This window comes from Hyperolius riggenbachi, chromosome 9 (genome assembly GCF_040937935.1).
Source record: "Hyperolius riggenbachi isolate aHypRig1 chromosome 9, aHypRig1.pri, whole genome shotgun sequence".
NCBI lineage: Eukaryota > Metazoa > Chordata > Amphibia > Anura > Hyperoliidae > Hyperolius > Hyperolius riggenbachi.
The window spans coordinates 58,707,543-58,844,899 of record NC_090654.1 but is presented as its reverse complement, the minus strand read 5'-3'; the positions used below and the strand labels follow the sequence as shown (position 1 = coordinate 58,844,899).

General features: G+C 47.5%; 2 protein-coding genes and 1 long non-coding RNA gene across 4 annotated transcripts; 1 reads left to right on the top strand and 2 right to left on the bottom strand.

Moving 5' to 3' along the window:
* Positions 1 to 20,764: 20,764 nt before the first annotated feature.
* Positions 20,765 to 70,552, bottom strand: LOC137531600 (galectin-1-like). Its single transcript, XM_068251543.1, has 4 exons — positions 70,500 to 70,552; positions 32,104 to 32,183; positions 23,794 to 23,965; positions 20,765 to 21,136 (listed from the first exon to the last, which is right to left on the bottom strand). Exons 1-4 carry the CDS (start codon positions 70,509 to 70,511, stop codon positions 20,993 to 20,995), a joined length of 408 nt encoding a protein of 135 aa, XP_068107644.1. The 5' UTR covers positions 70,512 to 70,552; the 3' UTR covers positions 20,765 to 20,992.
* Positions 70,553 to 89,978: 19,426 nt separating this feature from the next.
* On the bottom strand, positions 89,979 to 126,008 carry LOC137531601 (galectin-1-like). 2 transcript variants are annotated; one of them, XM_068251544.1, is made up of 4 exons: positions 125,935 to 126,008; positions 113,596 to 113,684; positions 93,631 to 93,802; positions 89,979 to 90,981 (listed from the first exon to the last, which is right to left on the bottom strand). In XM_068251544.1, exons 1-4 carry the CDS (start codon positions 125,956 to 125,958, stop codon positions 90,817 to 90,819), a joined length of 450 nt encoding a protein of 149 aa, XP_068107645.1. In that variant the 5' UTR covers positions 125,959 to 126,008; the 3' UTR covers positions 89,979 to 90,816. The 2 variants fall into 2 exon arrangements, with proteins under 2 accessions (XP_068107645.1, XP_068107646.1); XM_068251545.1 differs by having other exon boundaries at positions 93,631 to 93,721.
* LOC137531603 (uncharacterized) lies at positions 115,266 to 116,057 on the top strand. Its single transcript, XR_011023681.1, has 2 exons — positions 115,266 to 115,481; positions 115,963 to 116,057. It is a non-coding gene; the product is annotated as an uncharacterized lncRNA (long non-coding RNA).
* Positions 126,009 to 137,357: the final 11,349 nt, after the last annotated feature.

Sequence of the window (137,357 nt, the reverse complement as noted above, 5' to 3'; positions counted from 1 at the left end):
AAAGTCAGCGGGCAGATATTTTCCAAAGGGCAGCAAAACAGGGCCTAAAACGATAAATATCGTTCAGACAGGCCAAAAAAAAAGTTGTAAAACGATAAATTTCGTTCAAAAGGTCGGCGCCATTTTTTAACCTTTTAAAACGATAAATATCATTTGATAATGTAAGTGAATGGGGCGCCATTTTTATCCATCGGTGCTGAACGCCATTTTTCACTGACCCGGCTGTAAACAGCTATTTCCCACAATGCAACAAGGTTCACAGACAGGAAACTGCCAAAAGTTCGAACTTTTCTTGTGGGAGGAGTTTCTTGTGGAAGGGGTTTCAGCACAATATCAGTCATACAGCGCCCCCTGATGGTCTCTTTGTGAAAAGGATTAGATTTCTCATGTAAAAGGGGGTATCAGCTACTGATTAAGATAAAGTTCAATGTTTGATCGGAGTTTCTCTTTAAGTGGTGTACATATTACCCAGTCATCCTTCAGTTCCGTGCAGGGTGAGCCAAAAGACGGCTAACCCCGCTGAAACTCGGGGATAATGTTAAAAACAATTCTCCGAGTTTTAGCATCTCGGTGGAGACACGTAACTATTGTCGACACCCGGAGTACCGGGATTTCTTGAGCAATCCCCCTGCACTGCCACAGCCATAATAACTTTATGGTTTAAGGTGAAGCCAAACTAAGGCCCAGTGTGGCATAGATTATGTGCCGAGATGACATGATCCATGTTTAGTGGCCATCCATGACTGCTTGCTACACAACAAACAAAAAACACTGAGAATTGTTCACTATAATTCCCCCAACCAGGAGATGGCGTTTGTCCATTTGCTATTTTACACCCCTACTTTCTTTCTCCATAGGAAAGGCACATACTGCTTGCCTGTAGCCAGAAAAATGTGTCTCTACAGCTATGGCTGTATTTTAATAATGGTACCGGGAAACGGTGCCAAGGGTGGTGCCTGGGGTGTGGTGACCTGGCTGCTGTTTTTTTATTTAATTTTTTCTGACTGCGGCTGGGAAGTGGTGGGGGGGAGGGGGGGATTGGTTATGTTGCGCTGCCGTGGTGCTGCTGTTTAAATTTGACATTAAAGCTCTGCCCCCCAGCAATACTCAACTACTTGGTTTAACCTCTTCAAAGTAATTGTCTTCAAAGTAATTGTCTGAGGAGCGACTTGCTTGCAGAGAGAATCTTGGCTGTCTGCCGTTGCAGACACAGTAAGGGCCCGTTTCCACTAGGAGCGGTGCGATGCGGCTACATAGCCGCATCGCACCGCGGGTGTCCTGAAACACATGCACGGCAATGGAACAGTTTCCACTGTGTGCATGTTGTGCGTAGCGGTGCAAAGCGATCCGAGAATCTGCAGCATGCTGCAGATTCTCGCACGGCCACATCCGCGTCCCATCTCCTCCAATACACTTCCGCATCGGGAGATGCGGGAGTGATGCGGCCGGCAGTGGAAGTGATGCGGCTAGGTAGCCGCTTTCTCATCACTTAGTAGTGGAAACGGGACCTTAGGCCCCGTTTGCACTTAATCAGTTGGTTAAAAAAAAATTTCTTCTGCATAGCAGTGCATTACGAAAAATCTTTCAGTTAAAACGCATAGGGCTTGATTCACAAAGCAGTGCTAACTGTTAGCACACTTGTGAAAAGCCCCCTTTCATGCATAAACTCAGTTTAGGGGCTTGATTCACAAAGCGGTGCTAACCTACTTAGCACGTCTAAAGTCTTTAGACGCGCTAACCAGGGTGCTAAGTAGGTTAGCACCAAATTTCTCAATCAGATCGCGCTCTAACTTTGCGCGCGCAAAGTTTTATGCGCGCTAAGTCCCATAGGCTTTAATGGGCACTTCGCGCGGAGCGCTCTGTGCAGTACGCGCGTAAAGTTTTACGCGCATAAAGTTTTGCGCGCGTAAAGTTTTATGCGCGAAAAGCTTGTTTAGACGTGCTAAGGGGGTTTTCACAGGCGTGCTAACAGTTAGCACCGCTTTGTGAATCAAGCCCTAGGCGTGATAAAATCAACTTGCACGCAAAGTCCCACGCGCAAAACTTTGCGCACTTTATTGTCGCATCCAATGCACCTACAAGGTCAAATACAGTGTGACTTTAATGTCGCACCCCATGCGACCTTATAGACGCGCGGGACTTTGCGTGCGATCTTTTTGTCAAAACGGTGCTAACCTACTTAGCACCCTGCTTATCAGGTTAGCACGATAGTGTAACGATCGGTGGGCGCAGAGAGTATCTGATTTACCGGTGATCTGCAGTATCGCCGGAAATACAGATATATACCAGATTATAAGTGATCTGCAGTCTCACCGATAATCCGATATACAAACTAACCTCTGTTCGCCTGAGTAGAGTGTAGTGTTTTGGTGTAACAGTAACACTAGGAGGCCTAGGCCTCAGTGCAGCAAGGAGAACTGCACGTATTCCTTCTGCAGACCTGAGCTCTCCAAGACGGGAGGAGTCAGACTGACAGTAGGAAGGAAAGTCCGAGAGTGACACTCAGGAAGAAGTGTCACTAACAGGACTGGGAACCGCCTCCAATCGTGAGGTCGGTTCTCGAGGTCAGACAAGCCAGGTCGTACACACACGGACAGATAAAGTACAAATACAGTAGGCAAAGGCGGAGTCAAAGTACAGGCAGGGTTCGGCAACGGGGTATCAGATATATCGGGGTACAAAATCAGGAGGCAGAAACAGAGTCTTGGAACGAGCCGAGGTTCGGCAACAGAGTATCAGAAATATCGAGGTACAAGGTCAGAGTTCAGGAGGATAGTCGAGGCAGGCAAAAGTCATAACATATAATCACAATCAAACTAGTACTTTAGCTATCAAATATCTAGCTAAGTGTAGGATTACAGCTCCAGCTGGTCCCGGCACACTTCAGGATCTGACTACGGATCTGGGTGCTCCCACGTATGTGATCGCACGCCAGACAAAGAGCAAGTGAACAACCAGCAGTATATATACTCTAGGACCTTTCCAGGACCTCCCTAATTGCTGGTCCAATGAGAGCAGTGGAATTTGTCAGCTGACCCAGCTGGTCAGCCGACACCCTTCTAACTGTTATTTAAACTCTGCCTTTCTGCTCGCGCGCGTGTAAGTCTGAATCTTGGTGGACTATCAGTCCCAGCCACACCAGTACTGTCATGCAATGTATCTAGTGCGGGGGCCGCCTCTGATGCGGATTCCGCCGCACTGCCTATGCGGCATGCAGCGTTTTTTCCGCGTTGTGACGCCATGCTGGACGCGGAAACAGCCGCCTCACCTTGAGAGACGGCGGCATTTCCGCGTTTCCTTACAGTACCCCCCCCCCGAGGAGTGGACTCCGGACAACTCCTACCAGGTTTCTCGGGATGTAAGGCATGAAACTCCCTTCTTAACTCGTCTGCATGCATGCGTGAACCCGGTACCCATTGTCTCTCCTCAATGCCGTACCCTTTCCAATGTACGAGGTACTGAACCGAGTTTTGAACCGTGCGGGAATCTAAAATCTTTTCCACTTCATATTCAGGTTGGGCATCTACTAACACAGGAGGAGGAGGAGTGGGACCCACCTGGACTGCGGGTTTAAGAAGTGATACGTGGAAGGACCTCACTCCCCGCATGCTGGTGGGAAGATCAACGGTATATGTGACCTCGTTGATCTTCCTAGCAACCGGGAATGGACCCACGAACCTGGGCCCAAGTTTGTCAGAAGGTTGTCTCAGGGTCAAGTGACGTGTAGATACCCAGACCAAGTCCCCTGGTCTGAACCTCCACTCCACTGAGCGTTTTTTGTCAGCTTGACCCTTCTGACTCAAAAACGCCTTTTGTAAACTATCTCTCACCGTGCGCCAAATGTCTTTAAAAGACCTCTGCCAGGCCTCCAGAGCTGGAAACGGGGTGGAGGCCACTGGAAATGGTGAGAACTTGGGCAATTTTCCAGACACAACCTGGAACGGAGAGAATCCGGTGGAAGAGCTTTTCAAATTATTTTGTGCGAACTCCGCGAAGGGCAGAAATTTAACCCAGTCGCTCTGCGTCTCCGCAACGTAGCACCTCAAAAATTGCTCCAATGACTGGTTGATTCTCTCCGTTTGCCCATTGGTCTGTGGGTGGTAGCCCGATGAAAATGACAGCTTCATGCCCATCTGTTGGCAGAATGCCCTCCAGAATCTAGAAACGAACTGGACTCCCCGATCCGACACTATGTTCTCCGGAATGCCGTGCAGCCGGAAGACATGTGTAATAAACAAGTCGGCCAATTCCTGGGCTGAGGGGAGTCCTTTCAAGGGCACGAAATGGGCCATTTTACTGAAGCGGTCGACTACCACCCAAATGACCGACATACCTTCTGACTTGGGAAGTTCGCCCACAAAATCCATGGACAAATGAGTCCATGGCTCACTCGGGGTGGGTAAAGGCTGCAAGGTACCCACAGGTGCCAGCCGGGAGGGTTTACTCTTAGCGCAAACTGCACACTCCCTAACGAACTCCTTGCAGTCTGCTGCTAAAGAAGGCCACCAGGCACACCTGGATACTAGATCCTGAGTTCTAGATGCCCCAGGGTGTCCCGCATTCTTGTGAGAATGAAACATCTGCAAAGTGCGGAGACGAAAGGGTAGGGGTACAAACATCACCCCTTCAGGTTTCCCTTCGGGGACATCCTGCTGAAAAGGCCTCAGGGTCTCTGTCCAGTCCTCCCAAGTCTCAGCTGCCGCTAACACTAGCCTCTGTGGGATAATGGACTCTGGGGCAGGAGGCTCGGCTGTCTCTGGCTCAAAGCATCTGGACAGAGCATCTGCCTTAACGTTCTTGCTGCCCGGGGTGTATGTAATCAGGAACCTGAACCTCGAAAAAAATAACGACCATCGAGCCTGACGGGGACTTAACCTCTTAGCCCCCTCGATGTATTCCAGGTTTTTGTGATCGGTGTATACCGTAATCATATGCTCTGCTCCTTCCAGCCAATGACGCCACTCCTCAAAGGCAAGTTTAATGGCAAGGAGCTCTCTGTTGCCTATATCGTAGTTTCTCTCTGCCGGAGAGAACCTACGAGAGAAATAGGCACAGGGATGTAATCTTCCCTGCAACCCTGATCGCTGAGACAGCACAGCCCCTACCCCGACCTCTGAGGCGTCCACCTCAACAATAAAGGGGTAAGAAGTGTCAACGTGCCTCAGAATGGGTGCTGAGCAAAACAAGTCTTTCAGAGTGGAGAATGCTCGTAGAGCTTCTGGAGTCCAGTGGTTAGTATCTGCCCCTTTTTTTGTAAGACTGGTAAGGGGTGAAATGACCGTGGAATACCCCTTTATGAACCTTCTGTAATAGTTCGCAAAGCCTAAGAACCGCTGTAAAGATTTTAACCCCACGGGTTGGGGCCACTCTAACACAGCAGAGACTTTGGCGGGATCCATACACAGGCCCGTGGTGGAAATAATGTAACCCAGAAAGGCGACAGATGTTACTTCGAAAATACATTTCTCAAGTTTAGCGTATAACGAGTTTTGTCTTAGTTTGCTGAGTACAAATTTCACATGCGTTCTGTGCTCAGAGAGGTTGTTGGAGAAAACAAGTATATCGTCTAGATAGACCAGCACGAATCTCCCCAACACCTCTCTGAAGACCTCGTTGATGAGTTCCTGGAAAACGGCCGGGGCATTACATAACCCAAAGGGCATCACTAGGTACTCGTAATGCCCGTCTGGCGTGTTAAAGGCCGTTTTCCACTCATCACCCTTTCTTATGCGTACCAGGTTGTACGCGCCCCGTAAATCCAGTTTTGAGAAGATCTTGGCGTCTGTGACCTGCGTAAATAAATCGTCTATCAGGGGTAACGGATATCGGTTCTTTACCGTGATTTTATTCAGTCCCCGGTAATCGATACAGGGCCGCAGGCCCCCGTCTTTCTTTTTAACGAAAAAGAAACCTGCTCCAGCAGGCGATCGGGACGGACGAATGAAACCCTTGGCTAAATTCTCACGGATATATTCTTGCATGGCCAACTTTTCTGGCCCAGATAAATTGTACAGATGACCCCGAGGAGGCATACAACCAGAACGGATATCTATGGGGCAATCAAAAGAGCGATGTGGGGGTAATTTGTCTGCTGCCTTGGGACAGAACACATCAGAATATTCTAAATATTGCTCAGGTACCCCTTGTACATGAACCCTGGTTTGGCCCAGTGTCACCTTCCCTAAACATTGCTGAAAGCAGCGTGCTGACCAAGAAACCAGTTGGCCGGTGGCCCAATCGATGTGCGGAGAATGAAGGTGCAACCATGGCATGCCGAGTATAATGGTGGAAGTAGACATATGCAACACCAAGAATTGTAATTTTTCCCAGTGCAAAACCCCTATGGTGACTCCCACCTCTGGTGTCTGAGACAGTGGGTGACTCCCTTGCAGAGGAGAGTCATCCACTGCCGTAACCTGGATGGGTGGTTGTACAGGTGTGAGTGGGATACCCAATTTCTTAGCAAACTCAAAATCCATAAAATTTGCCGCGGAGCCTGAATCGATAAAGGCTTCCGTGACCTCGGTTTTATCTTCCCACGTAATGGTGCAGGGAAGAAGCAACCGTTTTTCTTCTAAGGGTAAAAGTCGGACGCCCAGGGTGTTACCCCCTACCACTCCCAGGCGGTAGCGTTTTCCCGGCTTATTAGGGCAGTTTCGTACTATATGCCCCCCTTCAGCGCAAAACAGACACAGCTGTTCGATCATTCTCCGTCTTCGCTCCACCTGGGTCAATTTTGACCGACCAATCTGTATTGGCTCGGATGGAAGCAAGACCGGAGAAGACGAAACAGTAGGAGGTGGAATCACTGGGGCTGTGGCATAAGACACCCCTCTGACACGGGAACTACCCCTGGTCTGCCTTTGGTAGCCCAGCCTGCGGTCGATCCGGATGGCCGCTGAGATGGCCTCATCGACTGTTCTGGGTTCGGGCTGACTTAACATCATGTCAGAGACCTCATCGGACAGCCCTGACAAGAAACAATCTAACAGGGCATGAGTGTCCCACCTGGCCGTAACTGACCACCTCCTAAACTCGGCCGCGTAATCTTCGACCGGACCTTCGCCTTGACGCAATAGCTTGAGCTTCCGCTCAGAAGTCGAGGCAAGGTCTGGATCGTCGTAAATTACCGCCATAGCCTTAAAGAATTCCTCTACAGAGGTAAGCGCTTTGTCTCCGGTGGGCAGGCTATATGCCCATGACTGGGAGTCGCCGGACAACAAAGTTTTAATAAACGTGACCCTCTGGGTCTCAGTACCCGAAGATTGGGGTCTCAACTCAAAATAGGAAAATACTCTACTCCTAAAATTCCGGAAGTCAGATCTGTGGCCGGAAAAGCTTTCAGGGACAGGCATACGTATGTCAGAGCTAGGAGAGGATCGCACATGATTCACTGATGTCTGGAGGGTTTGTACAGACCCTGATAGGGCATCAATAAGAGTTATGTGGGTGCCCAGTACTTGATTGATGTTGTCCACCGAAGCGGCAAGTACACCCAGACAATCAGTGTTTGCGTCCATTTTGTATTTTGGTCTGGCGTTCTGTAACGATCGGTGGGCGCAGAGAGTATCTGATTTACCGGTGATCTGCAGTATCGCCGGAAATACAGATATATACCAGATTATAAGTGATCTGCAGTCTCACCGATAATCCGATATACAAACTAACCTCTGTTCGCCTGAGTAGAGTGTAGTGTTTTGGTGTAACAGTAACACTAGGAGGCCTAGGCCTCAGTGCAGCAAGGAGAACTGCACGTATTCCTTCTGCAGACCTGAGCTCTCCAAGACGGGAGGAGTCAGACTGACAGTAGGAAGGAAAGTCCGAGAGTGACACTCAGGAAGAAGTGTCACTAACAGGACTGGGAACCGCCTCCAATCGTGAGGTCGGTTCTCGAGGTCAGACAAGCCAGGTCGTACACACACGGACAGATAAAGTACAAATACAGTAGGCAAAGGCGGAGTCAAAGTACAGGCAGGGTTCGGCAACGGGGTATCAGATATATCGGGGTACAAAATCAGGAGGCAGAAACAGAGTCTTGGAACGAGCCGAGGTTCGGCAACAGAGTATCAGAAATATCGAGGTACAAGGTCAGAGTTCAGGAGGATAGTCGAGGCAGGCAAAAGTCATAACATATAATCACAATCAAACTAGTACTTTAGCTATCAAATATCTAGCTAAGTGTAGGATTACAGCTCCAGCTGGTCCCGGCACACTTCAGGATCTGACTACGGATCTGGGTGCTCCCACGTATGTGATCGCACGCCAGACAAAGAGCAAGTGAACAACCAGCAGTATATATACTCTAGGACCTTTCCAGGACCTCCCTAATTGCTGGTCCAATGAGAGCAGTGGAATTTGTCAGCTGACCCAGCTGGTCAGCCGACACCCTTCTAACTGTTATTTAAACTCTGCCTTTCTGCTCGCGCGCGTGTAAGTCTGAATCTTGGTGGACTATCAGTCCCAGCCACACCAGTACTGTCATGCAATGTATCTAGTGCGGGGGCCGCCTCTGATGCGGATTCCGCCGCACTGCCTATGCGGCATGCAGCGTTTTTTCCGCGTTGTGACGCCATGCTGGACGCGGAAACAGCCGCCTCACCTTGAGAGACGGCGGCATTTCCGCGTTTCCTTACAGATGGTAGGTTAGCACGGCTTTGTGAATCAAGACCATAATGGGCCTGATTCACAAAGCGGTGCTAACAGTTAGCACCCTGGTGAAAAGCCCTTTATCATGCCTAAACTCAGTTTAGGCATGATGGGCTCGATTCACAAAGCGGTGCTAACCCAGTTAGAGACTTTAGGCGTGATAACCATTGCACCACGCTGGTGAAAAGCCAGTTTAGGCGTGATAAGTTTAGGTGTGATAAGTTTAGGTGTGATAAGTTTAGGCATGCTAAGTTTAGATAAGTGTCATGGGCGTCCGCACATATGGCAAAACCGGGCATCTGCCCGAGCCTGGCCGCCCGCTGCCCCCCCCTGGCCGCGTGCCCGTGCAGCCAGCAGGAGGGGAACACGCAGAGAAGAGAGAGAGCGCTATGGGCACAGTGGGGAAGGGCGGACGTCTCCCCCCCCTTCCCTCACCTTAGGGGTCTCTCTCTCCCTCGCTGTCCCCTCCGGAATGAAGTGTGCAGCGGCTGGCAGCGGTGGGCGGAACTTACCTCCTCTCGCTCCTGCGCCGGAAGTTCTGGTGCCGCACTCTGGTCTGGATCAGGCCAGAGTAGCGGCTAATCCATCCGGCGCGTGCGACGAGAGGAGGTAAGTTCCGCCCACCGCTGCCAGCCGCTGCACACTTCATTCCGGACTCCGGAGGGGAGAGCGAGAGAGGGAGGGAGAGCCCCCTAAGGTGAGTGCCCATAGCTCTCCCTCTTCTCTCCGCTGCTCCCCTCCTCCTGCACACATGGCCACTTTTTCTGGGGACATATCCCCCTGGCTACATATACCGGGACATATACCCCTGCCTACATATACTGGGACATATACCCCTGCCTACATATACTGTCTGGGACATATACCCCTGCCTACATATACTGTCTGGGACATATACCCCTGCCTACATATACTGTCTGGGACATATACCCCTGCCTACATATACTGGGACATATACCCCTGCCTACATATACCCCTGCCTACATATACTGTCTGGGACATATACCCCTGCCTACATATACTGTCTGGGACATATACCCCTGCCTACATATACTGGGACATATACCCCTGCCTACATATACTGTCTGGGACATATACCCCTGCCTACATATACTGTCTGGGACATATACCCCTGCCTACATATACTGTCTGGGACATATACCCCTGCCTACATATACTGTCTGGGACATATACCCCTGCCTACATATACTGTCTGGGACATATACCCCTGCCTACATATACCCCTGCCTACATATACTGTCTGGGACATATACCCCTGCCTACATATACTGGGACATATACCCCCTGCCTACATATACTGGGACATATACCCGTGCCTACATATACTGGGCACATATACCCCTGGCTACCTGTTCTGGGGACATCTCTACCCCTGGCTACCAGTTCTGGGGACATCTATACCGCTGGCCACCTATTCTGGGGACACCTATAGACCTGGGGCTACCTATTTTTGGGGAACCACTGCTGTCAGATTGAGTGTATTTTGGGGAACTGCTGCCAGGTGAGAGGTGTCTACATATTAAGGGGGCATTCTGCCTATTTATGTGAAAAGCTGTCTATTTATGTGCCTCATGACTGCTGAATTTGTCTTGTTGCGGGCCTCATGGTTACTGACTTTGTCTTGTTGGGGGCCTCATGATTTGTTGGGGGCCTCAAGATTGCTGAATTTGTCTTGTTGGGGGCCTCATGATTGCTGAATTTGTCTTGTTGGGGGCCTCATGATTGCTGAATTTGTCTTGTTGGGGGCCTCATGATTGCTGAGTTGGTCATGTTGGGGGCCTCATGATTGCTGAATTTGTCTTGATGGGGGGGGCCTCATGATTGCTGAATTTGTCTTGTTGGGGGTCACATGATTGCTAACTGCGAGACTATGGAAAAAGCTGAATCATCATCATATGAGACAATAGCATTAAACCTACTTTTTCTGCTTTTTAAAACAGAAAATGAAACTGGGAGGTTCTAAAAAAAATGAATAATTTTTTTCAGGAGTACGATGGATGAAATTGTTTATCTTCACAGTTTATTTTCAACTTAATTTTCCATAATGTTCATGTATGAGTTAAAACGTTTGTATTTAGTTTAAATTGCTGTTGGCACTTTGTGATAGTAAAGTGACTTTGCAGTTTGGACACTCGACCTCCAAAAGGTTCGCCACCATTGTCCTAATCTAATGTCCCACCATTGCTTAGTTCATGTAAACTTGTCTCCACCCACGACCACACCCACATTCTGGTTCATGACCACACCCATTTTTCGGCGCGGCGCGCTACGCGCGCCGCATGACGTAGCTCCATTTTTTGGCGCGCTACGCGCGCCACACAACACCAGCCCAAATTTTTAACTCCCCACTTTTTGCCCCCCCCTGGAAAATTTTCTGCGGACGCCCATGATAAGTGTAGATAGCGTGCAAAGTCCCGCACGTAAAGCAGCGCCATTAAACTCTATGCAAAGTGCACCAGACTTTGCTAGCGCAAAACTTTTGATCAGCTGTGCACTGCGGTGCTAACGCAGTTGGCGCTTAAACTTAGCATGCCTAAACTTATCACACCTAAACTTATCACACCTAAACTTATCATGCCTAAACTGAGTTTAGGCATGATAAAGGGCTTTTCACCAGGTTGCTAACTGTTAGCACCGCTTTGTGAATCAGGCCCATCATGCCTAAACTGAGTTTAGGCATGATAAAGGGCTTTTCACCAGGGTGCTAACTGTTAGCACCGCTTTGTGAATCAGGCCCGATAAGTTTAGGGGCTCGATTCACAAAGCGGTGCTAACCCAGTTAGAGACTTTAGGCATGATAACCATTGCACCACTCTGGTGAAAAGCCAGTTTAGGGGCTTGATTCACAAAGCGGTGCTAACAGTTAGCACGCTGGTGAAAAGCCCTTTATCATGCCTAAACTCAGTTTAGGCATGATAAGTTTAGGTGTGATAAGTTTAGGTGTGATAAGTTTAGGCATGATAAGTTTAGGTGTGATAAGTTTAGGCATGCTAAGTTTAAGCGCCAACTGCGTTAGCACCGCAGTGCACAGCTGATCAAAAGTTTTACGCTAGCAAAGACTGGTGCACTTTGTATAAAGTTTAATGGCGCTGCTTTGCGTGCGGGACTTTGCAAGCGATCTAAACTTATCTAAACTTAGCATGCCTAAACTTATCACACCTAAACTTATCACACCTAAACTTATCACGCCTAAACTGGCTTTTCACCAGCATGGTGCAATGGTTATCATGCCTAAAGTCTTTTAGGCATGCTAACTGGGTTAGCACCGCTTTGTGAATCGAGCCCCAGGTGTGATAAGTTTAGGCATGATAAGTTTAGGTGTGATAAGTTTAGGCATGATAAGTTTAGATAAGTTTAGATCGCTTGCAAAGTCCCGCACGCAAAGCAGCGCCATTAAACTTTATACGAAGTGCACCAGTCTTTGCTAGCGCAAAACTTTTGATCAGCTGTGCACTGCGGTGCTAACGCAGTTGGCGCTTAAACTTATCATGCCTAAACTTATCACACCTAACCTTATCATGCCTAAACTTATCACACCTAGGGCCTGATTCACAAAGCGGTGCTAACAGTTAGCACGCTGGTGAAAAGCCCTTTATCATGCCTAAACTCAGTTTAGGCATGATAAGTTTAGGTGTGATAAGTTTAGGTGTGATAAGTTTAGGCATGATAAGTTTAGGTGTGATAAGTTTAGGCATGATAAGTTTAAGCGGCAACTGCGTTAGCACCGCAGTGCACAGCTGATCAAAAGCTTTACGCTAGCAAAGACTGGTGCACTTTGTATAAAGTTTAATGGCGCTGCTTTGCGTGCGGGACTTTGCAAGCGATCTAAACTTATCTAAACTTAGCATGCCTAAACTTATCACACCTAAACTTATCACGCCTAAACTTATCACGCCTAAACTGGCTTTTCACCAGCATGGTGCAATGGTTATCATGCCTAAAGTCTTTTAGGCATGCTAACTGGGTTAGCACCGCTTTGTGAATCGAGCCCCTAAACTTATGGGGCCTGATTCACAAAGCGGTGCTAACAGTTAGCACCCTGGTGAAAAGCTCTTTATCATGCCTAAACTCAGTTTAGGCATGATAAGTTTAGGTGTGAGAAGTTTAGGTGTGATAAGTTTAGGCATGATAAGGTTAGGTGTGATAAGTTTAGGCATGATAAGTTTAAGCGCCAACTGCGTTAGCACCGCAGTGCACAGCTGATCAAAAGTTTTGCGCTAGCAAAGACTGGTGCACTTCGTATAAAGTTTAATGGCGCTGCTTTGCGTGCGGGACTTTGCAAGCGATCTAAACTTATCTAAACTTATCATGCCTAAACTTATCACACCTAAACTTATCATGCCTAAACTTATCACACCTAGGGCTCGATTCACAAAGCGGTGCTAACCCAGTTAGCATGCCTAAAAGACTTTAGGCATGATAACCATTGCACCATGCTGGTGAAAAGCCAGTTTAGGCGTGATAAGTTTAGGTGTGATAAGTTTAGGTGTGATAAGTTTAGGCATGATAAGTTCAGATAAGTTTAGATCGCTTGCAAAGTCCCGCACGCAAAGCAGCGCCATTAAACTTTATACGAAGTGCATCAGACTTTGCTAGCGTAAAACTTTTGATCAGCTGTGCACTGCAGTGCTAACGCAGTTGGCGCTTAAACTTATCATGCCTAAACTTATCACACCTAAACTTATCATGCCTAAACTTATCACACCTAAACTTATCACACCTAAACTTATCATGCCTAAACTGAGTTTAGGCATGATAAAGGGCTTTTCACCAGGGTGCTAACTGTTAGCACCGCTTTGTGAATCAGGCCCCTAAACTGGCTTTTCACCAGAGTGGTGCAATGGTTATCATGCCTAAAGTCTCTAACTGGGTTAGCACCGCTTTGTGAATCGAGCCCTAGGGGCTTGATTCACAAAGCGGTGCTAACAGTTAGCACGCTGGTGAAAAGCCCTTTATCATGCCTAAACTCAGTTTAGGCATGATAAGTTTAGGGGCTTGATTCACAAAGCGGTGCTAACAGTTAGCACGCTGGTGAAAAGCCCTTTATCATGCCTAAACTCAGTTTAGGCATGATAAGTTTAGGTGAGATAAGTTTAGGTGTGATAAGTTTAGGCATGATAAGTTTAAGCGGCAACTGCGTTAGCACCGCAGTGCACAGCTGATCAAAAGCTTTACGCTAGCAAAGACTGGTGCACTTTGTATAAAGTTTAATGGCGCTGCTTTGCGTGCGGGACTTTGCAAGCGATCTAAACTTATCTAAACTTATCATGCCTAAACTTATCACACCTGGGGCTCGATTCACCAAGCGGTGCTAACCCAGTTATCACGCCTAAAGGACTTTAGGCGTGATGACCTCTTCACCACTGAGTTAGCACCGTTTTTGGCTGCACTTCGCGCGAAGTTATCGCGCGCAAAGTTTTGCGCGCGCACCCGCACAGGCGCGCGCGCAAAGTCCCATAGGGTTTAATGGGCGCATCGCGCGAAGTGAGGGGCGCTTCGCGCGCACGCACGCGGGAGCGCGCGCAAAACTTTACGCGCGGAAACTTCGCGCGAAGCCCTTCTTATCATGCCTAAAGTGACTTTAGGCGTGAAGAGGGCCTTTTCACCACGGTGCTAACACTTTGCACCGCTTGGTAAATCGAGCCCTTAAACTGGCTTTTCACCAGCATGGTGCAATGGTTATCATGCCTAAAGTCTTTTAGGCATGCTAACTGGGTTAGCACCGCTTTGTGAATCGAGCCCTAGGTGTGATAAGTCTAGGGGCTCGATTCACAAAGCGGTGCTAACCCAGTTAGCATGCCTAAAAGACTTTAGGCATGATAACCATTGCACCATGCTGGTGAAAAGCCAGTTTAGGCGTGATAAGTTTAGGGGCTTGATTCACAAAGCGGTGCTAACCTACTTAGCACGTCTAAAGCCTTTAGACGTGCTAACCAGGGTGCTAAGTAGGTTAGCACAGGATTTCTCAATCAGATCGCGCGCCAACTTTGACAAAGTTTTATGCGCGCTAAGTCCCATAGGCTTTAATGGGCACTTCGCACGGAGCGCCCTGCGCTCTGTGCAGTGCGCGCGTAAAGTTTTGCGCGCGTAAAGTTTTATGCGCATAAAGTTTTATGCGCGAAAAGTTTGTTTAGACGTGCTAAGGGGGTTTTCACAGGCGTGCTAACAGTTAGCACCGCTTTGTGAATCAAGCCCTAGGTGTGATAAGTTTAGGTGTGATAAGTTTAGGCATGCTAAGTTTAGATAAGTTTAGATCGCTTGCAAAGTCCCGCACGCAAAGCAGCGCCATTAAACTTTATACAAAGTGCACCAGTCTTTGCTAGCGTAAAACTTTTGATCAGCTGTGCACTGCGGTGCTAACGCAGTTGGCGCTTAAACTTAGCATGCCTAAACTTATCACACCTAAACTTATCATGCCTAAACTTATCACACCTAAACTTATCACACCTAAACTTATCACGCTTAAACTGAGTTTAGGCGTGATAAAGGGCTTTTCACCAGGGTGCTAACTGTTAGCACCGCTTTGTGAATCAGGCCCGATAAGTTTAGGGGCTCGATTCACAAAGCGGTGCAAAGTGTTTGCACGCTGGTGAAAAGGCCCTTATCACGCCTAAACTCACTTTAGGCATGATAAGAAGAAACTCGCGCGAAGTTACCGCGCGAAGCTCCCATTAAGCCCTATGGGACTTTGCGCGCGCGCTCACGCGCGTACGCGCGGTAACTTCGCGCGAAGAGCAGGAAAAAGCGGTGATAACTCAGTGGTGAAAAGGTTATCACGCCTAAAGGCCTCGATTCACAAAGCGGTGATAACCCAGTTATCACGCCTAAAAGACTTTAGGCGTGATGAACTTTTCACCACTGAGTTATCACCGATTTTTCCTGCTCTTCGCGCGAAGTTACCGCGCGTAAGCGCGTTCGCGCGTACGCGCGTAAGAGCGCGTGCAAAGTCCCATAGGGTTTAATGGGAGCTTCGCGCGAAGCGGCGGGTGTTGCGCCAAAAGTTGGGGGGTCGGCTTGTATGCGAGTCTTCCCTGGTGGTCTAGTGGTGGGTGGTCGGGTGGTCCGCGCCCCGCTCCCCCCCCTCCCCGCTCCCCCCGCGGCCGCCGCTGCTATTTTACCTTCTTAGACAGCGGCCGCTTCCTAATCCGCGTTCCTCTTATTTCTCAGAGTGTCAGTGTATCACAGCAGCGCGCCCGGCGCTGCTGCTGTGACGATGCAGGGAGCGGCTCAATTGATAAGACACATCGCCCCGTGTAGATGGGGCTTTAGTTAGTCGCCCGCATTTGCATATAGTGTGTACCTGAATCCTATATCAGCAAGTCCTGACAATTGGGGCATTTAGCACACATGATTAGATATACCAGATTGGTGGATTCACAGGAAAATGTGCCTTGTACTCTGTACTCCTGTTGTGAATCTGGTATCGTTAACCTGTCAGTGGAGTAAATGTGTCTGCAGGTCCCACACCTTTTTTGTCAGCAGGGTGATTTTCCGTTTTGTTGTGGCCTATTCAAAGCACTCCTGACAATCATCTGTTTTAGATTGTGTGGTTGCTATGTTCTCCTATGGCACCTTTCACACTTGGGGCTCGATTCACCAAGCGGTGCAAAGTGTTAGCACCGTGGTGAAAAGGCCCTTATCACGCCTAAACTCAGTTTAGGCATGATAAGAAGGGCTTCGCGCGAAGTTACCGCGCGTACGCGCGTTCGCGCGTAGGCGCGTAAGTGCGCGCGCAGCACCCGACGCTTCGCGCGAAGCTCCCATTAAACCCTATGGGACTTTGCGCGCGCTCTCACGCGCGTACGCGCGAACGCGCGTTCGCGCGGTAACTTCGCGCGAAGAGCAGGAAAAAGCGGTGATAACTCAGTGGTGAAAAGGTCATCACGCCTAAAGTCCTTTAGGCGTGATAACTGAGTTATCACCGCTTGGTGAATCGAGGCCTTGGAGTGGATCCGAGATGAAAAACTAACTATAACAAGTAACTTGTCTATATATATTATCTAAAGTTTACTTTAGATAGTTTACACAGCATATCTAGCTGCAAACAGCTTCAATAAAATATGATTATTTCTTCCTGTGATACAATGACAGCAGCCATGTTGTTTGTAAACATCTTCAGCACTCAGCCTGTAAAAAAACAAAACTAATCCCCCCTTCTCCTCCCTCCTCCCCTCTTTCTGAAATCTCTGGATAGTAATACCTCCCCTCCTCCTGCCCAGACTGAGCTCCCATGAGCCCTTGCCACAGTGCCAAGGCTCTCTGAAAACCTGTGGGCGAGGCTTGTTTCGTTTATAGGGAATTAGAGTATTAAAACAAAAACAAAAAAGTATTTGGCTTGAGGAATGCCCTATAAACAAATGGAAAGGAACACAATTATGCTATGAGTAAAAGTTCATCTCGGATCCACTTTAACGCATTTTAACTGAAATCTTTTTCACAATGCACTTCTATGGAACAAACGTGTACTAATGCACACTAACGCACACCAACTGATTAAGTGTAAATGGGCCCTTAACCTTTCTGAACCTGCCCCATAGGAATAGCATTCCCTGTATTGCAATGATATTGCCCGTTGCATGTGTAAGGGCCTCTACAGTTCCCTTTTTAAGCAAAGAGTCCCTCTAAACTTTTTTGATTCTCAACAGACAAATAAGTTTCTGTGGATGAGTAAATTCCATTTTGGGCTTTCGAGAAGAAGGTCCCCACATGCCCAGCTAAGTGAAGCCCAGTATCTTGTGCACAGCTCTTTTCTGTGCATGAGATGCTGAGCTGGGATCCATTGGGTGGACCTCACTTGTACATGGTCGGTCAGGATGCACAGGATGCATCCTTGGTTGCTTGTGCACAGCCTGGAGCTGTTAGAAGAAATTTATTTGACTGGCGCAAGTCAAATTAATTTAGCGTGACCCTTTACAGGAGCTATGGAGTGCAAGAGGATCTAGGTACAGTTGGTCAGAAATGCCGATTTCTGATTCTGCCGATTTCCAATCTTCTGATTTAGGTTTTTTCCAAGGAGTCTTTTTTTTTGTCATTTTTTGCAAGTGTATTGGACCAATCAGAGAATGCAGATTTTTTTCGTAATCGGAATACCACAGAAATTTTAGGCCAATGACAAGACTCAGGAAAACTTGGTAGCATCCAAGTTTTGTGAGTGGTCTAAAATTACCGCAGCAGTACAATTTTCGTGGGAAAAAAGTCTACATTCTCTGATTGGTCCAATGTTTCTGAGTTCTGTGATTGAGCTAAAATTACCGAGTTGCGGTATATCGGATTTCCGTGGGAAGCCTCTGGAATATCCAGAGCAACCTTTCTCAACCTTTTAACCTTAGCGGGACCCTGCCAGGGCCGGATTACCGACCAGGCAACAGAAGCAGTTGCTTGGGGCCCCATTCAGAGTCAAAGGGGCCCCACCAGCACATAATCCAGCTCTCGCCATCCTGTCGAAAGACGCCACCCGCTGCTGTCTTCAGAGACAAGCTCTTCTCCTGGGTCCCCCTCTTGCTACTGTGCGCTCCTCCCTCCTCTCCCACAGAGAGCCACAGCTGCAGCGGGCAAGAATGATAGCAGCAGATGACAAACGCCCACTCACCTATCCGTGATCCAAGCGATATAGGTCCCGTCATCCAAAACCCATCTGTCTCTGTTACAGTGTCCCCTCTGGCTCTGAACTTCCTGATTCTCAGATCAGACAGGAAGTAGGAAGTAGTAATAGTAGTAGTAACAGAGCGGCGGCACTCTAGAGGAGACAGATGGTCTCCGAATGACGGGACCTCTATTGCTTGGATCGCAATAGGTGAATGTGAGTCATCTGGTGCAGTCATTCTCCCCCGCTGCGGCTGCCCATCTCTGCAGGACTATCATATTCACGGGGGGGGGGGGGGGGGGACCCTGGTTGAGAAAGCCTGATCCAGAGGCTCTACACTACCAAAGAAAGTACTGTATCTAACTTTAAAAAAAACAAACTCTTCAGGTGTTGACCTCCCTGGCGGTAACCCCGAGCTGAGCTAGGAGTAGGAAAACATTGCCCAGAGTGGTAATCCTGTGCTCAGCTTGGGACAGTGAAATGCCTGTGTTTGCTGCAGTTTAGAAGTCCCACGGGCGATCGGTGCTGCGCAGCGGGACTCCAGCCTCCCTCCCCGGCATCAAGCTTTATTCTTCGGACGCCGGGATCCCCATATTCCTGCTCTTCTTCCGAGGTCCCAACGGCCAATCAGATTAGGAGAGTAGCTGTGGTGCGGTGTGACGTAGGGTCCGTGTGATGTCGGAGGGGGTGGTGCGGGAAATTTACAAATCCTTAAAGGTTATTGGACCATTTTTTGCATGTATTGTATACAAATGTGTCAAATACATTTGAACCCAATGCATAGTAGCCATTTGGTTCCCTGCTGCTTCTGAACAAGTGCTGTGATCTGTGTGATCTGCCTTATTCTTTGGATTATTATCTGTTACCGATTTTTGCATGGATTTTGACCACTCTCTGCCTGCTGCCTGTACCGACCTCTGTCTCGATTTCAACTATTCTGTTTGCCTGCTGCCTGTACTGACCTCTGCCTGGATTTTGACTATTCTCTTTGCCTGTGGCCTGTACCGACCTGTGCCTGGATTTGACTATTCTCTGCCTGTCACCTGCCCGTCACCTGCTATGGTGTCAGCCTCAAGCCGTCTCACACCAGGAGCACTGATGGAGTTTGAGGACAGCGATCCTGATCTGCAGTCGCTGGCGGACTCGAGTGACAGCGAAGCACCTGGAGATCTGTCATCTAACTCGGGTAGCAAGAGCGACAGTGACTTCATCACCACCGACACCAATATTAGTGATGTATGGGTTTGGTGCCCAATTGACACTAATCATGCTCCGCCACCGCCCCAACGTTTCTCTTTTACTGGGGAGCCTGGCCTGAAGATAGAGTGCGAGCACAACACCCTGGCCTACTTGCAGCTCTTTTTCAATGATGCTGTCATTGAGAAAATAGTAGTGGAGGCAAACCTCTGCGCCACACAAAAACTGCCTGCTCCACAAGGGCGCTTTTCAAGGAGCCAGATCTAGAAGCTGGTCACCAAGGAGGACTAGCGACTTTTCCTCGGACTGATTATTATGCAGTGGGTGGTGGGGAAGCCCCTGCAGAAATGCTATTGGTCTACAAATAAGATCATTGCTACCCCTTTCTGTGGCACGGTAATGTCTGAATACCGTTTCGGACTTATAATGAAATGTTTTGCATTTTGCAGACAATGACACCTTTGATGAGTCCACCCACCCTGCGCCAAAGCTCAAAAAAATTGGGGAGGTTTATCAGCTGGTAGTTGACAACATCCGTACCTCAGAGGGACATAAGTGTTGATGAAAGCCTGATGACCTACAAAGGGAGACGGAGTTGGATTCAGTAGGCGAGAAATGCTAACAACTTTCGCCAAACAAAAACTCAAAACTGGGGACATTGTTGCTTGGCAGAAGGGAAAAATGTTTGCTGTCCGCTGTCGTGACAAGAAAGATGTCTTTCTCCTTCGCACAGTACATGACACTTCGACTGTCACCACCAGAACAAGAGGTAATTCTTCGGCAAGCCTCAAGATGTGCTGGATTACAACAACACCATGGGTGGTGTGGACAGAGCCGACCAGGCGATGACTTTCTACTCCGCAGTCCACAAACAGAAGAATTATTACAAAAACATATTTTGGCATCTCCTGGAACAAAGTCTGTGGAATGCGTACATCCTGTACAAACAGTGCAGTGACAGGCCAGTAACTCATGCAGATTTTATCTGGAAGATTTGTGAATGTATCTGCATTAAGTATCAGACCTCAACAGATGCCAGAGTTGAGCGCCGTGCCTCCTACATACATATGTACTGCTCTGATTGTAATGTTGCCCTGTGTGCCATTCCCTCCCTGTTTTAAGATATACCACACGCGGGAGGTGTATTAGGTATATACTGTACTGTATGTACATAGTGTATTATAATCGAGTGCCTTATTTGTACAGTTTTGCTATTTTTTCAATTTACTGATAAATGTAATTATTTCAACAATTTTGTGTTCCAGTCTTTTATTTATATGCAGAATGTCTACCAGGCTTTTATTCTGACATATTTTGGTGAGTTATGACTTAAGAATTGGACGCCTAATATTCTTGAAAAAAAAATGTACCGCTTTTAAACTCATAAATCCAGACGGAAATGCACCGCCAGGGAGGTTAATGTTTTTGCTTTCACAGGTCTTCATAGCCATTTTTCAGCAGCATTCTCCAGTTAGAGGCTGCCACATGGGTGAGAAAGAGGTCTACAGATGGAAAGAAGACCTGTCTATGCTGCTGGGTTCTTATTTATTCTATTGAGAAGCTTGTGAGCTGGAGACCCATCAGGGACACATATGAGATCTCTTCCAATGGGAAGCGTAATGGAAATGCGAATTGTTCTCCTGATGATAAACATACAACAATGCCGTCCTCCAGGTACCTAAAGAAGACCTGAAGACAAAGGAGACACAGATTTAGTAACTACGGTTCTTCACTGGACAGCACAAGCATAGGAGAATGTAAATGTTCCAGCAAACCTGGACTTTTCAGGAACACGGTAGGAGTTGCTGAAACCGTAGTTAATTAACCTTACTTACCATTTGAAGAATTGCAGTCACACAGGCATGCTTCTATGGCAAGATTTTTTTTTAAATAAATACAGGGGAAACAGGGATTTTTTGTGTACGGGCTCTTTTTGTCTTTTGGCTCCCCAATAGACCACAATGCTAATTTGCGGTTATGGGGGCAGTAGATGCTTAAATTTGTTGCAGGCAATCAGCAATAGCGTGGCCTCTTAATGCCATGATATAGGTGAGTGCACAAAGAGGCAGGGACAGCAGAAACAATCGGTAATGAGTTTGGGTATACGATAGCCAAACTCTTATATCAGTGGGTCAAGTAAATGCATCAGTAATGAGTTTGGCCATGGCCGGCGCTACCATAGAGGCAAAGGAGGCAGCTGTCCCAGGGCCCCAGAGCTTGTAGGGGCCCCCAGTGGCTACAAGAGGAAAAAAAATTCAAATCGACCTTATAGTTTTTGAGAAAATCGATTTTAAAGTATCAAAGGAAATAAAATACACATTTAAAAACCAGCCGACTTTAATGGTTAATAGCAAATCCACCTTAAATTCTAGAAACCCTATTTGCAGGATATGTTAAGGAGATCATTGGGAATAAGAGGAAAAAACAATTTTTCAAAAAGACCTTATAGTTTTTGAGAAAATCGATTTTAAAGTTTCGAAGGAAAAAAGTATACTTCTAAATGCGGTAAATGTCACTTTTAGTACCTAACGGTAGTGTAATTTTACATGTATCAAAAGAAAGAGCAATAAATTTCCTGACGGGGTTTCCAGGGGGTCCATACGCAGCCGCAGCGCTTTGGCCAGGGATTGCTATACAGCCGCAATATGGCTGTATGAAGATCCCTGGCATTTTTTTCCTATTTTCCCAATTTTTTTTTTTATGTTTATAGTGTGGGAATTTCCCAGCCTGAGCCCCCATCTACCACCCTCCCAGCCAGAGCCCCCATTTATCACCCTCGCAGCCAGAGCCCCCATCTACCACTCTCACAGACAGAGCCCCCATCTACCACCCTCGTGGCCAGAGCCCACATCTACCACTCTCCCAGCAATAGTCCCCATCTACCACTCTCCCAGGCAGAGCACACATCTACCACTCTCCCAGCCAGAACCCTCATCTACCACTCTCCCAGCCAGAGCACACATCTACCACTCCCACAGCCAGAGCCCACATCTATCACTCTCCCAGCCAGAGCACACATCTACCACTCTCCCAGCCAGAGCCCTCATCTACCACTCTCCCAGTCAGAGCCCTCATCTACCACCCTCACAGCCAGGGCTCCTATCTACCACTCTCCCAGCCAGAGCCCTCATCTACCACTCTCCCAGTCAGAGCCCTCATCTACCACCCTCACAGCCAGGGCTCCTATCTACCACTCTCCCAGCCAGAGCCCTCATCTACCACTCTCCCAGCCAGAGCCTCCATCTACCACTCTCCTAGTCAGAGCCCTCATCTACCACCCTCACAGCCAGAGCCCACATCTACCACTCTCCCAGCCAGAGCCCTCATCTACCACTCTCCCAGTCAGAGCCCTCATCTACCACCCTCACAGCCAGGGCTCCTATGCACCACTCTTTCAGCCAGAGCCCTCATCTACCACTCTCCCAGTCAGAGCCCTCATCTACCACCCTCACAGCCAGGGCTCCTATCTACCACTCTCCCAGCCAGAGCCCTCATCTACCACTCTCCCAGCCAGAGCTCCCATCTACCACTCTCCCAGCCAGGGCCCTCATCTATTACTCTCCCAGCCAGAGCTCCCATCTACCACTCTCCCAGCCAGAGCCCTCATCTACCACCCTCACAGCCAGAGCTCCCATCTACCACTCTCCCAGCCAGAGCCCTCATCTACCACTCTCCCAGCCAGAGCTCCCATCTACCACTCTCACAGCCAGAGCACCCACCTACCACTCTTACAGCCAGAGCCCCCATTTACTACCCTCATAGCCAGAGCCCCCATCTACCACTCTCACAGCCAGAGCCTCCATCTACCACTCTCCCAGCCAGAGCCCCCATCTACCCTTCTCCCAGCCAGGGCTCCTATCTACCACTCCCACAGCCAGAGCCTCCATCTACCACTCCCACAGCCAGAGCCCACATCTACCACTCTCCCAGCCAGAGCCCACATCTACCACTCTCCCAGCCAGAGCCCCCATCTACCACTCTCCCAGCCAGAGCCCCCATCTACCCTTCTCCCAGCCAGGGCTCCTATCTACCACTCCCACAGCCAGAGCCTCCATCTTCCACTCCCACAGCCAGAGCCCACATCTACCACTCTCCCAGCCAGAGCCCACATCTACCACTCTACCAGCCAGAGCCTCCATCTACCACTCTACCAGCCAGAGCCCACATCTACCACTCTCACAGCCAGAGCCTCTATCTACCACTCTCACAGCCAGAGCCATGTCTCATGTGATCGTAAATATGTCTAGCAACATTATTGAGATTCTTTCGTGGAACGTCCTGGCTATATTATAAAAAAAAAAGTCCTCACTCCCCTCATCCTGTATTTCTCCAGTGTGTAAACTTACCCAAGTCTCTGCCCCCTGCTGGAATGGGAAGGCATCTTTCTTCATTACTGCGCCCCAAACATTGCCCTCTTTTGAATTGAGGATTAATTTTTTGATGTCTCCGTGTTGGTCGAATCGAGGATTGCAGTGTACGGCATAGTTGTCAGCATCTTTTCCCACATTTATAGAAAAACTAAAAAAATAAAGAATGAGAGTCAATCGTGCCCATACCTCACATCCTCCATTATGTGAAACATAAAAGCAGCTCCTCCTCAGACATGATACTGATCGGACATCAAATAAAACTAAACAATAACATAGCCAATGTATCATCAATTAAATCATACATGACAACTATGTGCTGTGCAGTGACACCTCCCTCTGGGAAGCACAAGAACACCTCATGTTACTGCCCTCCCTCATCCTTGCATGTAACAGTTCTCTACTGTAGAACCTAGGCCCTCAACACGTGTACCCCAGGGGGTGCTTTAGTTGGGCTCAGGGGGTACTTGAAATCGTCATGGTCAATTATATATTGTTTTAAGATTAAAATATATATATATATATATATATATATATATATATATATATATATATATACAGTGGGTTGCAAAAGTATTCGGCCCCCTTGAAGTTTTCCACATTTTGTCACATTACTGCCACAAACATGCATCAATTTTATTGGAATTCCACGTGAAAGACCAATACAAAGTGGTGTACGTGTGAGAAGTGGATCGAAAATCATACATGACTCCAAACATTTTTTACAAATCAATAACTGCAAAGTGGGGTGTGCGTAATTATTCGGCCCCCTGAGTCAATACTTTGTGGAACCACCTTTTGCTGCAATTACAGCTGCCAGTCTTTTAGGGTGTGTCTCTACTAGTGTTGGGCGAACAGTGTTCGCCACTGTTCGGGTTCTGCAGAACATCACCCTGTTCGGGTGATGTTCGAGTTCGGCCGAACACCTGACGGTGCTCGGCCAAACCGTTCGGCCACATGGCCGAACTAAGAGCGCATGGCCGAACGTTCCCCGAACGTTCGGCTAGCGCTGTGATTGGCCGAACGGGTCACGTGGTTCGGACCCGAACGCGCTCTGATTGGCCGAACGGTCACGTGGTTCGGGTAAATAAATACCCGAACCACGTCATATCTCCGCCATTTGTCTGTGGGTTTAGCTTTGGGTAGGCAGGCAGGGTAGTTCGCGCTCCAGCCACGCTAGCCAGGGTCCCCCCTGTCATTGTGTCACTGCTGGGAACAGTAGTACACCGCTTGCTCAGCCACACTATATAGCATTCTGTTTACTGCCACTCTGTGTACCTCGCTCAGCCACACTATATAGCATTCTGTTTACTGCCACTCTGTGTCTGCTGGGAATAGTAGTACACCGCTTGCTCAGCCACACTATATAGCATTCTGTTTACTGCCACTCTGTGTACCTCGCTCAGCCACACTATATAGCATTCTGTTTACTGCCACTCTGTGTCTGCTGGGAATAGTGGTACACCGCTCGCTCAGCCACACTATATAGCATTCTGTTCACTGTTCTGTGTCTGTTTGGAATAGTGGTACACCGCTCGCTCAGCCACACTATATAGCATTCTGTTTACTGTTCTGTGTCTGCTGGGAATAGTGGTACACCGCTCGCTCAGCCACACTATATAGCATTCTGTTTACTGTTCTGTGTCTGCTGGGAATAGTGGTACACCGCTCGCTCAGCCACACTATATAGCATTCTGTTTACTGTTCTGTGTCTGCTGGGAACAGTAGTACACCGCTCGCTCAGCCAGAGTATATAGCATTGTGTTTACTGCCACTCTGTGTACACCGCTCAGCCAGACTATATACCATTGTTTACTGACACTCTGTGTACACCGCTCAGCCAGACTATATACCATTGTTTACTGACACTCTGTGTACACCGCTCAGCCAGACTATATACCATTGTTTACTGCCACTCTGATTCTGCTGGGAACAGTAGTACACCGCTCGCTCAGCCAGACTATATAGCATTGTGTTTACTGCCACTCTGTGTACACCGCTCAGCCAGACTATTTACCATTGTTTACTGACACTCTGTGTACACCGCTCAGCCAGACTATATACCATTGTTTACTGAAACTCTGTGTACACCGCTCAGCCAGACTATATACCATTGTTTACTGCCACTCTGATTCTGCTGGGAACAGTAGTACACCGCTCGCTCAGCCAGACTATATACCATTGTTTACTGACACTATATAGCAGACTATATAGCATTGTGTGTACACCGCTCAGCCAGACTATATACCATTGTTTACTGACACTCTGTGTACACCGCTCAGCCAGACTATATACCATTGTTTACTGCCACTCTGATTCTGCTGGGAACAGTAGTACACCGCTCGCTCAGCCAGACTATATACCATTGTTTACTGACACTCTGTGTACACCGCTCAGCCAGACTATATACCATTGTTTACTGCCACTCTGATTCTGCTGGGAACAGTAGTACACCGCTCGCTCAGCCAGACTATATACCATTGTTTACTGCCACTCTGATTCTGCTGGGAACAGTAGTACACCGCTCGCTCAGCCAGACTATATACCATTGTTTACTGACACTCTGTGTACACCGCTCAGCCAGACTATATACCATTGTTTACTGCCACTCTGATTCTGCTGGGAACAGTAGTACACCGCTCGCTCAGCCAGACTATATAGCATTGTGTTTACTGCCACTCTGTGTACACCGCTCAGCCACACTATATAGCATTGCGTACTCTGCCAGTCAGTGTGTATATTGCTGGGATCAGTAATACTCCACTCACCGTCAACCACTATATGAGCTCAACATGAGTTCCCCAGAGACCTCCGCTGTGAGCAGCACTCCCAACAACAGCAACAGCCAACGCCCCACGCAAGCTATAACATCCACCCCAGCAGCCAGTGGTCAGCAGCAGCCCTCCCCGGAGGAGAACGTTGTGTCCATCAGTCCGTCGCCAGAGCGATTAATGAGGGCTGCCATTGAGGAGATGATGGGGCCTGATGTGGAGGAGGAGGTCTGGCTCAGGCCAGCATCCCAAGTTAATGTTGAGGACGATGAGGGGTCTGTGTCTGGGGATGTTGGGGTGGCAGAGGTGGTGGGTGGGTCAGACTCAGGAGAAGAGTTGTATGATGAGGATGATGATCGGGACCATCTGTATGTGCCTCAGAGTCCGACCCCGGAAAACATGTTGTATCGTGTGTTTAGGTACTAAAATCTGCGTTCCCTCCCAGTAGTGTTGGGCGAACAGTGTTTGCCACTGTTTGGGTTCTGCAGAACATCACCCTGTTCGGGGTGACTATATAGCAGACTATATAGCATTGTGTTTAATGCCACTCTGTGTACACGGCTCAGCCACACTATATAGCATTGTGTTTACTTCCACTCTGTGTCTGCTGGGAACAGTAGTACACCGCTCACCCGCCACTGTATAGCATTGTGCTCTGTGTCACTGCTGACAATAGTGGTACACCGCTCACCCACCACTGTATAGCATTTCTGTACTGCCACTGTACTGCTGCCAGTCAGCGTGTACTTTAAGGATAAGTGAAATGAGGAAGAAATCCGGTGAAAGAGGGAGGGGCAAGGGAAGAGGTGTTTCCCCTGACGGTTCACGTACAGGCCACAGGGGAGCACCCAAGAAAACCCACTCAATACTGCCCATGTTGTCCAGGACAACAACCCTCACAGATCCAAAAGAACAGGACCAGATAATTACTTGGATGACCTCTCAAGCGTCCAGCAGTGGGTTAAGCAGCACCAGCACATCACGCACGAGGTCCGAGTCCTCAGCCAGTTAAAGTCTGGGCTTTCTTTGAAGACTGCACTGAGGATGTTACCATGGCGATTTGCAAGGTGTGCAAGACCCGCCTGAGCAGGGGGAAAAGTATTAACAACCTCTCCACCACCAGCATGAGCCGCCACATTCTATCCAAACATCCCACTCTGTGGGCAAACGCGGCAGGACAGGGTACCACCAGCAACACTGCCTCCCTTGGGTTCACCAGACTCACCACCAGACCCGCCTCAGCAGCAGCAGTAGCCCAGCCATTGCGTGGTTCACAACATTCACAAACATCAGACGATGCTGACACTGTCACTTTCCGGACTAGTGCTCTTGAGGTCTCCCAGTGTTCATCAAACACAACAACCAACAGCCCTTCGGTGTGCAGCGCTACGGTTGAGTTGTCTGTCTCTGAGATGTTTGAGCACAAGAGGAAATTGCCAGCAAATGACCCCCGGGCCGTGGCAGTAACAGCCAGCCAGCATAGCCAAGCTTCTGGCCTGCGAAATGCTGCCATATCGAGTGGTGGAGACAAACAGCTTCAAGGGCATGATGTCAGTGGCCATCCCACGTTACGTGGTTCCCAGCCGCTACCACTTTGCGCGCTCTGCAGTGCCTGAGTTGCATGAGCACGTGGTCAGCTAAATAACCCGAAGCTTGAAGAATGCCGTTGCCTGCAAGGTTCACCTCACCACTGACACCTGGACGAGTGCGTTCGGCCAGGGTCGATACATCTCCCTTACCGCGCACTGGGTGAACCTTGTGGAGCCTGGCAGCGATTCCTCACCTGCTACGGCGCGGGTGTTGCCCACGCCGCAAACAGCTGGATAACAACAGCAGCACCTACCTCTCTGACTCCTTCTCCTCCAACGCATCTCAAAGCTGTACCTCATCCGGAAATGCTAACCCAGCACCAGCAGCAGTAGGATCGTGGAAGCAGTGCAGCACAGCTGTTGGCATGCGTCAGCAAGCGTTGCTGAAGCTGATCTGCCTTGGGGATAAGCAGCACACAGGGGAGGAAATTTGGAGGGGAATAAAGGAACAGACGGATTTGTGGCTGGCACCGCTGGACCTGAAACCGGGCATGAAGCTAGACACCTGGCACGAACTGGCAATGTACGCAATAGAGGTGCTGGCTTGCCCGGCAGCCAGCGTTATGTCGGAACGCTGTTTCAGTGCTGCCGGAGGCATCATCACAGATCGGCGTATCCGCCTCTCCACAGAAAATGCAGACCGTCTGACTCAAATTAAAATGAATCAATCCTGGATTGGAAACGACTACGCAACACTCCTGGACCCCAACCAAGTAACATGACCGATGAACATCTGGGATGGTTTAGCGTTTCCGGTCCCTGTTTATTGAACCTCTCATCTGTATTACATTTATGACTGCATGGCGGCAAAAAGCATTGCTGCTATATCCGCACGCTTTTTGTCCTCATGCAAGGCCTGGGTTGTTGTGTCTCACAAAGCGTGGCCTTCTCCTCCTGCGCCTCCTCCTGTTCCATCACGTGTGCTGCTGCTGCTGCTGCTGGGTTACCGTTGCCGGTCCCTGTTTATGGAACCTCTTATCTTTATTACATTTATGACTACATGGCGGTACAAAGCATGCTATCCGCACGCTTTTTGTCCTCATGCAAGGCCTGGGTTGTTGTGTCTCACAAAGCGTGGCCTTCTCCTCCTGCGCCTCCTCCTGTTCCATCACGTGTGCTGCTGCTGCTGCTGCTGCTGCTGGGTTACCGTTGCCGGTCCCTGTTTATGGAACCTCTTATCTTTATTACATTTATGACTACATGGCGGTACAAAGCATGCTATCCGCACGCTTTTTGTCCTCATGCAAGGCCTGGGTTGTTGTGTCTCACAAAGCGTGGCCTTCTCCTCCTGCGCCTCCTCCTGTTCCATCACGTGTGCTGCTGCTGCTGCTGCTGCTGCTGGGTTACCGTTGCCGGTCCCTGTTTATGGAACCTCTTATCTTTATTACATTTATGACTACATGGCGGTACAAAGCATGCTATCCGCACGCTTTTTGTCCTCATGCAAGGCCTGGGTTGTTGTGTCTCACAAAGCGTGGCCTTCTCCTCCTGCGCCTCCTCCTGTTCCATCACGTGTGCTGCTGCTGCTGCTGCTGCTGGGTTAGCGTTGCCGCGTGGTCCCTGTTTATTGAACCTCTTATCTTTATTACATTTATGACTACATGGCGGTACAAAGCATGCTATCCGCACGCTTTTTGTCCTCATGCAAGGCCTGGGTTGTTGTGTCTCACAAAGCGTGGCCTTCTCCTCCTGCGCCTCCTCCTGTTCCATCACGTGTGCTGCTGCTGGGTTAGCGTTGCCGCGTGGTCCCTGTTTATTGAACCACTTATCTTTATTACATTTATGACTGCATGGTGGTACAAAGCATGCTATCCGCACGCTTCTTGTCCTCATGCAAGGCCTGGGTTGTTGTGTCTCAAAGCGTGGCCTTCTCCTCCTGCGCCACCCTCCTCCTGTTCCATCACGTGTGCTGCTGCTGGGTTAGCATTACCGGTCCCTTTTCCTGGAACCTCTTATATGTATTACATTTATGACTGCATGCCGACAAAAAGCATGTTACCTGTGCAAAGAAAACAGACATTTCCCGCATTTAAAAGACAGTTTTCCCTTTGAAACTTTAAAATCGATTTTCTCAAAAACTATAAGCTCTTTTTGCTAAATTTTTTTTCCTCTTGTACCCACTCCCAAGGTGCACATACCCTGTAAATTTGGGGTATGTAGCATGTAAGGAGGCTTTACAAACCACAAAAGTTCGGGTCCCCATTGACTTCCATTATGTTCGGAGTTCGGGTCGAACACCCGAACATCGCGGCCATGTTCGGCCTGTTCGGCCCGAACCCGAACATCTAGATGTTCGCCCAACACTAGTCTCTACCAGCTTTGCACATTTAGAGACTGAAATCCTTGCCCATTCTTCTTTGCAAAACAGCTCCAGCTCAGTCAGATTAGATGGACAGCATTTGTGAACAGCAGTTTTCAGATCTTGCCACAGATTCTCGATTCGATTTAGATCTGGACTTTGACTGGCCCATTCTAACACATAGATATGATTTGTTTTAAACCATTCTATTGTTGCCCTGGCTTTATTGTTTAGGGTCATTGTCCTGCTGGAAGGTGAACCTCTGCCCCAGTCTCAAGTCTTTTGCAGTCTCCAAGAGGTTTTCTTCCAAGTTTGCCCTGTATTTTGCTCCATCCATCTTCCCATCAACTCTGACCAGCTTTACTGTCCCTGCTAAAGAGAAGCACCCCCCGAGCATGATGCTGCCACCACCATATTTGACAGTGGGGATGGTGTGTTCAGAGTGATGGGCAGTGTTAGTTTTCTGCCACACATAGCGTTTTGCATTTTGGCCAAAAAGTTCAATTTTTGTCTCATCTGACCAGAGCACCTTCTTCCACATGGTTGCTGTGTCCCCCACATGGTTTGTGGCAAACTGCAAACAGGACTTCTTATGCTTTTCTGTTAACAATGCCTTTCTTCTTGCCACTCTTCCATAAAGACCAACTTTGTACAGTGCATGACTACGGTAATAGTTGTCCTATGGACAGAGTCTCCCACCTGAGCTGTAGATCTCTGCAGCTCGTCCAGAGTCACCATGGGCCTCTTGACTGCATTTTTGATCAGCGCTCTCCTTGTTCGGCCTGTGAGTTTAGGTGGATGGCCTTGTCTTGGTAGGTTTACAGTTGTGCCATACTCCTTCCATTTCTGAATGATCGCTTGAACAGTGCTTCGTGGAATGTTCAAGGCTTTGGAAATCTTTTTGTAGCCTAAGCCTGCTTTAAACTTCTCAATAACTTGATCCCTGACCTGTCTTGTGTGTTCTTTGGACTTCATGGTGTTGTTGCTCCCAATATTCTCTTAGACAAACTCCGAGGCCCTCACAGAGCAGCTGTATTTGTACTGACATTAGATTACACACAGGTGCACTCTGTTTAGTCATTAGCACTCATCAGGCAATGTCTATAGGCAACTGACTGCACTCAGATCAAAGGGGGCTGAATAATTATGCACACACCACTTTGCAGTTATTTATTTGTAAAAAAATGTTTGGAATCATGTATGATTTTTGTTCCACTTCTCATGTATACACCACTTTGTGTTGGTCTTTCATGTGGAATTCCAATAAAATTGATTCATGTTTGTGGCAGTAATATGACAAAATGTGGAAAACTTCAAGGGGGCCGAATACTTTTGCAACCCACTGTATATATATATATATATATATATATATATATATATATATATATATATATATATATATATATATATACACCATTCAATTTTCATAAAAATTGCACAGAAAAATCAGCCACTGATTATTGTATTGTGAGTGCTACCTAAACAATGAATTGGAGTACTTCATGCTCACAGTGTTGTGAAAAGAGTCAATGATATATAATACAGTAAAAAGCTGAGAGAGTGCTGTTTACTACAAAACAAAAAAAATTCAGATTTCTGTAACCTGTATAAAAGTATATGGCAAACGTACACTTTACAGTCCTCAGCAATGTATCCCTTCACTCTCACACCCTGGCTGGGTTTCAGGTGGAGATTGGTCACGACTGCACCCTGTTGAAGATAGATGTTGAGAATAATTATGCTTGTATGTTGTTAATATAATATAGCACAACAGTGAAGCATGAGCAACTGGAAAAGGTATTGACTATTTGTGTTCTCTAACAAATCCATTCCAAATCCAGATTCTGAACAGAGAAGGAGCTATCTTTTGTGCATGTTGGGTGGCCAAGGTGTTATGCAGTGGCGCCACTACTTTACTTACCAACTTTTTGAGATGTGAAAGAGGGATGCCATTAAAGAGGAACTTGTAGTTCCTTATAGTAAAATACAGAAAATTATTCAGGGCCGGATTATCGAACAGGCAACAAAAGCAGTTTGTTCGGAGTCTGAGGGGCCCATCAGCACTGCAGAACCGGCCTTTGGGCCGTGAACAGGAGAGCTCACAGCGCAGGAATGGGGAGCAGCGGGCACAGAGGGGCAGGGAGGGGCAGCCTGGCAGCCTCCCTCACCTAGGACTCCCCTTCCGCGCTTCCCCCTACAGAATTTAGTGCAGGAGAAGCAAGCGGGGAAGCGGGGAACCACTTACCTCTTCCCCAAAGATTTGCATGGTGCTGGTCTGGTCTTCTCAGTTGTCCAATGCCGCTCTCACTGTTCTTCCTGATTCGTGCAAGTACACTGAGAGCGGCATTGGATGACCGCACCATCAGCACACAGAGCTCTGGCACCTGGCTGGAACCAAGAAGAAGTCATTTGTTTCCAGCTCGCTGACGCTGCACTAAATTTTGGAGGGGGAGCGCGGAAGGGGAGCCCCAGGTGAGTGAGGGTGGAGGCTGCCCCCCTCCCACCGCTCTGTGCCTGCTGCTCCCCTTCTAGGCTACCTATACTGGGGGCACCTATAGACCTGGCTACCTATACTGGAGACACCTATAAACCTGGCTACCTACAGGATCTTCTCAAAAAATTAGCATATTGTGATAAAGTTCATTATTTTCTGTAATGTACTGATAAACATTAGACTTTCATATATTTTAGATTCAAATACACACAACTGAAGTAGTTCAAGCCTTTTATTGTTTTAATATTGATGATTTTGGCATACAGCTCATGAAAACCCAAATTTCCTATCTAAAAAAATTAGCATATTTCATCCGACCAATAAAAGAAAAGTGTTTTTAAAACAAAAAAAGTCAACCTTCAAATAATTATGTTCAGTTATGCACTCAATACTTGGTCAGGAATCCTTTTGCAGAAATGACTGCTTCAATGCGGTGTGGCATGGAGGCAATCAGCCTGTGGCACTGCTCAGGTGTTATGGAGGCCCAGGATGCTTCGATAGCGGCCTTAAGCTCATCCAGAGTGTTGGGTCTTGCGTCTCTCAACTTTCTCTTCACAATATCCCACAGATTCTCAGGAGAGTTGGCAGGCCAATTGAGCACAGTAATACCATGGTCAGTAAACCATTTACCAGTGGTTTTGGTACTGTGAGCAAAAGGCTTGAACTACTCCAGTTGTGTGTATTTGAATCTAAAATATATGAAAGTCTAATGTTTATCAGTACATTACATAAAATAATGAACTTTATCACAATATGCAATTTTTTTGAAAAGATCCTGTATACTGGGGAGACCTTTAGTCCTGGCTACCTATACTGGGCGCACCTATAACTTGCTACCTATAATAGGGGCACATAGCTGGCTACCTAAATTGGGGGCACCTATAACTTGCTATCTGTACTGGAGCACTTATACTTTGCTATACTGGGGACACCTATAGCTGGCTACCTATACTGGGGCACTCATAGCTTGCTACCAATCCTTGGGGCAACTATAGCTGGCTACCTATGGGGGCACCTATAACTTGCTACCTATACTGAGGGCATCTATAGCTGGCTACCTATACTGCGGGCACCTATAATTTGCTACCTATACTGGGGGCACCTATAGCTGGCTACCTATACTGGGGGCACCTATAACTGGCTACCTATGCTGGGGGCACCTATGCCTGGCTACCTATACTGGGGGCAACCATACTTGGCTATTGGGGGGGGGACAAATCTTCTACTTTGCTTAGGGCCCCATCTGGCCTTAATCCTGCACTGTATCACTCTTATGATAATTTTCCTGGCATCAACAGCACTTGTTACATCTATATATTGCTGCAAACTGGTATGTAACCCCGCCCTCCCAGTCATGCCTAGGCTGATTAGCTATGCAGAATTCTACCCCAGGGCACTCTGGGAGACCAGGTATACTTTGTAATTGCTTTGGAACTCTCAGTAAGGAACATTCCGCTGAGCCTCACCTGACAGAACTAAAGATGTCACCACCTGTGATACATTTCAGTATGTAAGTCAGAGTGAATAAAGATTTTACAATGGGCAAACACTGAATATATAATCTATGAATGAATGAATATTGTAAAAAATATAAGAAATTTGAGCCATTACTTTATTTTCAGTACAGTTCCCCTTTATGACGCCCCTGCCACCCTTCCAATCACAACCACAACACAATGGGCCTGATTCACAAAGCGGTGCAAACTTTTTCGCGGACTTTTGCGCGCGCAATTTGCCGCGATTTGCGCGATCGCGGGTGTTTGCGCGCGCAATTTGCCGCAAATTGCGCGCGCAAAAGTCCGCGATCGCGCGAATCGCGGCAAATTGCGTGTGCAAAAGTCCGCGAAAAAGTTTGCACCGCTTTGTGAATTAAGCCCCATGTAGTCATACGCAGCGGCGCCACAAATACCTCATGAACACAACCCCAATACTTTTTCTTTGTATGGACATTTTAAAGTAATCAACAAATCGATTTAGGGCCTGGGAATAAAGTTTTGAGTCTCATAAATATGTTTTTTGTAGAAAAATATATACACTGTATTACACAGAGCAGTACATCAATCCTGAAAGATGGACTAATGAGCAAAGAGGAGGGATGGAGTGATGTGATTTTGTTCCAAAAGAGGGGCTGTTGGGCGCTATGATGTCTCATGGGGCTTTATTCACAAATAGCATGCCTTATCAGAGTTAACACACCTTATCAGAGCCAACACACCTTATCGGAGTTACCACACCTTATCAGAGTTACCACACCTTATCAGAGTAGCATATCGAGTGCTACAAACGTATGCCTGCTAATAGGCTGCCTGTCAAGTTTCCTGTCAAGTGACAGGCAGCCTATTGGGCCAATGAAAGTGCGTGGATAATGTCTTTTAAAGTGATTGGACCTGGAGGGGCTCAGGGCAGGATGAGTGGAGCTCTCGTCATTGCCAATTAGCAGGCATAAGTTCGTAGCGCTCGCTATGCTACACTGATAATGTGTGTTAACTCTGATAAGGCGTGTTAACTCTGATAAGGCATGCTATTTGTCTTACTGATTCAAGCCCTGTGTGAGGATGGGAGAGGATATTTCTGTGTGAAAAGAAATGGTATTTCTGTGCAAAGGGGCTAAACACTCTCAGCAAGAATATACCCCTCTACTATCTAAACCCACCAATATGATACCCTCTACCATTTAAATCCTGCAATATTATACGCACACCTTGCTATATTAATCCACCACTAAGGATGGCACTGCCTAGGAGAACTCATGGAGAAGCATGTAATCAATTTGATCAGCTGATAGATTTGTAAGGTTCTGATTTCCTGTTATGACTTCCTAAATTAAAACATGATTATGACCAGCAAATCAAACCCTTACAAATCTATCAGCTGATCAAATGCTTCTCCGTGAGTTCTCCTAGGCAGTGCCATCCCTATGACCTCCACTACCCACACCCAGCAACATTACACCCCCCACTACTCATACTGAACAACATTATACCCACACCTTGCTATATCAGTATGTCTACCATTACCCACACAAATGATATTCTTATACTACCCACATCCAGCAACATTACACTCTCCACTGCTCACAATCAGCAAAGTTATACTGTCCACTACCCAAAGCTGCCAACACTATACTCGCTGCTACCAATGCAACATCCAAAAATTTTAAAACTTGCACTACTCACAGCTAACCTTGCTACACTACACCAAGCACTATTTACACCCATCAACATTATACCCAACACTTGACACACTCAGAAACATTATACCCCTCACAAAACACACCCAGAAGCATTATACCCATGATACACACCCAGCAATGTTATGCCCACCTCAACTCACTTTCAGCAACATTATACCCACCACTACCCACTAGAGATGGCCCGAACCTCCGATTTTCAGTTCATGAACCGCGTTTGCGAACCTCCGCAAACGTTTGCAAACATGCGAACGTTCGCGAACCGCAATAGACTTCAATGGGGAGGCGAACTTTGAAAACTAGAAACATTTATGCTGCCCCCAAAAGTGATGGAAAAGATGTTTCAAAGGGTCTAACATCTGAGTTTTTGCATGGGGGAGCGGGATACATGCCAAAAGTCCTGGGGAAAAACCTGGATTTGACGCAAAGCAGCGTTTTAAGGGCAGAAATCATAGTGCCGGCGATAGCGGTTTTCAAGCCCATATGGTCGCCAGGCTGAGGTAGCTCAATGACAGAACAACAGTGACTGTCCAGCTGATCGAATTTGGTCTGTCCACAATGAAGCAATGACCTTATTATCTTTGGTGTGCGCCCCTGCCCCCCACCCCCCTCCCCCCGAGACACTCATATAGCCATCGGTCATTGCTTCATTGTGATACGCAAGCCCCTTCACCACGGCAAGATAACGATCACGAAGGGGAATTGGCACATGTACATGCCTTTTGTTTTGTTGTTGCAGCTGCAGTGCAGCCAGAAAAATTCGGCAGGCATGTACACGCACCAGAAAAATTATTATAGTGGCCGCTGCTAGCAGCTGCCTTAAAAATTCAGGAATCCGCCTGGAGTCCTGGACCCTGTTGGTGGTGGCGGAGAAGGAAGTCAAGCGGCCTACAGGCAGAGATGCTGTGTGGGGAGCGACTTAGTCATGGGGCAGGCAGTCACACTGCGTGCAGGCAGAGATGCTGTGTGCGGGGACTGACTAGTGACTTAGTCTTCGGGTGGGCAGTAGCCCTCCGGGATCCATGCCTCATTTATTTTGATAAAGGTGAGGTACTGAACACTTTTTTGACTTAGGCGACTTCTCTTCTCAGTGGCAATGCCTTCAGCTGTGCTGAAGGTCCTTTCTGACAGGACGCTTGAGGCAGGGCAAGAAAGAAGTTGGATGGCAAATTGTGACAGCTCTGGCTACAGGTCAAGCCTGCGCACCCAGTAGTCCAGGGGTTCATCGCTGCTCAGAGTTTCTATATCCGCACTTAAGGCCAGGTAGTCGGCTACCTGCCAGTCCAGGCGTTGGTGGAGGGTGGATGCGGAAGCACTAAGGTGAGGCGTAGGACTAAAGAATGTCCACATGTCCGACATCACCATGAGATCGCTGGAGCGTCCTGTCCTTGCCTGCATGGACATGGGAGAAGGATTACTGGCAGTGGTACCTTTATTCCCTTGTGCTGTGACATCACCCTTAAATGCATTGTAAAGCATAGTTGCCAGCTTGTTTTGCAAGTGCTGCATCCTTTCTGCCTTCTGGTGATTTGGAAACATTTCCACCACTTTGTGCCTATACCGACTTCTGCTGAGAATTGATCCCACAACCCTTCCTCCTGCTCCTGGTCACGCTCCTCCACAGCTTGATCCACCACTCTACGCACGGCACGCTCCAGGAAGAAGGCATAAAGGATCAAGTCGCAGATGGCGCCTTCACTGCGACTCACCAGGTTTGTCACCTCCTCAAACGCCCGCATGAGCCTGCAGGCATTTCACATCAGTGTCCAGTACTTCGGCCAAAACATCCCCATCTCCCCAGACTGTGTCCATTGACTGTAGTTTTAGAGATACAGTTTCACGGCTTTCTCCTGTTGTAGCAGGCGGTCAAACATCAGGAGGGTCGAATTCCAGTGAGTCGGGCTATCGCAAATCAAGGGTCTTAGCGGCAAGTTGTTTCTCCGCTGAATATTAGCAAAGCGTGCCATGGCCGTGTAAGACCGCCTGAAATGCCCACACACCTTCCTGGACTGCTTTAGGACGTCCTGTAAGCCTGGGTACTTAGATACAAATCTCTGAATTACGAGATTGAGCACATGTGCCATGCAGGGTACATGTGTCAACTTTCCCAAATTCAAAGCGGAAATGAGATTGCTGCCGTTGTCACACACCACTTTGCTGATCTCCAGTTGGTGCGGGGTCAGCCACTGATCCACCTGTTTGTTCAGAGCAGCCAGGAGAGCTGCTCCAGTGTGACTCTCCGCTTTGAGGCAAGACATGTCAAAGATGGTGTGACACCGTCGTACCTGGCATGCAGCATAGGCCCTGGGGAGCTGGGGCTGTGTAGCTGAAAAGGAGATCGCAGCACCAGTAGAGTTGAACTGCCACTCAGCCAAGGAGGAGGAGAAGGACGACAGCGAAGAAGATGTAGCAGGAGGAGAGGAGGTGGCAGCAGGCCTGCCTGCAAGCCGTGGAGGTGTCACTAGGTCCGCTGCACAGCCACGTACTCCATGCTTGCCAGCGGCCACCCGGTTGACCCAATGGGCTGTGTAAGTAATGTACCTGCCCTGACTGTGCTTGGCAGACCAGGCATCCGTGGTCAGATGGACCCTTGACCCAACGCTGTGTGCCAGAGATGACACCACTTGCCTCTCGACTTCATAGTACAGTTTGGGTATCGCCTTCTTGGAGAAATAATTGCGGCCTGGTATCTTCCACTGCGGTGTCCCAATGGACACAAATTTTCGGAAGGCCTCAGAGTCCACCAGCTGGTATGGTAAGAACTGGCGGGTTAACAGTTCCGCCAAGCCAGCTGTGAGATGCCAGGCAAGAGGCTGACTGGCAGACATTGGCTCAAAGATTGCCCTCACAGACACCTGGCTGCTGCGGTGGGCAGAGGAACAGGAACCACTCAAGGTGAGAGGCGGAGTGGAGGAAGGCTGTGATTGTGAAGGTGTGTAACGATTGTGGAATTATTCCCGTGGTCAGTGCACAGGATGCGCGCTGACACTGCGGAAATCCTCCACAAGCGTATAATCTGAGGGAACCCAGCAAGGGTGCTATGCACCTGTAGAGGGGAATTCCCGCCGGCAGATGGAGGCGTGGAGTGCCGAGGAACAGATCCTCTGCACAGCCACAGATGCCAGATAGGAATTGTACGATGGGAAGCAAGGCAGGGCAAGATAGCCCTTAAAGAGACAGAGAGCACAGAGATAGACCGAATGCGTGTTCCCCAATCTAGTCGCCACCCGGCGACGGTGAACACACATCCGCAGAAACAAAGCGAGAACGCAATCGCAAGAATGGCGATTGCCAAATAGTGACAGAAGGCCGAGCAGGACAGAACACGAGAGTAGCAAAGGCACAGCAAACAACAATGATTAGAACATCATGAAAAATAACAAACGCTAGCTAAACGCGAACACCGTACTCATTCGCAACAGCAAACGCGTTTACAGCGCGGTCTCCGCACGTTAAGCGCAACAGAGACAAGCACGCCACCCTGACTAACGACTCAACACAAATGAACAAATAACAGGAACGCTTGCTAAACGGCTGCCTTACCGCAGACAACCGCAAGCGTTTGCTCCAGACAGACAAACGAACGGGAAACAGGAATAGGTCAGATAAGATCCACCGCTCTTCCGCCAGAGCGAGTGCGATCCGGGTTCAGGGATAGGACAGGAAGGATCCACTGCTCTTTCCGCCAGAGCGAGTGTGATCCAAGTACAGAAACAGAGTTAGCAGGATCAACTGCTCTTTCCGCCAGAGCAAGTGCGATCCAAGTACAGAAACAGAGTTAGCAGGATCAACTGCTCTTTCCGCCAGAGCAAGTGTGATCCGAGTACAGGAATAGGCCTAGCAGGATCCACTGTTCTTTCCGCCAGAGCGAGTGCGATCCACACGGCAAGACAGACAGAAGGAGTAACCAGTAGCACCCGCAGCTACGGTAAAACTCCAAGACATAGGTTAGAGAGATCCACTGCCACTACCGCTAGGGCAAGTGCGATCCAGGCACTGGACCAAACGATTCACTATCGCCTTCCGCTGGCGACAGTGCAATCGCAAGGACAGGACAAACAGGCAATACAGATAATACAACCTGACTGCACTAGAAGGATTGCCTAGTACAGTCCCCAGGAATTACTCTAAAATAATCTCTAGCAACAATAGCAAGGCTGACACTCCAGGAGTGTATTAACAAACCATCATGACTAGCAAAGGATTGTGGGAGAACATGGCTTTTATACTGCCAGCATTCAAAGGAGGCAGGTAGGCGGTCTGCCTGTGCAGCCAGCTGAGCGGATCATTACAAGGTGCAAGGGAGAAAGCGGCTAAAGATGATGCACCTGAAGGAGGAACAGGAGAAGGAGGGTGGCTTAGCTTTTGTGTGCTGCTTTTCCTCAGGTGGTCTTCCCATTGCAGTTTGTGCCTTTTCTGCATGTGCCCTCATAAGGCAGTTGTCCCTTACGTGGGTGTTGGCCTTTTCACGGCTCAATTTTTGGTGGCAGAGAGTACAGATGGCATTGCTCTCATCTTTGCCATACACACTAAAAAATGTCCACACCGCTGAGCCACCCTGGAGTGTGGGCACTATGGTGGCATCAGCAGCTGACGTTGAAGGGCATGTTGGCTGGCTGTCCATAGGTGGCGATACATGGCGCCGGACACTGCCACCAGCTGTTCCTGACGATGAGCTCCCCCTGCTTCTTTCAGCAACTCGTCTCCTCCTACTCCTCTCTGACTCCCCCTCTGAACTGTCCTCTTGGTCATCGTGTCTTTTAGGATGCCATGTGGTGTCCATGGCAGTATCATCATCATAATCATCCTCTAAAGCTTCACTTGTATCAGACACCTCCAAAACTGCACCAACAGCAGGTACTTCATCATCCTCCTCCTCACACCTTATATCCATAGTGTCGCCTAACTCAGACATATGAGGTGGTGTAACTTGCTTAGCGCCTTCATCTTGTTGTAACAATAATGGCTGTGAATCAGTGATTTCCCCACCAAATAACTCCTGCGAAGTGTCAAATGTAGCGGATGTGGTACTTGGAGTAGTGCTGGTGGATGCGGAAGATCAGGTGTTCTGTGCTAAATAGTCAACCACGTCCTGACAATCTTGGAAGTTGATGGGACGTGCCTTCTTCTGAGCACTGTACTTTGGAACAGGGCCGCACGAAATCACGTCAGCACGACCTCGAACAGACCTGCCGGATGGCCTGCCTCTGGGTCTACCTCTGCCTGTTGTTTTGTCCATATTGGGGGGATGAAGTGAAAGGTATGCACTGACTTGACTAATACAATGTGCAGTCACACAGGTGCAGTGAAAGGTAGCAGTGACTGGTATTACAATACAATGTGCAGCTGTCACACAGGTGCAGTTAACAGGCATGCACGGACTGGTATACTAAACAGCGTGCGGTCACACAGGTGCAGTGAAAGGTAGCAGAGACTGGTATTACAATACAATGTGCAGCTGTCACACAGGTGCAGTTAACAGGCATGCATGGACTGGTATACTAAACAGCGTGCGGTCACACAGGTGCAGTGAAAGGTAGCAGTGACTGGTATTACAATACAATGTACAGCTGTCAACCAGGTGCAGTTAACAGGCATGCATGGACTGGTATAGTAAACAGTGTGCGGTCACACAGGTGTAGTGAAAGGTAGCAGTGACTGGTATTACAATACAATGTGCAGCTGTCACACAGGTGCAGTTAACAGGTATGCACGGACTGGTATACTAAACAGCGTGCGGGCACACAGGTGCAGTGAACAGGTAGCAGTGACTGGTAATACAATACAATGTGCAGCTGTCACATAGGTGCAGTTAACAGGTATGCAGGGATTGGTATTACGAATGTGCAGCTGTCACACACAGGTACTGTGAACAGGTGCAATGACTGGTGGTATATTACACTGCTTGCGCTCATGTAGGCGCATTGAACAGATTACAGGTATGCACTGCAGTGATTGGAATTACAAATGTGCACCTGTCACACACAGGCACCGTGAACAGTTGCAATGATTGGTGGTATATTACACTGCTTGCGCTTACGTAGGTGCACTGAACAGGTTACAGGTATGCACTGCAGTGATTGGAATTAGAAATGTGCACCTGTCACACACAGGTACCGTGAACAGTTGCAATGACTGGTGGTATATTACAATGCATGCGCTCACATAGGTAGGTAGGTAGGTAGGTGCACTGAATAGTGAACAGGTGCAGTGATTGGAATTACAAATGTGCACATGTCACACACAGGTACCGTGAACAGGTGCAATGACTGGTGGTATATTACACTGCTTGCGCTCATATAGGCGCATTGAACAGATTACAGGTATGCACTGCAGTGATTGGAATTAAAAATGTGCACCTGTCACACACAGGCACCGTGAACAGTTGCAATGACTGGTGGTATATTGCACTGCTTGCGCTTACGTAGGTGCACTGAACAGGTTACAGGTATGCACTGCAGTGATTGGAATTACAAATGTGCAACTGTCACACAGTGGTGCTCAGCAGAGCTCGAATATTCGAGTAGCTCGAATATTCGAGCTCTTTTTCAGCTATTCGAGCTCGGTATTCGAGCTCCGAATAGCTGCAGCTATTCGAATGGGCTATTCGAGTAAACGCGAATAGCCCATTCACTATTCGAGCTATTCGAGCAAACGGCGCTATTCGAGCTCGAATACCGAGCTCGAATAGCGTCATAGCCCAGATTGATGTCCTTAGAGCCAATCAGAGGGCTCCCAGGCCCTCTGACGGCAGCCAATCACAGAGGGGGACCCTGGCCAGCCCCTACCCTATAAATAGCGGCCGCTATGTTCCGTTTCTCCGTCCTTGCCTGAGACTTGCATAGAGAGAGAGTTGCTCCCTTGTGCTTTGGCTTAGCAAGAGCTCTATTGTGGTCATTTACCTAGCGTTTTTGCTCACATACACCTCCTATACACACCTATATTGTTGTTAGTTAGATAGACATTGTATTTTAGTTAGTAGCTTTTGTGTTACATAGAGACAGGCCAGCTGCTGCAGGCTTACAGCTTTAGGCCTCAGGGCCTGCCTGTGTGGGCAGCTGTCCTCCTGTCCTCTGTTAGTTTATTTCTCATTAGTATTAGACAGTATTAGACAGTATTAGATAGTATTAGACAGTATTTCTGCTGTCCTTTACTACTTAGTGATTGTATTTTGTATTGTAGTTATATACTGTAACTGTACTAGGACACTCACTGTCACTGTTCATAGGCTACTAGCTCCTGCGTGTGCTTGCACTCACTGTCTGTGTACACACACTCTATTTCCTTCTGAATAGTTATATGACTGATCAGAACAAAGAAGGACTTTTATCTCTCTGCGGCTATTTGCTTCACAGAAACTTGGCTATCTGAGCTTATTCCAGACAACGCTCTGCCGATTAATGGACTTACACTCTACAGATCTGACCGGGACCCACTTACTTCTGGCAAAACCAAAGGTGGAGGACTCTGCTTCTATATTAATGATAGATGGTGCACGGATGTTACAGTTATTAAGAGGACATGCTCGGCTGGGCTGGAAACACTCTTCATAAACTGCAAACCCTATTATTCACCCCGTGAGTTTTCTTCATTTATTTTGGCTGCTGTGTACATCCCTCCACAAACATGTATGCAGCCTGCGCTCCAAGATCTCGCAGATCAAATCACTGAGGTGGAAAGGGAGTACCCAGATTCTTTTTTTATCATACTAGGGGATTTCAACAGTGCTAACCTTTCCAAAGAACTCCCCAAATACAGGCAACATGTCACAAGCGCAACTAGAGAAGGTAAGACACTTGATCACTGTTACACTACGACTAAGGACTCGTATTACTCTGTCAGCAGGGCAGCTTTGGGGAACTCTGATCATGCAGTTATACAGCTTATCCCAACATACATCCAAAGACTAAAAACTGCCAAAGCTGTAGTGACCACAGTTAAGAAATGGACTAGTGAAGCTGTAGAAAAACTGCAGAGCTGCTTTGATTTAACTGACTGGAATTTATTTAAAGAATCCTCCAGTGACCTAAATGAATACACTGACGCTGTGACATCATATATTACCTTTTGTGAAGAGTCCTGCATCCCCACAAAAAAGTGCACCAGGTACAATAACGATAAACCCTGGTTCACATCACATCTTAGGAAGCTGCGCCTCGATAAAGAAAGGGCATATCGTACAGGCGATAAAGTCCTCTACAAAGCTGCAAAATACAAACTGCAGAGAGCCATTACCGCCGCAAAAAAAGATTATTCTCAAAAACTTGAGGAAAATTTTTCTAACGCCGACTCATCCACAATATGGAAATCTCTACATGAAATTACCAGCTACAGGAAGAAATCTCCTCCCCCCTCACTACATAACCTGCAGCTTGCAGATGAACTGAATACATTTTATTGCAGGTTTGACACTACTAACAAAAGCCAAACACAACAAGTCAATTTGCATCTCTGCCACAGGCAAACTGAACACTCTTCCTGCCAGCCAATGTCTCCACCCCCTGCGGTGCCTCAGCAACTACACAACACAGGAGGCCAGACACAATCTGCTAACCTGTCCCCAGATGTGCATGCTCTAACAATATGCCAATCAGATGTAAATAGACTCTTTAAAAAACAAAACACCAGGAAAGCAATGGGACCAGACGCTGTGTCTGCGAAATGCTTGAATCTCTGTGCCGACCAATTAGCGCCTGTATTTACAGACATATTCAAAGCATCTCTAGAACTCTCAATTGTTCCTGCCTGTTTTAAATGCGCAACTATTGTACCAATTCAAAAAAAAAAAAAACCTACATGTTTAAATGATTACAGGCCTGTTGCCCTGACATCACTGGTCATGAAAGCATTTGAAAAACTGATAATGACTTATCTGAAATCCATCACAGATCCCCTGCTGGACTCTTTGCAATTTGCCTACAGACCTAACAGATCCGCAGACGATGCCGTGAACATGTGTATGCATTATGTACTACAGCATTTAGATAACCCAGGAACCTACACCAGGATTTTATTTATAGATTTCAGCTCTGCATTTAATACCATAATTCCATCACTGCTGCACAGCAAGCTCTCCCAGCTACACATACCTGAATCCCTCTGCAAATGGATAACCGACTTCTTAACCGACAGAAGACAGCGTGTTAGACTTGGTAAACTCACATCAAGCTCTCTGACAGTCAGTACTGGTGCACCCCAGGGCTGTGTGCTTTCCCCACTGCTGTACTCACTTTACACCAATGACTGCATCTCCACAGATCCATCTGTTAAGGTTCTGAAGTTTGCAGACGACACAACAGTTGTTGGTCTCATTCAAAACGGGGATGAGTCTGCATACAGGCATGTGGTGGGACAGCTTTCCTCCTGGTGCAGCAGCAACAACTTAGAACTAAATGCTCTCAAAACCATGGAGATGATAATAGACTTTAGGAGATCTCCCCCCCAGCACCTCCCCTTAACCATAAATGGATCCACAATAACCCAAGTAGAGTCATTCAAGTTTCTTGGGTCCACGATCTCAAACGACTTAAAATGGGACAACAACACTGCCACTATTGTCAAGAAAGCACAACAGAGAATGTACCATCTGCGGCAGCTGAAAAAGTTTGGCCTACCTCAAAATCTAATGGTGCAGTTCTACACTGCAATCATCGAATCCACCATAACATCATCCATGACTGTACGGTTCAGCTCCTGCTCAGCATTAGAAAAGGGGAGGCTGCAGCGCATCATCCGATCAGCGGAAAGGATAATTGGCTGTAGCTTACCTTCCCTGCAGGATCTTTACACTAGCAGGTGCAGAAAGAGAGCGACCAAAATTGCCTCTGACCCCTCTCACCCAGCTCACTCCATCTTCCAGCGCATGCCTTCAGGAGTAAGATTCCGGTCAATCGCTACCAAAACCTCCAGACACAGGAACAGTTTTTTTCCTCAAGCGGTAGCCATACTTAATGCTGAACCACGTTAGAGCTGCTAGGACTGAAAGTAATCAGCACAGAACTAAACATGAACAATTCTCACATTGCTTACTGCCACTATACTTATAATGTCCTTAACTTGTAATATTCACACTGTCTGTCCTTGTATTGTTTTTTGTTTGTGTTTGTTAAGCAACTGCCAAGACAAATTCCTTGTAGGTGCAAACTTACTTGGCGAAAAATAAATTGATTCTGATTCTGATTCTGATATACTGTAACTGTACTAGGACACTCACTGTCACTGTTCATAGGCTACTAGCTCCTGCGTGTGCTTGCACTCACTGTCTGTGTACACACACTCTATTTCCTTCTGAATAGTTATATACTGTAACTGTACTAGGACACTCACTGACTGTCACTGTTCATAGGCTAGCTCCTGCGTGTGCGTGCACTCACTCACTGTCTGTGTACTGTACACACACTCTATTTCCTTCTGAATAGTTATATACTGTAACTGTACTAGGACACTCACTGACTGTCACTGTTCATAGGCTAGCTCCTGCGTGTGCGTGCACTCACTGTCTGTGTACTGTACACACACTCTATTTCCTTCTGAATAGTTATATACTGTAACTGTACTAGGACACTCACTGACTGTCACTGTTCATAGGCTAGCTCCTGCGTGTGCGTGCACTCACTCACTGTCTGTGTACTGTACACACACTCTATTTCCTTCTGAATAGTTATATACTGTAACTGTACTAGGACACTCACTGACTGTCACTGTTCATAGGCTAGCTCCTGCGTGTGCGTGCACTCACTGTCTGTGTACTGTACACACACTCTATTTCCTTCTGAATAGTTATATACTGTAACTGTACTAGGACACTCACTGTCACTGTTCATAGGCTACTAGCTCCTGTGTGTGTGTGTGCACTCACTGTCTGTGTACTGTACACACACTCTATTTCCTTCTGATTACTGATTGATTATTGTAAATTCTACTTCCTGACAGTTACTACTTACTTACTGTAGTAGGGACACTCACTCAGTCACTGTTCATAGGCTAGCTCCTGCACGTGTGTGCGCGTGCGTGCACTCACTGTCTGTAGTGTACACACACTCTATTTCCTTGTGATTACTACTGATTATTGTAACTTCTAGTTGTACTTCCTGACTGTTACTACTTACTTACTGTACTAGGGACACTCACTCACTCTCTGTTCATAGGCCAGCTCCTGCGCGTGTTTGCGCGTGCGTGCACTCACTGTCTGTAGTGTACACACACTCTATTTCCTTGTGATTACTACTGATTATTGTAACTGCTAGTTGTACTTCCTGACTGTTACTACTTACTTACTGTACTAGGGAGTCGGGACACTCACTCAGTCACCTCACCCACCAACCCACTCCATTAAAGTACCCCACTTTTCACCCGCCCTTTTCAAAAACTTTTGTGTTTACGCCCAAAACATCGAAGATGTCTGGAAGTGGCAGCCAGCGCGGTTTGGGCAAGGGGAAGGGCAGCAAGGGAATCAGGAGGAGAGGGAGCAGCATTGTGGCAAGCCGCGGGCGCGGCCGCGCCACCATGCACAGTTCCGCAGCAGCAGCGTCAGTGGCTAACATTCCTCCCATAGCCACTGGCCGTGGACGCCTTGGGCGCCGCCCAGCAGGAGCATCTGCAACTCACGCTGCAGAGACACAGCAGCAGCAGCAGCGTGTAGCACCTGCTCCGATTTTCCTCCAGCCGGGTCGGAAACGTCCCATTGAGGAAAAGGATGCAGACACTGTGGTGCAACTGATGACGGAGGATGAGCAGCCCGCCATCAGCTCTGCATTCGAGGCCTCCACCCTCACCACCACCACCACCACCACCACCCCTGTTCGCAGCAGCCGCCCAGCAGGGCCTGGGGAGGAGGCCAGTTCACCGTCAGTCGCCGACCTGTCACTCAGCACTCTTTTGACCCCAGGCATGATGCGTCAATTGTCTGCTGTTGTTGGCGATTTGGAGGAGGAGATGCTGATGGGCACTTTGGGGGATGAGGGATTGGACAGCAAGACTGTGGCGACAGTCAAGCAGCCCATCCATGCATCAGGAGAGGAGTTTGGGGGGTCATCATCCCAGCAGGACATGTTTCAGGAGGGGGAGGCTGATGATGACACGGTGACAGACAGAGACTGGGTGCCACCACCTCCAGGGGATGTCGTCCTCAGCAGCTCTGAGGAGGAGGAGGAGGATGCGCTTGTGGGCCTTGCAAGGAGGCGCATCATTGCAAGCATTGGCAGCAGTAGGCAGGTCCCACAGCCTGCTGGTGTCTCAGGCTCAGCAGCAGCAGCAGCAGCATCTGCCAGTACCACCACCAGCCGCACCCAAGCCCCCCCCCCCCCAACCACCACAGGGAGACAGGCAGCAGCGGTTCCATGCCGTAGGGGGTCGTTTTTGTCACCAATCTGGGGTTTTTTCACCATGCCCACAGTGTACAGCAAGTACGCCACTTGCAACCACTGTCAGCGGAAGTTGAGCAGAGGTGCAGACCCCTTAAAGTTCAGCACCAGCTCGCTCATCAACCACCTTGCTGCGAAACATTTCCACCAGCATGAGGAGTTCCAGAGGCTGAAGGCATCTGGTGCTGGCAGTGGCACCACACCCATCCCTGCACAGCCTTCAGCAGCAGCAGCAGCAGCAGCAACAGCAGCCACCCGCCCTCCTGCTCCTCCAGCAGCACCAGCAGGAGTGCGGAAACGCACTGCTCCTCCCCCCTCTGCAACTCCTGCCGCCGACACTGAGGCCTGTTCTGGCAGCCAGTCCTCAGTGGCCTCCTCTGCTGTGTCTGCTGATTCCCGTGCCAGCAAAAGGCCACGCCAGAGCCTTTTGAGCGAGTCCTTCCAGGGGGTGGTTAGGGCTCTGCCTCCCAGCAGCCGTCGCGTGCGGCAGCTGAACGGCTTGCTGGCACGGGCCATGTGCTCCCAACTCCTGCCGTACACGCTTGTGCAGGAGGGGAGCGACATGCGTGCGCTGCTTGCTTGTGCAGCCCCAGACTGGCAGCTCCCCAGCAGACACTTCTTCGCCCGCAAGGCCATTCCTGCACTGCACCGCTTTGTGATGGCCAATGTGGAGCGAGGGCTGGAGCACGCGGTTGGTGAAAGGGTCCACGTCACCATGGACTCCTGGAGCAGCCGCTTCGGGACAGGCCGCTACCTGTCTTTCACTGTCCACTGGGTCAGCTTGGTGGAAGGGGGTGAGGATGGGAGAGCAGCAGCGGGCACAGCAGCAGCAACACAGTGGGTGGTGCCCCCCCGCAGGGTCAGGGGAACTGCAGCAGGTTCCTCCGATCCTCTGCCATCCTCCGGCACACCTGGCCAAACCCCCCGCCTCAGCAGCAGCGTGAAGGCCCGCCACTGCCAAGCGCTGCTGCACTTGGTCAGCCTTGGGAAGACCAAGCTGACGGCAACCCATGTGTTGGCCAAACTCCAGGAGCAGGAGAGGATTTGGCTGACCCCCAGAGGCCTCAGAGTCGGAGAGGTGGTGGCCGACAATGGGGCCAATCTGGTTGCCACAATAGACAGGGGAAACCTGACCCACATCCCCTGTCTTGCCCACGTGCTGAACCTGGTGGTGCAAAAGTTCTTGCGCACCTACCAGGGGATGGGCGAACTGCTGGAAATGGCAAGGAACGTTGTGCGTCACTTCCGGCGCTCAGCTGCAGCCTGTGCGAGCCTGGAAGACGTGCAAAAGGAGCTGGAGCTGCCACGCCATCGGCTGATCCTTGACGTTCCGACTCGCTGGAACTCCACCCTGGCGATGTTGGAGCGTCTGGTTGAACAGAAGCACGCTGTCAACCAGTACCTTGCCCTGGCCACTGTTTCCGCCGCTCAGAGAAGGGACAAGACCAGTAACATCCCGTCCATCGTCCCCGATGATGACTGGAGGCACATGCAGCAGGTGTGCTTAGTGCTGGCTCCCTTTCTGCAGGCCACTAACATGGTGAGCAGGGACCATGCTATGGTCTGCGAGTGGGTGCCCCTGGTTTGTCTGCTGAACAGGGCCCTCGATGCTTTGCTGGAACAGGGAGCAGCAGCCTTGGACCAGCAGGAGCGGCAAGCAGCTGCACAGTCCACCTCTGAGGGGGAGGAGGAGGAGGACTTGGTGGAGGTCCCTGACCTTGCTGCTGATGAGGGGGATCAGCACAGCGCAGCTGAGTTGGTGCGGGGGTGGAGAGAGGATGAGGCGGCAGAGGAGGAGGATGAGGAGGACAGCACTGCCGTCGATGTGCCAGCACACGTGGCCCGCCTCTTCCCAATGGCAGCGCACATGCTGGCGTGCCTGCGCAAGGACCCCAGGGTGATCCAGATGAAGCAGAGGGAGGACATCTGGATCAGCATGATGTTGGACCCACGCCTCAAGGGGAAGTTGAGCCAGTTCCTGCCGCCTGCAGGAGGAGACCCAGCGCAACAAATAAGGAGCTTGCAGCAGGCCCTTGTTGAGCGCTTGGAGGAAGCCTTCCCCCAGCCTTCCACCCCCACTGTCCAGCAGCCAGCACAGAGGCAGCAGCAGGTGCCTGCATCCAGCAGCAAGCGCCCCACAGACCTGCTGTCTCTCAGCCACGAGCTCTACAGGACTGTAGAGGCTCCGGCAGCAGTGACTAGAGAGGAGGTGCATGATGCAGCAGCATCCTCCTCTGGTCACAGCCAGCGCCTGACCCGCATGGTGGCTGACTACATGGGGTCCTACAGCGGGCTTGACAGCGATGCCCCTGTTGATCCCATGGAGTATTGGGTCAAGCGCCTGGAGATCTGGAGCAAGCTGGCGCAGTACGCCCTGGAAGTGCTGTCCTGCACCCCTTCCAGCGTGCTGTCCGAGCGCTGCTTCAGTGCAGCTGGTGGCGTGGTCACCGAGAAACGCTCACGTCTGTCTCACAAGTCTGTGGACAGACTGACGTTTCTCAAGATGAACCAGGCGTGGGTGGAAGGCGAGTTCCTGGCCCCTGTTGTCGGCGAGAGGGGGACATGAACTGGCTAAGAACCATCGTTAATGTGCCTTACCACCCTTTACCACCTCCTGGCTCCTGCTCACTAAGCCAGCCTGGTTCAGTTTGACTATTACGTCGCCTGCAGCCACACATTTTACACCTACAGTGGGCTGCTGTGTACTGCCCTTCTGCTGTCTGTCTGTGTTTCCCACTGCCAGGGTACACAGAATTACATTCTGCTGCCACTCTGCCACCAGCTATTACGTCAAACAATAGCTATATATCTGTGTAATTGGTTGTACAAACAAAACCAAAAAACCATAAAAAAAAAAAAAAAGGTTTAATTTTTCTGAGGTGCCCGGGTTGAAAACTGTGTTGTCCCAGTTGTGTATTGGACACGATGTGCGCTGCACGACCGCTGTCTGGGACCTCCTGTTGTGTTTATTTACAGCCCTGGTATCACCGCTAGGTACCAGGGCTATTATGTCACGCTGCCTGCCTGCTGCCACACTCACACTACTCCTCCATTCCTCCTGCTGCTGCTGTCTGTCTGTGTTTCCCACTGCCAGGGTACACAGAATTACCTTCTGCTGCCACACTGCCACCAGCTATTACGTCAAACAATAGCTATATATCTGTGTAATTGGTTGTACAAACAAAACCATAACACCATTAAAAAAAAAAAAAAAAGGTTTAATTTTTCTGAGGTGCCCGGGTTGAAAACTGTGTTGTCCCAGTTGTGTATTGGACACGATGTGGGCTGCACGACCGCTGTCTGGGACCTCCTGTTGTGTTTATTTACAGCCCTGTTATCACCGCTAGGTACCAGGGCTATTATGTCACGCTGCCTGCCTGCTGCCACACTCACACTACTCCTCCATTCCTCCTGCTGCTGCTGTCTGTCTGTGTTTCCCACTGCCAGGGTACACAGAATTACCTTCTGCTGCCACACTGCCACCAGCTATTACGTCAAACAATAGCTGCTCACATTACTCCTCCATTCCTCCTGCTACTGCTGCTGTCGGTCTGTGTTTCCCACTGCCAGGGTACACAGAATTACATTCTGCTGCCACTCTGCCACCAGCTATTACGTCAAACAATAGCTATATATCTGTGTAATTGGTTGTACAAACAAAACCAAAAAACCATTAAAAAAAAAAAAAGGTTTAATTTTTCTGAGGTGCCCGGGTTGAAAACTGTGTTGTCCCAGTTGTGTATTGGACACGATGTGGGCTGCACGACCGCTGTCTGGGACCTCCTGCCTGCTGTGTTTATTTACAGCCCTGGTATCACCGCTAGGTACCAGGGCTATTATGTCACGCTGCCTGCCTCATTGACTGCCTGCTGCCACACACTCATCCTCCTCCTCCTGCTGCTGAATTTACCTCCTGCTGTCTGTGTGTTTCCACTGCCAGGGAGCACATACAATGGCGCTTCCAACATGCGTGCGCCACCAGCTATTTGTTACGCTCAAAAATAGCTGCATTTCTTAAAAAAAAAAAATTGAAAAGAGAAATAATTTAAGAAGAAGACGATATAGAAGAAGATGAAGAAGATGAAGAAGAAGAAGATGAAGAAGAAGAAGATGATGAAGAAGAAGAAGAAGAAGAAGAAGAAGAAGAAGGAGAAGAAGAAGAAGATGAAGAAGAAGAAAATGAAGAAGAAGAAGAAGATGAAGAAGATGAAGAAGAAGAAGATGAAGAAGAAGAAGAAGAAGAAGGAGAAGAAGTAGAAGATGAAGAAGAAGAAGAAGATGAAGAAGATGAAGAAGATGAAGAAGAAGATGAAGAAGATGAAGAAGAAGAAGATGAAGAAGATGAAGAAGATGAAGAAGAAGATGAAGAAGAAGAAGAAGATGAAGAAGATGAAGAAGAAGAAGATGAAGAAGAAGAAGAAGAAGAAGATGATGAAGAAGATGAAGAAGATGATGATGAAGAAGATGAAGAAGATGAAGAAGAAGAAGATGAAGAAGAAGAAGAAGAAGAAGAAGACAATATAGAAGAAGAAGATATAGAAGAAGATATAGAAGAAGAAGATATAGAAGAAGAAGATATAGAAGAAGAAGAAGATAGAAGATAAAGAAGAAGAAGAAGAAGAAGAAGAAGAAGTATATACAGTACTGAACAAAATTCTGGACACAACTTCTCTTTTCACCTTTTTTTTTTAAAGGAACATCCCCACATAATCGCTTGCTGTTGTTACTTGGAAAAAAAGATGTTTCTTGCATCATTCACCCTCAAAACAAGTGTTGGAAGCTATTTAAGGCCAATTCGAATAGTCAGCTCGAATAATGAGCTCGAATACCGACTCGAATAGTGAGCTCGAAGTCCGAGGTCGAATCAAATAGTAAAAATTATTCGACTCGAATATTCGACTGACCTCGAATAATTTACTATTCGAATTCGACCAAACTCAAATTTTAAAAAGGACTACTGTCACACACAGGTACCATGAACAGTTGCAATGACTGGTGGTATATTACACTGCTTTCGCTCACGTAGGTAGGTAGGTAGGTGCACTGAACAGTGAACAGGTGTAGTGATTGAAATTACAAATGTGCAGCTGCCTGTCACACACACAGGTAGTCACTGAATGTGCTGGGCCTGGCAGTGGCACAGTAGGAATTACCACCAAGGGGCCAAAGGCCAGCTGCGACTGACTGACAGGGCTGTATATAATGCAAGTGGGCCACACAAAAAAAAATGGATCACATGAACAAGATTAGCTCTCAAAACAGCTGTTGAGGGGTGCTTTTTAGCAATAAGAATCATCAAGGAGCAAGCTAACTAAGCCTAACTAAGCTTTCCCTATAGCTCTCTCTGCAGCAGCAGCAGCTCTCCCTTCTCTAATTACTGCAGGCACACGAGTGAAATGCCTGACACTGCCTGCGTTTTATAAGGGGGGGTGGGGCTCCAGGAGGGAGTGTAGCCTGATTGGCTACAATGTGATTGCTGACTGTGATGTAGAGGGTCAAAGTTGACCCTAATGATGCACTGTGGGGGTGAATCGAACTTCCGTTAAAGTTTGCGGTTCTCCGCGATCACGAACCCCAGACGTTCGCCGGTTCCTGTTCGCCGGCGAACCGTTCAGGCCATCTCTACTACCCACTCCCAGCAACATTATACCCACCACTACCAACACCCCGCAACATTATACCCACCACTACCCACAACCAGCAACATTATACCCACCACTACCCACACCCAGCAACATTATACCCACCACTACCCCACCCAGTAACATTATACCCACCACTACCCACAACCAGCAACATTATACCACCACTACCCCACCCAGTAACATTATACCCACCACTACCCACACCCAGCAACATTATACCCACTACTACCCCTCTCCCAGCAACATTATACCCACCACTACCCCACCCAGCAACATTATACCCACCACTACCCCTCTCCCAGCAACATTATACCCACCACTACCCCACCCAGCAACATTATACCCACCACTACCCCCACCCAGCAACATTATACCCACTACTACCCCTCTCCCAGCAACATTATACCCACCACTACCCCACCCAGCAACATTATACCCACCACTACCCCCACCCAGCAACATTATATCTCCCACTACCCACACCCAGCAACATTATATCCACCACTAGCCACACCCAGCAACATTATACCCACCACTACCCCCACCCAGTAACATTATACCCACCACTAGCCACACCCAGCAACATTATACCCACCACTACCCCCACCGAGCAACATTATACCCACCACTACCCCCACCCAGCAACATTATACCCACCACTACCCACAGCCAGCAACACTATACCCACCACTAACCCCACCCAGCAACATTATACCCACCACTACCCACACCCAGCAAAATTATACCCACCACTACCCCCACCCAGCAACATTATACACACCACTACCCACACCCAGCAACATTATACCCACCACTACCCACTCCCAGCAACATTACATCTCCCACTAGCCACACCCAGCAACATTATATCCACCACTAGCCACACTCAGCAACATTATACCCACCACCACCCCCACCCAGTAACATTATACCCACCACTAGCCACACCCAGCAACATTATACCCACCACTACCGTCACACAGCAACATTATACCCACCACTACCCACACCCAGCAACATTATACCCACCACTACCCACACCCAGCAACATTATACCCACCACTACCCCCACCCAGCAACATTATACCCACCACTACCTCCACCCAGGAACATTATACCCACCACTACCCCCACCCAGCAACATTATACCCACCACTACCCCCACCCAGCAACATTATACCCACCACTACCCACACCCAGCAAAATTATACCCACCACTACTCACACCCAGCAACATTATACCCACCACTACCCCCACCCAGCAACATTATACCCACCACTACCCCCACCCAGGAACATTATAACCACCACTACCCCCACCCAGCAACATTATACCCACCACTACCCACACCCAGCAACATTATACCCACCACTACCCACACCCAGCAACATTATACCCACCACTACCCACACCCAGCAACATTACATCTCCCACTACCCCCACCCAGCAATATTATACCCACCACTACCCACACCCAGCAACATTATACCCACTACCACCCCCACCCAGGAACATTATACCCACCACTACCCCCACCCAGCAACATTATACCCACCACTACCCAAACCCAGCAACATTATACCCACCACTACCCACACCCAGCAACATTACACCCACCACTACCCACACCCAGCAACATTACATCTCCAACTACCCCCACCCAGGAACATTATACCCACCACTACCCACACCCAGCAACATTATATCCACTACCACCCACACCCAGCAATATTATACCCACCACTACCCCCACCCAGCAACATTATACCCACCACTACCCACACCCAGCAACATTATACCCACCACTACCCACACCCAGCAACATTATACCCACCACCACCCACACCCAGCAACATTATACCCACCACTACCCACTCCCAGCAACATTATACCCACCACTACCCACACCCAGCAACATTATACCCACCACTACCCACACCCAGCAACATTACATCTCCCACTACCCCCACCCAGGAACATTTTACCCACCACTACCCCTACCCAGCAACATTATACCCACAACTACCCACACCCAGCAACATTATACCCACCACTACCCACACCCAGCAACATTATACCCACCACTACCCACACCCAGCAACATTATACCCACCACCACCCACACCCAGCAACATTATACCCACCACCACCCCCACCCAGCAACATTATACCCACAACTACCAATACTCAGCAACATTATACCCACCACTTACCTACACCCAGCAACATTATACCCACCACTACCCCCACCCAGGAACATTATACCCACAACTACCTACACCCAGCAATATTATACCCACCACTAGCCACACCCAGCAACATTATACCCACCACTACCCCCACCCAGGAACATTATACCCACCACTACCCACACCCAGCAACATTATATCCACCACTACCCACACCCAGCAACATTATACCCACCACTACCCCCACCCAGCAACATTATACCCCCACTACCTACACCCAGCAACATTATACCCACCACTACCCCCACCCAGCGACATTATACCCACCACTACCCACACCCAGCAACATTATACCCACCACTACCCACACCCAGCAACATTATACCCACCACTACCCTCACCCAGCAACATTATACCCACCAATATCCCCACCCAGCAACATTATACCCACCACTACCCACTCCCAGCAACATTATACCCACCACCACCCACACCCAGCAATATTATACTCACCACTATCCCCACCCAGCAACATTATACTCACCACTACCCCCACCCAGCAACATTATACCCACCACTACCCCCACCCAGGAACATTATACCCACCACTACCCACACCCAGCAACATTATATCCACCACTACCCACACCCAGCAACATTATACCCACCACTACCCCCACCCAGCAACATTATACCCACCACCACCCACACCCAGCAATATTATACTCACCACTATCACCACCCAGCAACATTATACCCACCACTACCCCCACCCAGCAACATTATACCCACCACTACCCCCACCCAGCAACATTATACCCACCACTACCCCCACCCAGCAACATTATACCCACCACCACCCACACCCAGCAATATTATACTCACCACTATCCCCACCCAGCAACATTATACCCACCATTAGCTACATACAGCAACATCTTACCCACCACCACCCTCACCCAGCAACATTATATCCACCATTAGCCCCACCCAGCAACATTATACCCACCACTACCCACACCGAGCAACATTATACCCACCACTACCCCCACCGAACAACATTATACCCACCACTACCCACACCCAGCAACATTTTACCCACCACTACCCTCATCCAGCAACATTATACCCACAACTACCGATACTCAGCAACATTATACCCACCACTTACCTACACCCAGCAACATTATACCCACCACTACCCCCACCCATGAACATTATACCCACCACTACCCTCACCCAGCAACATTATACCCACCACTACCCCCACCCAGGAACATTATACCCACCACTACTCCCACCCAGCAACATTTTACCCACCACTACCCTCACCCAGCAACATTATACCCACCACTACCCCCACCCAGGAACATTATACCCACCACTACCCACACCCAGCAACATTATACCCACCACTACCCCCACCCCGGAACATTATACCCACCACTACCCCACCCAGTAACATTATACCCACCACTACCCACACCCAGCAACATTATACCCACTACTACCCCTCTCCCAGCAACATTATACCCACCACTACCCCACCCAGCAACATTATACCCACCACTACCCCTCTCCCAGCAACATTATACCCACCACTACCCCACCCAGCAACATTATACCCACCACTACCCCCACCCAGCAACATTATACCCACTACTACCCCTCTCCCAGCAACATTATACCCACCACTACCCCACCCAGCAACATTATACCCACCACTACCCCCACCCAGCAACATTATATCTCCCACTACCCACACCCAGCAACATTATATCCACCACTAGCCACACCCAGCAACATTATACCCACCACTACCCCCACCCAGTAACATTATACCCACCACTAGCCACACCCAGCAACATTATACCCACCACTACCCCCACCGAGCAACATTATACCCACCACTACCCCCACCCAGCAACATTATACCCACCACTACCCACAGCCAGCAACACTATACCCACCACTAACCCCACCCAGCAACATTATACCCACCACTACCCACACCCAGCAAAATTATACCCACCACTACCCCCACCCAGCAACATTATACACACCACTACCCACACCCAGCAACATTATACCCACCACTACCCACTCCCAGCAACATTACATCTCCCACTAGCCACACCCAGCAACATTATATCCACCACTAGCCACACTCAGCAACATTATACCCACCACCACCCCCACCCAGTAACATTATACCCACCACTAGCCACACCCAGCAACATTATACCCACCACTACCGTCACACAGCAACATTATACCCACCACTACCCACACCCAGCAACATTATACCCACCACTACCCACACCCAGCAACATTATACCCACCACTACCCCCACCCAGCAACATTATACCCACCACTACCTCCACCCAGGAACATTATACCCACCACTACCCCCACCCAGCAACATTATACCCACCACTACCCCCACCCAGCAACATTATACCCACCACTACCCACACCCAGCAAAATTATACCCACCACTACTCACACCCAGCAACATTATACCCACCACTACCCCCACCCAGCAACATTATACCCACCACTACCCCCACCCAGGAACATTATAACCACCACTACCCCCACCCAGCAACATTATACCCACCACTACCCACACCCAGCAACATTATACCCACCACTACCCACACCCAGCAACATTATACCCACCACTACCCACACCCAGCAACATTACATCTCCCACTACCCCCACCCAGCAATATTATACCCACCACTACCCACACCCAGCAACATTATACCCACTACCACCCCCACCCAGGAACATTATACCCACCACTACCCCCACCCAGCAACATTATACCCACCACTACCCAAACCCAGCAACATTATACCCACCACTACCCACACCCAGCAACATTACACCCACCACTACCCACACCCAGCAACATTACATCTCCAACTACCCCCACCCAGGAACATTATACCCACCACTACCCACACCCAGCAACATTATATCCACTACCACCCACACCCAGCAATATTATACCCACCACTACCCCCACCCAGCAACATTATACCCACCACTACCCACACCCAGCAACATTATACCCACCACTACCCACACCCAGCAACATTATACCCACCACCACCCACACCCAGCAACATTATACCCACCACTACCCACTCCCAGCAACATTATACCCACCACTACCCACACCCAGCAACATTATACCCACCACTACCCACACCCAGCAACATTACATCTCCCACTACCCCCACCCAGGAACATTTTACCCACCACTACCCCTACCCAGCAACATTATACCCACAACTACCCACACCCAGCAACATTATACCCACCACTACCCACACCCAGCAACATTATACCCACCACTACCCACACCCAGCAACATTATACCCACCACCACCCACACCCAGCAACATTATACCCACCACCACCCCCACCCAGCAACATTATACCCACAACTACCAATACTCAGCAACATTATACCCACCACTTACCTACACCCAGCAACATTATACCCACCACTACCCCCACCCAGGAACATTATACCCACAACTACCTACACCCAGCAATATTATACCCACCACTAGCCACACCCAGCAACATTATACCCACCACTACCCCCACCCAGGAACATTATACCCACCACTACCCACACCCAGCAACATTATATCCACCACTACCCACACCCAGCAACATTATACCCACCACTACCCCCACCCAGCAACATTATACCCCCACTACCTACACCCAGCAACATTATACCCACCACTACCCCCACCCAGCGACATTATACCCACCACTACCCACACCCAGCAACATTATACCCACCACTACCCACACCCAGCAACATTATACCCACCACTACCCTCACCCAGCAACATTATACCCACCAATATCCCCACCCAGCAACATTATACCCACCACTACCCACTCCCAGCAACATTATACCCACCACCACCCACACCCAGCAATATTATACTCACCACTATCCCCACCCAGCAACATTATACTCACCACTACCCCCACCCAGCAACATTATACCCACCACTACCCCCACCCAGGAACATTATACCCACCACTACCCACACCCAGCAACATTATATCCACCACTACCCACACCCAGCAACATTATACCCACCACTACCCCCACCCAGCAACATTATACCCACCACCACCCACACCCAGCAATATTATACTCACCACTATCACCACCCAGCAACATTATACCCACCACTACCCCCACCCAGCAACATTATACCCACCACTACCCCCACCCAGCAACATTATACCCACCACTACCCCCACCCAGCAACATTATACCCACCACCACCCACACCCAGCAATATTATACTCACCACTATCCCCACCCAGCAACATTATACCCACCATTAGCTACATACAGCAACATCTTACCCACCACCACCCTCACCCAGCAACATTATATCCACCATTAGCCCCACCCAGCAACATTATACCCACCACTACCCACACCGAGCAACATTATACCCACCACTACCCCCACCGAACAACATTATACCCACCACTACCCACACCCAGCAACATTTTACCCACCACTACCCTCATCCAGCAACATTATACCCACAACTACCGATACTCAGCAACATTATACCCACCACTTACCTACACCCAGCAACATTATACCCACCACTACCCCCACCCATGAACATTATACCCACCACTACCCTCACCCAGCAACATTATACCCACCACTACCCCCACCCAGGAACATTATACCCACCACTACTCCCACCCAGCAACATTTTACCCACCACTACCCTCACCCAGCAACATTATACCCACCACTACCCCCACCCAGGAACATTATACCCACCACTACCCACACCCAGCAACATTATACCCACCACTACCCCCACCCAGGAACATTATACCCACCACTACCCCACCCAGTAACATTATACCCACCACTACCCACACCCAGCAACATTATACCCACTACTACCCCTCTCCCAGCAACATTATACCCACCACTACCCCACCCAGCAACATTATACCCACCACTACCCACACCCAGCAACATTATACCCACCACTACCCACACCCAGCAACATTACATCTCCCACTACCCCCACCCAGGAACATTTTACCCACCACTACCCCTACCCAGCAACATTATACCCACAACTACCCACACCCAGCAACATTATACCCACCACTACCCACACCCAGCAACATTATACCCACCACTACCCACACCCAGCAACATTATACCCACCACCACCCACACCCAGCAACATTATACCCACCACCACCCCCACCCAGCAACATTATACCCACAACTACCAATACTCAGCAACATTATACCCACCACTTACCTACACCCAGCAACATTATACCCACCACTACCCCCACCCAGGAACATTATACCCACAACTACCTACACCCAGCAATATTATACCCACCACTAGCCACACCCAGCAACATTATACCCACCACTACCCCCACCCAGGGACATTATACCCACCACTACCCACACCCAGCAACATTATATCCACCACTACCCACACCCAGCAACATTATACCCACCACTACCCCCACCCAGCAACATTATACCCCCACTACCTACACCCAGCAACATTATACCCACCACTACCCCCACCCAGCGACATTATACCCACCACTACCCACACCCAGCAACATTATACCCACCACTACCCACACCCAGCAACATTATACCCACCACTACCCTCACCCAGCAACATTATACCCACCAATATCCCCACCCAGCAACATTATACCCACCACTACCCACTCCCAGCAACATTATACCCACCACCACCCACACCCAGCAATATTATACTCACCACTATCCCCACCCAGCAACATTATACTCACCACTACCCCCACCCAGCAACATTATACCCACCACTACCCCCACCCAGGAACATTATACCCACCACTACCCACACCCAGCAACATTATATCCACCACTACCCACACCCAGCAACATTATACCCACCACTACCCCCACCCAGCAACATTATACCCACCACCACCCACACCCAGCAATATTATACTCACCACTATCACCACCCAGCAACATTATAGCCACCACTACCCCCACCCAGCAACATTATACCCACCACTACCCCCACCCAGCAACATTATACCCACCACTACCCCCACCCAGCAACATTATACCCACCACCACCCACACCCAGCAATATTATACTCACCACTATCCCCACCCAGCAACATTATACCCACCATTAGCTACATACAGCAACATCTTACCCACCACCACCCTCACCCAGCAACATTATATCCACCATTAGCCCCACCCAGCAACATTATACCCACCACTACCCACACCGAGCAACATTATACCCACCACTACCCCCACCGAGCAACATTATACCCACCACTACCCACACCCAGCAACATTTTACCCACCACTACCCTCATCCAGCAACATTATACCCACAACTACCGATACTCAGCAACATTATACCCACCACTTACCTACACCCAGCAACATTATACCCACCACTACCCCCACCCATGAACATTATACCCACCACTACCCTCACCCAGCAACATTATACCCACCACTACCCCCACCCAGGAACATTATACCCACCACTACTCCCACCCAGCAACATTTTACCCACCACTACCCTCACCCAGCAACATTATACCCACCACTACCCCCACCCAGGAACATTATACCCACCACTACCCACACCCAGCAACATTATACCCACCACTACCCCCACCCAGAAACATTATACCCACCACTACTCCCACCCAGCAACATTATACCCACCACTACCCACAGCCAGCAACATTATACCTACCACTACCCCCACCCAGCAACATTATACCCACCACTACCCACACCCAGCAACATTATACCCACCACTACCCTCACCCAGCAACATTATACCCACCACTAGCCACACCCAGCAACATTATACCCACCCCTACCCCCACCCAGGAACATTATACCCACCACTACCCCCACCCAGCAACATTATACCCACCACTACCCATACCCAGCAACATTATACCCACCACTACCCCCACCCAGCAACATTATACCCACCACTATCCCCACCCAGCAACATTATTCCCACCACTACCCCCACCCAGCAGCATTATACCCACCACTACCCCCACCCAGCAACATTCTACCCACAACTACTGATACTCAGCAACAATATACTCACCACTACCCCCACCCAGCAGCATTATACCCACCACTACCCCCACCCAGCAACATTCTACCCACAACTACTGATACTCAGCAACATTATGCCCACCACTACCCACACCCAGCAATATTATACCCACCACTACCCACACCCAGCAACATTATACCCACCACTACTCCCACCCAGCAACATTATACCCACCACTAGCCACACCCAGCAACATTATACCCACCACTACAACCACCCAGCAACGTTATACCCACCATTACCCACACCCAGCAACATTATACCCACCACTACCCCCACCCAGCAACATTATACCCACCACTACCCCCACCCAGCAACATTATACCCACCACTACCCCCACCCAGCAACATTATACCCACCACTACCCACACCCAGCAACATTATACCCACCACTACCCACACCCAGCAACATTATACCCACCACTACCCCCACCCAGCAACATTATACCCACCACTACTCACTCCCAGCAACATTATACCCACCACTACCCACACCCAGCAACATTATGCCCACCACTACCCACACCCAGCAACATTATACCCACCACTACCCACACCTAGCAACATTATATCCACCACTACCCACTCCCAGCAACATTATACCCACCACTACCCCCACCCAGCAACATTATACCCAACACTACCCACACCCAGCAACATTATACCCACCACTACCCCACACCCAGCAACATTATATCCACCACTACCCACACCCAGCAACATTATACCCACCACTACCCACACCCAGCAACATTATACACACCACTACCCACACCCAGCAACATTATACCCACCACTACCCCGACCCAGCAATATTATACCCACCACTACCCAAACCCAGCAACATTGTGCCCACCACTACCCACACCCAGCAACATTATACCCACCACTATCCCTCACCCAGCAACATTATACCCACCACTACCCACACCCAGCAACATTATACCCACCACTACCCACACCCAGCAACATTATACCCACCACTACCCACACCCAGCAACATTATACCCACCACTATCCCTCACCCAGCAACATTATACCCACCACTACCCACACCCAGCAACATTATACCCACCACTACCCACACTCATCAACATTATACCCACCACTACCCGCACCCAGCAACATTATACCCACCACTACTCCCACCCAGCAACATTATACCCACCACTAGCCACACCCAGCAAGATTATACCCACCACTACCCCCACCCAGCAACGTTATACCCACCACTACCCACACCCAGCAACATTATACCCACCACTACCCCCACCCAGCAACATTATGCCCACCACTACCCCCACCCAGCAACATTATACCCACCACTACCCACCCAGCAACATTATACCCACCACTACCTACACCCAGCAACATTATACCCACCACTACCCACACCCAGCAACATTATACCCACCACTACTCCCACCTAGCAACATTATACCCACCACTAGCCACCCAGCAACATTATACCCACCGCTACCCACACCCAGCAACATTATACCCACCACTACCCACACCCAGCAACATTATACACACCACTACCCACACCCAGCAACATTATACCCACCACTACCCCCACCCAGCAACATTATACCCACCACTACCTACACCCAGCAACATTATGCCCACCACTACCCCCACCCAGCAACATTATACCCGCCACTACCTACACCCAGCAACATTATACCCACCACTACCCCCACCCAGCAACATTATACCCACCGCTACCCCCACCCAACAACATTATACCCACCACTACCCACAGCCAGCGACATTATACCCACCACTACCCACACCCAGCAACATTATACCCACCACTAACCCCACCCAGCAACATTATACCCACCACTACCCACACCCAGCAACATTATACCCACCCCTACCCACACTCAGCAACTTTATACCCACCACTACCCCCACCCAGCAACATTATACCCACCACTACCCCCACCCAGCAACATTATATCCACCACTACCCCCACCAAGCAACATTATACCCACCACTACCCACACCCAGCAACATTATACCCACCACTACCCCCACCCAGCAACATTATACCCACCACTACCCCCCCCCCCCCCCCAGCAACGTTATACCCACCACTATCCACACCCAGCAACATTATGCCCACCACTACCCACTCCCAGCAACATTATACCCACCACTACCCCGACCCAGCAACATTATACCCACCACTACCCACACCCAGCAACATTACAGGGAGTGCAGAATTATTAGGCAAATAAGTATTTTGACCACATCATCCTCTTTATGCATGTTGTCTTACTCCAAGCTGTATAGGCTCGAAAGCCTACTACCAATTAAGCATATTAGGTGATGTGCATCTCTGTAATGAGAAGGGGTGTGGTCTAATGACATCAACACCCTATATCAGGTGTGCATAATTATTAGGCAACTTCCTTTCCTTTGGCAAAATGGATCAAAAGAAGGACTTGACAGGCTCAGAAAAGTCAAAAATAGTGAGATATCTTGCAGAGGGATGCAGCACTCTTAAAATTGCAAAGCTTCTGAAGCGTGATCATTGAACAATCAAGCGTTTCATTCAAAATAGTCAACAGGGTCGCAAGAAGCATGTGAAAAAACCAAGGCGCAAAATAACTGTCCATGAACTGAGAAGAGTCAAGCGTGCAGCTGCCAAGATGCCACTTGCCACAAGTTTGGCCATATTTCAGAGCTGCAACATCACTGGAGTGCCCAAAAGCACAAGGTGTGCAATACTCAGAGTCATGGCCAAGGTAAGAAAGGCTGAAAGACGACCACCACTGAACAAGACACACAAGCTGAAACGTCAAGACTGGGCCAAGAAATATCTCAAGACTGATTTTTCTAAGATTTTATGGACTGATGAAATGAGAGTGAGTCTTGATGGGCCAGATGGATTTGCCCGTGGCTGGATTGGTAAAGGGCAGAGAGCTCCAGTCCGACTCAGACGCCAGCAAGATGGAGGTGGAGTACTGGTTTGGGCTGGTATCATCAAGGATGAGCTTGTGGGGCCTTTTCGGGTTGAGGATGGAGTCAAGCTGAACTCCCCGTCCTACTGCCAGTTTCTGGAAGACACCTTCTTCAAGCAGTAGTACAGGAAGAAGTCTGCATCCTTCAAGAAAAACATGATTTTCATGCAGGACAATGCTCCATCACACGCGTCCAAGTACTCCACAGGGTGGCTGGCAAGAAAGGGTATAAAAGAAGAAAAACTAATGACATGGCCTCCTTGTTCACCTGATCTGAACCCCATTGAGAACCTGTGGTCCATCATAAAATGTGAGATTTACAAGGAGGGAAAACAGTACACCTCTCTGAACAGTGTCTGGGAGGCTGTGGTTGCTGCTGCACACAATGTTGATGGTGAACAGATCAAAACACTGACAGAATCCATGGATGGCAGGCTTTTGAGTGTCCTTGCAAAGAAAGGTGGCTATATTGGTCACTGATTTGTTTTTGTTTTGTTTTTGAATTTCAGAAATGTATATTTGTGAATGTTGAGATGTTATATTGGTTTCACTGGTAAAAATAAATAATTGAAATGGGTATATATTTGTTTTTTGTTAAGTTGCCTAATAATTATGCACAGTAATAGTCACCTGCACACACAGATATCCCCCTAAAATAGCTAAAACTAAAAACAAACTAAAAACTACTTTCCAAAATATTCAGCTTTGATATTAATGAGTTTTTTTGGGTTTATTGAGAACATGGTTGTTGTTCGTTGTTGTTCAATAATAAAATTATTCCTCAAAAATACAACTTGCCTAATAATTCTGCACTCCCTGTATATCCACCACTACCCACCCCCAGCAACATTATACCCACCACTACCCACACCCAGCAACATTATACCCACCACTACCCTCACCCAGCAACATTATACCACCACTACCCACACCCAGCAACATTATACCCACCACTACCCCCACCCAGCAACATTATACCCACCACTACCCTCACCCAGCAACATTATACCACCACTACCCACACCCAGCAACATTATACCCACCACTACCCCCACCCAGCAACATTATACCCACCACTAGCCACACCCAGCAACATTATACCCGCCACTACCTACACCCAGCAACATTATACCACCACTTCCCTCACCCAGCAACATTATACCCACCACTACCCACACCCAGCAACATTATACCCACCACTACCCACACCCAGCAACATTATACCCACCACTACTCACACCCAGCAACATTTTACCCACCACTAGCCACACCCAGCAACATTATACCCGCCACTACCTACACCCAGCAACATTATACCACCACTACCCTCTCCCAGCAACATTATACCCACCACTACCCACACCCAGCAACATTATACCCACCACTACCCCCACCCAGCAACATTATACCACCACTAACCCCACCCAGCAACATTATACCCACCACTACTCACACCCAGCAACATCACCCAGCAACATTATACCCACCACTACTCACACCCAGCAACATTATACCCACCACTACCCCCACCCAGCAACATTATACCCGCCACTACCTACACCCAGCAACATTATACCACCACTACCCCCACCCAGCAACATTATACCCACCACTACCCCCACCCAGCAACATTTTACCCACCACTACCCACACCCAGCAACATTATACCCACCACTACCCCCACCCAGCAACATTATACCCACCACTACCCCCACCCAGCAACATTTTACCCACCACTACCCACACCCAGCAACATTATACCCACCACTACCCATACCCAGCAACATTATACCCACCACTATCCATACCCAGCAACATTATACCCACCAATATCCACACCCAGCAACATTATACCCACCACTACCCACACCCAGCAACATTATACCCACCACTATCCCCACCCAGCAATATTATACCCACCACTACCACACCCAGCAACATTATACCCACCACTACCCACACCCAGCAACATTATACCCACCACTACCCAAACTTAGCAACATTATACCCACCACTACCCATACCCAGCAACATTATACCCACCAATATCCACACCCAGCAACATTATACCCACCACTACCCACACCCAGCAACATTATACCCACCACTATCCCCACCCAGCAATATTATACCCACCACTACCCACACCCAGCAACATTATACCCACCACTACCCATACCCAGCAACATTATACCCACCACTACCCCCACCCAGCAACATTTTACCCACCACTACCTACACCCAGCAACATTATACCACCACTACCCCCACCCAGCAACATTATACCCACCACTACCCCCACCCAGCAACATTTTACCCACCACTACCCACACCCAGCAACATTATACCCACCACTACCCATACCCAGCAACATTATACCCACCACTACCCATACCCAGCAACATTATACCCACCAATATCCACACCCAGCAACATTATACCCACCACTACCCACACCCAGCAACATTATACCCACCACTATCCCCACCCAGCAATATTATACCCACCACTACCACACCCAGCAACATTATACCCACCACTACCAACACCCAGCAACATTATACCCACCACTACCCATACCCAGCAACATTATACCCACCACTACCCACACCCAGCAACATTATACCCACCACTACCCACACCCAGCAACATTATACCCACCACTACCCACACCCAGCAACATTATACCCGCCACTACCTACACCCAGCAACATTATACCACCACTACCCCCACCCAGCAACATTATACCCACCACTACCCCCACCCAGCAACATTTTACCCACCACTACCCACACCCAGCAACATTATACCCACCACTACCCACACCCAGCAACATTATACCCACCACTATCCCCACCCAGCAACATTATACCCACCACTACCACACCCAGCAACATTATACCCACCACTACCCACACCCAGCAACATTATACCCGCCGCTACCCATACCCAGCAACATTATACCCACCACTACCCACACCCAGCAACATTATACCCACCACTACCCACACCCAGCAACAGTATACCCACCACTACCCACACCCAGCAACATTATACCCAACACTACCCACACCCAGCAACATTATACCCGCCACTACCTACACCCAGCAACATTATACCACCACTACCCCCACCCAGCAACATTATACCCACCACTACCCCCACCCAGCAACATTTTACCCACCACTACCCACACCCAGCAACATTATACCCACCACTACCCGTACCCAGCAACATTATACCCACCACTACCCATACCCAGCAACATTATACCCACCAATATCCACACCCAGCAACATTATACCCACCACTACCCACACCCAGCAACATTATACCCACCACTATCCCCACCCAGCAATATTATACCCACCACTACCACACCCAGCAACATTATACCCACCACTACCCACACCCAGCAACATTATACCCACCACTACCCATACCCAGCAACATTATACCCACCACTACCCACACCCAGCAACATTATACCCACCACTACCCACACCCAGCAACATTATACCCACCACTATCCCCACCCAGCAATATTATACCCACCACTACCACACCCAGCAACATTATACCAACCACTACCCACACCCAGCAACATTATACCCACCACTACCCATACCCAGCAACATTATACCCACCACTACCCACACCCAGCAACATTATACCCACCACTACCCACACCCAGCAACATTATACCCACCACTACCCACACCCAGCAACATTATACCCACCACTACCCACACCCAGCAACATTATACCACCACTACCCACACCCAGCAACATTATACCCACCACTACTCACACCCAGCAACATTATACCCACCACTACCCACCCAGCAACATTTTACCCTCACCCAGAAACATTATACCCGCCACTGTCAACATGCAGCTACATTATATCCCCCAATGCCAGCAGCATCCATTGCTGTTCATACTTACCTTAAATGCCATTGACCTTGTCTGTATCAGAAGCTTCAGAACAGCTGCAGAATTCACCCTTCATATATATATATATAGAGAGAGAGTAGGCAGTTCAAGCTTCAGCCAATCAGGAAATAAAGGAGTGGCCTGGCTCTCCCAGCCCTTTCCAGATGTGCAGAAGTCTGTGTGTATAATCAGAGCTGGGACAAGGTCCTCCAGCACCCAAGGCTGAGACACCAAAGTGCACCCCCCATCCCTGCCACCCCAGCCATCACACACTGATTGCTATTAGACTAAGAAGCATCACAGGGCCCACAACCTCACCAACACCTTAATATCTAGTTATCTGGCTTGCAGTTACTGCCATGTATCCCCTTTTCTTATTTCTTTGTGCTTTAAACACAATTAGGAATGACAGCTGAATGAATTCTGCGCCCCCTCCTACACTGCGCCCTGAGGCTGGAGCCTCTCCAGCCTATGCCTCGGCCCGGCCCTGTGTATAATAATAAAGATGTGTGATGAATTAAATCACATGGGATTTGCTAAGACTGTTGTTCTAAAAGATTTCAGGTACATGACATGAGGGCAGTGATGAACTGTCAGCAGGATAACTTTATTCATATATACTATTTGACACTTTATAATCATAGATAGTATTTTTTACGTAACACCATTTGATTGCAGCAACAGACTTCATCTGACATACATTATTTTGCTGCTGAGAAGTATGTCGTCATGTCTTTAGATGTATTGTATTCTTATTGATTTATAGCATCCTGCCCTTGCAAGCTTACACTCTAAAAGAATAGGGAAAAAACAAGAGATAAGGCAATGCATAAAGGCAGCCATACACTGGTCAATTGTCAACAGATCGACTAAGAGATAGATACCTCTCTGATCTAATCCGATCACAGAGGGATCTATTGGCTGCCCATTACTGCACACAGATTTTGAATCGATTTCAGCTTGAAATCGACTTACAACTTGTGGAGCTGCCGCCTGCCGCCTGCTTACCGCCCCCCTGTGCCCCCCCGGCCAGCAGCAATACATTACCTGTCCGCTGACGCGAGTCCCCGGTCCGTGCTGACACTTTCTCCGGCTGGCCTGTCTCCACTTCACTTCCTGTCCCATCCTGGGACGAGTGGAAGTACAAACAGTAGAGGGGGCTCTACTGGTTGAACTGCAGCTTGTTACAGGAGGAGACAAGAAGTAATGAGGACACAGGCCAGCCGGACCGGGGACTCATGCCAGTGGACAGTTTATGTATTGCTGCCACTAAGCTGCGTCAGTCGTCGCAGAATCGATCGCCGCTAACGACGCACTCCCGACCTGCCTGCAATCGAACAAAATTTTCCACCGTGACAGATCGACTGAATTGATCGATTTCCATCCGAAACATTTTCATTTTTAATTTCGATTTCCATCCGGTCATTTGCATTAACGATTTCACAGCAAATTCGATCACAGTGATCGAATCTGCTGTATATTAATGGTAAATTGACGTAGTGTATGGGTAGCTTTAGGTTTTCTACTGGGGCTTATCTGTCATAATATTATAGCTGAAAGCAGAGTGACTTAGGATAGATTGTACACTCTAAAAAAAATTATGTTTTAACGGTGTGCTTGAAGGCTGCAAGGTTTGGCGAGTGACGGATTCCATATTTGTGCCCTCGTAATTTTAATTTGCTAGGATTATTTTTGGCAATTATAAATACAGATGTAATTTGATTTATCTTAGGTGCATACACAAATCCAATCTTGATTGTCCAATTTTACCACTTTCATGTAGTAGGATGGCTAACAGGTTTTGAATACTATGAACAGATTGTATAGGTGGAAGTGATAACATTGGCTAATGAAGATTGTATGTGTGTATGCACTTAAAGGACAACTGAAGAAAGAGGTCTATGGATGCTGCCATATTTATTGCCTTTTAAGCAATAACAATTTCCTGGCAGCCCTGGTGATCCTCTGCTCTGCCTCTAATGCTTTTAGCCAAAGACCCTGATCAAGCATGCAGCAGATCAGGTGTTTCTGACATTATTGTCAGATCTGACAAGATTAGCTGCATGCTTGTTTCTGGTGTGATTCAGACACCACTGCAGCATAATAGACCAGCAGGGCTGCCAGGCAACTGGTATAGTGTAAAAGGAAATAAATATGGCAGCCTCCATAGACCTCTCACTTTCAGACAGAGTGAGAAAAAAAAGGAAGACAGCATAGTTATTTGTGTGCTGGGCACTGTACATACACATGTCTATCTCATCATGTCACATGTCAGTTTGGGTATCCTTTAATAGTATATATAGAGCTTTACTCTGGTCCAGCAGTTTGGGAGTTTTCTTCCTATATTTATCTTTTAGGTCGTGAGAAATATACTCGGTCTTTAGTCAGCATCATGACTAATGCCCCCGGGCTATTTGGACTCTTAACTAAAGAGCAATTGCTTGATAGACAGATTCAGAGATAATACAGTCACCCTGAGGGAGAATCTGTCCTAAAAAAAACTTTTTTGTTAGCAGTAATATGTAGTGTTGTCCTCTAGCAGGTTATGTAAAGTGAAGCCAGGGCCCAAAAAGCCTTGTACAGATGCTAGATAATAGTTGCCTGAGAAAATAGTTTGCGCCTGTCTTTGCAAAGAAAACAGCATGTGCACAGCTGTTCCACAGCGCTGTTCAGTTGGGTACTGAGTGAGCCAAAAGATGGCTAACCCGTTACTGCTGAAACTTGGGGGTAATATCAAAATCTATTCCCCCTCCGAGTTTTAGCATTATTGCTTTGTGGAACCCTCCTTAAATACTGTTTGTTGTTTTGTGTTGTGTTTACCGGAATAGAATCTGATTGCATTGGATAACCAGCTCTGTTTCTAGGGGCGGGGCGGGCCAGGCAGGGCTCCGCCCAGGGTGCTGTGAGGGAGGGGGGGTGCAGTGATAGAGGGGAGCCATGGCCTCACTAGGACTCAGCCATGGTAGCAGAGGCGGCCTTAGGTAGTGTTGGGCGAACACCTAGATGTTCGGGTTCGCGAACGTTCGCCGAACATCGCCGCGATGTTCGGGTGTTCGCGCCGAACTCCGAACATAATGGAAGTCAATGGGGACCCGAACTTTCGTGCTTTGTAAAGCCTCCTTACATGCTACATACCCCAAATTTACAGGGTATGTGCACATTGGGAGTGGGTACAAGAGGAAAATTTTTTTAGCAAAAAGAGCTTATAGTTTTTGAGAAAATCGATTTTAAAGTTTCAAAGGGAAAACTGTCTTTTAAATGCGGGAAATGTCATGTTTCTTTGCACAGGTAACATGCTTTTTGTCGCCATGCAGTCATAAATGTAATACATATAAGAGGTTCCAGGAAAAGGGACCGGTAACGCTAACCCAGCAGCAGCACACGTGATGGAACAGGAGGAGGGTGGCGCAGGAGGAGAAGGCCACGCTTTGAGACACAACAACCCAGGTCTTGCATGAGGACAAGAAGCGTGCGGATAGCAATTTGCATTTTGTCGCCATGCAGTCATAAATGTAATACAGATGAGAGGTTCAATAAACAGGGACCGGAAACACTAACCCATCACAGATGTTCATTGTTCATGTTACTTGGTTGTGGTCCGGGAGTGTTGCGTAGTCGTTTCCAATCCAGGATTGATTCATTTTAATTTGAGTCAGATGGTCTGCATTTTCTGTGGAGAGGCGGATACGCCGATCTGTGACGATGCCTCCGGCAGCACTGAAACAGCGTTCCGACATAACGCTGGCTGCCGGGCAAGCCAGCACCTCTATTGCGTACATTGCCAGTTTGTGCCAGGTGTCTAGCTTCGATACCATATAGTTGAAGGGTGCAGATGGATTGTTCAACACAGCTATGCCATCTGACATGTAGTCCTTGACCATCTTCTCCAGGCGATCGGTGTTGGAGGTGGATCTGCACGCTTGCTGTTCTGTGTGCTGCTGCATGGGTGTCAGAAAATTTTCCCAATCCAAGGACACTGCCGATACCATTCCCTTTTGGGCACTAGCTGCGGCTTGTGTTGTTTGCTGCCCTCCTGGTCGTCCTGGGTTTGCGGAAATCAGTCTGTCGGCGTACAACTGGCTAGAGGAGGGGGAGGATGTCAATCTCCTCTCTAAAGTCTCCACAAGGGCCTGCTGGTATTCTTCCATTTTGACCTGTCTGACTCTTTCTTCAAGCAGTTTTGGAACATTGTGTTTGTACCGTGGATCCAGAAGGGTATAAACCCAGTAATTGGTGTTGTCCAGAATGCGCACAATGCAAGGGTCGCGTTCAATGCAGTCCTAGGCTGAAGAGGTCATAGCCTAGGGTCACAAAAACCTGTTTATTTGGGCTATTTCAATGGTAGTGATGCTGACGTACATAAATCTCAGCCATGGCCGTTAGCAACATCTGAATTTCACGAAATGTCTCATGCAGGTAGAAGACATATTGTTAGACTTAGATTCCAAAGATGGGGTCCCTACATCTCTGCAAACCAGAGTTACAGGGGTCCAAAATTGGTAAAATCCCCCATAGGCTTTCATTGCCTCCCTATTTCACTTTCCAAAATCTCACATCTTTTCAAAGGGCAATTGCTCAGCAGTGGCAAATTTTCTAGCATTGTAGGGACCCTTAGGGGGAACATAACTGGTGAGTTTCGGGCCCCTAGGCCGAAGAGGTCATAGCCTAGGGTCACAAAAACCTGTTTATTTGGGCAATTTCAATGGTGGCGAGTCTGACGTACATAAATCGCAGCAATGGCCGTTAGCAACGTCTGAATCTCACGAAATGTATCATGCAGGTAGAAGACATATTGTTAGACTTGGATTCCAAAGATGGGGTCTCTACATCTCTGCAAACCAGAGTTACAGGGCTCCAAAATTGGTAAAATCCCCCATAGGCTTTCATTGGGCCTACTATTTACCGTTCCAAAATCTCACACCATTTCAAAGGGCAATGGCTCAGCAGTGGCAAAACTCACCAGTCATGATCCCCCTAAGAGTCCCTACAATGCTAGAAAATTTGGTACTGCTGAGCCATTGCCCTTTGAAAAGATGTGAGATTTTGGAAAGTGAAATAGGGAGGCAATGAAAGCCTATGGGGGATTTTACCAATTTTGGACCCCTGCAACTCTGGTTTGCAGAGATGTAGGGACCCCATCTTTGGAATCCAAGTCTAACAATATGTCTTCTACCTGCATGAGACATTTCGTGAAATTCAGACGTTGCTAACGGCCATGGCTGAGATTTATGTACGTCAGCATCACTACCATTGAAATAGCCCAAATAAACAGGTTTTTGTGACCCTAGGCTATGACCTCTTCGGCCTAGGGGCCCGAAACTCACCAGTCATGTTCCCCCTAAGGGTCCCTACAATGCTAGAAAATTTGCCACTGCTGAGCAATTGCCCTTTGAAAAGATGTGAGATTTTGGAAAGTGAAATAGGGAGGCAATGAAAGCCTATGGGGGATTTTACCAATTTTGGACCCCTGTAACTCTGGTTTGCAGAGATGTAGGGACCCCATCTTTGGAATCCAAGTCTAACAATATGTCTTCTACCTGCATGAGACATTTCGTGAAATTCAGACGTTGCTAACGGCCATGGCTGAGATTTATGTACGTCAGCATCACTACCATTGAAATAGCCCAAATAAACAGGTTTTTGTGACCCTAGGCTATGACCTCTTCGGCCTAGGGGCCCGAAACTCACCAGTTATGATCCCCCTAACAGTTCCTACAATGCTAGAAAATTTGCCACTGCTGAGCAATTGCCCTTTGAAAAGATGTGAGATTTTGGAACTGTAAATAGGAGGCCCAATGAAAGCCTATGGGGGATTTTACCAAATTTGGAGCCCTGTAACTCTGGTTTGCAGAGATGTAGGGAACCCATCTTTGGAGCCCAAGTCTAACAATATGTCTTCTACCTGCATGAGACATTTCGTGAGATTCAGACGTTGCTAACGGCCATTGCTGCGATTTATGTACGTCAGACTCGCCACCATTGAAATTGCCCAAATAAACAGGTTTTTGTGACCCTAGGCTATGACCTCTTCGGACTAGGGGCCCAAAACTCACCAGTCATGTTCCCCCTAAGGGTCCCTACAATGCTAGAAAATTTGCCACTGCTGAGCAATTGCCCTTTGAAAAGATGTGAGATTTTGGAAAGTGAAATAGGGAGGCAATGAAAGCCTATGGGGGATTTTACCAATTTTGGACCCCTGTAACTCTGGTTTGCAGAGATGTAGGGACCCCATCTTTGGAATCCAAGTCTAACAATATGTCTTCTACCTGCATGAGACATTTAGTGAAATTCAGACGTTGCTAACGGCCATGGCTGAGATTTATGTACGTCAGCATCATTACCATTGAAATTGCCCAAATAAACAGGTTTTTGTGACCCTAGGCTATGACCTCTTCGGCCTAGGACTGCATTGAACGCGACCCTTGCATTGTGCGCATTCTGGACAACACCAATTACTGGGTTTATACCCTTCTGGATCCACGGTACAAACACAATGTTCCAAAACTGCTTGAAGAAAGAGTCAGACAGGTCAAAATGGAAGAATACCAGCAGGCCCTTGTGGAGACTTTAGAGAGGAGATTGACATCCTCCCCCTCCTCTAGCCAGTTGTACGCCGACAGACTGACTTCCGCAAACCCAGGACGACCAGGAGGGCAGCAAACAACACAAGCCGCAGCTAGTGCCCAAAAGGGAATGGTATCGGCAGTGTCCTTGGAGTGGGAACATTTTCTGACACCCATGCAGCAGCACACAGAACAGCAAGCGTGCAGATCCACCTCCAACACCGATCGCCTGGAGAAGATGGTCAAGGACTACATGTCAGATGGCGTAGCTGTGTTGAACAATCCATCTGCACCCTTCAACTATTGGGTATCGAAGCTAGACACCTGGCACAAACTGGCAATGTACGCAATAGAGGTGCTGGCTTGCCCGGCAGCCAGCGTTATGTCGGAACGCTGTTTCAGTGCTGCCGGAGGCATCGTCACAGATCGGCGTATCCGCCTCTCCACAGAAAATGCAGACCGTCTGACTCAAATTAAAATGAATCAATCCTGGATTGGAAACGACTACGCAACACTCCCGGACCCCAACCAAGTAACATGAACAATGAACATCTGTGATGGGTTAGCGTTTCCGGTCCCTATTTATTGAACCTCTCATCTGTATTACATTTATGACTGCATGGCGACAAAATGCAAATTGCTATCCGCATGCTTCTTGTCCTCATGCAAGACCTGGGTTGTTGTGTCTCAAAGCGTGGCCTTCTCCTCCTGCGCCACCCTCCTCCTGTTCCATCACATGTGCTGCTGCTGGGTTAGCGTTACCGGTCCCTTTTCCTGGAACCTCTTATATGTATTACATTTATGACTGCATGCCGACAAAAAGCATGTTACCTGTGCAAAGAAAACAGACATTTCCCGCATTTAAAAGACAGTTTTCCCTTTGAAACTTTAAAATCGATTTTCTCAAAAACTATAAGCTCTTTTTGCTAAAAAAAATTTCCTCTTGTACCCACTCCTAATGTGCACATACCCTGTAAATTTGGGGTATGTAGCATGTAAGGAGGCTTTACAAAGCACGAAAGTTCGGGTCCCCATTGACTTCCATTATGTTCGGAGTTCGGCTCGAACACCCGAACATCGCGGCCATGTTCGGCCCGAACCCGAACATCTAGATGTTCGCCCAACACTACACGTGACCCGTTCGGCCAATCACAGCGCTAGCCGAACGTTCGGGGAACGTTCGGCCATGCGCTCTTAGTTCGGCCATGTGGCCAAACGGTTTGGCCGAACACCATCAGGTGTTCGGCCGAACTCAAACATCACCCGAACAGGGTGATGTTCTGCAGAACCCGAACAGTGGCGAACACTGTTCGCCCAACACTAGCCTTAGGCTGCTTTCACAGTGGGACGTTACAGGCGCACGTTAAAGCAGCCTGTAACGCACCCCCACCGCACAGTAATGAAAAATCAATGGGCTGTTCACAGTGCCCACGTTGTGTTACATTGTAACGCAGCACCTCAAGTTAAAGTGCTGCATGCTGTGTGTTATATGCGCCTTAGACTGTTTGCACATGCTCACTTGCTCACTTGCTCAGAAATGTTGGAGGAGGAGGTCTCCCCTCCTCCTCCTCGGCCAGTCACATGGCTAATTAATATTCACTGCACAGTATGATGTGCAGTGTTTACTTCCTGAAGCGCCGCTCTGTGCGGCGATTGGCTGGTGGGACCACGTGATGCGGATCACATGGTCTCCGCATCCATAGCACAGAAAAGGAGCACCAAGAGCTGCATAACGCGGCTCTTGGTAGCGTCCTCCACCAACACCACCAGGTGTTGCGTTAGGGGCACGTTATGCGACCTATAATACAATAACATTTGTAAAGCGCTTTTCTCCCATAGGACTCAAAGCGCATAGTTGTGTCTCAGATTAATACAAGGTTGCAGGCTGGGTTGTGTTACAGAGGAGATAGTCAGTTTAGACTTAAATGCTTCCAGGGATGGAGCTGTCCTGATTGGGTGTGGCAGGGAGTTCCAAAAAGTAGGGGCAGCATGACAAAAGGCTCTGTCTCCAAAGGTTTTGAGGTGGACTCTGGGGGTGACCATGGTGTTACGTCCTTTTGATCTAAGATTGTGGGGGGGTGTCCTTCAGGTATCCAGGGCCCAGATTGTGCAAGGATTTGAATGTCAGTAAGCCAATCTTAAACAGAATTCTCCATTTTATCGGTAGCCAGTGGAGTGAGCTCAGAGTTGGTGTTATGTGGCAATGGCGGGGTTGGCTCGTTAACAGCCTTGCATTCTGTACTAATTGCAGGCGGCGTAAGTCTTTCTTATGCAGGCCTGTGTAGAGGGCGTTGCAGTAGTCTAACCTTGATGTGACGAAGGCATGGACTAGGGTTGGAAGATCCTCTGAAGGAATTAGGTGTTTAAGCTTTGCAATATTCCTTAGATAAAAGAAAGAATGTTTCACAACAGCTGAGATTTGATTCCTGAAGCTTAATTTCCCATCAATCAGTACTTCCAGGCTGCGCACACAGTCTGAGTTTTTCAGGTCTGAGCTCCCTATCCTTAGCGGTGTTGGTTGAGACTGGGGCTGCTTTGCTGTTGAGCCCTGGCCCTCGATAACAAGAACCTCAGTTTTGTCAGCATTAAGTTTTAGCCAATTAATATTCATCCACTCCTGAAGCTCAGCTAAGCATGAGTTTATTTGTGGAGTAGGGTCTGTGATGCCAGGTTTGAATGACAAATATAGCTGGGTGTCATCAGCATAGCAATGATATGTCAGGCCATGTTTTTGTATGATTTTTCCAAGTGGCAGCATGTATATGGTGAAAAGTAAAGGGGATAATATTGCGCCCTGAGGAACACCAGATTTTAGTGGTACAGGGTTGGAGAGGAAGGGCCCTAAGGCTACCCTTTGTGTTCTGCCAGCCAGAAAGGAGTTGAACCACTTGAGAACAATGCCATCTATGCCACACAGCCACAGTACTCTTGCAGCCTGTTGAGCAAGATTTCATGGTCGACTGTGTCAAAAGCTGCTGAGAGGTCAAGCAAAATCATGATGGAACATTGACCCTTGTCTCTTGCAATGAGCAGATCATTGCAAATCTGGGTGAGGGCTGTTTCACAGCTGTGATATTTCCTGAAGCCAGATTGAAGAGGGTCAAGGATGTTGTTTCTGGAGAGCCTGGCTTCAAGTTGAAGGTAGACAGCCTTTTCAATAACTTTTCCCAGAAAGGGGAGGTTAGAGACAGGTCTGTAGCTGTTTAGAGCATCTGGGTCTAAGGATGGTTTCTTGAGTAGTGGCCTGACGATTGCTTCTTTCAGAGTAGAGGGAAACCACCCTTCTTGTAAGGAACCGTTGACTATTTTGTGGAATGCCGGTGTAAATAGTTCAGGGCATTTCAACATAAACTTAGTGGGGCCAGGGTCCAGATCGCAGGTAGTCTGGCGAAGGTTTGAGAGGATATCCAAGATGTCTTTTTCAGTGATTACCCTAAAATCAGACCATGGTGGTAGGCTATTTTCGCACCTGTTATAAGGCTCTGCATGGGTTTCTGGGGCTGTGAATTGAATGGTAGATCGTATGGAGAAGACTTTGTCTGAGAAGAAGTGGGCAAATTTCTCGCACAGTTCCTGTGAAGGTCTGATGCTGGATTTCCTGCAAGATGGATTGCAGAGACTGTCAACCGTGCGGAAGAGTTGGGCAGGTCTGTTGGCTGCATTTGCAATTTCGTGAGACAGGAATAAGTACTTCTTTTTGTTAATCGTCGTTTGATATTTTTCAGGTGAGCAATTAGGGAAAGTTTGTCATCAGGGGACTGGTGTTTGCGCCACCTTCGTTCCAGTCTGCGTCCCTGTTTCTTTAGTTCCTTTATAGAGTTGTCAAACCAGCGAGCGTGATGTAATGGTGCGGAACGTTTAATCTTTAAGGGAGCTATGGCGTCAAAAGCGGCTGAGACATCGTGGTTATATTTAAGGACCATGGATTCAAGGCCTAAGTCGTGATCTGTCAGTCCGCCTAGATTGAGGCTGTTCTGAAGGTGTTGGGGTGTCAAACCTTTCAAGGAACGATATTTTATTAGTTCTTTCACTTGGTGTTTTGTAGCCGGTGCTGTAAAGGAGAAGTGGACAGTGTGGTGGTCTGACCAAACTACTGGTCAATTTCCACATTGGATATTAGGAGTTCTGAGCCATAAGTGTAGGCCATATACTGTACCACCATGCTCACATGCTTTTAAAGGGAACCTTAATATAAGTAAAAAAACTAAAGAAAAACAAAACTCGAGTTTAACTTACTTGGGGCTTTTACCCGCCTCCTGCAGCTGTCCTGTGCCTGCACTGTCATTGAGCAATGATCGCTCAGTGAACCTCCAGTCCCCCACAGCTCCCCTCTTTCAGTCGAGTGACTAGTTAAGTCATTGTCCACTACACTGCCGCTGGTGAGTCAAGTAGAGGGCGCACTTCCTCTTGCGCAGACTGGCTGTGACTGGAACCGGTACTGTAGCTAGAGAAGGCTGAGGATGGCAGCGTGGGAGCGATCCGTGTGCATGGGGCCAGAGGAAGCCCCAGGTATGTATAAAACTCCCCCCCCCCCCCATCTCTGGTGCACTTTAACCACTTTAGGACTGCAGTCTTAAAACCTCTTAAGGACCAGACACTTTTTTTCCATTCAGACCACTGCAGCTTTACCGGTTTATTGCTCGGTCATACAACCTACCACCTAAATGAATTTTACCTCCTTTTCTTGTCACTAATACAGCTTTTTTTTGGTGCTGTTTGATTGCTGCTGTGATTTGTAGTTTTTATTATATTCATCAAAAAATACATGAATTTTGTCAAAAAAATGATTTTTTTTTTAACTTTCTGTGCTGACATTTTTCAAATAAAGTAAAATTTCTATATACATTTTTGTCTAAATTTATTGTGCTACATCTTTGATACAAAAAAAAATCCAATAAGTGTATATTTATTGGTTTGGGTAAAAGTTATAGCGTTTACAAACTATGGTGCAAAAAGTGAATATTCCCATTTTGCAGCATCTCTGACTTTTTTGAGCACCTGTCATGTTTCATGAGGTGCTAGAATTCCAGGATAGTATAAACACCCCCCCCCCCCCCCAAATGACCCCATTTTGGAAAGTATTCACTAAGAGGCGTGGTGAGTTCATAGAAGATTTTTTTTTTGTCACAAGTTAGCGGAAAATGACACTTTGTGACAAAAAAATAAAATAAAAAAAGTTTCCATTTCTGCTAACTTGTGACAAAAAAAAAAAGAAATCTGCCACGGACTCACCATGCCCCACTCTGAATACTTTGGGGTGTCTACTTTCCAAAATGGGGTCATTTGTGGGGTGTGTTTACTGTCCTGGCATTTTGGGGGTGCTAAATTGTAAGCACCCCTGTAAAGCCTAAAGGTGCTCATAGGACTTTGGGCCCCTTAGCGCACCTAGGCTGCAAAAAAGTGTCACACATGTGGTATCGCCGTACTCACTGGGTGGGAGAAATATCTCTGTAAATGAGATTTGTTTGATTTTTACACACAATTGTCCATTTACAGAGATATTTCTCCCACCCGGCATGGGTATGTGTAAAAATACACCCCAAAACACATTATACTACTTCTCCTGAGTACGGCGATACCACATGTGTGACACTTTTTTGCAGCCTCGGTGCGCTAAGGGGCCCTTTAGGATTTTACAGGTCATTTTGAGGCATTTGGTTTCTAGACTACTCCTCACGGTTTAGGGCCCCTAAAATGCCAGGGCAGTATAGGAACCCCACAAGTGACCCCCATTTTAGAAAGAAGACACCCCAAGGTATTCTTTGAGTATGGTGAGTTCATAGAAGATTTTATTTTTTGTCACAAGTTAGCAGAAATTGATTTTTATTGTTTTTTTCACAAAGTGACATTTTCCACTAACTTGTGACAAAAAATAAAATCTTCTATGAACTCACCATACACCTAACGGAATACCTTGGGGTGTTTTCTTTCTAAAATGGGGTCACTTGTGGGGTTCCTATACTGCCCAGGCATTTTAGGGTCCCTAAACCGTTAGGAGTAGTCTAGAAACCAAATGCCTCAAAATTACTGTTCAGGGGTATACGCATCTGCAAATTTTGATGACAGGTGGTCTATGAGGGGCTGGTCATAAGCAGGGTGGCCTCTTAGATGACAGGTTGTATTGGCACTGAAGTGCAGGAAGCGCAGGATGTTCTCAAATCGTGACCTGGACATGGCAGCAGAGAACATTGGCATGTGATGTATTGGGTGCGTACTCACCTTGGGTGGGGGAAACCTCCGGATCCTATTGAGGCTTCCCCCGTCCTCCTGTGTCCCACGGCAATGGCAGGGATGTAAATATTTACCTCCCGGGCTCCAGCGCAGGCGCAGTATCGGCTCTCCGCCTCGGAGATAGGCGGAAATAGCCGATCGCTGTCGGGCCGCTCTAATGCGCAGGTGCAAGTCTCCTGCGCTTGCGCAGTAGAGTAGACCCGACGGAGATCGGCTATTTCCGCCTATCTCCGTGCGGAGAGCTGCAACAGCGCCCCTGCTAGAGCCAGGAAAGGTAAATAAATCAGCGCTTATCAGTGCTTGTCAGCCTTGTTGAGGGAGGATTCCGGGACACTTCGGGGGAGCCAGCGCTGGACTGCCTGCAGCTACAGCAGACGGGGAAGCCTCATTGGGACCCTGAGGCTTCCCCTTACCGAGGTGAGTACCCCCCAGGGGACTTTTTTTTTTTGTTACTCCTTAAGATTCCTAGGGTTTTTGCCACTTTAGCTGTGTCAGATTTATACAGCAGTAACTTTTTAACCTCCTTGCCGGTCTAATTAATCCGGCAAGGAGGCAGCGCAGAACTTTTTTTTATTTTTTTTAAATCATGTAGCGAGCCCAGGGCTCGCTACATGATAGCCGCTGAGCGGCGGCATCCCCCCACCCACTCCGATCGCCTTCGGCGATCAGAGGAAGCAGGAAATCCCGTTCAGAACAGGATTTCCTGCAGGGCTTCCCCGGTCGCCATGGCGACGGGGCGGGATGACGTCACCGACGTCACAGGGAATCCCGATCCGCCCCTCAGCGCTGCCTGGCACTGATTGGACCGACGCGGCGGGTAGCGGCGAATCGGCGGCGAGCGGCGGCGATCACGTACTACAAAGTGCTAGCTGCGTGTAGGAAAAAAAATTATGCAAATCGGCCCAGCGGGGCCTGAGAAATCCTCCTGCGCAGGTTGCCCCGAGCTGAGCTCGGGATAACCGGCAAGGAGGTTAACTACTTATGCCATCTTAGTGATATATATCTTTTTTTCAGTACAATCTAGGCTTTCTCTTTGGGTAATATTTTTCTCCCAAAACTCTTATTAGGCATTAAAGAGAATCTGTATTGTTAAAATCACACAAAAGTAAACATACCAGTGCGTTAGGGAACATCTCCTATTACCCTCTGTCACAATTTCGCCGCTCCCCGCCGCATTAAAAGTGGTTAAAAACAGTTTTAAAAAGTTTGTTTATAAACAAACAAAATGGCCACCAAAACAGGAAGTAGGTTGATGTACAGTATGTCCACACATAGAAAATACATCCATACACAAGCAGGCTGTATACAGCCTTCCTTTTGAATCTCAAGAGATCATTTGTGTGTTTCTTTCCCCCATGCACTGAAGTTTCAGGCTGCTCTTTTCTTCCTGCAAACAGCTTTGTCCTTGTCTGTAATTCCTCAGTATGTGAAAGCCCAGCCAGCTCAGAGGACGATTTATCCAGCTTGTAAAAGATAAGAGAGAAGAGAGAAGCTGCTCTAATCTAAATAATACACAGGCAGTGTGCATAGAGGGGCCTGGAAGGGGGAGTTCATAGCAGAACCACAACACTGAAGAACTTGGCAGCCTTCCAGACACAGGCTGACAAGTCTGACAAGAGAGAGATAAGTTGATTTATTACAGAGACTGTGATAGTACAAAGTGCTGCAGTAAGCCAGAACACATTAGAATAGCTTTTGGAACTTGTAGGATGATAAAAAACAGGATGCAATTTTTGTTACGGAGTCTCTTTAATGCAGAAAAACCCAATTTTTCATTCTTCACCCTTCCTAATTTTCACAAGACATAACCCATAGTTATAAACCACATAAACATGAATTGTTTGGCCCTTCCCGGTCGGTTAAAACGATATCCCATATGCCATATTTTATTACTAGTTGAGCATGTGGCTGACTGTTATCCCCAGCCTGTGCATTTGTGAGCGATTGGATGCGTTCACTAGGGCGACTGTTTGGGGCCATAGTGCTGTACAGAGGCATCGCTAAGCAATGGCATAGCTATACATCTGTAGAGCATTGAGGCCCCAAACTTTCGCCCTAGTAATCACATCTGATTGCTACAGATGGCTGTCGTTAATAGTTTATCAACATGTAGCTAGCAGCGCGTACATCAAAAAAGGGCGTCGGGAAAAAAGGGCGCGTGGTGTAAACGATAAACAGTATTATCGTTTATTGAAATATTGTGTAGAATTTCGTTTAGAAATAGTGTTTTAAGAATTTATAAATCACTAAATAATGTGTATGAGATCGGCAATTCTTAAAACGTTAATCTTCCGTATTTGTAAACTGAAACTTATATTTACGTTTGTTAAAACCCTCCCTGTACCTATCCCTAACCCCTAGACCCCCTGTTGGTGCCTAAACCTAAGACCCCCCTGTTGGTGCCTAAACCTAAGACCCCCCAGTTGGTGCCTAAACCTAAGACCCCCCTGTTGGTGCCTAAACCTAAGACCTCCCTGTTGGTGCCTAAACCTAAGACCCCCCTGTTGGTGCCTAAACCTAAGACCCCCCTGTTGGTGCCTAAACCTAAGACCCCCCAGTTGGTGCCTAAACCTAAGACCCCCCAGTTGGTGCCTAAACCTAAGACCCCCCTGTTGGTGCCTAAACCTAAGACCCCCTATGGATAATAATGTTTTACAGACATTAATAAATAAAAAATGTAAATAAAAAAATGTAATTAATTTTTTTGGGTGAATAATAATGTTTGAGAAATGTTTTAGAAATAGTGATTTAGTATCTTTATAAACGTTATTCGTCACGGGCTCATTTTGTAAAGTTAAATCATCACAAACATAGTTATAAATCCTTAAAAATCTCCGGGCGCCGTTTGTTAAAACGTTAATAATCTCCGGCGCCTTTTTTTCCCTGTTCGGCGCCCGGTAAACGATATTTATAATGGGAGTGAATGGGGCGCCCTTTTTGTCCACTTGTCTCATGCGCCCAAATCTCCTGCTTCCGCTAGCAGCATACTTACCAAACATTTCCCCAATTTGCTGGAAATGCAATAAAGAGATAGGTACCCATTTACACATGTTTTGGGAATGTCCAATAGTGGCTAGACTCTGGAACACTGTTGAATTCTATATCCGGAAAGCCTTGATACATAATTTCACACTACAACCTAAACTAGCCCTGTTGTTTGTGGGGATCTCAGAAATACCTGTACATTGCCGCCACCTCATAGCCCATATTATACAGTGGCTTGCAAAAGTATTCGGCCCCCTTGAAGTTTTCCACATTTTGTAATATTACTGCTACAAACATGAATCAATTTTATTGGAATTCCACATGAAAGACCCATACAAAGTGGTGTACACGTGAGAAGTGGAACGAAAATCATACATGATTCCAAACATTTTTTACAAATGAATAACTGCAAAGTGGCGTGTGCGTAATTATTAAGCTCCCTTTGGTCTGAGTGCAGTCAGTTGCCCATAGACATTGCCTGATGAGTGCTAATGACTAAATAGAGTGCACCTGTGTGTAATCTAATGTCAGTACAAATACAGCTGCTCTGTGACGGCCTCAGAGGTTGTCTAAGAGAATATTGGGAGCAACAACACCATGAAGTCCAAAGAACACACCAGACAGGTCAGGGATAAAGTTATTGAGAAGTTTAAAGCAGGCTTAGGCTACAAAAACATTTTCAAAGCCTTGAACATCCCACGGAGCACTGTTCAAGCGATCATTCAGAAATGGAAGGAGTATGGCACAACTGTAAACCTACCAAGACAAGGCCGTCCACCTAAACTCACAGGCTGAACAAGGAGAGCGCTGATCAGAAATGCAGTCAAGAGGCCCATGGTGACTCTGGATGAGCTGCAGAGATCTACAGCTCAGGTGGGGGAATCTGTCTATAGGACAAGTATTAGTCGTGCACTGCACAAAGTTGGCCTTTATGGAAGAATGGCAAGAAGAAAGCCATTGTTAACAGAAAAGCATAAGAAGTCCCGTTTGCAGTTTGTCACAAGCCATGTGGGGGACACAGCAAACATGTGGAAGAAGGCGCTCTGGTCAGATAAGACCAAAATTGAACTTTTTGGACAAAATGCAAAACGGTTTGTGTGGCTGAAAACTAACACTGCACATCACTCTGAACACACTATCCCCACTGTCAAATATACTGTCCCCAGTATATGTAGCCAGGTGTATAGGTATTCCCAGTATAGGTCTTAGGTGTCCCCAGTATGTAGCTAGGTCTATAGGTGTCCCCCAGGAGGGGAGGAGTGCAGTGAAAGGGAGCGGTGTGCACAGCGTGGGGAAGGGGGGAAGTCTCCCCCCCTTCCCTCACCTTGGGGCCCCCCATCCTGGCTCTCCCCTCTGGTAACTCGGCGGCTAACAGCGGGCAGCGGGCGGAGACTTACCGCCGTTCCTGCCTCCAGCCGCAAGGGATGCTCTGCTCTGTGCGCGGCTAGTCTGGTCTACTGAAGACCAGACTAGCCGCGCACAGAGCAGAGTGTCCTTTGCGGCTGGAGGCAGGAACGGCGGTAAGTCTCCCCCCGCTGACCACTGTTAGCCGCCGAGTTACCGGAGGGGAGAGCCAGGAAGGGGGACCCCAAGGTGAGGGAAGGGGGAACGTCCCCCCTTCTCCGCTGCTGTACATACCGCTCCCTTTCACAGCGCTCCTCCCCTCCTGCTCGGGGTGCTCTGGTGGGCCCCCCACCCCGACCACGGGCCCGAGTGCCCAAATGGTCAGTCCGCCCCTGGGTGTAATTGTACTATTTGGCCAGTAGATGTTCCCCTCACTTTATTCCAATGTAGTAATGGTCAAGTAGATGCAAATAACTTCGAGTCAATGCAAATTTATGCAATTTTTATGCAAATGTATGCAGCTTGAAAATGAACCAATCAAATTTTACCTCAGCAGGATTTGATTGGTTCAATTTCAAGCTGCATACGTTTGCATAAAATGTGCATAAATTTGCATCAACTCGAAGTTATTTGCATCTACTTGACCATCACTATTCCACTGTGTGTATCTTTTACAGCATACACGTGTTTAGAGAAGTGACGCGTGTATGCCTAACTTAAACTTTTGTCAAGGAACACGGTATCTCATTGGTGCCAGTTTCATTGATCACGGGCACTTAGGGCTCGTTCACGCTAGGGGTGTTTTCAGCCTTTTTTCAAGCATAGGTGATTTTTAAAATCGCCCACAAAACGCTTGTGCAATTACTCTTCGTGAGAAGGTTCATATCAGTGCAGTTCGTGCGCTGTGCGTTCAGCGAAGCGGTGCCTGTATCATTTTTGGGACGTTTTTGCTATAATGGAAGGCATAGGAAGAGTGCTAAATGCTCACAATACCGCTTTATGCGGTGATTGCGTTCATGTTTTATAGAATAAATACATTGTATTTATTCTTTTCCAGGTCAAAGAGTTCACTTCCTGACTTGCGTCAGGGAGTGAATCGCAAAACAGCTCTGGCAAAGGGCTTAGAAAAGTGCTTTTTCAAAAAACACAGCGCGCAGTGGAGCACCGGGAGGGGAAATAAAAACAATGCACAAAAACGCTTGCGTTTTCATTTTTAGTTGTGAATGAGGCCTCAGAATGGTGAATAGGAACTGCCAGGGCCGGCCCGCTCATGAGGCGGGGTGAAACTTTTGCCTCAGGCGGCAAACTTTTAGGGGCGACACCCACCCGTCCGTGGGTGCGGGGGGGGGGGGGGGCTGGCCGCCGAGCTGGAGGGGTATTGGGCCTAGCGGTGGGGAGGGGGGTCGGACCCCCCCCCTCCCTCGCCTGGGTCCCCCGATCTGCGCTCCCCTCCAGCCGTAAATAGTTAGGAAGCAGCCGATAGTAAGAGGCACGGGCAGGGAGGACTCACCTTTTCCGCGTTCCAGCGTGCGCTCCACTGACGTCACTTCCTGCAACGCCGTCCACTTACAATACAGTGGGCGGCGTTGCAGGAAGTGACATCAGTGGAGCGATCGCTGGGGGGGGGGGGGGCGGGGGGGCGGTTCACGGCAATTTTTTCTAAATTTGCCTCAGGCGCCAAAAAGTCTAGGGCCAGCCCTGGGGACTGCGTTTAAAAAAGAAAGTAAATGATTTGTATCAGTGGAAAATCTCAGAGGAATCCATCCTGAAAATTGCAGATGGATTGAGGCCTATATCCAGTGACATAGCAATAGGGAATGCAGCGGTAGCAACCACACCAGGGGCCCTGCACCAGAGGGGCCCACTAAAGGCGAGGGCCTTTAGTGGGCCCCTCTGGTGCAGGGCCCCTGGTGTGAGCTTTATAAGCTCTTTATTTGTGCTATGCTGGTAATGATCACCTCTATATGTGATTGTATTAACTGTAACCGTTAATTATAGAATGTTCTCCTCAGCTTACATCTCTCTGGCACTGCAGCTGTTATTTCAGTTGTTGGTCAACTGTTACTTATGGAGCGTTGAGAGGACCCAAAGCTTGCACTGGGGCATAGAGCTTCTAAGCTACACCGCTGCCTACAGTCACACACAGAGAAGTTACTGGAAGACCAACCTTCACACATGTGGTGATAGAGACCGAAGCAGAGAGATAAGGGGGTTAGAATGCTTTAATACTTCTGGTAATTTACATTAATCACTTTCAGCATCAAGTTCTGTTACATACTTTTTTCTGTTATGTTTTTCTATAATCATTGATGTAATTTCTCAATCATTGTTTTATTATTAATAACATCTTGAAAATTCATATTATTTGTATATATATTCTGTATATAAGCAATACAATTTTATATAAAATCAAATACTGGATGCTCTGAATTTATTTTGAGGTAAATCATCATCTATAGTTACTGTTATGGAGGGAAAGAACTCAACTGTGTCTTATGCCTAGTACACACCATACAATTTTCTGTTAGAATTTTCTGTTAGATTTTCTGTTTAAGATTATGAGGTGATTAGATAGTTCAATAGATCATTTCCGACATGTCCGATCTCCCTTTCGATCCTTTCGCCGCTCAATTTCTAATAGAAATTAATGGAAAAAGATAAGAAAAACAAGCGGAAGATAAGAGAATCGACTGCAGAATTGAGCGGCAAAAACGATTGAGAGGAGAATCGAGCGGCAGAAATGAACCGTGTATTCCCAGCATTATTTTCTGTAGAGACTGGTCATTATCCCTGGTTATTTCTCTTCTGGTTACCTCCTGCCGAGTAGAACAATCCCTTTTGCTACGCAGATAGATGGTTAGATAGATAATTTCCAACATCTACCAGAAAATCTACCAGAAAAGTACATAGCATTATACTATGGCTGCAATGCTTTAAGGTGCGTACACATGCACTACGGGAGCCAACGACAGGTCCGTCAGACCCTCCCGCACAGCCGACAGTAGTGCGTGTTTACGCACTGTCGGCGGACTGATAAGGCTTCATAGCGGATCGTTCAGGAACAGCCTTATCAGTCCGCCGACAGTGTGTACAAACGAACTACTGTCGGCTGAAAGTCCGCCCAGCAGGAGGGTCTGAAGGACCCGTCGTTGGCTGCCGTAGTGCGTGTGTACGCACCTTTAGAGGCTGGATCCTTTACTGAGTAATCATGCACAGGCAGAACATCTATTTAACACCCTGTGGCTTTTGAGATAGATATTCGACACAGACGCATATGAGATCTCTTGTATTGGGAAGCGTAGTGAGAATTCTAGTTTTTCTCCCGAATCAAAACATGCAGTAATCTTGTCATGTCTCAATGTAAAGCAAACCTGGAATGACAGAAAAGACACAAATTTGGTAATGACGTCTTTTTTCAGCCAGGACTGGTTCTAGACTTTTTGCTGCCTGAGGCAAACTTGTGAGGATGTGCTCCCCCCACCCCCCCTCCCACCTCCATTTGGAATGATCGCGCAGCACCTTGTGCATCAAAAAAAGGTAGCCAGGTATGGATGCCACCAGTATAGGTAGCCAGGTATGGGTGCCCCCAGTATAGGTAGCCAGGTATGGGTGCCCCCAGTATAGGTAGCTAGGGATAGGTGCCCCCCAGTATAGCTTGCCAGTTATGGATAGCCAGAGCCCCATCTACCACCCTCACAGCTAGAGCCCCCATCTACCACCCTCGTAGCCAGAGCCCCATCTACCACTCTAACAGCTAGAGCCACCATCTGCCACCTTTGTAGCCAGAACCCCCATCTGGCAACCTTTGCAGCTGAGCCCCCATCTACCACTCTCACAGCCAGAGCCCCCATCTATCAGCCAGAGCTTCATCTATCGCAGCCATAGCTCCCCCCTATCACCCTTGTAGCCAAAGCCCCCATCTATCACCCTCCTAACCAGAGCCCTTATCCACCACTCTTGCAGCCAGTGCCCCATCTATCAGCCAGACTTCCATCTATTGCAGCCATAGCTCCCTGCTACCACCCTTGCAGCCAAAGCCCCATCTATCACCTTTGGAGCCAGAGCTCTCATCTACCACCACCACAGCCAGAGCCCCCATTTACCACCATCACAGCCAGAGCCCCCATTTACCACCCTCGCAGCCATAGTCCCCATCTAACACCCTCACAGCCAGAGCCCCCAACTACCAGCCTTGCAGCCAGAGCCCCACCTACCACTCTCACAGCCAGAGCCCCAATCTACCACCCTCACAGCTAGAGCCCCCAACTACCACCCTTGCAGCTATAGCCCCCATTTACCAACCTCGCAGCCATAGCCCCCATCTACCACTCTCACAGCCAGAGCCCCCATCTACCACCCTCACAGCCAGAGCCCCCATCTACCACTCTCACAACCATAGTCCCCATCTACCACTTTCACAGCCATAGTCCCCATCTACCACCCTCACAGCCAGAGCCCCCATCTATCACCCTTGTAGCCATAGTCCCCATCTACCACCCTCACAGCCATAGTCCCCATCTACCACTCTCACAGCCATAGTCTCCATCTACCACCCTCACAGCCACAGTCCCCATCTACCACCCTAACAGCCAGAGCCCCCATCTACCACCCTCGCAGCCAGAGCCCCCATCTACCACCCTCGCAGCCAGAGCCCCCATCTACCACCCTCACAGCCAGAGCCCCCATCTACCACCCTTGCAGCCAGAGCCCCCATCTACCACCCTTGCAGCTAGAGCCCCCATCTACCACCTCCACAGCCCTCATCTACCACCCTCACAGCCAGAGCCCCCATCTACCACTCTCACAGCCATAGTCCCTATCTACCACCCTCACAGCCAGAGCCCCCATCTACCACCCTCGCAGGCAGAGCCCCCATCTACCACCCTCACAGCCAGAGCTCCCATCTACCAACCTCGCAGCCAGAACCCCCATCTACCTCCCTCACAGCCAGAGCCCCCATCTACCACCCTCGCAGGCAGAGCCCCCATCTACCACTCTCACAGCCAGAGCCCCAATCTACCACCCTCACAGCTAGAGCCCCCAACTACCACCCTTGCAGCTATAGCCCCCATTTACCAACCTCGCAGCCATAGCCCCCATCTACCACTCTCACAGCCAGAGCCCCCATCTACCACCCTCACAGCCAGAGCCCCCATCTACCACTCTCACAACCATAGTCCCCATCTACCACTTTCACAGCCATAGTCCCCATCTACCACCCTCACAGCCAGAGCCCCCATCTATCACCCTTGTAGCCATAGTCCCCATCTACCACCCTCACAGCCATAGTCCCCATCTACCACTCTCACAGCCATAGTCTCCATCTACCACCCTCACAGCCACAGTCCCCATCTACCACCCTAACAGCCAGAGCCCCCATCTACCACCCTCGCAGCCAGAGCCCCCATCTACCCCCCTCGCAGCCAGAGCCCCCATCTACCACCCTCACAGCCAGAGCCCCCATCTACCACCCTTGCAGCCAGAGCCCCCATCTACCACCCTTGCAGCTAGAGCCCCCATCTACCACCTCCACAGCCCTCATCTACCACCCTCACAGCCAGAGCCCCCATCTACCACTCTCACAGCCATAGTCCCTATCTACCACCCTCACAGCCAGAGCCCCCATCTACCACCCTCGCAGGCAGAGCCCCCATCTACCACCCTCACAGCCAGAGCTCCCATCTACCAACCTCGCAGCCAGAACCCCCATCTACCTCCCTCACAGCCAGAGCCCCCATCTACCACCCTCGCAGGCAGAGCCCCCATCTACCACTCTCGCAGCCAGAGCTCCCATCTACCAACCTCGCAGCCAGAACCCCCATCTACCACCTTCACAGCCAGAGCCTCTTCACACTCCCAATCCAATGTTGTGCAAATGAGGGGCCTTGCACCCTTGTCCTCTACATTCAACATGGACTCATGTTGAGCCTTCAGTTAGATTTTTTTTGTAATAAAACCTGGCTGTTTTATGAAAAGTTCTCACTCCCCTCCTCATGTATTTCCACAGTGTGTAATCTTACCGTTGTCTCTGTCTCCTCCCAGAAGGGGAATGTATTCACAGTCTTTTCTGGGCCCCAAACACCGCCCTGCATGGAATTGAGGACTGTTTTTCTGTAGTAAAAGTAGTAGTTAAATCGAGGATTAAAGTGTAAGGCCAAGTTGTAAGGATTTATTCCCATGTCTACGGTAAAACTGAAAACAAAGAATCAATAATCAGTGTACTGAGTCAGTTGTTATATCCACCTCCACATCCTCCATTATGGGAAGCAGACACACAGCTATGCCTTAGACATGATATTCATCATTTACAGACATCAACTAAAACTTAACCTTATTAACATATCCATCCTATCTACTGTATGAGTCATCAGCCTTGTGGTAAGATGCTGCACTGTGGTAGGAGAGACACAGCACAGGAAGAGAATAGGATCCTGCAATAGACCAGGCAGTTGCTCTGCATAGCAATGTCACCACTGCCACCCCCTACGGGGCTAGTTCACAGTGCTTAGTTGCATTGACAAATAATCCTGCAAGTCCACTCCCTGCCCATACAATTCTATGGGCCAGTTCACAGTACAGCGTTGTAACTGATCGCGTTATTCTAACTTGCTGCATGCAAGTTTATGTCCAGTCTCCATTGCAGTTCACACATATTTTAAAGCCTATACTCATTTCTCCTGGGGAAGGGGCTGGCATCTGGGGGTCCCCTTCTTAAAGGGGACTTCCAGATGCCACCACAAACCCCCACCCCCCAGGGCGTTGTCAGGCCCCACCTTCTCCTTGCGCACCGGAGGTAGGGAAAAACCCCTTGTTCATGGATTGGAGAGAGAGGGGGAGGCTTAGCTGTTCCTCTCTTCCAGAGCCCCCCCCCCCCCCCATTCCGGGGACCATGCGAGCTGGTATAGCTCGGGGTGAATCACCACGCAGTCGGGGCATTCCATTCCGGCTATCCCACCCTGCATGGTGGACAAGGGGTTAAAGAGTCTCGGGGGGGGGAACCCCACATCAATTTTTTTTATTTCCCACGCTCTGAACATATATATATATATATATATATATATATATATATATATATATATATATATATATATATATATATACACACACACATTTATATATAAATTTATATACATGTTGATACATTATCTGTCATTTTACCGCATTCAAAGTGGAACTGAAGACATTTTTTTGGGCCACAATTTGATAATTTGGGTATGTACCTTTAAGGCTCACATACCTCTGCGCAGTCTATGTATCTTTTTTTCTGGCTCTCCCGGTCCCGAATTCCTGCCGTTAACATCATCGACTTACAAGTCGATGCTGAGATCAGGCAGAAGAGCCTGTGCTCTTCTGCCTGCGTGACCTCTATTTCTTGCCTCAGTTGAAGTCTCCGCCCTTTCTCCGCCCCTTCTCTGCCCCACCACGGCCACTCCGTGGTCGTTCATTCAGCACAGCGTGGACGCTGCTTTTTGTCACCAGAACGAGCAGGAGAGGGGCTGTCTGATTAATTATTTTTTTACTTGCCCAATCTTGTTTGTCAGAGACAGTCACTGCTGCCGGGGCTTTCAGGGAACGAGCAGGATGAAATTTCCAAGTGCATGAGAGGACAAACGGAGCATGTGCATTGCATATTTCAAACAATATTTCAGTTCCGCTTTGAATATAGACTTTTTCCTCTAATTTTAACATTGATTTTCTCCAAAACTACAAGGTCTTTTTAAAAAAAGATTTTCCTCTGAACTCCTTAACATACCTTGCAAATTTGGTGATTCTAGCTTGCATGGGGGCTTTGCCATTAACCAGTTATTAACCTCCCTGGCGTTCTATTAACCACTTGCTGACCGCCCACTGTAGATTGGCGGCGGCAAAGTGGCAGCCCCAGGACCACGTAACGCAGATTGGCGTCGGGTCCTGGGTCTCTTCCTGGCCTGGGATCGCGCGCAGTGATGCGCGCGCATCCGCCGGCAATAGGCTCCGCCCACCCGCGACGACAACCCGACGGCAGTGTGTATAATACACTTTGTAATGTATACAGCCAGTGCCAGTGCATTATTTACATCTGTTCTTCCCTGTAATAACCCACTGATCACCTGTCAATCACCCATCAATCACCCCCTGTCACCCCTTGTCACTGCCACCCGTCAATCAGCCCCTAACCTGCCCCTTGCGGGCAATCTGATCACCCACCCACACCATCAGATCGCCCGCAAACCCGCCGTCAGATCACCTCCCAAGTGCATTGTTTACATCTGTTCTCTCCTCTAAACACCCACTAATTACCCATCAATCACCCATCAATCACCCCCTGTCACCACCTGTCACTGCTACCCGTCAGATCAGACCCCTATCTGCCCCTAGGGCACCCAATCACCCGTCCACACCCTCAGAACGCTCTCAGACCCCAGCCCTGATCACCTCGCCAGTGCATTGCTTGCATCTATTCCCCCCTCTAATCACACCTTGAGACACCCATCAATCACCTCCTGTCACCACCTGTCACCCCCTAGCACACCTACCCATCAGATCAGGCCCTAATTTGCCCCGTGTGGGCTCCTGATCACTCGGCCAAACCCTCAGATCCCCCTCAGACCCCCTTCCGATCACCTCCCCAGTGCATTGATTGCATCTATTTTCCCCTCTAATCACCCCCTGAGACACCCATCAATCACCTCCTGTCACCCCCCTAGCACTCCTATCCATCAGATCAGGCCCAATACAACCTGTTATTTAAGAGGCCACCCTGCTTATGACCAGTTCCACAAAATTCGCCCCCTCATAGACCACCTGTCATCAACATTTGCAGATGCTTATACCCCTGAACAGTCATTTTGAGACATTTGGTTTCCAGACTACTCCTCACGGTTTTGGGCCCCTAAAATGCCAGGGCAGTATAGGAACCCCACAAGTGACCCCATTTTAGAAAAAAAAGACACCCCAAGGTATTCCGTTAGGTGTATGACGATCTCATAGAAGATTTTTTTTTTTGTCAAAAGTTAGCGGAAAATTGATTTTTATTGTTTTTTTCACAAAGTGTCATTTTCCACTAACTTGTGACAAAAAATAAAATCTTCTATGAACTCACCATACACCTAACGGAATACCTTGGGGTGTCTTCTTTCTAAAATGGGGTCACTTGTGGGGTTCCTATACTGCCCTGGCATTTTAGGGGCCCTAAACCGTGAGTAGTCTAGAAACCAAATGCCTCAAAATGACCCGTGAATGGGCCCCTTAGCGCACCTAGGCTGCAAAAAAGTGTCACACATGTGGTATCGCCGTACTTAGGAGAAGTAGTATAATGTGTTTTGGGGTGTATTTTTACACATACCCATGCTGGGTGGGAGAAATCTCTCTGTAAATGACAATTTTTTGATTTTTTTTTACACACAATTGTCCATTTACAGAGATATTTCTCCCACCTAGCATGGGTATGTGTAAAAATACACCCCAAAACACATTATACTACTTCTCCTGAGTATGGAGATACCACATGTGTGACACTTTTTTGCAGTCTAGGTGCGCTAAGGAGCCCAACGTCCTATTCACAGGTCATTTTGAGGCATTTGCTTTCCAGACTACTCCTCACGTTTAGGGCCCCTAAAATGCCAGGGCAGTGTAGAAACCCCACAAGTGACCCCGTTTTAGAAAGAAGACACCCCAAGGTATTCTGTTAGTAGTATGGTGAGTTCATAGAAGTTTTTATTTTTTGTCACAAGTTAGTGGAAAATGACAAAAAAAAAAATCAATTTCCGCTGACTTGTGACAAAAAATAAAATCTTCTATAAACTCACCATACTACTAATGGAATACCTAGGGGTGTCTTCTTTCTAAAATGGGGTCACTTGTGGGGTTCCTATACTGCCCTGGCATTTTAGGGGCCCTAAACCGTGAGGAGTAGTCTAGAAACCAAATGCCTCAAAATGACCTGTGAAATCCTAAAGGTACTCATAGGATGTTGGGCCCCTTAGCGCAGTTAGGGTGCAAAAAAGTGCCACACATGTGGTATCGCCATACTCAGGAGAAGTAGTATAATTTGTTTTGTGGTGTATTTTTACACATACCCATGCTGGGTGGGAGAAATATCTCTGTAAATAGACAATTGTGTGTAAAAAGATCAAAAAATTGTCCTTTACAGAGATATTTTTCCCACCCAGCATGGGTATATGTAAAAATACACCACAAAACACATTATACTACTTCTCCTGAGTATGGTGGTACCACATGTGTGGCACTTTTTTGCACCCTAACTGCGCTAAGGGGCCCAAAGTCCAATGAGTACCTTTAGGATTTCACAGGTCATTTTGAGAAATTTGGTTTCAAGACTACTCCTCGCGGTTTAGGGCCCCTAAAATGCCAAGGCATTATAGGAACCCCACAAGTGACCCCATTTTAGAAAGAAGACACCCCAAGGTATTCCATTAGGGGTATGGTGAGTTCATAGAAGATTTTATTTTTTGTCACAAGTTAGCGGAAATTGATTTTTATTGTTCTTTTTTCACAAAATGTCAATTTCCGCTAACTTGTGACAAAAAAAAATCTTCTATGAACTCACCATACTCCTAACAGAATACCTTGTGGTGTTGTCTTTCTAAAATGGGGTCACTTGTGGGGTTCCTAAATTGCCCTGGCATTTTAGGGGCCCTAAACCGTGAGGCGTAGTCTTGAAACCAAATGTCTCAAAACGACCTGTGAAATCCTACAGGTACTCATTGGACTTTGGGCCCCTTAGCACAGTTAGGATGCAAAAAAGTGCCACACATGTGGTATCGCTGTACTCAGGAGAAGTAGTATAATGTGTTTTGGGGTGTATTTTTACACATACCATGCTGGGTGGGAGAAATCTCTCTGTAAATAGACAATTGTGTGTAAAAAGATCAAAAAATTGTCCTTTACAGAGATATTTTTCCCACCCAGCATGGGTATATGTAAAAATACACCACAAAACACATTATACTACTGTAAGGAAATGCGAAAAAGCCGCCGTCTCTCAAGGTGAGGCAGCTGTTTCCGCGTCCAGCATGGCGTCACAACGCGGAAAAACTGCCGCATGCCGCGTAGGCAGAGCGGCGGAATCCGCATTGGGAACGGCGGAATCTGCATTGAGAACGGCGGAATCCGCATTGGAGGCGGCCCCCGCAAGCGGTTCACAAAATACATTGCTAGACAGTACTGGTGTGGCTGGGACTGATAGTCCACCAAGGCTCAGAGTGACACGTGCGCGCGCACAGAGGCTGAGTTTAAATAACAGCCAGAAGTGAGTCAGCTGACCAGGCGGGTCAGCTGACATTTTCCACAACTCTCATTGGTCCAGCAATTAGGGAGGTCCTGGAAAGGTCCTTGTGTATATATACTGCTGGCTGTTCACTTGCTCTTTGTCTGGCGTTGCGATCACATATGTGGGAGCACCCAGATCCGTAGTCAGATCCGCAAGTGTGCCGGGACCAGCTGGAGCTGTAATCCTACACTTAGCTAGATTCTGTTGATAGCTAAAGTACTAGTTTGATTGTGATTATCTGTTATGACTTTTGCCTGCCTTGACTACCCTTCTGAACTCTGATCTTGTACCTCGATATTTCTGATACTCTGTTGCCGATCCCCGGCTCGTTTCTAGACTCCGCCTCAGCCTCCTGATTCGGTACCTCGATATTTCTGATACCCCGTTGCCGAACCCTGCCTGTACTTAGACTCCGCCTTTGCCTCCTGTTCTTGTACTTTGTCTGTCTGTGTGTGTACGACCTGGCTTGTCCGACCTCGAGAACCGACCTTACCGTTAGAGGCGGTTCTTCGCTCTGTTAGCGACCCTTCTTCCTGAGGGTCACTTCCAGACATCCTTACTACTGGCAGTCTGACTCCTCCCGTCTTGGAGAGCTCAGGTCTGCAGAAGGAATCTGTGCAGTACTCCTTGCTGCACTGAGGCCTAGTCCTCAAAGTGTTACTGTTACACCAAACACTACACTCTACTCAGGTGAACAGAGGTTAGCTAGTATATCGGATTATCGGTGAGACTGCAGATCACTTATAATCTGGTATATATCTGTATTCCCAGTGATACTGCAGATCACCGGTAATCAGATCCTCTCTGTGCTTCACCGATCGTTACAGAACGCCAGACCAAATAACAGATGGACGCACGCGCTGACCCTCTGACTGTGCTTGCCACTTCGGTGGATGCCATCCATCAAGCACTGGGCCAGCACAAAGCTTTAATCGATGCCCTAACAGGCTCTGTGCAAACCCTTCAGACGTCAGTTGATTCGGTGCGATCCCCTCCTAGTGATGACATACGTATGCCTGTACCTGATAAATTTTCCGGCCACAAGTCTGACTTCCGGAATTTTAAGAGTAGAGTGTTATCTTACTTCGAGTTGAGACCCCGATCCTCGGGGACTGAGACCCAACGGGTCACCTTTATTAAAACTTTGCTGACTGGTGACTCCCAGTCATGGGCATACAACCTGCCTCCTACCGATACTGCTCTGACCTCGGTTGAGGAATTCTTTAAGGCCATGGCCGTAATTTACGACGACCCTGACCTTGCTGCGTCCTCTGAGCGGAAGCTCAAAGTTTTGCGGCAAGGCAGGGGTTCGGTCGAGGATTATGCGGCCGAATTTCGTAGATGGTCAGTCACCGCCAGATTCGACAACTTTGCCCTGATGGATTACTTCCTGTCCGGGTTGTCGGAGGAGGTTTCCGACCTAATGTTAACTGTACCCGAGCCTAAGACAGTCGATGAGGCCATATCATCGGCCATTCGAGTTGATCATAGGCTACGCCATCAGAGGCAGACTAGGGGCAGTCACCATGTCAGAGTGACATCTTATGCGGCACCATCTGCTACACCCCTAGTAGCACCATCTCCGCCTGTCTCACCCTCTCTGGCCTTGCCTCCGCCCGAACCAATGCAGATTGGTCGATCGAAACTGACCCAGGTGGAGCGAAGGCGGAGAATGACGGAACAGTTGTGCCTGTACTGTGCTGCAGCAGGGCATAGGGTGCGAAACTGCCCTAACAGGTCGGGAAACGGGTCTGCCTAGGAGTAGTGGGGGGTGACACCCTGGGCACACAATCCTCACCCCTTAAAGAAAGAAAATTGCTTCTCCCTTGTACTGTCACATGGGATGATAAGTCTGTAGCCACTGAAGCCTTTATCGACTCCGGCTCAGCGGCTAATTTTATGAACTTCGAATTTGCTCAGGAGTTGGGTCTACCACTCACTCCCGTGAGACCCCCCATTCAGGTCACGGCAGTGGACGATTCCCCTTTGCAACGGAATCATACCCTGTCACAGACTCCGCTAGTGAAGCTCACCATAGGGGTATTGCATGGGGAACAGTTAAAATTTTTTGTGTTACACATGTCAACCTCCACCATTATCCTAGGCATGCCATGGTTACAAATTCATTCTCCGCAGATAGACTGGGCCACAGGGCAGTTAACAGCATGGTCACCTCATTGTTTCCAGCAGTGTTTGGGGAGGCTGACATTGGGTCAAACCAGGGTACAGGTGGAAGGTGTACCAGAACAGTACGCGGATTATGCTGATGTGTTCTGTCCCAAGGCAGCGGATAAATTGCCCCCGCATTGCCCGTTTGACTGTCCTATTGACCTTTATTCTGGTTGTATGCCTCCTCGAGGCCATTTGTATAATTTATCTGGCCCCGAAAAACTAGCCATGCAGGAGTATATCCGTGAGAACTTGGCCAAAGGCTTCATTCGGCCGTCCCTGTCACCCGCTGGGGCAGGTTTCTTTTTTGTTAAGAAGAAAGACGGGGGATTACGGCCTTGTATCGATTATCGTGGCCTTAACAAAATCACAGTGAAGAATCGCTACCCGTTGCCACTTATAGACGATTTATTCACACAGGTCACGGAGGCTAGGATATTTTCAAAACTAGATTTACGGGGGGCATACAATCTGGTGCGTATAAGAAAGGGCGACGAGTGGAAGACGGCCTTCAATACCCCTGACGGGCATTACGAGTACAGGGTGATGCCCTTCGGGTTATGTAATGCCCCGGCCGTCTTCCAGGAGCTCATCAATGAGGTTTTTAGGGAGGTGTTAGGGAAGTTCGTTTTAGTCTATTTAGACGACATTCTCATCTTTTCCAACAACCTCCCGGAACACAGAACCCATGTCAGGATTGTATTAGACAAACTGAGGCAGAATATGTTATACGCTAAACTTGAGAAGTGTATTTTTGAGGTTACGTCGGTTGCCTTTCTGGGATATATAATCTCCACCTCAGGTCTGTCTATGGACCCTGCCAAGGTCTCCGCGGTTCTGGAGTGGCCGCAGCCGGTGGGGTTGAAGTCGCTACAACGGTTCTTGGGGTTTGCGAATTATTATAGAAGGTTTATAAAGGGGTACTCCACAGTAGTCGCACCCCTCACTAGCCTTACTAAAAAAGGGGCAGACACCACTCATTGGCCTCCCGAGGCCTTACAGGCATTTTCTACTTTAAAAGGGTTGTTCTGCTCGGCACCCATACTGAGACATGTGGACACCTCCTTCCCGTTTATTGTTGAGGTAGACGCCTCGGAGGTCGGGGTGGGGGCTGTGCTGTCTCAGCATTCTGGTCTCCAGGGTAGATTACACCCGTGTGCCTATTTTTCCCGGAGGTTCTCTCCGGCAGAGAGAAACTATGATATAGGCAACAGGGAGCTCCTAGCCATCAAATTGGCCTTCGAAGAGTGGCATCATTGGCTAGAGGGAGCTGAGCACACTATCACGGTTTATACCGACCACAAGAATCTGGAATACATCGAGGGGGCTAAAAGGTTAAGCCCTCGGCAGGCTCGATGGTCTCTATTTTTCTCGAGATTTACATTCTTGATCACGTACACGCCAGGTAGTAAGAATACCAAGGCAGATGCACTCTCTAGGTGTTTCGAGCCGGAGACAGCACAGTCCTCTGTTCCCGAGACCATTGTCCCATGAAGGGTGGTGTTAGCCGCTACTGAGACTTGGGAGGACTGGAAGGAGACTTTGAGTCCTTTCCAGCAGGATATCCCGGAAGGGAAACCAGACGGGGTGTTGTTTATCCCGTTACCATTCCGTCTCCAGATCTTGGAGATGGTCCACTCTCATAAAAATGCGGGACATCCTGGGGCGTCTAGAACGCAAGATCTCGTGGCCAGATGTGCATGGTGGCCTTCACTAGCAGCCGACTGCAAAGAGTTCGTCAGGGCATGTGCGGTGTGCGCAAAAAGTAAGCCCTCCCGGCTGGCATCTGTAGGTACTCTGCAGCCTTTGCCCACCCCGAGTAAACCATGGACCCACTTGTCCATGGATTTTGTGGGAGAGCTTCCTAGGTCTGAAGGCATGTCGGTCATCTGGGTGGTGGTCGACCGTTTCAGTAAAATGGCCCACTTCGTGCCCCTGAAGGGACTCCCCTCGGCCCAGGAACTGGCCGATTTATTTATCACCCATGTCTTCCGACTGCATGGCATTCTAGAAGACATAGTGTCTGATCGGGGAGTCCAGTTTGTTTCAAAATTCTGTCACCAAATGGGCATGAAACTGTCGTTTTCCTCGGGTTACCACCCACAGACAAATGGCCAGACGGAGAGGGTCAATCAATCGTTAGAGCAATTTCTGAGATGTTACGTTGCCGAGGCGCAGAGTGATTGGGTTAAATTTTTACCTTATGCAGAATTTGCCCACAACAACTTAAAGAGTTCTTCCTCAGGTTTCTGTCCATTTCAGATAGTAACCGGTAAACTACCTAAATTCTCTCCGTTGCCAATTGCGTCCACTCCATTTCCAGCCTTGGAGGCTTGGCAAAGGTCATTTAAAGCGGAATATAACCCTGCATTTCAACTTTGCTCTAAAACATTATTTACAGTATATTATATGCAACCAGCATTTTTTTTTTTACTAGACCAGCATTGGAAGGGTTACACAGGGCTTTAAAGTCCCTAGAGATTTCTGCAGACGAATCCGAACTTGAGTTAGATACTTTTTGTTTACAAATATGTGTTTATTATGACTCATCTCTCTCACTGAGAAGGAGCTTGGAGGACAGCCAAAGAGATGTATCTATTGATAAACAGTTACATACTAACTAAATAGAATGTAACCATCTGAATGTCTGCACGGAACTTAAAACCTCTGTGTTTAACCCTTCCAATGCTGGTCTAGTAAAAAAAAAATGCTTTTTGCATATAATATGCTGTAAATAATGTTTTAGAGCAAAGTTGAAATGCAGGGTTATATTCCGCTTTAAGGACATGTGGTGGACCATTAAGAATAACCTGGTAAAAGCATTTCAGAGTCAGAAAGGTCAGGCTGACAAAAAACGCTCGTTAGAGTGGAAATTTCAACCAGGAGATTTGGTTTGGGTGTCAACCCGTCACCTGACCTTGAGACAACCTTCTGACAAGCTTGGTCCCAGGTTTGTGGGTCCATTTCCGGTAGTCAGGAGGATCAACGATGTTACTTATACCATTGACCTTCCCACCAGCATGCGGGGGGTTAGGTCCTTCCACGTGTCTCTTCTTAAACCAGCAGTCCAGGTGGGCCCTGTGACGCCGTCGATATGACATATCGAATGCGTCATGGAGTTACCAACGCTAGTTCTTCGCAAACCACCCAAACTGACAGTTTTTGGTTTAAATACACTTTTTTTTCCCTTCACCAAAGGGCTGGAGAAATCTTTTCATGGTCAGTTAATTAGCCTCCTGTTGAAAAGATTCTCTGCCAGCACAGGGGACCCCCTGAGGTGTTTATGACCTCATCCATCAGGTGAAGGGTAGATATCAGTTGACAGAAGCTCATAAATTGTAGCTTTCTCCAGCCTGATCGGCACCGACCCACCAGGAGTCCGACACCTAGCTGCCTTGTGGCCTGAGTTTAAAGGAGACAGGAATGATCCTTATCACGCCCTCTGGGCACCCAAAGATTCAACCAAACTGTAGAAACTGTATTTAATAAATAGGCACAATTTGGTAATATTTCTGGTGTTCCCAAGATCGCAGTTCCCTCAAATTCACGGAGTTTATTAGATTCCACATGACACTGGTCCTGAGGGATTTTCAGCCCTCTGGATCTTTCGGAACCAGTGCCAGTAAGGTGAAAGGGGGAGACGGTGCTATTAGCGATCCAGACTCCTCGTGTTTGGTATTAGCAGATTCACACACTTACGCTGATTGTGAATATTCGTTCGGGTTCTTGATATTACCTATGGGCATGCTGAGAGCAGGCAAAATATGAATTGGCCCAAAACCTCTCCCTGCCTAAGGGGGCATTGCCTTATTCAAATTGCAAGGCTGGACTTGTATGTGTCATAACTCCTCCCACCTACAGTGAGGAACAAAACTGACATGATCCAAAAGTCCAGGGTCCTTTTACCTTCAATCTGATGCCTAGTAACATCCTGGCAGCCCGCAAGGACACGGGCCAAAACCTCTATCTTTGAACTTTCTAACAAAGGCCTGTTGGCCGCATGGCAACCGCCATTTTGGGACTTTCGCCAAAGACTTGCGATTGCCGCATGGACTACCAATAACGGTATTTGAACTGTATATAATCAGACATTCTGTTCTCTTTTCCTCTCTTCTCTCTGTCAATCAATCTGTTCTAAAATAAGCTGTGTGTATGTAGTTTAGAAATAAACTAACGATTTTATCGTTCAGTCTTGTGCCTTTTCTGGTCATCTGATTGCTGCTATAACGAATCTGCCCTCTGAAGAGTCAGTCATACTACCGCATTGTTTTATGATTTGCTTATAAATTGTTGATTTGCTAGCTAGGTTGTAAATAACCGTTTCTTCCTTCTAGGATTAGCTAGTACCAGATTTCCTGTGCGAAATCGATAACTTCGTTTCTCGATTATAAATACAATTCGAGATTGCATCATATAGGGACCCAGTAACCTTTCTTTAACGTCACATTGCTCACAGTCTTTAAGCCGTCGGAAGTGATTATTCCCCGAACGGTGACTTGAGCGTGTTGAACGTGATTGGGCTGGCTACCGTATTATGATAGCGGGAGTCTCTTTCTTCCCTGAACTTGAGAGAGTGGTGGCAGTTTACTTTATTTACCCGATTTCCAGCGCGAAATCGATATTTTTAGTTACCGATTGTATACACAATCAGAATTGTACATGTATGGGCACCTCCAACCAATCTTAACCGTTTACTACGCACACAGTGAATTTGCCTCCAGCAGTCTCTAGTGCAAGAGACCTGCATGGCAACAGTGGCCTAGTAATACGGGATTGGTGGATGTTTGTCCTATTACATATTGTCGGCAGCTGCGCGACCAATCTTTATTTTCAGTCTGTTCACCGTACTTCCTGCGTATGCTAACGGGAGCAGATTAGACGGGATTGGCACGCTCTGTCGCCCTCCTTTTTCTTCCCTCTGACGATCCAGCAACCGGTCTCGTTGTCCGTCTGCGCCCGTACTTTTTGCGTACGCTAACGGGAGCAGATCTCGACGGGATCGCGGGGCTGGATTGTCACATTGGTTGGCAGTGGTGGTGATAGCACACCCCAAAACCAGGCATAGCCAGCTTTTGGGAAATCAGAGCGCAAAGATCTGACAAACTCAGTCTTTGCAACCAGAACAATAAGACAGTGGTCGCTAAGTATCCTGTCTTGCAGAACCGGAGTTCTGGGCACAAAACGGTACACATTGATAGCGAATAGATTGGTCTACATTTCTTAACTTTTTCTTTGCTATATCCTACTCTTTCTTGTACTCCTCTCTTCTGAATGTCTGATTCAGTTCAGTTTCACCAGAATTGGTTTGTTCCTGACTTGCAAGCCCTCTGCAAATCGCACGGCATTGCTGCTTGCAGCACAAACAAGGCTGAGCTGGTGGCATAACCCCAGAGATGGAATCCTTGTCGCCACCTTGCTTAATGCCTCTATTCCCTGCAGTCCTGATAACCCCGGAGTGGTTGGCAAACCTGACCGGCGAGGATCTGCGCTTGTACCAGGAGTTCCGAGAATGTCAGCGCCAGCATGAGGCGGAGGAGCTCCCGCGTGAAGCAGAGCACCAAGAGTGGCTGCGCCAGTTTGATCTCCAGGCCAAGGAGCGACGACTCCAGCGGGAATTGGAGTTGGCAAACCTGACCGGCGAGGAACTGCGCAGATACCAGGAGCACCGAGAGTGTCTGCGCCAGTGGGATCTCCAGATCGAAGAGCTACGGCTCCAGCGTGAATTGGAGTTGGCCCAGCTAACCCAATCGAATCAGCACTCTTCACTATGTGTTTCGGTGGAGAGAGGCGAACCTCTACCCGTGACCCCCACAGCAAAACTTCCTGCCATGGAAGAGGGCACGGAACGAGACTTTCCTGTGCGCACCTCTGAGAGGGCGTACCATCAGGTTCCTGTACCTGACAGCCAGAGAACTCTGGTGCTGAACAGTCACAGAACACTGTCCCAAGACTTGGAAGGAGGTAAGCCTACTGCATTCACTCCTCCTGGTCCGGCGAGCTTTGTGCCACTGAGACCTGCAGCTGCTGCTATTGCTGCATCCCAGTCTGACACACCTGCCATTCGCACGTGTAACCTTTGTGGCTTGACTGGCCACATACAGTTCTTCTGTCCCAAGAGGAAAAGAACGACCGTCCCTAGCCCGAAGATGGCTAGCAACCCTGATCCGTCACCTGCATCACCCTCTGCACTGCCTGTCAGCGTGTCAGAGATGCTCTACGGTTCCGGAAATCTTCACAGTGCTCCAGTGGACGACCAGATCATCTTTTGCTCCAGTGCTCCAGAAGCAGATGTTTCCTTGGTCTGTTCCGACCTTGCCACAGAGGAAGATATTCTCCCACAAAAGCTCCTCACCCTGACTGAAGTCAGGCCCAACCACCACAACCCTGTTATCCCAGGTCCCGAGAAGGCCGGATGGGGGGTGGGTTTTCCAGAGTGGGCTGTTGCTGAGTTTCCCTCTCCTCCTGTGCTTGGCACTGATCTAGGCACGCTTGTGTGCCCTTCGGAATTTTCTGCTGATATGCAGGCGTTCCCAGCAGGACTCCCTGACCACCAGGTACTGTACAAGCCTTTGGGAAAACAGGGAGATGTCAAACCCTTACCTGCTATTGCTACTGTACCTAATGCCACTGGGCGGGAGGTACCCTCAGATTTATATGTACCAGCAACTGACTGTATTTTATCTTTTTCTGCACCTGTTATTACTAATGAAATTGCATGTGTCAGTGATAATTGTGATAGAAACGCTGTACATTCTTTGGCTATTACATGCTCTATGGCCAGCCGCATGAACTCAGAGCTGACAGCAGGGATCCCCTCTGACAATTCTGACTTTCAGGCGGGTGACACTCATGCTAAAAATGACATATCATGTTATGCAAATGCTTTTGATAATGTTGCGCATGTTTGTGAGAGTACGCTGGATGACGTTTTCAGTGTCACCGGTAGTCTGGACTCAGGACTATCTGGAGAAGTCTCGACTTCCCCTGATATCTCTGACCTTCAGACCAATGTCAATATTGGCGTGATTTTGATGTACCCAAAAGGTGATGTTTATTGTAGTGTACCTGTGCAGACAGACACACACAGTACTGTTAACCTGAGCTCAGAGCCTGCAGGCATTCCTGTCAGCTCTGACCCCAGAGAGTTTGATTTTCAGCAGCTGACCTCAGATCGCACTAGGCAGCTGGCTGAGATTTGTAGTCCCACATCCGTGAGGATACTACAGAGCGACTCCAACCTGCGTGCGCTTAGTGGCCAGACCGCTAAGCCGCCAGCAGTGGAAGCTCCACTACAGGTGTACAGGGAGAATGGTAACTACTTCAGTGAGCCCATTCCCCATGTAACTGACACCCCAGGTGAAAGCACGGTCCATGTGGATCTGTTAGAAGCCCAGTCAGATAGAACGCAGTTAGTTCTGGGAGAGCACGGCCAATTAGAACAGGAAGACACAGGTCCCCTGCCAGGCTTGATAGCTCCCACACGAGAATTGGCGGATGATGTGAAAGTCACCCCCCACCTCTCGTACTCCCCGAAGGCCTCGCTGAAGCGCACTGCGCCCCCACAGCGAAATCTTCGCAGCAACCCTGGGCAGGATACAGCAGTTCACAGAAGGGACCCGGGGACTCACAAGCCCTTATGGCAGATCCCCTACAGCGCCTCTCCGGAGGTGCAAGCAAAAGTGAAGATGAAGTATGAGGAGATGTTACAGATGTCTGTCCTTCGCAAATCCTCTAGCTCACAGACCACCATGTTCTGTGAGGCCTATAGGATGCCGGATGACATCCCAATAACCGTTGCGTATCCCATGACTCCCCTCGGTGATCTGTTGGATTGGCTGGCATCCGCCAACTACCTAACGATCATAGATCGGAGCTACGGATACTGGCAGATTCCAACCGTGCCCAAGGCACGCCTGGAATCCACATTCACCCTGCCCTTGGACTTAAACGCCTCGATGCGGATGTCTTTTGGCATGATGGATGCCCAAGCCACCTTTCTCCAGGCGTGGAACGACCTGTGGAAAAGCAAGCACGGTTGTACAGTCACGTACCCGGATGACATCCCTGTGTTCCCCCCGACTTGGGAGCAACACTGCGATCACTCGTCCCTGGTACTAGGACAGCTGTCAGCTGACAATCTGACCGTTGAACCAGACGCATATCAGATTGTCATGACAGAGGTACAGGCCTCTCTGGGAACAGCGGGATACTACAGGACGTTTGCGAAGCCCTGTAGCCTCCTGGCTAAACCACTGACCAACACAAAAAGGGCAACCCCCAAGGTCATGTGGAACCCAGGCTGCCCCGCTGTACGGAGCCCAAGTAACAAGTTGGTATTGCTTCAGTCAAGGTCCTGCTAACCGCTCCTTCCCCAATCTTGTAAAGGGGGGAGATGTGACGCCGTCGATATGACATATCGAATGCGTCATGGAGTTACCAACGCTAGTTCTTCGCAAACCACCCAAACTGACAGTTTTTGGTTTAAATACACTTTTTTTTCCCTTCACCAAAGGGCTGGAGAAATCTTTTCATGGTCAGTTAATTAGCCTCCTGTTGAAAAGATTCTCTGCCAGCACAGGGGACCCCCTGAGGTGTTTATGACCTCATCCATCAGGTGAAGGGTAGATATCAGTTGACAGAAGCTCATAAATTGTAGCTTTCTCCAGCCTGATCGGCACCGACCCACCAGGAGTCCGACATCTAGCTGCCTTGTGGCCTGAGTTGAAAGGAGACAGGAATGATCCTTATCACGCCATCTGGGCACCCAAAGATTCAACCAAACTGTAGAAACTGTATTTAATAAATAGGCACAATTTGGTAATATTTCTGGTGTTCCCAAGATCGCAGTTCCCTCAAATTCATGGAGTTTATTAGATTCCACATGACACTGGTCCTGAGAGATTTTCAGCCCTCTGGATCTTTCGGAACCAGTGCCAGTAAGGTGAAAGGGGGGGACGGTGCTATTAGCGATCCAGACTCCTCGTGTTTGGTATTAGCAGATTCACACACTTACGCTGATTGTGAATATTCGTTCGGGTTCTTGATATTACCTATGGGCATGCTGAGAGCGGGCAAAATATGAATTGGCCCAAAACCTCTCCCTGCCTAAGGGGGCATTGCCTTATTCAAATTGCAAGGCTGGACTTGTATGTGTCATAACTCCTCCCACCTACAGTGAGGAACAAAACTGACATGATCCAAAAGTCCAGGGTCCTTTTACCTTCAATCTGATGCCTAGTAACATCCTGGCAGCCCGCAAGGACACGGGCCAAAACCTCTATCTTTGAACTTTCTAACAAAGGCCTGTTGGCCGCATGGCAACTGCCATTTTGGGACTTTCGCCAAAGACTTGCGATTGCCGCATGGACTACCAATAACGGTATTTGAACTGTATATAATCAGACATTCTGTTCTCTTTTCCTCTCTTCTCTCTGTCAATCAATCTGTTCTAAAATAAGCTGTGTGTATGTAGTTTAGAAATAAACTAACGATTTTATCGTTCAGTCTTGTGCCTTTTCTGGTCATCTGATTGCTGCTATAACGAATCTGCCCTCTGAAGAGTCAGTCATACTACCGCATTGTTTTATGATTTGCTTATAAATTGTTGATTTGCTAGCTAGGTTGTAAATAACCGTTTCTTCCTTCTAGGATTAGCTAGTACCAGATTTCCTGTGCGAAATCGATAACTTTGTTTCTCGATTATAAATACAATTCGAGATTGCATCATATAGGGACCCAGTAACCTTTCTTTAACGTCACATTGCTCACAGTCTTTAAGCCGTCGGAAGTGATTATTCCCCGAACGGTGACTTGAGCGTGTTGAACGTGATTGGGCTGGCTACCGTATTATGATAGCGGGAGTCTCTTTCCTCCCTGAACTTGAGAGAGTGGTGGCAGTTTACTTTATTTACCCGATTTCCAGCGCGAAATCGATATTTTTAGTTACCGATTGTATACACAATCAGAATTGTACATGTATGGGCACCTCCAACCAATCTTAACCGTTTACTACGCACACAGTGAATTTGCCTCCAGCAGTCTCTAGTGCATGAGACCTGCATGGCAACAGTGGCCTAGTAATACGGGATTGGTGGATGTTTGTCCCATTACATATTGTCGGCAGCTGCGCGACCAATCTTTATTGTCAGTCTGTTCACCGTACTTCCTGCGTATGCTAACGGGAGCAGATTAGACGGGATTGGCACGCTCTGTCGCCCTCCTTTTTCTTCCCTCTGACGATCCAGCAACCGGTCTCGTTGTCCGTCTGCGCCCGTACTTCCTGCGTACGCTAACGGGAGCAGATCTCGACAGGATCGCGGGGCTGGATTGTCACAGGCCCCACTACTCCTCCTCCTGTGTTAGTAGATGCCCAACCCGAATATGAAGTGGAAAAATTTTTAGATTCACGCACGGTACAAAACTCGGTACAGTACCTCGTACATTGGAAAGGGTACGGCATTGAGAAGAGGCAATGGGTACCGGGCTCACGCATGCATGCAGACGAGTTAAGGAGGGAGTTTCATGCCTTACACCCCGAGAAACCTGGTAGGAGTTGTCCGGAGTCCACTCCTCGGGGGGGGGGTACTGTAAGGAAACGCGAAAAAGCCGCCGTCTCTCAAGGTGAGGCGGCTGTTTCCGCGTCCAGCATGGCGTCACAACGCGGAAAAACCGCCGCATGCCGCTTAGCGGCCCCCGCAAGCGGTTCACAAAATACATTGCTAGACAGTACTGGTGTGGCTGGGACTGATAGTCCACCAAGGCTCAGAGTGACACGTGCGCGCGCACAGAGGCTGAGTTTAAATAACAGCCAGAAGTGAGTCAGCTGACCAGGCGGGTCAGCTGACATTTTCCACAACTCTCATTGGTCCAGCAATTAGGGAGGTCCTGGAAAGGTCCTTGTGTATATATACTGCTGGCTGTTCACTTGCTCTTTGTCTGGCGTTGCGATCACATATGTGGGAGCACCCAGATCCGTAGTCAGATCCGCAAGTGTGCCGGGACCAGCTGGAGCTGTAATCCTACACTTAGCTAGATTCTGTTGATAGCTAAAGTACTAGTTTGATTGTGATTATCTGTTATGACTTTTGCCTGCCTTGACTACCCTTCTGAACTCTGATCTTGTACCTCGATATTTCTGATACTCTGTTGCCGATCCCCGGCTCGTTTCTAGACTCCGCCTCAGCCTCCTGATTCGGTACCTCGATATTTCTGATACCCCGTTGCCGAACCCTGCCTGTACTTAGACTCCGCCTTTGCCTCCTGTTCTTGTACTTTGTCTGTCTGTGTGTGTACGACCTGGCTTGTCCGACCTCGAGAACCGACCTTACCGTTAGAGGCGGTTCTTCGCTCTGTTAGCGACCCTTCTTCCTGAGGGTCACTTCCAGACATCCTTACTACTGGCAGTCTGACTCCTCCCGTCTTGGAGAGCTCAGGTCTGCAGAAGGAATCTGTGCAGTACTCCTTGCTGCACTGAGGCCTAGTCCTCAAAGTGTTACTGTTACACCAAACACTACACTCTACTCAGGTGAACAGAGGTTAGCTAGTATATCGGATTATCGGTGAGACTGCAGATCACTTATAATCTGGTATATATCTGTATTCCCAGTGATACTGCAGATCACCGGTAATCAGATCATCTCTGTGCTTCATCGATCGTTACAACTACTTCTCCTGAGTATGGTGGTACCACATGTGTGGCACTTTTTTGCACCCTAACTGCGCTAAGGGGCCCAAAGTCCAATGAGTACCTTTAGGATTTCACAGGTCATTTTGAGAAATTTGGTTTTAAGACTACTCCTCACGGTTTAGGGCCCCACCACTGCCTCCTAAGCATTTTTAAACTTTTTAACAACTGTTTTTACCCTTTTGGTGCCTCTGTTCTCTTTCTCGCTATAGGAAGAGTTAAAGGACCTCGTTCACGAAAATCTTAAAATTTAAAATACTTGTATACATATACAAATAACAAGTATGTTTCTTCCTGAGTAAAATGAGCCATACATTACTTTTCTCCTATGTTGCGGTCACTTAAAGTAAGTAGTAGACATCTGACATTACTGACAGATTTTGGACTAGCCCATCTTCTCATGGGGGTTCTCAGGGATTTCTTTATTTTTAAAAGCACTTAGTGATTAGCAGTTGCTCTGTTCAACTGCCAAAAATAGTGTGCAGTGAGCAATGAGGCCAGCCAGCATCTTTGTATAAATCTTTTTCAGGGAATGTCTTTATAAAGAATAAAGGCCATGCTGAGAATCCCCCATGAAGGGATGGACTAACCCAAAACCTGCCGCTAATGTCAGATTTCTACTACCTACTTTAAGTGACAGCAACATAGGAGAAAAGTATTGTATGGCTTATTTTACTATGGAAGAAATGTACTTATTTGTATGTGTTTTAAATTTTAAGATTTTTGCGACAGTTCCTCTTTAAGAAACTTCAGTTGTTATTTGTCCGCACATACATATCTTCACATCATTATTTTTTTTTTTCACTTCAGTGTCACTTTAAGAGAGTGCTGTTTAGTACAAAACAAAAATGCCATACGTACAATCTAGTGTTCCGAGGAATGTATCCCTTCAGCTCCAGACTCTGGCCGGGTTTCAGTTGGCAACTGGTCAAGGCTACGAACAAAGTGTGCTGAAAAGAAAAAGTGAGAGTTATTATACCTGTATTCAATATAATATAGCACAACAGTGAGGCATGGACAACTGGCAAAGGTATTGGCCATCAGGGATGCTCATCCGGATTCCTGGATATCCAGGTAACCCGTATATACAAACTTTTTTACGCATTCTGGATTGGATTCGGATTCCAGATTTTTTTTTTTAAATCCGGATAGCTATCTGCGGATATTTGGACGAATGACACGGATAGCCGAGGATATTGCAGATATCTGGATCCGAAACCGATTACACATATAAAAACCTTCCACCCTTCTCCTCCTCCTTTTTCATGGATCTTGTCTTCCAAGGATTTGTAGGATGTCAAAAGCAAGCTCACATACATTGGCAAGGAATCAGACCCAGGTCAACTGCTTGGAAGGCAGTTGTGCTCATCACTATACTGTCACACAGTGAATGCTTTGCTGTAGGAAAAAGTGGTGTTAAACTTCTTGGAGCAGACTTACTTCCTCCCTCCAAAAGACACACATACATCCGCATAAAATCATTTAGCAGCAACTGAGTGCACAATCTCTGTGGCACAATTGGTTAGTGCATTTGGCTGTTAACCGAAAGGTTGGTGGTTCAAGCCCACCCAGGGATGGCCTTGCCTTTTGTGTTCAACAGTTGTCCCGAAGAGAACCCCAGATAGCCATGTAGATTCATCTCTCTCTCTCTAGTAGGGATGGTCACCGCTTTCCGCTGAATTGTATTTTCCACGAGTCCAGGCGGAAATTGGTCATTCTGTTCCATTTGGTCAGAACAGAATTGCTTTTTCAATCTGGTGGAATACCGAAATTGCGCCGGTATCCGTTGATGGTTTTAAGCTGAAAATTCAGTTCAATGGGAGAGAGAGGGGGGGAGAGAGAGACAGATATATATATATATATATAGAGAGAGAGAGAGAGAGAGAGAGAGAGAGAGAGAGAGAGAGAGAGAGAGAGAGAATTCTACATGGCTATCTGGGGTTCTCTTCGGACAACTGTTGAACATGAAAGGCAAGGCTGTCCCTGGGTGGGTTTGAACCACCAACCTTTCAGTTAACAGCCAAATGCACTAACCAATTGTGCCACAGAGACTGTGCACTCAGTTGCTGCTAGATGATTTTATGGGGATGTATGTGTGTCTTTTGGAGGGAGGAAATGAGTCTGCTCCAAGAAGTTTAACACCACTTTTTCCTACAGCAAAGCATTTACTGTGTGGCAGTACAGTGGTGAGCACAGCTGCCTTTGTAAATAGTCATGCTTTCTATAAAGATACCAGTAGATGGCAGCATTGGTTATTATACACCAATTGCTCGTTCATAGCGCACCATCACACGGTGTTTTTTGTCACATTATCTGTATAAGTTACACATACTTTATTAATTCACACTTTATTGATTTAAACTTAATGAAACCTTGCAAGGCCCTTTTTGAAAACAACCAATCCGCCCCTTAGAATACACATACTGCAGCTGCCAGTAAAAATGGCGACGGCAGCTTCCAATACCCACCGCGCATGCGTCTGCCCATATGTCACATCAGCTCGGGCGGAGGGGACGCGACGTCACATCCGCATCCGCCTACACTCGAAACCGAGGCACTGCGTTCCAAACTTCTTACGCTGCCCATCCTATTGCCATACCGGAAGTCGTCGTCACGACGCTCCCGGCTCACATTGTTTTCCGCCCACATTCAGTGCTCAGATTGGCGCCAATGGAGAGATATATATCACGGAGGTATCTCCGCAGACCCCCATAGAGGCGCTTGATCCAGATCTTGACCTATTACTGGTAAGCGATCTTACTACACACATCCTTATACATATGTGTCTGTCACGCTTCCCCCTATTGTGTAAGCAAAGTATGTACCATTCACTTAGCTCAATGTTTACTGGTAGTCCATATGATTTGGCTTTGTATATGATTCCGATTGGGCATATTCCATATGATTAGGCACTAAGACCTCCATATAATGGCTTCCACCAAATTGACCATACCTGTAGGAGTATGATACATAGGGATATTGAGCATATGTTTTATTTGATACCAGGTGACAGAAGTTTTGTGTTTATGATTTCAGATATTTTACATAGTCCAATGACTTAAATTATAGTAACAACATCTACAGTGAAAGGTTTTTCATTTATACTGTACATGTGAGTTCATATACAATTTTATATACAATGTGTATAGAAATGTCTAGTGTTTTCTGTCGTTTCTGTAAATCAAGCGTTCCCTGGCATATTTTTCCTTCTGTTTTGTCTCCCCCCAGTGTTTCTCCTGTTTGATTGCCTGATGAAGCGGGAGCTTTGCCCGTGAAACGCGTTGCATGCTTGGAGAATCCCCAATAAATATTACTGTTATTTATTAACAGCGTATTGACTGGTCTATTTTATACCTGAGAGGTGTGTCCACCTACACCCCTCCTTTTAAGCGGTTTTTAACTATTTTATACGTGTTGGTGCCTCTGTTACTTTTGTTTTATCACATGTATTCCCCAAGGTCGCTTAAACCATCATACTGAGTATTAAAATGACAGCATAGCTCCCAACTGTCCCACTTTTGGAGGGACAGTCCCTCTTTGGGAGGCGTGTCCCTCTGTCTCTCTTTCCTCCTCATTTGTCCCTCTTTCAGGACTTTGTCCCTCCTTCTATGTAAATATATATATTTCTCTACTAAAACATGTGTTTGATTTCCTCTAAACTTTATTCCCACCCTTTAAATTGATATATTACTAATTTTAAAATGGTAATATGAAGGATAATGTACCAGGATAGAAAGAACCCGTGTGGTTTGAATTATAAAACAACATATTTTTCTTATGAAATCTTTATGGATTGTGTGACTAGAGGTGTGCCGGGGGTGTGACCAGAGGTGTGGCAGGGGTGTGGCTTAAGTGCCCCTCTTTCTCATCTCAAAAAGTTGGGAGGTTTGTGACAGTGAAAGCTATACGGCGGAAGGAAGGGTGACCACTAGACTACCAAGGAAAGTATAGTATATCGGGAGGGAAAGGCGACCACTTAGACACTAGGGAAAGCTATAAGGGGGTGGTAGGAGGCAACGACTAAGAAACCAGCGAAAGCTATATAGGAAGAAGGACCACTAAACCACCAGGGAAAGCTATATGAAGAGGTAGATGGGACCATTAGACCACCAGGGAAAGCTATAAGGGTGTGGTAGGGGAACTACTAAACTACCAGGGACTGCTGTGAGTGGGGAAGGGGACAACTAGACCACCTGGGCACCTACATGGGTATGGGGGAGACCACTAGTGAACCAGGGACTACTGTGAGTGGGAAGGGGAACCATTTGAAAACCAGGAAAAGTGACATGGGGATAGGGTGGGGGAACACTAGACTACCAGGCCTACTGTGAGAGGAGGCGTGCAGCCTTAGCCACACATGCACAGTAGCTCACCATGGGTCATCTTTCAGAGGGGTTCAACTGATGAACATAGCAGGACAGGTGGAAACCAAGGGACATGTAAGGCTTCAGGGGTCTGGAGAAAGTCCCATGTAACTAAAACCCTTTTGTAACGATTGTGGAACTTTCTCCGTGATCAGCGTACAACGCGTGCGCTGATACGGCGGAAATCCTCCACAAGCGTATATTTGCAGGCACCCAGCAAAAGGTGCTACGCACCCGTAGAGGGAAAATTCCTGTCGGCAGATGGCGCTGGGGAGTGCAGAGGAACCAATCCTCTGTACCTCCACAAATGCCAGACAGGAATTTGTACGAAGCGCAGAACGCAATCGCAAGAGAGGCGATTGTGAATGAGAACGAGCAAAGGGACAGGTTGTATGTGTGTGCGCCAATCCAGTCACCACCCCGCGACCGCGCACACACAACAGCAGATATGAAATAGGAACGCGATCGCGAGAGGTGCGATCGCCAGACGTGACACAAGGCAGATCAGAATAGAATACGAGGGTAGCAAAGGCACAGCAAATAATACAATGAGAAGATGCAGAAAATAACAAACGCTAGCTAACCGCGAACACCGCACTCATTCGCAACAGTGCACGCGGTTATGCGCGGTCTCCACATGATAAGCACAATAGAGACAAGCACGCCTAACTAACCATCGACAGACAAACATGAAACAGAGGACGCGAATGCTTGCTTAACGGTTACTTCACCGAGCCTCCAGCAAGCGGTCGTAACAGACAAGACAGATACACGAAAACAGGGACAAGCGAGAGATAGGATCCACAGCACCAGCGAAAAGTGGCTAGCGCGATCCAGGTACAGAGTAGCAGAACAGAAGGATCCACAGCACTAACGAAAAGTGGCTAGCGCGATCCCAGGAGACAGAACAGAAGGATCCACAGCGCTAGCGAAAAGTGGCTAGCGCGATCCCAGGAGACAGAACAGAAGGATCCACAGCGCTAGCGAAAAGTGGCTAGCGCGATCCAGAGAGGCAGAGCAGAAGAGATAGCTGGTAGCAACCGCTGCACCAGCTATGCTCCAAGAACAGAGATCAGAACGACTTCCTATCGACCACCGCTGGGACAGGACAATCGCAACAGACAAACAAAACAGATAAACAATCCTAACTGCACTAGGGAAATCTGCCTAGCACAGTTTCCAGGAATTACTCTAAGCTGATCTTCAAACAGAGAGTAAGGCTGACACCCCACCAGGAGTGTTACATAGGACGAAATCCTTATGACCAGCGAAGCATTGTGGGAAAGACATAGTACTTATAGAACACGCCTCCAATGAATGTGGCCAGGCAATTTGCATGACAACGTATGCAAATTCCTCTGCAAGCACAAGCTGCAAAACTGACAGAAGCTCTTCTTTCCAGAGTCCTGCAGCATGCAAACCTCAAATCAAATCAAATCAAAGATAGCTTTATTGGCATGACCAAGATTCATTACAGGTATTGCCAAAGCAAGGGGGAATAGGGGGCATGGGAGGGGGTGGGGTAGGGGGACAACGGCTAAGCAGTCTGTGGACATTTTTTTAGGTTTACAGTTCCATTATGCTCCTCTCAGTCTGTGGCATGCTGCACAATGGTCAAAAGGCTGCCTGCCTGCACAGGCAGCTGAGCAAATCATCACACCTTTGATGTGTTTTGTCTCCGGATCCCATCTGTCACGTCCTCTCTCACACAGCACATGTAGAGCACTACTTTAATGAGTGAAAGTGACTCATTATCAGTGGCTGCTGGATGCACTTCTGCCCTGCCTTACACATCATCCACTTCCTCTCCTGCTGCTGCTGAGCATTTGCTGTAGATGAAAAGCCCGGCAGACAGGATCACGGAGAAGGACTGGCAGGCCACTGTAGAGGCTGAAGCATCATACATAGAGATACACTCTGTGTGCTGCTGGTTGGTCAGGCAGGAGGAGGAGGGGGAAGACACCGGGACATCATCAGTTCTAGCCTCTGGCAGGGTGAGTATAACTGACTATGGACCGGTTCACATTTGCTTAAAAAGTACCTGTTTGTGACATATTCAAGCTCTGCTTAAGCACTGGAAGTGATCCACTTCCAAAAACACGGATCCAATTGCTGCAGAACGCGAGAGGGAATGCAGACTCCCAACTTGGCACATTTTCCTGGACTGGATGGAAAATTGTGTCCAATGAAAGCCTATGAGAAGGGACACTGTCCATTCTCAGTAGACTAGTCGCCCCATCCGTATCGCCCTTTTTGATTGCCGCCACCCATCGCCGCCGCTTGGTCCCTCCTACACAGCCCAGTGGCCGGTATTAGCATGGGGATCTCCATTAGGCTGCAAAAGACCAATGGGAATCCTCAGCAACAGGGAGAATTCTCATTGGTTCATGGTGGACTAATAACATTTCTTACTATTACAAGGGAGAATTGGCCTGATGCAGTCTATGGAGGGCCCAATGATTCTGCTGGCCTTCAGGCTGAATGGATGGATTGGATGGCGATGGTGGGACAGGTGAGCGGCGATGTGTACAGGGTGGACGTGATCGACGCAGGAGCGGACGTGAAATGGTCGAGTAAAATTGTTGCATGCGGATGCGCTTACCTTTCCCTTCCACTGAAGCGTGAACCGGACCCTACATTATATAATTTGTGCTACTCCTGGAATCTGTGAAAGGAGAGGGGACCTTGTACAGATCATAAACTGTACACTGGGGAACTAAAAGTACCAGCAAGTCCTACTGTGATAAACGTATGACATGTGTGAAACTCTAGTTCTCCATACAGTTTATAAGGCTTTATACAAGGGCTCTTACACAAGTACCCATTAGTGTTGGTACTTGTGGTGGAGAATGGTTTGCAAACCCACATTTGCATGGAGATCTGATATCGGGCTAAAGGGGAACTGAAGAGAGAGGTATATGGAGGCTGCCATGTTCATTTCCTTTTAAGCAATACCAGTTGCCTGGCAGCCCTGCTGATCCTCTGTCTCTAATACTATTAGCCATAGCCCCTGAACAAGCATGCAGCAGATCAGGTGTTTCAGACTTTAAAGTCATATCTGACAAGACTAGCTGCATGCTTGTTTCTGGTGTTATTCAGATACTACTGCAGAGAAATAGACCAGCAGGGCTGCCAGGCAACTGGTATTGATTAAAAGGAAATAAATATGACAGCCTCCGTATACCTCTTACTTCAGTTCCCCTTTAACCTCTTGTACTGCTTTGCAGGAGGTTCCCCTATTCCACCTCTGTCCAGACCAGCACCTCTCTGCCCCTCCCCCTGGCTGGCATGCCAGATCTTTTCCCACCTCTCAGGGGAGCTGTGCTGATGTCACCACCACCACGAGAGCATAGAAAGCTGGATGGCCGGGCTGCTTGGGCGGTGTTTAGGAGAGCAGTCCTCTGATTGGCTGAGTTAAGGTGCCCATTAAACATACAATATTTTCCTCAGATGCAATCATTCAATCAGATTTGCTGGATCGTAAATAAACAGAAGGTAATTATCAATTGTTCCCATAAACAGGATGATTCGGGGAATTTCTCTCTTCAGATATGAACAATCCAACATTACGATCAACAAAGTCCTCTAATCCAATCGACTATTGAATCGGTTTATGTGGATTGACTCCACAAACTGCGTGGTTTTTTTTATACAAATTGATCATAAAATCTGATCAAATCATCACATCTGAGGATAATATTGTAATGTTAATGGGAACCTTTACAGTGCCAGTGCTCCCTTGGCAGAGACGTCAGCCAATATCTACTGTGAGGTTAGCGAAAAATGCTCATCCCTGCAAGGCAGCAAGGGGAGGGGCAGAGAGGTGAGGGCCAGAGAACAGGAAGCTGCACAGAGATGGCCACACTTGCGGTGTGGTTCGTTGAGTAAAAAAATAAATAAAAAAAAAAGCAACATTGTATCAGACTTGTTTCCTGCATGCATAAAAACACAGTTACTGGAAACACATTCATTTGAAAAGGGCACTAGGAAAAAAAGGGCATCTGATGTAGCTGAGAAATGTAATTTTAGTTATAAAAGGTCGCTGGATATAGCCGAGAAATGTGCTTTCAGTTATAAAAGGGCACCACATACTGTATAGCTGACAAAAGTGATAGGGTGCCTGATATAGCCGAGAAAAGTGATTTCGGTTATAAAAAGTCTTCGGCTATAGCAGAGAAAAGTGAGTTCGGTTATAAAAAGCCGGTGGATATAGCCGAGAAATTTGCTTCTATTTATACAGGGGCACCACATATAGCCAAAAAAGTGATAGGGTGCCTGATATAGCAGAGAAACTGTAGTTTAGTTTAAAAGAGCGCCAGATATAGCCGAGAAAGGTGATTTCGGTTATAAAAGGCACTGGATATAGTCGAGAAAGGTGAGTTTGGTTATAAAAGGTTGCCGGATATAGCATAGAAAAGTGATTACTATGACCTAACTTTTCCCTACTCTCACACAGAACCCACCCTTGGTGGTGCCTAACCCTAAGACCACCCTGCTGGTGCCTAACCCTAACTTCACCCCGTGTGTAACCTTAACCCCTTTTGGTGCCTAGCCCTACCTAGTGAGATTAACTTCCCCCTGGTGCCTTAACTTCCCCCTGGTGCCTAGCCCTACCCAGTGAGATTGTTGTAGCCTCTATTTTTGAAGAATATAACCGGATTTTGGCGTGATACTGGTAGTTAATATTAATATGACTTAACTTCTCCCTACTCTCACACAGAATCCTACCTTGGTGTTGCCTAATCCTAAAACCCCCCTGGTGTTGCCTAATCCTAAAACCTGCGCAGAAAAAGTGGGATCAGCGCATCACCAGGCCGCCCCTGAATGGCCTCAGCTCAGAGATGCGCTGAGCCCCCCCAGGAACTACGAACGCACCTTGAACCAAACAGAGGCTCTGCATATACACCAAAGAAACACTAACAAGTGGGAGCAGCTGACCAGAATTAAATCAAACACAGCAAAGAAATGAACAGCGCTACTTAAAAACAGATGAGTGCTTACCTGCAAAAAAGTGCACACCCCACTCATGGGATTCAAATACACAATGAGCACACACATGACCTGTCTACCACTTGGAGGATGTTAGTTTCACTAACAATTTGCAATTGTTAGGTACTTGTCCCTCCCACTGTCGTAGAAGTCTTTCCTCCATGGGAGGGGACCTAACACTAACTAAACCTACCTGTGCATATGCATAGCCTGGGCGCGCTACCAGTAAAATTAAGAATTGCGCAGAAAAAGTGGGATCAGCGCATCACCAGGCCGCCCCTGAATGGCCTCAGCTCAGAGATGCGCTGAGCCCCCCCAGGAACTACGAACGCACCTTGAACCAAACAGAGGCTCTGCATATACACCAAAGAAACACTAACAAGTGGGAGCAGCTGACCAGAATTAAATCAAACACAGCAAAGAAATGAACAGCGCTACTTAAAAACAGATGAGTGCTTACCTGCAAAAAAGTGCACACCCCACTCATGGGATTCAAATACACAATGAGCACACACATGACCTGTCTACCACTTGGAGGATGTTAGTTTCACTAACAATTTGCAATTGTTAGGTACTTGTCCCTCCCACTGTCGTAGAAGTCTTTCCTCCATGGGAGGGGACCTAACACTAACTAAACCTACCTGTGCATATGCATAGCCTGGGCGCGCTACCAGTAAAATTAAGAATTGCGCAGAAAAAGTGGGATCAGCGCATCACCAGGCCGCCCCTGAATGGCCTCAGCTCAGAGATGCGCTGAGCCCCCCCAGGAACTACGAACGCACCTTGAACCAAACAGAGGCTCTGCATATACACCAAAGAAACACTAACAAGTGGGAGCAGCTGACCAGAATTAAATCAAACACAGCAAAGAAATGAACAGCGCTACTTTTTTGTTTTTAAGTAGCGCTGTTCATTTCTTTGCTGTGTTTGATTACTGGTAGCGCGCCCAGGCTATGCATATGCATATGGTGATGCGCTGATCCCACTTTTTCTGCGCAATTCTTAATTTTACTGGTAGCGCGCCCAGGCTATGCATATGCACAGGTAGGTTTAGTTAGTGTTAGGTCCCCTCCCATGGAGGAAAGACTTCTACGACAGTGGGAGGGACAAGTACCTAACAACTGCAAATTGTTAGTGAAACTAACATCCTCCAAGTGGTAGACAGGTCATGTGTGTGCTCATTGTGTATTTGAATCCCATGAGTGGGGTGTGCACTTTTTTGCAGGTAAGCACTCATCTGTTTTTAAGTAGCGCTGTTCATTTCTTTGCTGTGTTTGATTTAATTCTGGTCAGCTGCTCCCACTTGTTAGTGTTTCTTTGGTGTATATGCAGAGCCTCTGTTTGGTTCAAGGTGCGTTCGTAGTTCCTGGGGGGGCTCAGCGCATCTCTGAGCTGAGGCCATTCAGGGGCGGCCTGGTGATGCGCTGATCCCACTTTTTCTGCGCAATTCTTAATTTTACTGGTAGCGCGCCCAGGCTATGCATATGCACAGGTAGGTTTAGTTAGTGTTAGGTCCCCTCCCATGGAGGAAAGACTTCTACGACAGTGGGAGGGACAAGTACCTAACAATTGCAAATTGTTAGTGAAACTAACATCCTCCAAGTGGTAGACAGGTCATGTGTGTGCTCATTGTGTATTTGAATCCCATGAGTGGGGTGTGCACTTTTTTGCAGGTAAGCACTCATCTGTTTTTAAGTAGCGCTGTTCATTTCTTTGCTGTGTTTGATTTAATTCTGGTCAGCTGCTCCCACTTGTTAGTGTTTCTTTGGTGTATATGCAGAGCCTCTGTTTGGTTCAAGGTGCGTTCGTAGTTCCTGGGGGGGCTCAGCGCATCTCTGAGCTGAGGCCATTCAGGGGCGGCCTGGTGATGCGCTGATCCCACTTTTTCTGCGCAATTCTTAATTTTACTGGTAGCGCGCCCAGGCTATGCATATGCACAGGTAGGTTTAGTTAGTGTTAGGTCCCCTCCCATGGAGGAAAGACTTCTACGACAGTGGGAGGGACAAGTACCTAACAATTGCAAATTGTTAGTGAAACTAACATCCTCCAAGTGGTAGACAGGTCATGTGTGTGCTCATTGTGTATTTGAATCCCATGAGTGGGGTGTGCACTTTTTTGCAGGTAAGCACTCATCTGTTTTTAAGTAGCGCTGTTCATTTCTTTGCTGTGTTTGATTTAATTCTGGTCAGCTGCTCCCACTTGTTAGTGTTTCTTTGGTGTATATGCAGAGCCTCTGTTTGGTTCAAGGTGCGTTCGTAGTTCCTGGGGGGGCTCAGCGCATCTCTGAGCTGAGGCCATTCAGGGGCGGCCTGGTGATGCGCTGATCCCACTTTTTCTGCGCAATTCTTAATTTTACTGGTAGCGCGCCCAGGCTATGCATATGCACAGGTAGGTTTAGTTAGTGTTAGGTCCCCTCCCATGGAGGAAAGACTTCTACGACAGTGGGAGGGACAAGTACCTAACAATTGCAAATTGTTAGTGAAACTAACATCCTCCAAGTGGTAGACAGGTCATGTGTGTGCTCATTGTGTATTTGAATCCCATGAGTGGGGTGTGCACTTTTTTGCAGGTAAGCACTCATCTGTTTTTAAGTAGCGCTGTTCATTTCTTTGCTGTAATCCTAAAACCTGCCTGGTGGTGCCTAACCCTTAGATCCCCCCCCTGGTGTTGCCTATCCCTAAGACCCCCCTGGTATCAGATATAGCAGATAAGTGTGAATTTGGTTAAAAAAGGGTGCCATATACAGCTGATAAACATGATTTTTCTTATAAAAGGGCACCAGATGTAGCTGATAAACATTATTTTGTTTATAAAAGGGCATGTGTTTGTAACCAATAAGTGTGATTTTATTTACAAAAGGCAGACGATGTAGCTGCTATTAGAATATACCCCTAACCTTAAAGAGGAACGCCAGTGAAAATGTAATAAAAAAGTGCTTAATTTTTACAATAATTATGTATAAATGATTTAGTCAGTATTTGCCCATTGTAAAATCTTTCCTTTCCCTGATTTACGTTCTGACATTTATCACATGACAAGATTTTTACTGCTGGCAGGTGATGTGTGTGGAAGGAGATGCTGCTTGCATTTTTGGCAGTTGGAAACAGCTGTTATTTCCCACAATGCAACAAGGATACCACAGTGTGATGTCAGGACCTCAGAGCTGTGAGGCGCTGCCGCTGACATCATACTGTGGGAGAGGTTTCACCACAAAATCAGCCATACAGAGCCCCTGACGATCGGTTTAAGAAAAGGAATGGATTTCTCATAGGAAAGGTGGTATCAGCTGATTGGGATGAAGTTCAATTTTAGGTTACGGTTTCTCTTTAACCCCCCGTGGTGCATAACCTTAACCCCCCATAGTGGTGCCTAGCCTTAACAATGGCATTCAGTGAGATTGTTGTAGCCACAAGTTTGGAAGGATATAAACGGTATAAAGCACGATAGCCGATATATGTGGGGAAAATATAGCCACATAATTTTATTGAGAACATATAGACAAAATATTAATAGAAAATACAAACAAAAAAAGTTGATGGGAAATTATAGCTGAAAATTATTGCAATATAGACAAATTGTTAAAAGAAAAAACAGACTAGAAGTTGAAGGGAAAACATAGGTGAAAATTTTGGTTGAAAAATATATCGCCACATGAGTAAATAGCCAAATAAAATAGCTGGCACCTTAATATAGCAAATGTAAAATAACGGGCACCCTTTTCACCGTTTATAGTCACTAATCATGGCAAATAACATTGAAGTCTATTTATATAGCCCTTTATATACAGACCGCTCTGGTACCTTTTTCAGCTGATACCACATCCCACACCCAGCAACATTATACTCACCACCATAGTTGCTTGGCAAACCATTGTTCTTGTCTGTCACAGAAGCTTCAGAACAGCTGCAGATTTCACATATCCTTCCTATATATAGAGCAGGCTGCTCATGCTGCAGCCAATCAGGACATAGAGGCGTGGCCTGGCTCTCCCAGCCCTTTCTAGACTTGATGAAGTCTGCACAAAATTTCATCAGATTCCCAAAAAAGCAAGTATTAGGTATTTAGTACTTTGTAATTTACCTTTAACTCCAATGACAGGGGGAAAATTTACTGAGATACTATAAAACAGTGCCAAAGCAGATCTGAAATACAATGCAGTAACAAAGCTGATGTACGATGAATTAAATCACACAAGATTAGCTGAGACTCATTGATTTTGGGCACATGGCATGAGGGCAGCAGTGATAAACTGTCACCAGAATAGGCCCCGAATGAAGCGATGGTTATTACTGCAATGTGCATAAGGCCGGGGTTCCCTCCATCCACCACTGTTTCAGGTCTGAGGTCTTATTTATTACAGATTTATTATCAGGTCTTTTGTTAAACTTTTCAGTAATATCTTACCGCTATACATTCACAGAGCACATATCTGTAAAAATTGACATCCAATACAGAGAAGCCATAACCAAGGATTGAACTTCATCCCAATCAGTAGCCGATACCCGCTTCCCTATGAGAAATCTTTTCCTGTTCTCAAACGGATCATAAGGGGGCTCTGTATGGCTAATATTGTGGTAAAACCCCTCCCACAGTGTGATCTCAGCACCAGGGTGCTATCATCACATTGTGTGAGCCTTGTTGCATTGAGGGAAATAATAGCTGTTTCCAACTGTCAAAAAAGCAGCATATACTTCCACACACATCACCCGCCAGCAATAAAAATGTCGTCATGGGATAAATGTCAGAGTGTAAATCAGGAAAAGGAAAGATTTTACAATGGGCAAACACTGACTAAATCATTTCTAAATAATTATTGTAGAAATTAAGCACTTTTTTCATTATGTTATTTTGACAGCAGTTCCCTTTTAAGCTAAGAACTCACCTCACGTTGCTTGGAGACGGATACAGCGACGTCTCCTTGATGACGAGCACTCCGCCGATTCATCTTCCGGCCACCGGGTATGTGCAATGTTACATGACGGCAGCGCGAGGCTTCAAGTGATAGGGGTACTTTGCGTGGGAGTCATCAGGGGGCTTAAAGATCTGATTAGTTGTAACATTCTTTATCGCTGCAGGATGCTAAGTGTTGTTCGCGTGATCTTATGCCTGTACCCATGTTGCAAGATCATGTAAACGACCACTCATTGCTCAAAAAAATCACCGGTTGTTGGGAAAATCAACTAAAGAATCACGAGGTGGCCTTAATACTACAGTGCTACATTTTATTCTATATCTTATTTGCAGCTACTGAGTAGTGTACTCTGTACAATGCACTACAGTTGGAATCATTCATGAATATTTTCATTAGAAGGCACCTATGACTTTGATAAAAAAAAGTCAGATACTTACCTTGGGAGGGGGAAGCCTCTGGACATAGTGAGGCTTATCCTGTCCTCCTTGACCAGCCCAATCCAGCGCTGGCTCCCCCAGAGAAAGGGCCACCAAAATATTTACACTTGCCTGCTGATACAATAGCAGCTTTCTGATGATCTGGCGGAAATAGCCGAGCCCGATCGGATGCACTTTACACTGCAGTTTCCAGCCTGATGTAGAGCTCTTGTCGGCGGAATCTTCAGGGGTCATAGTGCTGGATCCCCTTTGGCTGAGGAGGATGGTGGAAGCCTCTTTAGGATCCAGAGGCTTCCTTCTTCCAAGGTAAGTACCCCCTAGGGGCCATTTTTTCCCTTTAGGTACACTTTAACTACTGGATATTAATTGCCTAGACCTTTCTACTTGGTACCTCAGAAGGTATAACAACTAACAGTAAATCTTCTCCAACACATATATAAAACCTGAGTATCCAAACAGACAAACTAGAAACGGGGTGCCAATAGCTCAGCACCAGCAAAAAGCTTCTATTGAGCAAGCAGCAGAATGAGACTAGATTGTTATAGCGCAGCCTGTCTAACAACAAAATGTGTTTCTTGCAAGACTATCTGGAGTTTATGTTATGCTCCAGCAACTTTAGGTTTCTTGATAACAACGATGTCCAATGACAAGGCACGGCTATGGGGTCCATAGTTGCCCCATCCTTTGCTAATTTATTTTTTTGCTGTTCTGGAGATGGGTGTGTTCCTCACTCTACAAAGAGAAGACTGGGGTGTATTTTATGAAGCAGCATTAATTATTTACGTATTGAATAACTTTTATAGTATTTATGCCTTTAAAGTGAAAATATATTGGGTTTTTTGGGGATAACATAGGCTTTCTTTGAGTAATATTTTTTCCCAAGAAATGTTCAATTTTATATTCATCCTACAAGGATAAAATAGGTATAAATGCAGAAAATACACTTGTTTTCCTTTTTTTTTTACTCTTCCTATTTTTCACATGACAAGTGTCTTTTTTGGCTTCTCCCAATAAAAATGATCAATAGTGTAGAGGATAAGAAGTTAGCATTATAGTTGACAGCAGCTGGCAGTGGGGGGGGGGGGGGGGGGAGAACCTGGCAGGATACACTCATAGGCATGCTCTGATTGTAGCAGGAACACTGTGCAACTCAAGAGGAGAATCGGCACTGCTGGAAACTGCTTTTAACCCTGAGTGAAGCATACACAGGTCAAACAAATACAGTGACTACTTTGAATACCGCACTGGTTTTCAAGCATTGGTATGTCACAGAATTCACTGTATGTATTTGACCTGTGTATGCTTCACTCTGGATTAAAAGCAGATTCCCGCAGTGTCAATTCTCCTCTTTCCTTGTGTTGCACACCAATTAAAATGATAACATATACAGTATATCTTATTTCCATACTATTTGTGCATGTAGCGGTCCATTATCTCCAGCCTGTGTGTCTGTAGTGATCTGAGGCTATCACTAGCTTGCAGCCGTGCACAGGTTAGGGCCCCCAGTGCTGTACAGAGCATCCAACAGTCCAAAGAGAAAGCGAACCAGGCACCAATAGTTTGCAATTCACCAATTTATTTCATCCCATCCATAGACAAACACAAGCAACAAGTAGCTGGTCTCTCTAGACCAGCTACTTGTTGCTTGTGTTTGTCGATGGATGGGATGAAATAAATTGGTGAATTGCAAACTATTGGTGCCCGGTTCGCTTTCTCTTTGGACTGTTGGATATCGCTGTATGCTGGAGGCACATATAGGATTCATCAATAACCCCCTCCAAGTGTCTGCCGGTCATTGCATTTGGTGCCAATTTTTTCCTTTCTACTCCTTTGAATGCTGTACAGAGCATCACTAGGCAACAGCACAGGGATGCATCTACACAGCGTTGGGTCCCTGAACTTTCACCCTAGTGATGATCGCATCTGATTACTACAGGTGACAGCCATTACAGGTGTCAACAGATCTTGATTCTGAGTACAGGTGACACAAGAGGTCAATTGGCTTGATAGGGGTTAAAGTATCAATGCAGGAACAAAAAAAAAGTTGTTGTTTTTTAATGTGATGTTTTAAACTTTTTTTTCAACTTTATTGATCAATTTCTTTGAAAAATGTGTGCAGAAGAGTGCTTGTACATGAGCATGCATGTGGACATGTGACAGGAGTGGGCAGGTACACGCGTGTGCATGCACACGAGTGGGCGGAGGTTGCAATTACTGCAGGACACAAGTCACCCAGGAACCTGCAGGAGCACGAAATTGGATGTGAGACTCATGTCCAGAGACCATAAGTGGTTAAACTCACATTCTATCTCTTTCACCCATCTTTTCAATACCGGATGATATTCTCCTTCTGCAATTTGAAGAAGTTTATTATAATGAAGGGAAGTACCTTCTATTTTTTATCCATGTTTTTGGAGATTGAACCAAATATCTTCATCTGGGCCTGGCTAAAAATGACTGAAACCCATAGCAATTTTTTTATGTAGCTCCTATTCCACATACATCTCGGACCTCCCACAGCGACATCCCTCTGTCCCCCCCTCACCTAGAGGCTAGTGATGCGTCTGTACAGTATCGGCACAGCAATGTCACCCGAAGGATAAAGTAACGATACCTCATCGGTGACTTTCCTCATATTTGCTTACCTGCAGCTGTTGGGGAGGGTGATGGGGCTGCTGCATGGCAGGCTCTAGTCTAGACTTTCTGCTGCATGTAGCATTTATTTCTGACAAGGATGCATCCACTGCCAGGACTGCATTGGGAGATTTTGAATCTTCCTCCAACTTAGGATGCAACTTTAACAACTAATTGTTGAGGGTTGTTTCCCATTCTTCTAGAATTAAATCTTTAATCTCAGGCATTAATGGGAACGGTCGATGGACCAGACTTTTGCAAATGCGGATAGTATTTTGCTGTTTTCTTAAGATTGGCATCCTCTTCTTCCCAATCAATTGCCTCCTTAACAGCAGCAAAGTAAGAAATCAAAATATAAATTAAAAGCTCCTTCCTCCAGAGCTTCTATTGAAACTTTGAAGTTTGTTGAGATATGGCTGCTTTAGTCAATTCTTTTTTTTTTCCTACTTTATGTATAAGATCCATTGCCTCCGAGGATTCTTCTCTCCTCCTTCCAGCAGCATTCAAAAGACAAGCACTGCATAACTTCTTGCCTGGAAGGGAAGGACGATTACATGGCCAACAAACTAGTGTTGTACATCTAGAAGGAGATCTAGATCTTCCTCTGGTTCTACACCTGAATCTTCAAGTGTGATGCCAATGATTATGACGGGGAGACTCATCATGCTTGCATAAAGACCTTCTTGAGATTCTGTCTCTTGAATTTATTGAGGAGACGAGATGATGGACGTCTTATGGAATCTTTATGATGACGTGTATTAGACACTTTTTCTTCATAAATCTTTCCCTTCCTTGATCTTTGCTTTGGACAAATTCTGTCAGGGCTGAGACAAAATAATTAGTCAACCCAAAGATCATTAGACCCTCCCTTCTTTTTTAATCCAGGGCTACCAACGTCATTCCTACCTGTGGGCACTTGCCTGATTAGAATCGGAGTTCTCCATCAAGAGACACTGTTAGAAAGAAAAATTAAATTAAATTCTTCCGAAGGTAAAATTAAATTATTCCAAAAGTAAAACCAAATCATGCTTCCTCTTTTTAACTTTACTTTTTTTAAATACTATTTCCTCTCACTCCCTCCTTCTCTGTTGAAGAGCAGCCTGCAACTTACAAATATAAAATAAATAAAGGCTACAATCTTCCAGACAACCAGCAGAGAGCACTAATTATTTACAATAAAATTGGACTTGTCTGCTCTTTTGGAAGAAACTGGCTTAAAGGAAACCCTAGACCAGAGGTCCCCAAACAATTCCGGTCGGGGGCCGGGTCAACATACTTCAGACTGCTGGGGGCAAGAACATACATAATATGTTGAAAAACATTACATTGAATCTAGGTATTGGATGAGAACTTCCAGCAGCAGCCATTCAGTCATGCGGCGCCCAAGGAAGGTCTTTGTGCACCAGACAGTGAAACATACAAAGGTGCCGTGAGCCGCATCTATAAGTTATACATTTTGTGTTTGGGGGCCAGTGATAAAGCCTCGGGGGGATGCATTCGGCCTACAGGCCGTAGTTTGAGGACCACTGTCTTAGACGAAGAAATATTTTTATACATACCTGGGGCTTCCTCCAGTCCCCTCCGCACGGATTGTTGCCACGTCATCTTCCTCCTCCTTCCGTTTGAAGCCTCATATGTTTGGTCAGTCGGGGTGCACTGCACATGTGTGGCCCGGACCAGACTTGCCAAACTTACGGGGCTTGTAACAAAAGAAGGAGGAGGTGGAGGAAGACGGCGTGGGAGCCATCCGTGCAGAGGAGGCTGGAGGAAGCCCAAGGTATGTATAAAACTTTTGTATTCCTAGGTCTCTGGTACACTTTAAATACCTAGGCAGAGCACACCTCCACAGAGTGCTGTGGTCTCATACAGCATGCCCTAAACCAAAATGACCCCTGTCACCCAAAGAGGGCAACACAGCAGGGAGAGACAACATGACCCAGAAGCACCCAGGTAATGTTCAAGAAGACAGAGGCGCCAAAAAGAATAAAATCGCTAAAATTGTTGAAAATAGAGGAGGCAGAGGTGGACTTACCTCCTCCGAGCAGACACAAGATACTGTGGATAATGTTCTACAAAAATATGTATTTACATACTCCAGAAAGTGCAATGCATTTTGCAGTTATATCCCGCTCCACCAGGCTATGAACGGAGCACATAACTGTGGATCAGAGAAGGCTGGCTCAGTAGAACATGCATGGTAACTGATTACAATATTTGTAGTATATGATTTGAGAAACATATTTTGAAGGACATGTGATAACAGTATTTATAATGATAATTGTGGTAATAGTATTACAAGTCGGTAGAGGTGACTGTTAAAGTGGCTAAGAAAGATAGGCCATAGAATAGATAGGCCATAATGTAATGGGCAGAGGTTCAAATCTTATACTACAAATGGTTTACATTTTTGCCACTATATGACACTACAAACACTATCCTGGGTTACCAGTAAGTGTTCATTTTTTTTTCTTTTACATTTTGTTTTACTTTCACTATAATGAATGGACATGACCACTGACATAACCCCTGAGGCTGGTGTCCATTCATTCCAGGCACTGTGATTGGTTCTGGGAACACTTGTTCCCCCTGAACAATCACGGATCTCCAAGACCCGATGGGTACAAGTGGCGGGTGCACGCACGCATGCATGCATGGCAAGTGACTGTTGCGAGTGACGCATTAAAACGTCCGGGAGCTGTTAGAAGACTCCAGCATGACATTTTAATGCAGCGACTTGCTGCTAAGAGGTTAAACTAAAGTCTCATTCTCTATAGCCTCATTAACTAACCCCTTTTTCTTTGCCCCTAGTGTCTCCATCCCACTACCCTCAACATTGTAAACTCGCAAGGGCAGGGACCTCCCCCTAGTGTTTCCTGTTTTTGTTTACTGGTACATTACATAACAAACACATACCAGTATTGCATATATCTTAAACCACACATCAATTATACAATACAGTATATTTGTACTGGTGTTGCTGGATGCCCTGATTGTACAGTGTGTTGAACTACTCTGCTCCCCACTATTTGTTTAGTACTATATACAGTGCTTCAGAAGATGTTGGTGCTATATAAATAAATAGTAATAATATAAAACTCCACATAGCTATTTCTCTATATTCACCGATTGTTTTCCCACTTCATAATTCCACCATTGAGCTATATGATGCAAGATAGTTGCTTTAAAAAACATTTCTAGAGTAGTCACACCCAGACCATTTTTATATTTGGAGCATGACTATTTGTTCAAAGTAATTGTTGACTTCCCTCAGTGCTACGATTACTGGACGTAAAGTCAGAGGATGACCACAGTTTTCAGAAATACTGACACTGAGAGACAAGGAAAATATTGTGCAATAGTGTTTACTGCAAGGCAATATTGTGCAAAAACATACATACAAAAATAAATAATATAAGTGCAAATGAAATGCACACAGATACCCCAACTAACTATCTAACTTCTGTTAAAGGGAGCTGGTTAGGCGCTGCTATTTGTTATCCCGCTGCTTTGTCTAATTATGGGGCTACCCTCAACCCACCTAAAAAGGGATTACTGGACAAAAAAAATATAACAGGAATGCTAGATTATAAAAATGTGGATTTTATTTTATTCTGTTCTTGTTAAAAAGACAAGGGATTTATTCCCATATGTCATTGATTAAATATGCACAATATATAACAATACAGTATTACCATCTCCATGCAAACCATTCACTCACACTATTTGAAGCATTCTGGTGTCCCCTTTCAATCAAAAAAATATATATTTGTAAAAAAGTTTTACATATGCATAAAACTTAGTTTAAAAAATATCACTTTGTTGAATGGACTCCAACTTCAAAAGTCCATGTTTCCATTAGTTGTGCAGTTCTATAAAATTTTTGTCTAATTATCTAACTTGCCTCCAAACATCTGATATAGAAGTTGTCATATCAGATGACAAGCTAGCAAAGGCCCTATACTCTATTTATCGAAAAATATTTTTGTTGAGCGAACTACGTCACTGCGTTCAAAACAACCTGGGTAGATGTGCTCCCTCCTCAGTCCTCACATTCATTCACTAACAACTTTATCGTTACTTATCAGACTGAAATGATCTGTATATTGTTATGTTTTTTTCACCACAAGTAAGGCTTTCTTTTTTACTAAGAATTATTTTATTTTGTATGTATTTTAAATAGACTAAGAAGAAAAAGAAAAAAAATAATTTCTTAGTTTTCAGCCACTATAGTTATGAATAAAATGTGCTATTGTAGATAAAACACACACATTTTATATGCTAATTTTTATCAGTTATTACAATATTTAAATTATGTCGTCCCTAGTACAATGTATGTCGATAATATTTTATTTGGAAATAAAGGTGTAGTTTTTCAGGGTTTTTTTTTACTACGTCAACACAAAGCTTTATTTACAAAAATAACAGAAATATACCCTCATGACATACATATTAAAAAAAGTACATAAGGTAACTATTTATGTATTTAAATGATGTCTTTTCTTTTTTTTTTAACAAGTGTTTTGTTTTGGTAACTATGGAGTAGGGGTGAAAGGGGTTAAAAACAAATAAAAATGTACTTATTTGTATATATAATAGTGTATTTGGGAGTATATTTACTTTTTAGCCACAAGATGTCACCACACTTAATTCCTGTGTACTGTGAACAGTACACAGGAAATGTTGTGTGTCAGTTCTTTACTTTCACTTTTGTGAATGAATATCGGCATATCGCAGATGCCGGGTTTCATTTATTACAGGCAATGTGATTGGCTTTGGGAACAGCTGTTCCCATTCACTGATAGCGACTGGCGGGATGGCAACAGTAACAAATGGGAGCGGCAGCAATTGTGAGTGGCAAGGTACATAAACAGGTACACATATCTACCCTCTGGTGTGCAATTGAAGTTTTAAAGAGAAACCGTAACCAAGAATTGAACTTCATCCCAATCAGTAGCTGATAGCCCCTTTCCCATGAGAAATCTATCCCCTTTCTCAAATGGATCACCAGGGAGCTCTGTATGGCTGATTTTGTGGTGAAACCCCTCCCACAAATGAGGTCAGCGCCTCACAGTTCTAAGGTCATAACATCACACTGTGGGAGCCTTGTTGCAATGTGGGAAATAACAGCTGTTTCCAACTGCCAAAAAAAAAAGCAAGCATCATCTCCTTCCAGTGACATCACCTGCCAGCAGTAAAAATGTCACCATGTGATAAATGTCAGAATGCAAATCAGGGAGAGGAAAGATTTTACAATGAGCAAACACTGACTAAATCATTTATAAGTAATTATTGTAAAAATTAAGCACTTTTTTATGACATTATTTTCACTGGAGTTCCTCTTTAAGGGGTGTAGATATATGTACCAGCAGTAGGGAATGGGTGAAGTGTAAAAAAAACCCAATCCTTCTAATGCTGGCCTGGCAAAATCTGATAAATACCTCATTTCCAACAGAGAATCTACTTGATTGCCTAAGTATAAAAATGGTACCTTTTCTGAGCCCTTACGGATTCATCGGGGTACTAGGCAGAGATGCCCTGGCTCAAGCGGTCAGACTATCACCAAATATACGAGGTCTCACCATTCATCATATTGAGGAAAAGATTTCACTTTACGTTGATGACATGCTCATTTATTTAGCAGACCCTGACCCATCTCTCAGTGCAGTACTATATGTATACAAAGATTTTGGCCAACTCTTACCATTAATTGGTCAAAGTCTGTTCTCTTCCCGTTAGATTTATTCGACCATACTATAATCTGCCCGATTTCACATTAGTGGTAGACTGTTTTAAATACCTAGGTATGTGGATACACCGAAATGTGAACTCCTTTATAGATAATAAACCTTATACCAGTTCTGACTAATACTGAAGCTAAGCTAAAAGGTTGGCTGGCACTACCTTTAACCTCCTTGCCGGTCTAATTCCTGCCAGCAAGGAGGCAGCGCAGCACTTTTTTTTTTTTTCTATGATAGCCGCTGAGCGGCGGCATCCCCCCACCCATCAGAGTAAGCATAGCAAAGAAATGAACAGCGCTACTTAAAAACAGATGAGTGCTTACCTGCAAAAAAAGTGCACACCCCACTCATGGGATTCAAATACACAATGAGCACACACATGACCTGTCTACCACTTGGAGGATGTTAGTTTCACTAACAATTTGCAATTTGCTAGGTACTTGTCCCTCCCACTGTCGAAGAAGTCTTTCCTCCATGGGAGGGGACCTAACACTAACTAAAACCTACCTATGCATATGCATAGCCTGGGCGCGCTACCAGTAAATTTAAGAATTGCGCAGAAAAAGTGGGATCAGCGCATCACCAGGCCGCCTCTGGATGGCCTCAGCTCAGAGATGCGCTGAGCCCCCCCAGGAACTACAAAACGCACCTTGAACCCAAACAGAGGCTCTGCATATACACCAAAGAAAACTATCAAGTGGGAGCAGCTGACCAGAATTAAATCAAACATAGCAAAGAAATGAACAGCGCTACTTAAAAACAGATGAGTGCTTACCTGCAAAAAAAGTGCACACCCCACTCATGGGATTCAAATACACAATGAGCACACACATGACCTGTCTACCACTTGGAGGATGTTAGTTTCACTAACAATTTGCAATTTGCTAGGTACTTGTCCCTCCCACTGTCGAAGAAGTCTTTCCTCCATGGGAGGGGACCTAACACTAACTAAAACCTACCTATGCATATGCATAGCCTGGGCGCGCTACCAGTAAATTTAAGAATTGCGCAGAAAAAGTGGGATCAGCGCATCACCAGGCCGCCTCTGGATGGCCTCAGCTCAGAGATGCGCTGAGCCCCCCCAGGAACTACAAAACGCACCTTGAACCCAAACAGAGGCTCTGCATATACACCAAAGAAAACTATCAAGTGGGAGCAGCTGACCAGAATTAAATCAAACATAGCAAAGAAATGAACAGCGCTACTTAAAAACAGATGAGTGCTTACCTGCAAAAAAAGTGCACACCCCACTCATGGGATTCAAATACACAATGAGCACACACATGACCTGTCTACCACTTGGAGGATGTTAGTTTCACTAACAATTTGCAATTTGCTAGGTACTTGTCCCTCCCACTGTCGAAGAAGTCTTTCCTCCATGGGAGGGGACCTAACACTAACTAAAACCTACCTATGCATATGCATAGCCTGGGCGCGCTACCAGTAAATTTAAGAATTGCGCAGAAAAAGTGGGATCAGCGCATCACCAGGCCGCCTCTGGATGGCCTCAGCTCAGAGATGCGCTGAGCCCCCCCAGGAACTACAAAAC

Coding starts and splice junctions, on each gene's coding strand:
- LOC137531600 (XM_068251543.1), bottom strand. Junction 23,966..32,103: donor ATTGCTGAGGACTGTAAAGT/GTACGTTTGCCA, acceptor TTATTTTTTTAG/TTTTTCTATAAATGTGGGAA. Junction 21,137..23,793: donor AGCAGGGGGCAGAGACTTGG/GTAAGTTTACAC, acceptor CTTTGTCTTCAG/GTCTTCTTTAGGTACCTGGA.
- LOC137531601 (XM_068251544.1), bottom strand. CDS start 125,958: ATGGTTTGCCAAGCAACTATGGTG. Junction 113,685..125,934: donor TTTGCCAAGCAACTATGGTG/GTGAGTATAATG, acceptor TTTTCTTTTCAG/CACACTTTGTTCGTAGCCTT. Junction 90,982..93,630: donor GGGAGGAGACAGAGACAACG/GTAAGATTACAC, acceptor CTGTCATTCCAG/GTTTGCTTTACATTGAGACA.